The following is a 144,179-nucleotide window of genomic DNA, read 5'->3' as shown; positions in this document are numbered from 1 at the left end:
ACGTGAGAAGAAGTCCACACATACCTAAAATTCGAAGTCCCACAACGTAGAGGTGTGCTTCACGACTCTGAAAATGGCTTCCCTTTGCAATTTGGAGTAGAAATGATGAGCAAAGTTTGGAGCTTTAATGGAGGCTTCAATGGAGAGGAAGAAGAACAGAAAAGCAACATGGGAAGGTGAGGAAAAGCTTCTGAATTTTTTTGCTGAAGAGAGAGAATTTGGATTTTATTAAAAAAAAGATATTCTCTTTCCTTTTTCTAAAAGCAATGCCACATGTCTCATTTTGAGTGGAGCAAAAGGGGCCCACCTCTTCCCCTTGATGTGACTTCATACTCAGCCACAAGAAGAGAAAAATTTGACCTTTTGAATGCTAAATCCTGCCTCGGTTTGCATGCCGCTTCTCTGGTTCCAGTTCCTCATGTTTCTCAGCATCAGTCGGGGCCCGTTTTCGAAAGTAGGCAATATATATATCAAAATGCTCAGAATGAAACCCTGAGCGTGGTTCAAATGTTGGTTTTGTTAAATTTTTAGTTGCACGCAAAATGATAATTTTTAGACTAATTAATTGAGAATTAATCTATAACTGTCCAGTTATGGATTTCTCTTCGCTAATTAGTCTAACCCGCGTATCTCTCCCCCAATATACATACTTCTACCAAGAATATATATATATACACTGAATAATACATATATATATTTATTTAAAATGTAACGCCTTCAAAAATCCGGGTGGAAATTCTAGGATGTCACAGTTCATGTAGTGGATTTTCTACATGTATATTTTATTTTTGATAGGTTTTCAAGAGTTTAGGCATTTCTTGTGTGCATTTGCTTATAAGTTTGGTTGTAACTCAAACATTATAGTGGAAAGATTCTAGTGGATTACTATGGATCAACTGGATGTAGATTTCCTAGAAATCGAACAAGTATAAATTGTTTGTGCATCTTTTTCTCTATCCCTTCAACTCTTCATTTCTTATTGGTTAAGGTTCTTAACACTTGGTTTTTTTTTTGGTATCTCTGTTTGAACCATAATTTGTGTTAAAAGAAAACATAAAGGTGTTTACAACATATGTTACTCTCTTGGATTAATTGGATTAAAGGAAAAAGTTTTGCGAAAAACTGTGATTTATGTCTAAAATTGTTTTCAAACCAATTCACCCTTCCCCCTTCTTTGTTTGTAGTTTCATGTGCCATTATTTCTAACAGTTGCCACTGTCATGGTATCAATAGTAGAAATGACAAAGGAATGGACTTCAACATCGTCGAAATAGACTGTTGCTAGCATTAGTGACGTTGACATACCCAAAGTCATTCCCTCATTCATCTTCTTGTTGTATGCTTTCTTTTGTTGTGGTTCCATATCTCTCGTATTTTTATCAAAGCCTAAATGCATAAGCCAATGCAACTCGACTTTAGATTCAAATTGATTAATTGATTCACCAACTCAAGTCCCACTGGTGTGACAATTTTGTTGCCTCGTGAAAGAAAACCGGTTCTATCAGTTAAAAGCTCCAACATGATTCCAAAATAATGTTCAAGCGATTGCCATTAGAAAGGTAAATTTTCTTCCTAACAATGGGTACCCAAGTTAATCCAAAGAGCACTTGGTGTAGGTGAAGTAACAAAAAACTAACTTGAAAACGATAAAGGGAATTCATAAATGCTAGAAACAACAAAAAATTGGTAAATTCTGAAAAGATAATAACTGAAAAAAAAAAGATAAACTAATTTGAATTTGAGTTCAAGGCCTTTTCTGATGGTTACAATTTGAATATTTATAGATAAACAAAATGATGCATTCCTACCCCCCAAGGGCATTGGATAGAAGACTCCAAGAAGATTGGGCCAAAGATGCAAGAGAAGGCCCTAGGGTTCTCATGAGCCTTAGGGTAGATCTCGGGCCCATGCGCTAAGTATAAGCCCACTTATCTTTGTACATATTAGATTAAGGTTTCATTATTTTTGGGCCTTGTATTTAGGGCTCCATAATGTAGGTAGGGTACCCTAGAAATATAGGATTTTTCAGCCTTTGTAGTTTAGGGCACCTAGACTAGTTTTTGTATTAGGGGTAGTTTTGTAATTTCACATGCACTGAGTGAATATTTGATGTGTGTGTTGGGAAATAAAATTTAATCGAATTGGTAGAAGCCCAATCCAATTAAATTTTAGAGGGGGAGGTGAGCATTTGCTTACTACACCCCACTGCCACATCATATAGTTACACTTTGTACATGTCCTTCATACTTTACATGCCTCATGACACCTAAGTACACTTAGTGGAAAATCTTGGAATTGATCTTGGATTAGTAGGCTGAACCATAACTAAAATTCACTAATCATAATTAGTGAAATTTTGGCTCCAAAGTTTGGCTCCACAAATTCAATTTCAAATTCAAGTGAAATTTGAATTGAAATTCAAATTTCCCTCCAATTTTGTGTGACACTTAGGCTATAAATAGAGGTCATGTGTGTGCATTTTTTTCAAATTTGATCATTTGAATATTAACTTCATATTTCGGAGCTCTTTTAGCACACAAAATTTTGTGCTCTTCTCTCCTTCTCCCTTCATTCATCTCTTTCTTCCTCCAAGCTCTTATTCATGGCCTCCTATGGTGGTGAGCTTCTTCTAGACTCATCTTCTCCTTGAAGTGGCGTCTCCTCTCTCTCCTCCTTCTCTATTCCACTGTCATTTATCTTCCAAGAAGCAAAGGAATCCATTGATGAAGAAGATCCTAGGCCTACAAGCTCCAATGGAGCTTACATCATGTGGTATCAAGAGCATCTTCATCTAGGTGATGTTCTTTTGCTTCCTCTATCTTTTTGTTTGGTGAATTCTCTTTAATTCCTTGTTCTTCATCTTATTCTCCTTGTATATCCTCCATTGTGGTTTGGTTCTGTTTAGAGTAGATTCAAAAAAATAAACCGATTAAATCTTAGATCTACACTAGTTCTTGCATTTCTATGGTTCAAATTTTGTAGATCTACTCTTGAATCATGTTTTTTGTGTTGATTTTAGGTTCTATCATTTTTAATTCATAATATTCTTGTGCTGAACCTTTAGATCTAAATTTTCTTCCAAAATATTGATTAGAAAAAAAAAACACAAAAATCTAAGTGTAAATCACTTAATCCATGTTGTCTTAGAGTCATGTTTAGTCATAGTAATTGTCACATTATGTTCTAAGTTTGTGTTGAATTTTTATTTTGTTGATTGAATTCTAGATACATTTGTGTCGCAACCTACCCTTCGGCGGGAGGGCGACGCGTGACTCGCGGGATGCGTGTTCCACGAAAGGAATACGCGCGGAGTCGCCACCAACGTTTATTTGAGGAAAACGTCGGAAAAACCGGAAAAGACGCGATCTACGAACTTTTTAGTGAAAGGTTCGGGAGTTGTATTTACGCACGGGGAAGGTATTAGCACCCCACACGTCCGTCCCAAGGGACGGCAGCCTTTAATCGAATGTGCAAACATGACTTTGATTTTTACGTTCCCTTTTTATGTCTCTATATCCTTTATGCCCTTTTTATATTTTCTCTTTTTGTGGTCGACAAGGGTGTTTCCCTTTGCTCCTACGTATTCCTCAATTTGGGATGAGAAAATCAGACCTACGTAGTTCTTTCGGAACAAAGTGTTTGGTTTAAGTTTGTTTTTGTCTTTTTTTGCAAAATATGTTTTTATTGAACAAAAGGTCTTTTAAGGTGTTGAACCATTAAACGGTCTTTTGATTTTGAAAGGGGAGAAACGTTAAGGCGTTGGACCATTAACGATCTCTTGTTTTTGAAAGGAGAGAAACGTTAAGGCATTGGACCATTAACGATCTCTTGGGGTGGTCGACAAAAGCGGGGCTTTTGCTCCTACGTATCCTCAATGAGGAACTCAGACCTACGTAGTTCTTTCTTATCAAGTGATTTTTTTTACTTAAGTGGTGATCATTTTAAGGCGTTGGACCTTAAAAATGATCCATTTTACTTAGTGAGAAATTGAGATGACAAACTTCAAAAGCCTATTTTTGTGGACGAGCTTGACTAGGCGAATTGATTTTAGCCTTTAGTTTCACTTTAGTTATTAATCAATTCGATTAAGAATGAGAAATCCCAAAGAGAAAACGTCCGATTGATTTTCCGCTTTATTTTACTAAAAGATGTCTTTTTTATTATTATATTATTTTTTACCTCTTTTTGATTTCCAACGTGGTTACGGCACGACCGAACGGTCGGAATTTATTTTAACCGAAGTTAATGGATAATACAATTCAAACGTTCGGTGGAAATTTATTTTGTTTTTAAGTTAAGCGAGAAATGACTTAAGTAAAATGGCTTAAGCACGTCAACAGGGGGTATAAAAAGTAAACAAAACGAGAATAAAAATGCACGAAACACAATGTGGACCACTACGGGTACATAGAATGAATCGAAAAGCTTGGTTCGAGGTACTTACCCGTTGAAGATCGAAGAACGATGAAGAACGAATGAAGAACGTCGAAGAACGGTTGAAACCTTTGCGAGATTCCTCACGGAAAATGTTACGGAAACGTTTCGGAAGCGCCTCGGCTTAGATTTTCTTCACGGAAACAATTTTTCCAAGCAAATTCGAAAGAGAGAAGAGTGCCTCAGGGGCTGGACCCCTTCCTTCTTGCATTCCTCCCCTATTTATAGCAAAATAGGGGAGGTGGTTGCCGCCCAGCTCGCCCAGGCGAGCTCAGCTCGCCCAGGCGAGCAGGGTTGCTTCCTCCAGAAGCAACCGCCTTCTGGAGGAATCTTCTGGAGGGCCCAAATGGGCCTGGGTGCTATTTGCACCCCCATTTTTACTAAGTACACCCCCCTCTGCTGTTTTTTTGGTGATTCTTTTTTCGTAAAGTTACGGAAACTTACGAATTTCGTAACGATACTTGTTTTCTTTCCGTAATGTTACGGAACCTTGCGGATTACATAATCATCCCCTTTTTGACTTACGGAATGTTACGGAACCTCACTTAATTATGCAACGATGCTTCCATTTGATTTCCGGTGTGTCACGGAAACTTACGGATTGTGCATCAATATTTTTTTGGTTTTTCGGCATGTCCTGGAATTTCACAAATTGCCTAATGATGGGTGTCAAGCACCTCACGAGGACCAAAGAATGGTCGCACGTCATCGAGCAAAGGTCCCCGGACGAAATTAGGGTATGACAATTTGTTCATGTATTCTTGTCATTCTTAGCCTATCTTTTGAATTTTGAGTCTAATTCATGCATGTTATTTAGTTCATAACATGTTCTAAATCAATTCCTAGAAATAGTCTTGTTCTTGAACTTTTTTTTGTTTTCTAAGTTTCCTACATGATGCTTATGATGAAGTTGAGTTGTGGTGCTGAGTTGTGGCTGGATTTGTGAATCAAAATAAGTCTTAAGCTCTCTTGAATTGTGTTATTCAAGATAATTGAGCATAAGCAAACACAAATTGTAACTATCCAAGCCTTAAGCAACATAAACACTACTCTTGATTTCTAGGTTGAAATAGCTGGTGCTGACAGCTTGAACATATGAACTTGTATAAATTACTGGGAATTGGTCACTACGTTTTTTGAGCTGAAAGTTTTACTTAATTTTCTAGACATCTGGACCAAAATTATAAAAAAAGAACCAAGCGATTTGGATTAAAGGAAAAAAAATAAGAAAAATCGCACAAGTTGGCAGAAAAATCAGTGTCCAGGAAAAAAAAAGTGAAAGGAAAGTGTGCTTGTTGTTTGGGCTCAAAATTTGTTCTATTATTGGTGACTATTTTATACCAATCCTAGTTCTGAAATTTCAGTTGAAAATTACTGTGAAAACAAGTGCCAAAACTAGAGGTTTCTTGAGTCTTTTTTTTTTAGTTTTTTCTACTCTACTCTAGAGCCATTCTAGGTTTCTCTTTGAGTCCTAGCTTGCTTTTTTGTACTTTTCATTGCTTTAATTGTTGAATAATCCTTGGAAATGTGTCTTGTTAAAAATCTATTGGTTTAGCTTTCATTTCATTTTGTTTGGTCTTGGTTATTGCTTGTCTCTTTGTTTCCTTGCTTGTGAGTTGCCATATAGGGAATTGGTAAGGAGGATTGGTGCCATATCTTGAAGAATTTGAGTCAAGAAGCAAGGGGTCAACCACCTTAGGAGATATTGGACTAAGAAACACTCCAAATTGAGTGAAATACTAAAGAGAGAATAGCCACCACAATTGAGGACTTTTTTTTTTGTAATTGGCAATTTGTTTTGCTTTCAAATTTTGTAACAGAAAGTCCTTTCATTGGAAGTAAGTTGGGAGCCCCCAATAAGTCACCCTACTTCCATTTGTGTGTAATAATTTTAGGCAATTTTCCGTTAGGATAGTGAGTGTTTTGTTGGGAACCTTAAATGAGGTCATCCAAACACTCTTAGGATCCGCCTAGTTTGCATTTCTTGCACTTTAATTTCTTGCTTACTTTCATAGCTTATTTCCTTTACCCTCCATTGTCAAACCGCCTAGATAGCTTGCCCTTTACCAATTAGTTTTTACCTTATCTTTCACACCTCTTTTAGTGTTTATTTTGGCTAGTTTCAACCATAGTTTCTTTTACCTTTTTTTTCAAACCCCCAACAAGAAAGAACCATAACTTAGGAACCAACATGAGTCTTCATTCTTCATCTAGTGTTAATGGTGAGGGTTCTACTCCTAAGGACCCCTTGTGTAAGATATTAGATGAGTTGAGATCCCTTAAGTTGTGGAAAGAAAAACAAGAGAGAAAAGAAAAAGGTAAAAGAAGAGTGGAAGAAATAAGTCAAGATGAAAGAAAGAAAATAAGAGAGGAAGAAAGAAGAAAAATAATGAAAGAAATGAAAAGAGAAAAACATGCCTCCTATAGTAGTCATGACTCTTGCAAGAGTTTAAGTGAAGAACTTAGTGACTATTATAGAGGGCGGCATAGTTCACATACTAAACATAACTCCCAAAGAAAAGAAAAGGATAGAAGGCCTCAAGAGGTTAACATTCGCCTCTCATATTTCCATGGAAAAGATAATGTTGAGGCCTACTTAGATTGGGAAATGAAGGTTGAACAACTCTTTGCTTGCCATCATATTAGCGAAGAGAGAAAAGTTCCATTGGCTACCCTTAGCTTTCAAGGGTATGCCCTCTATTGGTGGACTTCCCTTGTTAGGGAACAAAGGATTCATGGGGATCCTCCAGTAGAGTATTGGAATGATCTTAAGAGTGCCCTTAGGAAGAGGCACATTCCGTCCTACTATGAAAGGGAGATTATGGATAAGCTCCAAAGGCTTAGACAAGGGAGTATGAGTGTTGAAGAATATAGACAACAAATGGAACTACTCCTTTTAAGAGCTGGACTTAGGGAGGAGGAAAGAACAAGCATAGCTAGGTTCCTTAGTGGGCTTAATATGGAAGTGAGGGACAAGGTTGAACTCCTTCCATATAGGGACCTAGATGAGCTAGTCCAACTTTGTATAAGAGTGGAGCAACAACTTAAAAGAAAGCCTTCTTCAAAATCATATGGCTCTCACTCTTATCCAAGGAATGACCAAGCCCATGGAATTTTAGGGCCTGCACCTTCAAAACCCAATGAAGATAAGGGTAAGACCATAGAGAAATACACCCCTAAGACTAGTTCCCAAGAAAGGACTAGCAACATTAAATGTTTCAAATGTCTTGGGAGAGGTCACATTGCCTGTCAATGCCCCACAAAGAAAACCATGATCATGAGGGGTCAAGACATTTATAGTAGTCAAGAGGAGACTACTTCTTGCCCTTCCTCTAGTGGAAGTGAAGATGAAGTAAGGGGTGAAGAGTCTAGTGAGGAAGTCTACCCCCACGAAGAAGGTGACCTCTTAATGGTTAGAAGGCTTCTTGGAGGTCAATCTTGGGATCTATCTCAATCCCAAAGAGAGAACATTTTTCATACAAGATGAAAAATTTTAGATAAAACTTGTTCTCTCATTGTGGATAGTGGATCTTGTTGCAATTTTTGTAGCACAAGATTAGTTTCCTAGTTGAACCTCACTATCATTCCCCACCCAAAACCTTATAAACTTCAATGGCTCAATGAGCAAGGGGAAATGTTAGTTAACCAACAAGTGAAGGTACCATTCTCTATTGGGACATATAAGGATGAAGTTAATTGTGATATAGTTCCCATGGAGGCCGTACATATTCTTTTAGGAAGGTCATGGCAATTTGATAGGAAGATCATTTACAATGACCTAACTAATGAAATTACCCTCACCCATCTTGGCACTAAATTTGTGTTGCATCCTCAAACACCTTCACAGGTGGTCAAAGATCAACTAACTATGAAAGATAAGAGGGATGAGGAAGAAAAACTAGAAAAACAAAAGAAAAAGAAGGATAGTAAGGCCTTATCTTCAAAGTCCAAGGGGAAAGAAAAGGAGGAAAAGGATTCTTCCAAGAAGATTGTTAAGAAGGAAAATCATTTTGCAACAAAAGGTGATATTAAAATAGCACTCCTTCTTAAACAATCTTTCTACCTTCTCCTATCAAGGGAAACATCCCTTAGCACCGCCATACCTCTTGAGCTTGAGGTTATTCCTCAAGTAAAGGAGTTGTTGGATGAGGGTTTGGTTCGCAAGAGCTTAAATCCTTGTGCTTTGTTAGTGCCTAAAATAGGTATTATTAGGCACCAAATCCCTATGATAGGTGGTATGATGAATGTGTTGAGTGGTGCAACACTCTTTTGTAAAATCACTCATGCACCCAACATCTTCATGATTTGTGTACATAGGGACTCATTAGGTAGGTTTGTTCTTATTTTTTGTTTCAATGCAAACCTAGGTGCTCATGTGGGACACCTTAGGTTTGTCGTAAATTTTTGTAGGTATAATCAACATGAAAATAAAGAAAAAGGTATGTTTTATTTCATTACTTTCCTTAACTTTTTAAATAGTGATCAAGGGTTTCCCATGGACCCTAAGAGAATAAAGGTCATTCCTGAGTGGCTTACTACACCAAGTATAAGGGAAATTGGGGGCTTTAATATCTTAACAAACTTTTACAAAAGGTTTGTCCCATATTTTTCTATACTTATAGCACCACTCATTGAGTTGGTGAGAAACTATATTCTCTCATGGGAAGATGACCAGGAAAGGGGTTTTCCGTCCTTACCGTACTCTGACATACCCAACATCACTAATACATATGTTTTTATTCTTTTTACAGGTGTTGAGGAAAGAATTCATGAGTTTCAAGAACCTCTGGATTTGAGGTCAAATCCTTTTCAAGGAGGAGGGAATGATGCAATCCTACCCCCCAAGGGCATTGGATAGAAGACTCCAAGAAGATTGGGTCAAAGATGCAAGAGAAGGCCCTAGGGTTCTCATGAGCCTTAGGGTAGATTTCGGGCCCATTGGCTAAGTATGAGCCCACTTATCTTTGTACATATTAGATTAAGGTTTCATTATTTTCGGGCCTTGTATTTAGGGCTCCATAATGTAGGTAGGGTACCCTAGAAATATAGGATTTTTCATCCCTTGTATTTTAGGGCACCTAGACTAGTTTTTGTATTAGGGATAGTTTTGTAATTTCACATGCACTGAGTGACTATTTGATGTGTGTGTTGGGAAATAAAATTTAATCGAATTGGTAGAAGCCCAATCCAATTAACTTTTAGAGGGAGAGGTGAGAATTTGCTTACTACACCCCATTGTCACATCATATAGTCACACTTTGTGCATGTCCTTCATGCTTTACATGCCTCATGACACCTATGCACACTTAGTGGAAAATCTTGGAATTGATCTTGGATTAGTGGGCTGAACCATAACTAAAATTCACTAATCATAATTAGTGAAATTTTGGCTCCAAAGTTTGGCTCCACAAATTCAATTTCAAATTCAAGTGAAATTTGAATTGAAATTCAAATTTCCCTCCAATTTTGTGTGACACTTAGGCTATAAATAGAGGTCATGTGTGTGCATTTTTTTCAACTTTGATCATTTGAATATTAACTTCAGATTTCAGAGCTCTTTTAGAGCACAAAATTTCGTGCTCTTCTCTCCCTCTCCCTTCATTCATCTCTTTTTCCTCCAAGCTCTTATCCATGGCCTCCTATGGTGGTGAGCTTCTTCTAGACTCATATTCTCCTTGAAGTGGCGTCTCCTCTCTCTCTTCCTTCTCCATTCCGCTGCCATTTATCTTCCAAGAAGCAAAGGAATCCGTTGATTAAGAAGATCCTAGGCCTACAAGCTCCAATGGAGCTTTCATCACAAGATGATCACTTTAATCAGGATTCTCTGTCGAAAGCGGCTTAACCCGATAACTAAGTCGTGCTCCTTAAGTTTTGGGATCTTATATCCTAATCGCTCCACTTAGTTTTGACCCCTTTAATCTTTATCTTTCCATGAGTCTGTAGTTAATCGACTCCTTTAGTAAATTGGGCCTCAACATGTCTATGATCCAATACTTTATCTCAATCGGCATCCCAATATCGGTACCCTATACGCTATCGGCAACAAGAAAAAACGCTTTCAACATAGCTACTTTAACATCAATTTTTTATAAAACCGATGTTAATGAAAGAGCGATAGCATTTTTGTAAATGAACTGATTTTGCTAACATCAATATTTTCAAAAACTGATGTTAACATGATGATGTTAATATCGATTTTTCAAAAACCGATGTTTATGTAGAGATGTTTGTAACGACTCGCCTCATCGCTATGATATCACCACTCTAAGTAGCGTAAATTTCAACTTTTAAAAGGAAAACTCCATTAATTTTCTTATGAAAAATAAAGGTAAATTTTTTTGCGATATACATTCTCCAAAAACCACAAAATTACTTACATGAATATATATATATATATATATATATATATATATATATATATATATATATATAGTAACTCAGTACATATCATTCACATAATGGAAAGTAAATTAGTTCATACATATAATTAAATCTGTGATTTACATCCTCAATTCAAAAAAAAAGAATTATAGAACCACCTATGGAGGAGTTGATTAACAAAACACAACTCTCTCCAAAAATAATCTCAACGTCATCACGTCGGCTTGGCGGCTCCACAAAAGAATCTTACTTCTCGTACTCTACTGCTGTCATTCTGCTCCTCGAACAAGGTTCGCGATCATCACAGGTTCCAACCACATGGTACAAAAATTGTGAGGGGTGAGTTTATTATAAGAGAAATTAATGCAAAAATCAAATAACCACAATTAGTAAGAAAACATTAACAAATATCATAAGCTTACAAATAAACATTCATTAGTCCAACACACACTCAACAAATAGTCATCATCTGTCCATAGTTCCAATCAATCTTGCTCAGTATGATGCATGCACCTGACCTCAACTCTCAAATGCAATGTGGTACCATCCCCAAGAAAATAGCCTAAGCGTGTCCACATGACACTCTCACTTAGGAAAACTAGGTAGTAAGTGTCGAGGTCATCCTGTCGTGCACAGGCAACTGCCCCCCCCCCCCCCCATGGTGATCAGTCTGAGTCGCAAGGGAGTTCCAAACCGAGTGACATGCCCCCAAGTACAAGTATTACTCCTCATGAGAAACTACAAGTACTTACTGACTAAGTTTATACTATTTCCATGTCATATGAAGTATGAAACATGGACACCATCAATGCACTAACCGTGGATAAATAAAGATTCTAAGTCATCCCCCTCCAGATATGCTTAAAACTCTTTAACCACTCTATTTCCCCCACCAGGGATATCCAACAAGGTCACTGCACCCCCTATGTACATACACATCATACAACGTATGAAACATGGGCACCATCAATGCACTAACCGTGGATAATTAAAGATTCTAAGTTACCCCCTTCCAGAGATGCTTAAAACTCTTTAACCACTCTATTTTCCCCACCAGGAATATCCAACAAGGTCACTGCACCCCCCATGTGCATACACAACATACATCATAACAATGACATTTTCAACATCATTATCTACATCAACATTGTCTCATCTTATTTCAATGACATTATCAACAACAACAACATCATATCATATTAACATAATCATCAATGACAACATCAACTCATATCAACATAATCATCCATGACAACATCATCCCACATCAATTAATATCCTCAATAATAGTATCATTAGTAAGTCACATTCCGCATGTACATACATATATAGTTAATGCCTAAGATTCACACTCCCTAGGTCTTCAGACCACACAAGTCTAATAGAAACAATAATGTTATTCATCAATAATAGATATATCGCATCCCATTAGTCAAAAACACTGTTTTCTTGAAAACCAGCATGCAACAAGGACAGGCATACATCCCCATAGTTAGGTTCCCTTACCTCAACTATGGTATTAAAAGCTGTAAATGATAATAAACTCCCCTCACCTATTGTGAGCTCCCCATCAGTTCCTCTTTGCATCGCTCAAAGGTCCCTCTTGTTCAAGCTCGTCAGTCCAAACGCATGGTTCTATATACCAAATTGAAGGAAATTTAGTATAGATTTCAAAAACAAGGTTAATAACAATATTTGGAGTCAAATACCTCTGTCAAAACATAATGGGCTGAGGGGTGTTTCGGATTCTACTAAAAGGAGACATCATTTTGAAATTCTGCTCACGCCAACGTGACTGGGGTTCAGCAAAGGTCACAAAAATAACATCAAGGTTATTAAAAGATAACTTTTACAATGTCTCAGTTTCAAGGGTTTTTCAAAGGAAGTGTAAAAACACCCTATTACAGTACCCATGTAACACCCTGAAATATTACTATTTATAAATCGATGTTTAATTGTATTTATTGTGTTATTTGACTATATGGTTGACTTGAATGAGTGGAGGTATGGCTTGAATTAGTCATGTGTGAATTTCTTGATGTGGATGTTGAGTTATGTGGGGGTTTTGTTGAGCTAATTTGAAATTATGAGATTTTAAATTTTACCTAAACCTATTCCAGTAAAATCAAGATCTCAGATTCGTTAACCGTTGGATCGTCTTCAAATTTTTTTGGAGCTTCCTAAGACATTTTTTCACAGTCTGACCATTGAGATTTTGAAAATAACAAGTTTTGATGTGTCACTAAGTGCGAAGGGCGCGCTAAGCGCAATTCCAACCCGAGAGGGAATTACGCTGAGCGAGAATTGGCCCGTTGAGCGAGCCATAGTGCAAAGAAAGTTGCGCTAAGCGAGAATTTGCACGCTAAGCAAGAAAAGTGGACTCCCGCTTAGCGAGACGAGCTCACTAAGCGATATTTACAAATTATAAATACGTTCCTCATCGTGAAAAACACAATTTTTCACTCTCCTCTTCTCCAAAATGCCACCCAAACCCTAACACCTCCTTCTTCACCACCAGTAACTGAAGGAGAGCTCACAATAGGTGAGGGGAGTTTATTATAGTTTACAACTTTTAATGTCATAGTTGGGGTCAGGGAACCTAACTATGGGGATGTATGCTTGTCCCTGTTGCATGCTGGTTTTCAAGAAAACAATGTTTTTGACTAATGGGATGCGATATACTATTATTGATTAATAACATTACTATTAGACTTGTGTGGTCTGAAGACCTGAGAAGTGTGAATCTCAGGCATGAACTATAGATGTATGTATATGCGGAATGTGACTTACTGTTGATGTTGCTATTGATGACATTAATTGATATAAGGTGAGGTTGGTGTTTGTGATGATATTGACATGAAATGATGTTGTTATTGATGATTATGTCAATATGAGTTGATGTTGTTATTGATGATTATGTTAATATGAGATGATGTTGTTGTTGTTGATAATGTCATTGAGATGAGATGATGTTGATGTTGAGAGTGATATTGAGATGAAATGTTGATAATGTTGAAAATGCACTATGATGATGTATGTTATGTGTGTACATGGGGGGTGCATTGACCTTGTTGGATGTCCCTGGTGGGAGAAATAGAGTGGTTAAAGAGTTTTAAGCATCTCTGGAGGGGGATGGCTTAGAATCTTTAATTATCCACGGTTAGTGCATTAATGGTGCTCATGTTTCATGCGTTGTGTGATGTGTATGTTCATGGGGGGGTGCAGTGACCTTGTTGGATGTCTTTGGTGGGGGAAATAGAGTGGTTAAAGAGTTTTAAGCATCTCTAGAGGGAGATGGCTTAGAATCTTTAATTATCCACGGTCAGTGCATTTGATGGTGCCCATGTTTCATACGTTGTGTGATGTGTGTGTTCATGGGGGGGTGCAATGACCTTGTTAGATGTCCCTGGTGGGGGAAATAGAGTGGTTAAAGAGTTTTAAGCATATCTGGAGGGGGATGGTTTAGAATCTTTAATTATCCACGGTCAGTGCATTTGATGGTGCCCATGTTTCATATGTTGTATATTGTGTATGTTCATGGGGGGTGTAGTGACCTTAACAGAGTGGTTAAAGAGTTTTAAGCATCTTTGGAGGGGGATGGCTTAGAATCTTTAATTATCCACGGTCAGTGCATTTGATGGTGCCCATATTTCATACTTCATATGACATGGAAATAGTATAAACTTTGTCTGTAAGTACTTGTAGTTTCTCTTAAGGAGGAATACTTGTACTAGGGGGCATGTCACTCGGTTTGGAACTCCCTTGAGACTCAGGCTGATCACCGTGAGGGAGGGAGTTGCATGTGCATGACAGGGTGACCTCGATACTTACTGCCTAGTTTTCCTAAGTGAGAGTGTCGTGGACACGCTTAGGCTATTTCCTTGGAGATGGTACCACATTGCATATGAGAGTTGAGGTCAAGTGCATGCATCATATTAATTTCTTTTATAATAAACTCACCCCTCATAATTTTTGTACCGTGTGGTTGGTACCTGTGATGATCGTGAACCTTTGTTCGTGGGAGTAGAACGACAGCAATAGTGGACGAAAAGTGAGATTCTTTTGTGGAGCCACCGAGCCGATGCGATGACGTTAGGATTATTTTGGGAGAGAGTTGTATTTTTTTATCAACTCCTCCATAGCTGGTTTCGTAATTCTTTTTGTTGATTTGAAGATATAAATCACAAATTTAATTATATGTATAAACAAATTTATTTTCCATTATGTGAATGTTGTGTACTAGGTTACTATACCTATATATGTGTGTGTGTGTGTGTGTGTGTGTGTGTGTGTGTATTTACTTAAGTAATGATGCATCATTTGGTGAATGTATATCGAAAAAAAAATTTACTTTCATTTTTCATAAGCAAATTAACAGAGTTTTCATTTAAAAAAAATTAAAATTTCTTGCAATTTAGAGTGATGATATCGTAGCGACGAGGCGGGTCGTTACAACCCAAAACACAAGAGATACTAAGAGAAACTCAAACTAACTAGGAGAAAGGCATAGAAGTCAAGATTATCTCAGAGAAGGTACAAAATGAAGGATTGGGGAAATTTTCTCCACCGATTACAACGTTCTTCTTGGTGTGGAGGTTCAACGGCAAGCAACGGTAGCTCGTGGTGGCCATCAGTGGTCATGGGTGGTGAAGAAGGAGGTGTTAGGATTTGGGTGGCATTTGGAGAGGAAGAGAGGGGAAAAATCGTGTTTTTCACGCTGAAAAACGTATTTATAATCTGCAGATCTCGCTTAGAGAGCTCGTCTCACTAAGTGGAATTCCACTTTTCGCGCTTAGCGCGACAATTCATGCTAAGCGCAACTCCCTATATGCTAATTCTCGCTCAGGGGGCTAATGCTCGCTCAGCGCAATTCCCTCTTGGGTTCAAATTGTGCTTAGCGCGCCCCTCGCGCTTAGAGAGACATAAAAAGTTGTTATTTTCAAAATCCCAACGGTCAGTCGTTGAAAAATTGTCTTAGGAAGATCCAGCAAAAATTTTGAAGATGATCCAACGGTTAATGAATCTGGGATCGCAATTTTACTTAAATAGGTTTAGGTAAAATTTGAAATCTCATAATTTCAACTTAGCTCAATAAAACTTTACATAACTCAACATCCATATCAAGAAATTCACACATGACTAATTCAAGACATACCTCAACTCATTCAAGTCAACCATGTAGTCAAATATATACAATTAAACATCGATTTATAATTAGTAATATTTCAGGGTGTTACAAAAGGCATTTGGAAAATAGGGAGTATGACATGGAAAATTTAGAAAAGTTGTGTCTAGAACAACGACAAAGCCAAGTAAATATTTCATTTTACTTTGAGTTTCCTTTGTTTGTTTCACTTGTAGGCTAACATTATGTTGGAATGGGACACTACATGATATGAAGTTCTGATATAGGTTTGATTTAAAACTAGAACAGCATAGGACATGAGATTAAAATGTAGTACATCACGATTCTACTAATGAGAGTGAAATCAGGGAATATTGAACAGAATTTTTCTATGGGATTTCATCTTGTTCCTTTTGGTCTACACGTAAAATGCTACCTAAGGATTGAAGTAGTTTAGTGCTTCAAATCCTGCTAGAATGCCTTCATTGTCATCAAATTCCAACTACTTGTGGAAGATTACGATCATACTCAACACTGATAGCTATTCCCATAACATAAGCAAGCACTAATTGTATTACTTTTTAATGGAAAGACTTTTGACTGAATTGCTCTTAATGTGTGGTCAGTTATTTGCCCTAGTATAAGTTTGGACAAATTTTCTAGTAGTGGTAGTTAGAACTTAGAACCAATAAACTAATGTTTCATGAAGGCTAGCGAACCTAGTGTCAAGAGTAGTTCTTTTGTTTTGATATACATAGTTTGTTGTATTTTTAATTTATAGGTTTGGGTTAATTAACAAAACAAACAACATATTAAAAAAAATGCAAAAATAACATCAGCTTTGGAAGAACCGATGTTGTAATGCACCATACAACATAGACTTTTAGAAAAACCGATGTTGCATAATAGCAAAACAATATCGGTTATGCCAAAATGGATTTGTATGGTGCATTACAATATTGGTTTTTCTAAAAACTAATGTTGATTTATGCACCACAATATCAGTTTTTAGAAAAACCAATATTATTTTTTGCATATTTTAAATTTTTTTTGGTTTATTGCTTATTATAAGACATTGGTTTTCTTTAAAATCGATGTTGTGTAGTGTATGTTAACATCGATAGTTTCAACATTGGTTAAAAATGAATGTTGAAAGTCGAAAACAACAAATGTTAAAAGCTTATTTTCTAGTAGTGAAACATTTAACTTTAAAAAAACATGAATATTGCATGGCTAACATTGTAAGTGTGTGGGAAAAACAAAGAACAATTATATTACTTTCATAGCCAAAGAAGTAATTCCTTGTATATAATTCAAGCTCAGCAAGGGAAAAGGAAAACCGAACCCAATTTCATCAACAAACCAAAGCATACATGCAAACAAAGAATTGTCTCTTTCACAAGAAAATCAATATCCACACCTTATATAAACATAGATACAACAAAAATTGAAACAAAAAAAAAATTAATTCACACAACAAGAAAAATGACATATATCTACTGAGGCTTTAGCCTACAAGTATAAATTACCGTAGGTAAAAGTCAAAAAATACTTCTACCTATAATTGTTTGTTATGGGTAAAATTTAAATATTTGTACTTACTATTATTTGGTGTAGGTAAATCTCAAAATAACTTCTACTTATAAATGTTTAGTATTGGTAAAATTTTAAAAAACGTATACCTACGATTACTTGGTGTTAGTAAAATCTTATAAAACTTATATCTACAGTCCATTGGTATAGATAAAGTTTAAAAAGTTTCTATCTATAAATAAATAGTGTAGGTAAAATTCCATAAAACAAACACATATTAAAATAATTATTTTAAGAAAGTTTATGAGAGGTTCAACAACATAAATTATTCTCACTTTTTTCTCATATTAAAATAATTATTTTAACATATTAAAATAAATATTTCCAAAAATATCACAAGAACAATAAAAGGAAAAAAAATAGTTCTACTCTCACGGAATCAGGTATTATCAACTCTAAGAAAAAAAAAGAAGAAGAATTAAACTAGTTTTAGTTTTCTGACTGTATTATGTAATATGTACCAAGTTTTGAGCTTTTACTTTAGTGTGAGAATTTTTTATTTGGTTTTAGTGGAAAGCATCCGGGTAAAAGCAGGAAAAAGGAGGTGAAGGCGAGGGGAAAAATAGATATTATCAAGGAGTAGTGTAAAGTTTTATGAAATTTACTTAATTAAAAAAAAGGAAGAATTGGTCAAAGTTACTCTTTATTAAAAAATAAAAAATAATAAAAAGAACCGGTGCTGATTCACTCATTCACACTCACTCAGTCTCGCTGTTGCCATTATGAAAACTGAGAAGAGTGAAGAGAGAGCGAGTAATAGAACCCACTTCAAATCATTTTCATTCCATTTTCTTCTCTCTCCTTACTCTGTGCCTTCTTAGGGTTTGTGCTTGTGCTTGTGCTTGCTGCATGCTTCTGTCACTCATCTTCTGTTGAGGAAATTAAAACAGCCTACTACTCTTCTTACCTCACGAATATCGCTTTGTTTTTTTTTTCTCTTTTTTCTCTTGCTTTCGTTGCTCTTTGTGATGATCACATGCTGCATTTGCTGTTTTCTGATTTTTTTTTTCTTCCTTTTATTTCGTTCTCAGTGTTTGTTTCACCGTTTAATCAAGGCTTATTGTTGGTTTAGGGTTTTCTGCTTTTGGAAATGCTTCACTGTTGTTCATGTCCTTTCGTCTTGTGATGTTTTGTGTCTTGAATGATCCTAACATTTGTGTTTTGTTATTCCTTGTTGAAGAAAGCTGAATATTATCCTAAGATTTATTGTTGTTGACTTGTTGGTAAAAATTAAATCAAGCTAAAAAAAATAATTTGCACCTCCTTCCTGCACCGGCATTTGATTCCTTTACAATGAATAAATTGTAACAACTACCATTCTACCTCCACCGTCAATACCTTTCCTTAATTTATTAAGTTTTTCATATTTTATTATATGTAATGTAAATAAAAGGTAATAAGAAACACAACATCTTGTATCATTAAGATTTGATGTTATTGAGGCGGTAACTTCAATTTTTTAGCGGCGTGAATCAAAAAGAGGGCGGGTTCGGGTTAGTTTTTTTAATTTTTACTGCTTCAAGTACAAGCATAAACATTTTGACTTGTAGAAGTACGGTGGGGTAATTTATTTTTACATATACAATTAATTACTTTTATAAATTAAAATTATTTTTTAATTTTTTTATCAGTAATATATATATATATATATATATATATATATATATATATATATATATATATATATATATATATATATATATATATATATATAAAAATAAACCACTGGTATGAAAACTACCAACGAGAAAAAAGTAGAAACTTGTTTAAAGACTGTATTTAGATATGAGATTCAAACACGCACTAAGTTGAGTAACTTCAACTAATCCAATTACACTCTATAGTCAATAAATATTAATAAGGAGTAACCAAGAACTCCTACCCAACAGACTATGCTTACATTAAACAGAAGCCCTCAAAAAAATGGAAACAATCTATTGCCCTCCCCACTCAAAAAGAAGGAAATGGATCGTATAATTGTCATCACCCTTATCTTGTACATATCACACAAACATCCTCCAACAGAATCGTCCATCACGTTGGCCTCCTAGAGTTTAAACATTCTTGGATGCACATTCCACGAATAAGGAGTAGTGTCCCCTTTTCAAAATTAATTTTTTTAATGAATCAAATTAATTTAAAAGTAACATTTTATTGGATTCACATTCCTAATCAGTGGCTCTCAGACTTTAGAAAGAGGAGCCCTCTCTGAATCAACAGTCCATTCCTTTACATATCTCACGTCTCATCACTCTTTCCTTTTTCATATTTTTCTAGTCATCATTTTCTCACACGCCTGCGACTTTATTACTTCTCCTTCTTTTATGTGTTTTTTTCTCTGCAAAAATAAACCTTTTAATCTGGAGTCACATTGTAGTGTAGCGATTAGCTTTATTTTCTTTGTTTGATCCTGTAGTGATGATAGCATATGGTTTGATTTGTTTGTCTTTGAAGTGTTTTCTATTAGGCTTTTTGCCCTAAATTACTTGGATTCATTTTTCGTTGCTGAGGCATATATTTCATCATTTTCCTGTTTTTCCTTGCCTACAATTTTTTTTATATTTATTTAGTAAATATATCGTATTAGTGCTATCAATGTTCCTAGTTTTTAATTGTAGTGATAGGTAATGAAACAATAGATGTGATTTTATTACTTGTAGTTCTTTAACTTACTTGTGTTGTTAATTATAGCTCATCCAGAAATGAATTCCTTTTGACAATAAAAAAATTGGCCATGGTACTTAAGGTACAATTCTTTCATATAAAAGTCTGTCCTATCTATATACTATCTATAAAAGAGAACCCTCTGGAAATTACTAAAATACCCCTGCTTAAGATTGTGACAGTTATCCATTTTGTTAGTTTTTTGGTCTTTAAGTCCTTAATTTTCCACTCTTCTGATGCTTACAGGTGTTTAATTTTGCTAATTGTGGCATTTACACGTGTTTTATTTTGCATGTTGTGCATGTGCTGGCCTTTGCTTCTTTACGTGGTTTCTTGCATTTCAATCTTCATTCTTCAGTTTGCGCGTTTTTTGTTTTCATTTTCGCAGATACAGACCAGCTTAATTTGGGTTCTGTTTGATGCTATTTTGATGTATGTTTTGTTACATTCGATTTAGCTTATGGTTTTCTGGCTTTTCTTTTCTTACATGCATATTACCTTTCGGGTTTTTGGCTTTTGTTTATGTGGTGTTTTTATGTTTGTTTTTGTTGCATGCATGTTATTTTTTAATTTTGTTGTGTTGGACGATGTTTGGTTTGCATGTTTGGTTTAGGGTTGGTGGTACTTCTGCTGTTCTGTTCTGGTGCTATTTTCATGTGTGTTTTCTTACATGCATGTTAGCTTCTCATTTTTGTGTGTTGAACGAGGTTTTGGATTTTTGCTTAGCTTATCGTGTTTCTGTTTTGATGGTGGCTTTGTTATATTTTTTTGCAGTGTTATGGCACGTTCTCCAGACAAGATAAAGAGCATTGATGGCTCAAAAGAAACTCTTAAACTCAGTGTGAGGATCAGTGATCTATGGTTTATTGGCACGCCTAACAAATATGAGCAAGCTGAAATGGTGTTTGTGGACTCCGATGTATGCTTCAATTCTGTGTTTTTTTTGTAGGTTTATTACTTATTACTCATTGTTCAGTTCATTGTGTTGTAACCTTAATGCAATCCAGGGTGATGAGATCCACGCTGTTTGTAAACAAGACCAATTGAAGTAAAAAAAATGGACTTGAAAGAAAATTGTACTTATGTCATGCACAATTTTAAAGTGCTAAAAAACAATGGTCAGTACAGAGTGTGTGATCATCAATTTAAATTGGTGTTTATTGGGGTTACTGTTGTGAGGGAGTGTGTTCTAGGGGACATCCCTTTTAGAAAATACAGGTTTGCTGGATTTGCAGATGTTGTGGCTGGCCAGTTTGAACGTGGACTATTGGTTGGTATGTTAAGTTATATTTTTGCAATTGAGTTTATTTTGAAAGTTCTGTTGTTTTTGGAATTAAATAACATTCCCTAATTTTTCTACTTGCTTTAGATGTTATTGGTGTTGTGGAGGAGGTTGCCTTTTGGCAAGTTTCAGGAAAAGGTAGAAGGGTAGTCTTCAAATTAAAGGACTTGAGGTGAAGTTCGATTCTTGCTATCTTGCACTTTGTGGGATGATTATTGCTTACAGTTTTTGAAGTTCTTAGATGATTATAAAGGTGATGGCCCAATTACAGTTCTATTAAGCCATTGTAGGATCAAGGAAGCGCAAGGTATATCCTCATCTTGAATTTATTGATTTCTCTGTTTATGCTATTTAATGTTATGGTTCTGTTTTTTAAATGATTCAGGATCTTATCTTGCATCGATCAGCAATTCTTTCAAGGCTTCAAAGTTAATTATTAACCAGCCCGTGATGGAGATTCAAGAATTCAATGAACGGTATTTTTTGTATGTGTTATGTAATATATGGTGATTATTTTTTGTCTTATTGTTGTTGTTCATTGTATATTTGTAGGCTTGCAGAGTTGGGCATTGAGGCCCGGTCAGGTTTTAAATCCCATGGTGAAGGGAGTACACAGCTTTCAGGTTCTATCCAATTATCATCAAAAGAATCATTCTTTGGCAAGGCTGAGGCAAAGACTATTGTTGAGATTAACACCATCTCTGAAGTAATGATCTTATATAGATTTTAATTCTTTGTCGTGCATTATCTGAAGTTTTTTATTTGATGTCTATGTTGTTTCATGCAGGAAATTGTTTGTGTCACTGTTGGCACAATTACTAGGATTGTTCTTGACAATCATTCATGGTGTTATACAGCTTGCATTCAGTGCCATAAAAAAAGTGATACAAAGATGGCGCCCTTTACATGTGCATGCGACAAATACAATAAGGAAGTTGTGCTTAGGTGATTGTGATCTTTTAAAATGTTGTGTATTTTTTATGCTTTCATCATTTTTTGACTATTGGTGCATATGGTGGCAGGTATAGGCTTGAGGTGATGATCAACCAGGGAAATGAAAGCACAAAATTCCTGCTTTGGGACCGTGAATGCAGTGAATTAATTGGCCAATCAGCTGATGCAGTTAATAAGCTTAAAATTGAAGTGTGTTTTTGGATTCAACCGTAACTGTTTATGTTTGATATGTTATTTTTTGTTGGTGTAATACAATTATTCTCTTTGAACAAGGATGGTGATGTTGATTTGAATGTTTCACCCCAAGCACTTGATAAGCTGCTGGGTCATGAACTTGCTTTCAAGATAAAGGTGCAACCCAAGTTCAGGAATTTTGTTGTTTTGAAGTGTTCAGCTGACTCGAGCTTGATAAATGCTGTAATGGATATGCTAGCTAATGCTGAGGTAATGTTCAATGCAAATTATTTGACATTAACTATTGTGAAAAGTATGTATTCTATTCAAATTTATTTGTTTTCCATGGGTTGTGTTATCTTCAATGTATGTCTTATTCAGACATCTTCAAAAATGGATATCCCGGTTTCTGGTTCCAATCTTCTGCTCAACATGAATCTGTGAGTTTTGATGACTGCTCTCATTTTTAAATATGATCTTCCTTGCAATTCTTGCATTTTGACACTTCATGACTTTCAACTTAGCATCCAACTTATTGATTGCCATTTGTTTTATCTAGCAATCCCTCTCTGTGACAGCAGATCATGATCCCCTACTTAGACTCCCCTTGACGCCTACAAAGCGGCAGGCATTTCAGGATTGTGATGATGAACCAGGGACCTCTCAAATTTCACCTGCATAACTTTCATCCAACCAATTAAAGAAACATGCCTGAATTTAGTGCATTTGGTTGTTTCCAAGTTGTGTTGAACAATTTTTGCCCCCTTGGTATTTGTATATTGTACATTGGCTTCTACCTTATTTCTGTTGTGGTGGTGTTGCTTTTGAACTCTGATTAGAACTTTTGTTTAAATTTTAATCTTATTTTCTATGTGAGTATCATGGCATTTTAGTTTTGTGGCTTATCCGATGTCACCTTAACTATTGCACTATATTTCAAAATCCTTATTTGTTCAATTGTTAAAATAACTATCGACAGACCATGCTTATATTAATGGTTATAAAGCCATCTTTAAAGAAATCGAGCTATGCAAATGTTATGAATTGAAATATATCGTGAGAGATAGAACAAGTAAGATTTGAAAATACAAATTAGAGATTGTCAGACAGAAAGTTCAGAAAACATGTTCTTCACAATGATGATAAGTTAAAATTCAATTAAAGTTTTAACCGGCCATTAAAGCATCTGATTTTAAGGTGTGCATCTTTAATTGTCTGAGCAGAAAGTATTCATGGGAAACAAATTAAAATATTAGAAATAATTACCACGAAATATTGATCACTAGCACAACTAAATCACCATTAATATCTGATTAATTCATCTGATTTTATGTTGTGCATCCTTAATTGTCTGAGCACAAAGTATTCACGGGAAAAAAATTAAAATGTTAGAAATGATGCTCAGGAAATATTGATCACTAGCACAACTAAATCAACATTCATATCTGATTAATTTTCTAACAACAGAATATACACACCAAGACAAAAGTATCATCTTTGGAGTCTTGAGAAACATGATCTTGGATCATCAATGATATGTAATTAAGTGTTTATTTATTATCAATCATCATTTAGCATGATTTGTTATTTTAGATAGCATTTTTTGCTTGATTTTGCTTTCACAAATGCATAATCGGATGTTTGATAAATTTACTCCATCTTTCATCATATGTCTCAATATGATGTACAATTAATAAGACAAGTAAAAAAACAATTTCTCTTTAGCTTGACATCCTAATTCTGCCATGCATAACATTTTCGATATCATATTTCTTATCGATGGCGCCAAAGCATAGGTATAATAATGGTTATAAATGCAAGTCTAATCATTTTAGTGCATTTAATTAGCTGTCAGCATTCATAATTTTAGTGTTTTTCCTTATGCTTACTTTTGATTACTTACTTTTCAAGTTTTAATGTGGTTGTCAAAACCATCACTATAATCATGGCTATACATGCATGTCTAATCATTTTTATCAAAGTATGATCCATTTAACCAGGTGTCAACATTGATAATTTTAGTCAACAAGTCAAGTTATGTATTGGTCCGAGTGGAATAGCATTCCTTTTCTGCATGTCCATGGACTTTTGCAATTTTAATTTTGCATGTATTGTAATATATTAAAACAAGAAGTCAGTGAAAATTTTATAACTCAGTCAAGATTAACAACAACCATCAAGAACATGGATAACCATGAGCATGCAAATCATCGTGATACGGCACAAGCCAGGATAAAGAATAAAGGTATCAGGCAGCACAAAGTTAATGATCAGGCTCAAAATATTGATTGTAAGCAATTCAAAATATTATGTTCCAAATTACAGTTAATAATTTTAATTAGTTTGTTGATTTAGTAATACAATATCCATAATTTTTTTCACACAAGGACAAGCAAACTGTAAGGTACATTCAATATTATGTGAATCCATTCCACATTAAATAAATTCCACTAAACTTAGATTCAATTCACTTTTTTAGTCAATATTCGTGATTCATCAGAGGATCTGAATCAACACAAGGTACCAATTAAAATAGACTTTATCAAATTAATTCTCAACATTATAATGCTATAATCTAATCTAAATGCAATTTTCATGGGCTATTTCAGTTTCTTCACCTGAGAACCAAAATTATATGTCCTCAGCTAATGAGCCCGCAATTAATAGAGAAGGTAACGATTAATATTCATAAACACTATGTTATTAGCTCACTGTCGAATATCTTTCACTCTACAAAACTGCTTTTGTTTATCGTGTTTCAATTTACATGTTTTCCTAAAACATTTTCAATGACCAACTTCACTTTTCCATATATCATTAAATTATTTCAGGATATTCTGATCTTGGTGATCAGCTCATGCAGTAGTCATTGTAATGCAAACATGTGATATGATGAAAGAGTCTCAAAAGATAAAAGAACTACAAATCCAAGATTCAGTTTATGTTGTGGAAATGGCAAGGTTGAACTTCCATTGTTACAGAATCCACCTAAATATCTCTACCAACTTTTGTATGATCATGGTACATCTGATAGTAAAAATTACCAACAGAACATAAGGACATATAACATGATGTTTGCCTTTACTTCTGCTGGTATTAAGTTTGACAAATCAATTAATCATTCAAGAGGACCTCCTACAATAAGAATTCAAGGTCAACCATGTCATAGAATAGGTAGTATGTTACCGATGCCTGGGAAAGAACCAAAATTTGCACAATTGTATATCTTTGACACAGAAAATGAAGTGCAGAATAGGATTAATGCAATAAGGTAGTTAGTCTTTCATTATTATTATTATAAATGCACAACATTGATCAACAATCTTACATTTAAACAGGATTCAATTGTTTATTCTGTATTACTAATCTTCCAATCATCGTATATATAATTGTTTATTTTGGTCAGCAGTCCACATAATCAAATTCAAGAACACATTGTTTCACAACTTAGTGAGATGCTAGATGAATACAACGTGCATGCAAAAACTTTCAGGATGGCCAGAGATAGATTACAAGATGTTCAAGTGAATAATATCAAGTTGAAATTGATTGTTAATCGTGAGAAAGATGGTCGTACTTATAATGTGCCTACTATTCTTGAAGTTGCAGCACTAATAGTAGGCAATTTTGATGCAAATTCAAAAAGAGATATTATTATTGAAACTCAGCATGGACAACTATAAAGGATCCATGAATTACATTCTAGCTATCTAGCTCTACAATACCCTCTCTTATTTCCTTACGGGGAAGATGGATATAGACCTGATATTCTACATAGCAGTCGATCAGATGATAAGAAAAGGAAAAGAAATCGTCTTACAATGAGGGAGTGGTTTTCTTATAGGCTACAATGCAGATCAAATGAATCTATGACTTTGTTGAATTCTAGGAGACTATTCCAACAATTTGTTGTTGACGGCTATACTATGGTTGAGTCAGAAAGGCTTTCTTACATCAGAAACAACCAAAAAAAACTTCGAGTTGACAAGTTTTGTAGCTTACAACAGTCATTGGATGATGGAAGTAGGAGAGGCCTAAATAAAGGTAAAAGAGTCATTTTGCCTTCAACTTTTGTTGGCAATCCGCGCTATATGGATCAACTTTATTTTGATGGTATGGCCATATGTAGCCATGTGGGCTTCCCAAATCTGTTAATTACTTTAACCTGCAATCCAAACTGGCCTGAAATCCATAGATTCCTGAATCCGTTGAATCTGAAAGCAGCAGATAGGCTAGACCTAATCTCGAGAGTCTTCAAACTAAAGTATGAACAAATGCTTATGGACCTGACAAAGAATCACATGCTAGGCAAAGTTATTGCATGTAAGTTGATTCTAAGTTTGTTGAATTTATATTATGTGTGACATTGTTATTTTACACTGCCAATATTAATCACACAATCATATCTAATAACTTTAATTATTTTCTATTAACAGACTTACTAATAAATTGCAGATATGTATACAATAGAATTTCAAAAACGAGGCCTACCTCATGTCCATTTGTTGCTTTTTTTACATCCTGATAACAAATACCCATCCTCAGATGAAACTGATCAAATTATATCAGCAGAGATACCTTCACGGCAAGATGATCGAGAACTGTATTCATTAGTAAAAAACCATATGGTTCATGGTCCATGTGGAAGTCTGAATCCTGGATCTCCATGCATGAAAAAAGGCAAGTGTAGTCGTTTCTATCCTAAAATGTTCCAGTCGCATACTGTTTTAGATGCTAATGGTTTTCCAGTCTATCATAGAAGAAACAACGGTAATGCAATTGAGAAAAATGGTGTTATAGTTGATAACAGGTATATTGTACCTTACAATCCAAGATTGCTCAGAAAATACCAAGCGCATATCAATATTGAATGGTGTAACCAAAACACTTCTATCAAATATTTATTTAAGTACGTCAACAAGGGATATGATAGAGTGACTGCTGTTTTGATTGATGAAGATAACGATCAAACTGAGAATGGTGGCACCCATAATGATGAGATTAAAGAATATCTAGATTGCAGGTATTGTTAAAACTTGATCTCTAATTTATCTGATCATCATTGTTATAACAACTAATTCTATCTTCCTAACAGATACATATGTCCCTGTGAATCTACTTGGAGAATCTTTGGATTTCCAATACATGGCAGAAAACCTGCTGTTGAAAGATTACACTTCCATCTTCCAGGCCAACATAGTGTTCTCTATGAAGACCATGATGATATTGATGATGTATTGTCTAAGCCAAGTATCTCTTATTCAAAGTTTATTTCATGGATGAACACCAACCAAAATTCTGTTGAAGGGAGAAATCTTACTTATGCAGAATTTGTTTCTAAGTTTGTATACAATCAGAAGAAAAGATGTTGGCACCTTAGGAAGAAAGGCTATACCATTGGCAGATTACTATGGGTTCCACCAATTACAGGGGAATTATTTTATTTGAGAATGATGCTTACTGTTTGTAAAGGACCTACCTCATTTGAGGATTTAAGAAAAGTTGATAATGTTCAGTATTCTACATATAAAGAAGCATGTTTTGCTATGAGATTTTTACAAGATGATAAAGAATTTATTGAGGCAATCAAAGAAGCAAAAGACTGGGGTTCAGCACATTATATAAGAAAGCTATTTGTGTTGTTACTTTTAACTGCAACAATGAGCAAACCTGAACAAGTTTGGGACCAAACTTGGCATTGGATGGCTGATGACATTGTCTATAATTATAAAAAATCATCAACAAGTCCAGGTTTGTGCTAATTTCCCATCATACAAATCAATATTGATACGACACATAATTTGACTTTTTTCTCTTTTGTGTATTAGCATTGCAACTTGATGATAGAACTCTTCAAAATTTGGTCTTGCTTGAAATTGAACAACTGCTGCAAGCAAATCAAAGATCGCTAAGAGACTATCCTTCAATGCCATATCCAGAGGATGCGAATTGTCCAGCTTATCTAGATAATAGCCTTATATTAGCTGAACTGAACTACAACAATGAAGAACTTAGATCAGAGTTTGAACATCTATTTTCTCACATGACAGGTACATTAAGTAAAGAGCAATTTACCCCTCTGAAAATTATTATGTGCATTTCCTTCTTAGCTTTTCTCATCTATAAATTAGTATTTTAACTTCATTCATTTATCTTTAAATCTAACACCACATATCGATGATTTCAGATGAACAAGCTTCAATTTACAACCAGATTGTTGAAGCTGTTAATAAAGATGAAGGTGGTATGTTTTTTCTCTATGGATATGGAGGTACAGGAAAAACATACATTTGGAAAACACTTGCAAGTTCACTGAGAGCTGACAATAAAATTGTAATAATGGTGGCCTCTAGCGGCATAGCTTCTCTGCTATTGCCTGGAAGTAGAACTGCACATTCAAAATTTAAAATTCCAATTCCAATTTTTGAAGACTCAACTTGCAATATCCATCAAGGAACTCAATTAGCTGAGCTATTAAATCAGACAAGTCTAATCATTTGGGATGAAGCACCCATGGCTCACTAATTCTGTTTTGAGGCACTTGATCACAATCTTAGAGATATCATCAAATACAACTCAAAGGACAATACAATCTTTGGAGGTAAAGTCATGGTCTTTGGTGGAGATTTCCAGCAGATCCTGCCAGTCATTCCAAGAGGCAGCCGCTCTGATATTGTTAACGCAACAATTAATTCCTCTTATCTATGAGATCACTGTCAGATCTTGAGACTGACAAAAAACATGCGTTTACAAAACAACATGCAAGCAACAGATCAAGAAGAAACTACAGCTTTTGCACAGTGGATTATAGATATTGGTGATGGTATTATTGGAGATGAAAATGATGGCTATGCTACTATTGAAATTCCACAGGAACTATTAATCACAGAATATAATGATCCTATTCATAGTATAATTAGCTCTACATTTCCAAATCTATCTCATCATCACAATGATCCTGAATACTTCTAAACCAGAGCAATATTAGCTTCCACAAATGAAACAGTGCAACAAGTTAATGATTATATGCTTACAATGATACCGGGTAATCATATAGTAGATTATCTTATTTTGTTTTTCATCTTTAATCAACTTTCCTGGATTTTACATTTTTGGTTGATGAATTTGCTTTTTATGTCTAAAATATTGATAGGTGAACAAATGGAATATCTAAGCTCTGATTCAGTTGACAAATCCGAAACCATTGAAAGTTGTCATTTCGGCTCACTGACAACTGAATTTCTGAATTCATTGACAACATCTGGCTTACCCAATCACTGTCTCAAACTCAAGATTGGAACACCAATAATGTTATTAAGGAACTTAGACCAAACTCAAGGGTTGTGTAACGGTACTAGGTTAATTATCACAAGACTAGCAAAGCATGTTATTGCAGCTGGTATAATTTCTGGGACAAATATCGGAGATCATGTTTATATCCCACGAATGTCTATGTCGCCTTCACAATCACCATGGCCTTTTAAGTTATTGAGGAGACAATTTCCGATAATGCTTTCTTATGCTATGACAATTAATAAATCCCAAGGACAATCACTATCTTCAGTTGGACTTTACTTGCCAAAACCAGTTTTTTCACATGGCCAACTATATGTTGCATTATCAAGAGTCAAGTCAAAGAAAGGACTTTGAATTTTAATACATGATCAGGACAAAAAAAAATGACTTCAACCACGAATGTGGTTTTCAAAGAGGTCTTTACAAATATTAGAAGGTAAATCCAATTTATTTCTGATTACAAATTTAATTATAACCATAACTGAATTTGCTTCTTACTCATATGATCTCTGATATACAGTTAAAACATCATCAAATGAGTCAATCTATAATTCATTAATTTTAACAAATCAGTCTTCCTTTATGTAGTGCATTTTCTTATTTGCTGCATTTTAAATTTTCATCCCTTTTCATAAACTCCAAATTAACCATTTCTTTCATGAATTGCACGAAAGAAAATAAAATGCTTATCTCAATTTAAATGCTACCATTCAACAAATGAATTCTATATGTTACTCTGCCTGTTTTCCTAACATGATACACTTATTATTATTCTTTTAGTAGAACCATTTATCTTTTCTTAGATAATCAATTGGTCTTGCAAAATATTATCTATGCCAAATCATTATCGACTTCAGCATTAGACAGGTCATTCATCTGATGATGCAAATTGTATTTATAACAATACAAAAAATTAACTTACTTTTTGTTATATTCAGCAATAAAAATACCTCTTCACCTGCCTCCACCACCACAGTCTTTCATACTTATCATTTTGTCAATTCACATCCAATCTTTGAACGGAACATTCAATCTTGCCGTCATTTACCCCCCCCCCCCCCCCCCCGAAAAGCAATGACCCTTCCATCACCCACTACTTTACATTATCAGACCACGGTTCATTTCTCTGCCACCTTCATTTCAACTCTAACGAAATTTTTCTCTCAAAGCGACTACCACCATGTCTCCCGCTTCATCCACCGCTTCAAGCAAGGTAAGCCTAAACCCAAACCTGACTGCATGTTCATTCATTTCCTGATTTTTCTCTTGCATTTGGTTACATTTTTCATCCATATCCCGAACCAAAATTCAACATCTTTCCATCTATGTTTTCTTAAGTTTTCGAATTCCAATTTATGACAGACATATTGAACAATCCTGCTTTTGAATCCATCATTGTCTAACTCAACTTTCTTTCCTGTGGCAAAGCCCTAATTCAATTTTCCCTGCTTCTGCTTCATTTATTTGTGCCCATTGTGTTAGGTTTCTTGCATATTACGTTATCATCTATCTTACCCTTTAGATATTAGTAACATTTAAATGTTATTTTTGTCCCTCACACTTTTTGCATTCATGTTATGCTTTTATCGCAATCCATGTTGAAATTGGACATTTTGTTGATACTAGTTCAAAAACTTGTTCCACTCATTCTGATTTTCTATTATTAAATACATAGTCAGAAATTTATATATTAATTTACTTTTGTTCATTGGTAACAAATCCAGAAAATTATTCAATAATTTTGAATGATGCTACTATATTGTCACTGTCAATGAACCCTAGGTAGCATGTCATCTAGAATAACATTTAATTCATGCATGTAGGAAAAAACAGCCTATGCATATCCTGTGTGATTATACCCTATCCAAAACAAAACAGATACAATATTAAGTTAAATCTTTTTAAATGTCTATTAAATTTCGTAGCATTCTATTACCATTATTTCGAACTATTGTATTAAGATTCTAAGTAGTTCAGTTATCTGCACCATCTATTACATTGTTTTTATGATGTTGACTCTGCCCTTTCAAACTTTCTTGCTTTTGGTCCTTCATTACCATTATGAAGTGTATTTTCTTATTTGTTCGATCATATCATCTCTGATATACATCATCTATTATATTCTCTTTATAATCTTGATTCTGCTCTTTCAAAGTTTCTTGCTTTAGGCCTTTAATTCGAATCATGAAATGCATTTTCTTATCTGTTCGATCATATGATATCTGTATTTGCTTTTGCTGCATTTTCTGATCTCTGCAATGTTCTGTATTCCTTATTTTCATGCTTTGCATCTAATTTCCTGCGTCTTATATTATATGCATCTTCTCTTATCTTATTTTAATTATCCTAAATTAGAACTGTTAAATCCAATTACTACCACATTGCAGCAACACAACAATTTAGACCTACAAACAATTGAATTAGTCAATATGCATGTTTTTTAAATGCTAAGTCCATTTTTTTCCTCATTGCACTGCAGTTGAGATTGTCTGCTATCAGACAACCATTGATATTGCAGTTTAAAGCTGCCTTCCATTGTGACAAGGTTAAATCAAAGCCTTCCTTTCCATATTTTATCCTTTGTGCTTCTGATATTGTTTTCCTTTTTTAAACACTTTTTCCCCATTGCAGGACGCCATAGAAATACCAGGCTTCTATCAGCACCAATGGCTACCAAATTATCTTGAAATTGTTGAATTTAAGTATGATGGGGAAACCTACGAAATTCAAGTCAGACAACACAAAGGCAAACTTTACTTTGCTGATGGCCTAACAAGATTGAGGACAGAACTGCAGATTTATGAATCTGTCACGATAAATTTCCTGGCCTGCGACCACCCTGCAAAATTTGACCTCCACTTCACTCCACCATTAGACCAGCAGAAATGCAAAAGGCGTCGTGCAACAAGAAAACACATCTGGACATATGAAATCACCCAATCAATGCTAGGCGCACCATATCCACTGGTAAAATATTCATATCCATATATATCTTCCATACAAATATTAATTTCAATGCCTAACTCTTTTTTCCCCTGCAGCAACTTTCAACCTCTGTCACACAATGCCTAATCCACTGTGGTGATCATATGACAATTCTCAGAAGATTCGGACCTCCACTGCAATGGAATGTAGTTGTGCTCGACAAAGGCATCGGTGACAAGTATGTCACTCTCCCTTGGTACAAATTCCTTCAAGAAGGTGATTTTAGCCATGGAGACGAGCTCTCATTCTATTATAGGCGTGCTGAGAAGATCTAGGAGGTTGTCATCAGGCGTGCAATTGATTGGGATGATAGTGATATAGATTAGGAAAATCTATGGTGTCATTTTGCAAAACAATGTTTGTTTATGTTTATTTCAGACGCCTTTATATTTATTTTCAAACAATTTGACATTACAACAATTTAATATGAATGTTGCTTCTTTTATCTTTTTATAATGTCTTTTTTATTATTCTTCCATCGAAAATCATTTAGACAAAAGACCCGTGCATGCGCACGGGTTACCGACTAGTTTAATATAAAAAAAACCTGTATGTATATAATGTAATCATAATTCAGATTGGAGTAGGAGTAGTTGTTGCAGTCTTGAGTCTGATTTTTGCTTTTGGAGATTTTCCTCCACCCGGGAATGTATGCTTGCACATTTAAACCAGATATAATATGTCTTGCTACCATCACTCAATTTAATGTTGGTTTGATCTCGTAGCTATTAACATTTTAGTTTTTATTTCCATGCTTACTCTTCTTAAAATATATGTTACTAGTCAGTAACCCGTGCGTACGCACGGGTCACTCGATTAACCAAACTTCAAAGGTTGATGTTCATGTGAATTTGAAATCTGTGCATACGTATGGGTCACTTGATTTAGAGACTTCAAAGGTTGATCTTTATGCGAATTTAAAATCTGTGCATACACATAGATCACCTGATTAAGGAAACTTGATGTTCATGCAAAACAATTGTTTCAGATCACAAAATTAACAAACTATATTAAGATGAATCTCATAAGACTCAAACATAATAAACAAAATAAGTGCTTAAAACTAAAAGGGTTAAAAAGTAAAAAGAAAGTGTAATTAAATTGCGAATTGAAATTTCAAATAAGTCAAATAGTTTTTTTTATAAATATATCACAGCATGTCAATTATAATATAAATTACTCTATATTTACATTTGTCAGGTCACATAATAATTGTTAATTTACAGTTAAACACTTGAATTTCAAGCACCTCAACAGTGACCACACTATTGTCTCTAATTACCTGAAATAAGAGAGAGAAATTATCAATTTCAAATCAATGTTCATGTTCTATTAACTGCATTTAAAGAAGAAACTATACACATATAAATAAACAATTCTAAATACAAATCTATTAAAATACTGAAATGAAAATATATCCCATGTGAAAAATAAATAATTTTTAAAGTGCCACAAATTTAAAATTACTCACTATTAATTTTTAAAGTGCCAAATAGATAATTTTTTATATAATTACTCACTATTGTATATGTCTGATTTAAAAAATAAAACATCAAAAAGGATATATAATAAGTTGAAAAGTTAATAAGATAAAAAATAAACACACTTGCTAAAGTTAAATCAACAACACATAATAATAATAATAATAATAATAATAATAATAATAATAATAATAATAACAAAATAAATAAATTAATTAATTAAATACAAAAGGAGAAAGTAAGGAAAATTGCTACTTTTCATTGCACTACCGACGTGATTTGTCTCCCATGTGAATCTCAACATTAAAGTTGGTAGAGTATTTTTAATTACAATAAATAAGAAATTCAGAGTATAATTTATTTTTACCCATAACTATAAATAGAAATAACTAAAATACACAGAAAATCAGAAATATATTATGTAAATAAAAATGCAGGAAGCAATCAGCAAGATAAAAATAGAAACATTATTAATTAACTGAAAAAGAAAAAGGTGATTTAAAAAATAAAACATCAAAAAAGATATATAATATGTTGAAAAGTTAATCAGATAAAAAAATAAACACACTTGCTAAAGTTAAATCAACAATACATAATAATAATAATAATAATAATAACAAAAGAAATTAATTAATTAATTAAATACAAAAAGAGAAAGTAAGGAAAATTTCTACTTTTCATTGTACTACCGATGTGATTTGTCTCCCGTGTAAATCTTAGCATTAAAGTTAGTAGAGTATTTTCAATTACAATAAATAAGAAATTCAGAGTATAATTTGATTTCACTCATAAATATAAAGAGAAATAACTAAAATACACAGAAAATCAGAAATATATTATGTAAATGAAAATGCAAGAAGCAATCGGCAGGATAAAAATAGAAACATTATTAATTAACTGAAAAAGAAAAAGGTGATTTAGAAAATAAAACATCAAAAACGATATATAATAAGTTGAAAAGTTAATAAGATAAAAAAATAAACACACTTGCTAAAGTTAAATCAACAACACATAATAATAATAATAATAATAATAATAATAATAATAATAATAATAAATTAATTAAATACAAAAAAGAGAAAGTAAGGAAAATTTCTAATTTTCATTGCATTACTGACGTGATTTGTCTCCCGTGTGAATCTCAGCAATAATAATAATAATAATAATAATAATAATAAATTAATTAATTAAATGCAAAAGGAAGAAGTAAGGAAAATTTCTAATTTTCATTGCACTACCGACATGATTTGTCTCCCGTGTGAATCTCAGCATTAAAGTTGGTAGAGTATTTTTAATTACAATAAATAAGAAATTCAGAGTATAATTTTTTTTCACCCATAAATATAAAGAGAAATAACTAAAATCAGCAAGATTAAAATAAAAACATTATTAATTAACTGAAAAAGAAAAAGGTGACTAACCCTTTATTCTTTTTATATAAAAATTTTCAAACCCCACCAGAAAAAAAAAAAAAAAACTACTTGACATATCCTATTTTATACATCCAGTTTACCAAAACATGGGTTTTCAATTTAATTATAACTCATTAAGTATCATAATCAACTTACACAAACACCCTCTTGATGATTTCATTTTCATTCGGAAAACGAAAAACTACATTGCAATATGAAACTCTCTTTCACTCTCCCAGACCAAACTAACTTATATATGATCAATACAATATATATTGTAAAATAGCAATTATATATAATATTTTGTTTATTTCTTATTTCGCTGATCTAACTACTACACCCTTCATCCACAATTTCTGCAATTTGGCCAAAGGTGACGCACGGTAGACAGCAAGTTATCAAACCTGCATTATTGATAATTACGAATTAATCATTGAATCATGTAAGAAATCAATTTTAATTTTTTATTGAATTGTATGTACTAATTATGTAGCAAAAAAAATGTACAACTTAGGAGCGAGAGATGATGTTTCTATTTTGCTGCCAAAAAATTAGAGATTATGTAAGCAATAGAACAGTGATGCATTACCAAGAAAAAGAGAACATTGAGATTGACTACCAAGTACAATAAGTATTAAAGTAACCAAACATCGCAATGCATAATTAATTAGGAACATTATATCAATTAAACCTATTAAAAAAATATAAACCGGTCTTCTAATGATTAATGTTAAGAAGAGATTGTTTTGATATGACCACAATTCGCTTTAAAGCTTTATAAATTGATAACAAAATAAACACATGCAAATTATCCGTACAGCTAAGGCACGAATCAAACCTAGATGTGCGCATGATTTAGAAAAAAAAGGGCAAAATAAAGCAAGTCAAAGAAATTTATTTTCTGACTGTGCCTCATCATGAGTTGTCTCACTGCTTTCTCTTCTTCCCCAATTTTTGCTAGAAAATCTGTCATACCCAAGAATCAAAATCATATAACAAAAATGGTATTGAAATTATATGCATAATAAACTTACATTTGTGCTTCAGCAGTTTAAGTTTCAATCTCTTCTTCAATTGAATTTTTCTCTGATGATCTACTGGTATCTTTGGTATCCCCTCCTCTATAATAACTGCTTGTTATAGTCTTGAATCGCTCCTGTCCAGCTCCATCCCACTAAACAAAACACAACAAATGACTCCAAGCTTGGCATGCATGTGGCCATAATCATGAATATGAAAAGAAACCAAAAAAGTATTAGAATAAAAGAATCCATTGTAGTCACCTCAATGCCAAGGCGAGTCACTGCTGCCACCTCCCTTGCAATGGCCATGGTTATCAGTATCCAACCATAAAACAATAATTTCAGAAATGATGCCGAGAACAACACGAATCAAAATATTTCATTTCATTTCAATTATTATGTTTTCAGGAATTATGTATTGTCACTCTACTCTAATTAACTTGTTTTCTCATTTCCCTAAAATGTATGTCCCTTTAAGTAATCAAGCTATAGCAAAGATCTATTGCAAGTGTTATATCTATGTAAACTTGTAATTAACAATTAGAAAACTAATTTTAAATAATGAAGGCAGTAACACACAATAAAATAGTAGAAAAATGTGCAGCTCCTGCAAGTGAGAAGTTATTAAAAAAAAAAAAAAGAATTCAATAGAGAAATAGAGTGGGAAAGCAAAGCAGGGTATGTAACCTTAGGGTCAATGTTCTGAGAGTGGTCTCCAGCAAGTGCTTCTCCGCTAACTTTGAGCAAAACCCTTCGCCATTTAAATGAAGGCTTGCTACTTTTGTTCATTGAGAGTCTAAGTGAGACATGGACGGAATCTCGGACTTCCTGCCAACAAATTTTATTTATTTCAGCCATAACAAACAGTAATAATTATTATTATGAAACATACATTTATTTTCATTAAACAATATTTAAATACATTCTATAATCTAATTATGAAACATAAAAAAATCAAATGCAATTCAATTTCAACACAATAAAGTAATCATAAACAATCAATTACAGACTTATAAACCTTGTATTATATACTTCCGGTAAAATGTAAAATAAGGCGCTATTTATCGGTTCAATTTGGATGTTCATGACTTCATGGCCAGAAAGGACACGGAAATAATTATATAATAGTAAATTACTGGGATTGAATATAATAATAAATCAAATCATGGGAGGGATAACATTTGGAAAGTCCTAACACTGCTATATGATCGTTGACAATGCCACTACCTGAGAATACTCACAATTTGCAGCTTGACAGTTTTCCCTTCCAAGTCCACGGTTCTGATTTTCTGAAAATAAAATAAAAATGAGTGTTGGGCCATAAATAGAAATAAAAAAAGAGAAGAAGAGTGATAATTACGAAATCAACTCCAATAGTACTTACGTAGCTATCGACCTAGGAGTCATCCTGAAACGAAACGAAGAAACAAAGGAAGTGAACAAAAAGAAAGATTAGGAGAAGCAAATAAAGTGATAACTCACAACGAATCTGAAAAGCAAGCAAGATTTTCCAATGGAACAGTCGCCGATTAGGAGAAGTTTGTTCAGATAATCGCTGAAACCAAACCAAACCCCAAATTAAACTCGGAGGCTAAATTTATAGTCTAAAGCTAAGCACAAAAAGGGAAACTCGATTGAGGGCAGGAACGACGACGAGATAAAGCATGGCTACCCAACCCATCCTCAAAGCCAAACCAAAATCGTAAAAAAAAAAAAGAATGAAACTTCTTAAACAATAAATATTTGTGAATTTTTAAAATGATTAAATGATACAATAATTTTATTTTATCTTACAATAATATGTTAAATTACTAACTAATTTACAAATGATTCAGAGACCTGTTGAATCATCGTTGACATTTTAGAAAGGTCGATTTCCTTTTGATATCCGCATCAACACCACGGAACTTGATCACAACTCGATCATAAGCCCTGAAACATAATAATAATAATAATAATAATAATAATAATAATAATAATAATAATAATAATAATAATAATAATAATAATAATACGAAATATTTCTTACGCTTAAACAAAACCAAAAACACCTAATCACGAAATTCAAATTACCTTGCTGCAGCATGCATTATGTCAAATCCACCTAAAAGAAAATAAAGAAAAAGAATGCGATATTAAAGAAAATTGTAGTTAATATAAAGCGAATCTTCTACTTGCACAATCAAATACATTGTGAGGAATTAACACAAAAATGTGATATCCTTCCCAAGTGAATCATGGATTCTTCACACCGCAAGCACTTGAACAATCAATTTTTGCAAACACAACCTTAACCATCAGTCAAGTCAGTGTTTTTTCCATCATAATTCAGAAAAACAAAATACCCTATACCTGAGGATACTCCACCCAAGGGGCCCAAACAAATTTACATATACACACAATATCATAAGGAGTAAAATCAGTAATTACTTATGGTAATTGTTAACAGACTAAACATAACAAAAATAGACTTGATAAATCAGTAATTCCTATTACATTAAAAGAATTGTACATGTCTTCTTTATTTTATTTATATAATCAAATACACAATATCATTAGAATCCAAAAATATACGTATAAGAAAATATTGTTATTTCTATTTTTGTTAACTTTATAATAAAAAATTAGGTGTGGGCCTGTGCTTTGCACAATTTTTAAAAAATTTAAAGTGAGAAAAGAAAAATAAAAGGAAAAAGTGGAAAAAAAAGGAAACGTGTTGCTGCGAGATAATTTATATATATATATATATATATATATATATATATATATATATATTCATAGTGCTCGAATATGAGTGTTATTTAAGAAAGAAACTATACACATATAAATATACAATTCTAAATACAAATCTATTAAAATGTTGGAATGAAAATATATCCCATGTGAAAAATAAATAATTTTAAAAGTGACACTTAAAATTAAAATAAGAAATATGAAAACATACCCAAAAATATCATCTTGACATTTGATCAAACACATAACCTGCAACCAACAAATGTCCTAATGAACATGATCATAAAATGCATAACTGTGAGCACTAAAAATAATCATGCAGACAATGGGAATAGACATGTCAAAAGAGGATTTCATATATAAATTCATAGTGCTCGAATATCAGTGTTATTTAAAAAAGAAACTATACACATATAAATATACAATTCTAAATACAAATCTATTAAAATGCTGGAATGAAAATATATCCCATGTGAAAAATAAATAATTTTTAAAGTGCCACAAATTTAAAATTAAAATAAGAAATAAAAAAACATACCCAAAAATATCATCTTGACATTTGATCAAACACATAACCTGCAACCAATAAATGTCCTAATGAACATGATCATAAAATGCATAACTGTGAGCACTAAAAATAATCTTGCAAACAATGGGAAGAGACATGTCAAAAGAGGATTTATCATCAGGGGCACACATGCATCTTGATAACAAACCAAAAAACCTAAGATAATAGAGAATTAGATATTTGTTCCAATCAGATCAATAAGAGGTTGTAAGATCATGATTATGAGCTTCAACTCCAAGCTATAGAGATGTTTACTCCTAATCCAAGGCACAGAGCCTCTAATTTCATAAAAGAAAAACTCACTCTTTCAAACAGCAAGAGCTGAGCAATTAAAAGTTCTAAACTGTACTAATGCATCACAAATAAATAATTTTAAAAGTGCCACAAATTTAAAATTAAAATAAGAAATAAGAAAACATACCCAAAAATATCATATTGACATTTGATCAAACACATAACCTGCAACCAATAAATGTCCTAATGAACATGATCAAAAAATGCATAATTGTGAGCACTAAAAATACCACTGAGCCATAGACACCCTTGCATGCAAATCCAGATAATTAAGTACTGAGGAAAATACATAAAAATTATAGCTTACCTCGTAGATTATCCCATAAAACTCTGAACAATATCAGAAATATGAGTTTAAGGAAAAAATAACAACGAAGTATCCAAAAAAACCACAAAAAATCAGACAAAAAAAACATAAACACCATTTTAATAAAATCAAAATAAAAGAACCTCTATCTTCCTCTTAATTTCTCCGACAACTTCTTTGCCAAAGCCGCTGTTGTTACTGTAGCCTGTTCCAAAAATAAAACCTGTTAATTTTTTGCTTTCTCTTTTTCTGGGGTGCATTTTCTAAGCAAAACATGAAGAAGCGAAAAAAACACAAAAGGAATAGAAAGAAGAGTGAAAGGAAACAACACGAACGGGTGAGAATGTTCCAAGTGGTTCTGTGAGATCCTCGTGCAGAGACCAAAGCGAGCAACAAATGAAGAAGAAGAAGAACAAAGAATGCATTGCAAAAAGCGGGTGGCTTCAGCATTCCGGGGAAATTTCAGTTTCCGAAAAAAAAAAGAGAAAAGAGGAAGAGATAAACGGAGGAAATGATACATGGAGTTGGCAGCAGGAAAAAAAGTTCATAGGAAGACACATGGCAGTGAGGTGGCACAAAACCACAACAAAGCTGGAGGGCTATAAAATGACCAACAAACAAAAAAAAATGGACAGCTGTCAAGCTCTCAGCTATGGGTATTTTGACCAAAAAACCAAAAAATTGGACAGCTGTCAAGCTCTCAGCCATGGATATTTTAGTATTTTCCACATACTTCAATTTTAGTATATAGATATTAATGATTGTATTCTTATATTTTATTTTTTATCTTTTGTTGTCAGTTGATCAATTAAAATAATTTTTCCTTTTTATTGTTAATATTATTATTTTTATAGTTGCTGACAGGACTGATTGATTTATAGACTGTTAACATTATTATTATTATCTTGTAGTGTCAAAACATTCAGCCATAAATTAGTGACTTAGAGGAACAAAATACCTACTATTTAGCCTATAACACATATTCTAGAGCTATGTGTGGCTGTGAGGCAAAGAGCACTAACTTTCCCTCCCCAACTATTTAGCCTATAAATTAATAAATATGTGTATTTCTTCTCTTTATTATTATTAAATGTTTTCTTCCATATATGATCAATTCCGATTATAATGTTTCATTTGAGATTCTTTAATTGTGCTTATCATCTTATATCCTAATAGACAACAAAGAAATGTAAATTGACAATACTTTTTAATTTTTGACGGAAGATTTTATTAACAATTTTGAACTATAAAAGTAATTCAATTGATGAAGGCGGCTTAAAATACAGTGCTATTTTGTATTCTAATAAATATTATATTATGACACAGAAATATTAGAAATATATATTTTAACACATTATTATTATCTTTAAGAAAAACATTATTCTTTAATTATTTAGTAAGATAGATATAAAATTTATTTTTTTACTGGAAATAAAATTTACTTAATGACGAGGAATGTGTTAAAAATAATATATCATACAATTCATGAATAAAGTTAATAGTCGATAACAAAATTGCCTATTTTATCATATAGATATGCAGTACGTTGTAATTGTTTAATCCCTTCTAAACAAACAAATAATTCCTAACAATTCAACTTATCCAAAAACTTTGCTCATTATTTTTATTTCAAAATTTACAAAATCTCGCGATTTTTATGTTGTCTCGTGAAAATCAATCATTTGAATCGGTTAATTAACGGCTTCAACATGATTCCAAAGTGTGTAAATTTGCTTCTCAATAATGAGTTCTTAATTTAATCTGGAAAATATTTGATGTACTTGAAAAGAAAAGGAAGAAAAAAAGATAGGATTTGCTAAAAAAGTAAAAGTGGAAAGGCTATAAATAAAGGAAAGCTTTAAATTAAAGTGATAAAGATAGAAATAGTAAAGAAAAGTAAAATGAATGAAAGATAAAATAGATTTGTGTTTTGGATTCACTTTGTTCTTAAATTTAAAGTATAAGGTCTATTATAGACTAAGAACTTGTATCCACTACTAAACCAGTTCGTTATTTCCCACTTACTAACTACCTAGAACATGACATGACGTTATTTTTTAATCAAGTGATTTTGGATGCTCAAATTGACTGACAATTGCTGAAATTCATTAGACTGTTGTATATTTTAGTTGATCCACCTTCTGATAACTACTCCTATATTCTAGGCATGTTATCCTCTTCCAAAAACCATATGTTGATTTTACATTCAATCCTTCGATTTTGGTTGTTGAAATCAGATGACAATTGTATATTATAACTGATCCACCTTTTGATAACTGCTCCTATATTCTTGGCACGTTCTCCTCATCCACAAACCAACTGATTTGCATTTCAAATCTTAAATAAAAGGTAAAATTGTATTTTTGGTCCCCAATTTATCTCCAATTTTTAGATTTGGTTTCCTTATAATTTAATTCATAAATTTAGCCCCCAGTTTTATAAATCCTTGCAAAATTGGTCCTGAAAGTTCGATTTGGACGTTGACCGTTAACCTCAGATGTTGACTGCCACGTGTCAATGTCACGTGTGACTGCCACATGTCAATGTCACGTGTCAACGTCTGAGTGGTTCCTTGTAAAGGCTTCATTTTTTTAGGTAAAATTGTACTTTTGGTCCCACAGTTTTACTCCAATTTCAATTTTGGTCCCCTTATAATTTAATTCGCACATTTGGTTCCCAGTTTTATAAATCCCTTTATAAATTCAGTCAAATTTCATTATTGGAGATGTTGTATTTCAAATTTCAAACAAAAATAACATTGTCATACATAGGTCACTTAAGCAGTCGTATACACATAATACCGCATGGAGGAGCAAAAAAAGAAAAAAAAATAGGAGGTTATTACAGAACCTGTTAAAGTAAGAGATCTGAAAATTTCAGACCCAGGTTGGAATTCATGCGCCACTTTCCCAAGTTGAACAATCCCGGAAGTGGGAGAGAGACAAAGAGTGATTTTTCTCTGGGTTCCAAGTGAGTGAAAAACTTGCAATGAAAAAGAAGTGTGAGATTTATCAAGACCTACCATGTCTTTAGCACCAGTGGCTAAACCATTCAAAAAAACCAATTTTGCAGGAACAATTTATAAAGGGATTTATAAAACTCGGGGACGAAATGTGTGAATTGAACTATAGGGAGACCAAAATCGAAATTGGAGTAAAACTGGGGGACCAAAAATGCAATTTTACCTAAAAAATGAAGTCTTTACAGGGAATCACTCAGACGTTGACACGTGGCAGTCAACGTCTGAGGTTAACAGTCAACGTCCAAATTGGGCTTCCAAAACCAATTTTGCAGGGATTTATAAAACCGGGGACCAAATTTGTGAATTAAATTATAGGGGGATCAAATCCATAATTAGAGATAAAGTGAGGGACGAATTTTACAATTTTGCCTAAACAAAATGGAAATCGCTTCCTATTTTTAAGAGAGCAATTCGAATATCAAAAAAATCATGGAGAATATTTTTTATCTTTATTAAATTAAATATTATTTAATCTAGCTGATTCTCTTAATTTCTCAGTTAGGCACTTTCTGCCATTTCAAAAGACATTGTAAGCAATTGATTGCCAATTTTTGTGATTTTGTTATTTCGACAAACATTGTTGATAAATGTTATGCATACGTTATTTGTATATTAAAATCACATAGCAATTATCTTTTTTTTTTCTCTTTTATTGCTACTTTTGTGTTAAAACAACAAGAACTTACCTTCTTTTGAGTTCTTATCCAAAAGATGCTAAATTAATGATTTTCTAGTAATTTTGGTTGTATTTTTTATAGAGAAGGAGGTATGAAAGAGGATTGAAGAACTGAAGTGTCTCACTCAGCACGACATCCTTGCTTCGTAAGTCAAAACCGCTCAGCCTAAGCAAGTCCGCTTACCGCACAAAGTCACACTGGAAGACAACTATCACGTGCAAGCACACTAAGCGTACATCCTGCGGGTTAGTGCGTGTCCACTTAATCCAATTGGACATGTGCACTTAGCACGAGCATTGTGCTAAGGGCACAAGGAATTTTTGATTAGCCAATCAATTGGTGAAGATATTTAAAAAGAGGATTCATTTATTCAATTCCTTCAACACGAAGAATGCAAGAAGTAGAGGAAAGCAAAAGAAAAGCTCAAGGAAGCTATTGTTAAAGGAAATCCAATTTTTGGAGCTGTCGCTGATCCATTTCTCTTCCATTTTCTTTCATTTCATTCCACCTTTTATACTTGTAAGTTTCTCATGACAATGACAAGCTAAAACCACCCTTTGTTGGGAGTTCTGCAAACCAAACTCTCTTTGATGTAATGATTCTAAACTGTCTATAAATATGATGTTGATATTATTATTCTTTTTTGTGCTCATTCACATGTCTATGGTTTGATAATCCATTTTCATGTACTAGTTTAGGATTTAGACATTGGGAAATGTTTATATGGTAAGAACTTTGGAAGAACATCCAAGTGATCCATATCTAGGGATAGAGTGGTATTGTCTAGCTTGTTTATGCTTCTTTGTTCGTAATGCAAATTATTTAATATAACTTTTAAGGGACTAGGAGCAATATTAGTTGATTTAGGCTCTCTCACATGATGGATCATGATTAGAGTAGGTTAGTAAATCTGGGTAATAATCATATTCATGTTAAAAAGAGAAAAATCTATTACAATTGCATAAAGAGTAGTTTTGGCAAGCAGAGCCCCCAACACATTCCATAACTCATCACCAACACCATCTTATAACTCCGAGCTTTTGTTTTCTTACTCTTTCATGTTCCTCGCTTTTACATTAATTTATATTTGTACTTAATCAATGAACAAGATTCAATTTGAGTCACAAATTGCTTAAAAATTTGATATATATATATATATATATATATATATATATATATATATAGCTCTGAGTAAGCAAAGTCCATGTAGACTCGATACTCGGTCTTAGCTTTTATTACTACTTGTATGAATTGGTACACTTGCCAAGAAGTCAACAATTTTTTGGCATTGTTGTCGGGGACTTTGTCCCTTGTACTCAGTAATTGAATATATTCCGATTTTAAGCAATTATTTTTTATTCTTTATCTTAATTCTGTTAGTACATTTAATTCTTTGATTTGTTAACCTGGTCTCTAGTGCTTTCCTTCTTGTATGTGAGGTAAGACTTCAGAGGTAGACTTTGTCTCATTGAACCCGAAGATTGAGGCACTAGAGAACAAGTAGGAGAAAAAGAGAGAAATAAGAAAGGTAGGCTAATCAAGGAGAAGGAGGAGCCTCTTTCTTTGCGTCATCCCCAACATTCCCCTTTGATTTGGAGGACCCGATGGTGTCCACCCCTCATCCTGTCTTTGAGGAGCACTCATTGGTTGGAGATTGGCCACCAAGAATGACCTTAGAGGACTACTCTAGTTCCTCAACACCACAATAATTCTCCAGTATTATGCGACCAGATGTACAAGCGGCCAACATTTCATATCCACATTCCCTCATCCAGCTGATTTAGGGCAACCTCTTCCATGGTCTGCCCGGTGAAGATCCTTATGCTAATTTGGCCACTTACATAGAAATATGTAATACGGTCAAGATTGAAGAAGTTTCAGAAGATGACATTCGCCTTAATCTGTTCTCATTTTCCTAGGCTGGTGAAGCAAAAAGATGGCTTCACTCATTCAAATTAACTTGAGAACCTAGAAGGAGGTAGTTGAGAAGTTTTTGAGGAAGTGCTTTTAGGAGTCCAAAACAGCAGAGGGGAAGGCAAAAATTTCCTCATTCCACTAGTTTCCCGATGAGTTATTGGGTGAAGCTCTAGACCACTTTTGTGGTATGCTCCGTAGAACTCTCACTCATGGGTTTAGTGACCTAGTTTAGCTAAACATATTTATTGATGGCTTACAACCCCATTGAAAGCAACTTCTAGATACTTTTGTCGGTGGAAAGATTAAACTGAAGACTCTTGATAAAGCTATGGAGCTTATAGAGAATATGGCAACCAGTGACCATGCCATTCTTTGTGATAGATCCCACACGCCTGCAAAGAAGAGTCTTCTTGAGCTCACTTCTCAAGATGCATTACTTGCTCAAAACAAACTCCTGGCTAAGCAACTCGAGATCCTTACAAAGACATTGAACAAACTTCACCAATAGTTGCATTCTGTGCAGCTTGCTTCATCTTCTGTGATCCAAGTTAGGGGATGTAGTCTATGTGGCAGAGCTTATGAGTCAGCTATGTGCATGGCTCAAGAGGAAGCATCAAAAGAGGTCAATTACATGGCCAATCAGGACCACCAAGGGTATTATCAAGGAGGGAATGCATGTTATCATTAGGGATGTAACTTTTCTCAGAACCAAGGTCAAGTTTAGAGGTTCCATCCTGGGAACAACTTCAACAAGGACCAAGGTGCGGTCCGTCCAATCGACCCCCTAATCTGTATAAGAGAACCACCAAGCTTGAGGACACTCTAACTCAGTTCATGCAAGTCTATATTTCCAATCATAAGAGCACTGAGTCAACCATTAAGAATCTGGAGGTGCAGGTGGGCCAACTTGCTAAGCAGTTAGCTGAGAAATCAAATGGGAAATTTGTGGCTAACACAAAGAAAAACCCAAAGGATGAGTGCAAGGCAGTCCTCACTAGAAGTATGAGAAAAAAAAAGGGTCTAGAAAAGGAAGATAGAGTTGAGGAAGTAGGAAAAAATGTGAGAAAAGAGAAAGTAGAGGATGAGAGAAAAAAGAAAGAGGTTGAGAATAACGAGAGAGCTTTAGAAGAAGAGAAAAATAAAGAAGTAGAAAAAGAAAAAAAATTCTAAGGAGATTGATGGTGAGGTCTTAATCTCTAAGACCAAGAGCCAGATGGCTAGAGAGGCGAGGAAGGAAGCACCATCTGTGCCTGTGAAGGATATCCCATACTCTTTGGTGCCTTCCAAGAAGAAAAAAGAGCGGTATTTTGCTTGCTTCCTGGACATTTTCAAGAAGCTGGAGGTCATCATTCGCTTTGGTGAAGCTTGACAATAGATGTCGATGTACACCAAATTCCTAAAAGATCTCCTTACAAAGAAAGGGAAGTACATCAATAATGAAAGCATTGTGATAAAAGGAAACTATAGTGTTGTTATTCAAAGAATTCTGCCACAAAAATTCAAGGATCCGACCATAAAAACTTGTTGACTCCTTGGCAAGCGTACCAATTCGTACAAGTAGTAATAAAACGGTAAGACGGAGTATCGAGTCCACAAGGACTTTGCTCGAACTCAGAGTTACATATATATCTAATGTTTAAGCAATTTATGACTCAAATCGAATCTTGTTCATTGATTAAGTACAAATATAAATTAATGTAAATTAACTACAAAGCGAGGAACATGAAAGAGTAAGAAAAAAAATGCTAGGAGTTGTGAGATGGTGTTGGTGATGAGTTATGGAACGTGTTGGGGGCTCCGCTTGCTAGAACTTCTTGTTATGCAATGGTAAAAGATTTTTTCTCTTTTTAACATGAATATGATTATTGCTCGTATCTACTAATCTACTCTAACCATGATCCCTCAACTGAGAGAGCCTAAATCACCTAATATTGCTCCTAATCCCTTAAGAGTTATATTAAATAATTTGCATTACAAACAAAGATGCATAAATAGACTAGACAATACCTGATGGAGATGGTGTTGGTGGCAACAAAAGTGATGGGGTGGTGGTGGTGGTTGTGGGGATGACAATGGCAGTGAGTGGTGGCACGAAGGTAGTGGTGGTGACAACGCTGGTAAAGGTGGTGGTGGTTGATATGATGGAAATGGTGGCGACGATGACGGTGGTGGTGAAGACTGATTTATTTTAACATGGATTACAAAATATATCTAATTTCTTTGTTATTATACAAGTCTTTGTGGACATGATAACTCAATACGTTGTTTCTTACTACAAGTGGAGTAGGTGCACTTGCCTATCTCAAGTGTACAACAAATCTCCTAAGCATGGATTTGGGTAGGATATTGGTAACTACTCCATCTACCAAAATTTTGTTAACAATCTGATCCTCTACCATGGCAGTCAGGTTAAGTGGCTTCATGTGTGATTTCATTTTGTCCGAGGGAGGATTGAAAATAACAATATTGTGTTGAGGAGTGAAGTAAGAAACTTGGGTCACCCAAATAGCTTTTGGGATCCACAAAACAATCCTCTTGAGCATAATTTGCTATGATTATACAAGCTGGATATTCCTTAGTGAATTCAACATGTAAAATCGAAACAATTCCACACATATCTTTGATGGAATCTTCGAAACTCGATTCAAAACAATCAGTCACCACATCGTTATCATCTTCCATTTCTACCAACACTTTCTTTTCGAAACCAGGGGAGGTCCCTTAGTAATCCTTTTAAAAAATGATTCCTTTCCACCATTGTTTCATTGGTGCTCCATGATTGTAGTGTTTCTCAACCTATAGTGTCTCCTCCATTGTGTCTTTAACATGTTCCTATTTACCCAAGGTGGGTTTTGATGATGGTAATATCCTTTCCTGGAACCTTTAGTAATTCGATCTCTTTGAGGTTAGGGTTACAACAAATCATACTTCACCTAGATGATGTGTTTAAGACAACATACAACATGATTGATGGCCATTTTGAGTTCCTCTTCTGGTTTTAATGCTAGTAATATCCTCTTCTGGAACCTTTTGGCTTAATGAACGCACCTTCAACCTTTCAAGTCACCATAAATGATGTCTTTTGACCCTACCTTCACAAATTTGTCTTGGTGTGTTTTAGTGATATCCCCCCATATCTATAGCCTGGATCCATCCACTCATTTAGACCACCTATGCCAAGTTTTAAAAGTGTTACAGAAACATTAATTATACCTTAAATTTTCCAAGTGACTTAGGGCATGTTATTTCACCTACTTGTGTCATCGTTGACCATGAGAAGTTGCAGGCTATTGCCTCTTGGCCTCCTCCACATTGAGCTTCTACTTTGCACGCTTTCCTTGGCCTCATTGGCTTTTACAAATGATTAGTCAAATAGTATGCCTCCATTGTAGGGCCCTTGATAGAATTTCTCAAGAAAAACTCATTTGATTTGGATGCCAGGGCTATAGATGCCTTCCACACGCTAAAAAATACCATGATCACCTTACCTGTGTTGGGCCTTCTTGACTTCACTTTGCCCTTTGATGTTAAGATGGATGCTTCAAGTATGGTCGTAGGGGTTGTTGTATCAAAAAAAGATCAGTCCATCGCCTTCTTCAGTCACAAATTGTCATCCCAAATGCAAGTGGCATCCGCATATGAGAGATATATGTTTGCCATCACATCCACAGTTCAAAAATGGCATCATTACTTACTTGGGAAGCACTTTTGAATCTACCATTCAAACTCTGGCAAAAAAACGTAGTCAATAAAGTTGTTGACACCCTGTCCCATGTGGATGTTGAACCCCCTTGCTCCTTATAGGGGTATCCTTTGATCAACCTAAGTTCCTTGCCCAACTTTTCCAATTCTACACACAACATGAGGTGGGTCAAAAATTGTTACAGAAAATCACAAAAGCATAGTCCTCCCCAAACTTTACTTACCATTAACCAGTCAATATTTTATCAACCAAAAATTCAGTTATTTCAACTATATTAAATGTACTTTCAAATTGGTCAAGATTATCCAATTTTCGGCCACTTCTTTATGGTACTAGTTGTTGTTTCATTGAATTTGTTTCATTAATAGGATCACGATTTAACTTTGATCATTATGGACTAGTATCACGATCAAATCCTCAACAAGCAGACCTAGTTTTAACCGTGGGCACAATCACTATGAAAATGGCTCCTTCTTTAATTCAATTATATGAACAAATGTCCAAAGCTAAATATGTTATTGCTATGGGAGCATGTATAATTACAGGGGATGTTTAGTACTGATTCGGGGACTAAAAGTTAAAATTTGAAAAAGTTCAGAATTAAAATTTTAATTAACCTTAAATGTATGATTATAATTAAATGGCTGAATCAATAGAAATTAATCACATTCTATTTAATTCTTATAACTTATAAGTTACATGAGTATAATTTAATTTCAATTAAATTAAATAGATAAATAGATTTCAATTAAATTAAATAGATAAATAGATGTCACCGACACAAAAAATTTATGCTAATCCCGATGGAATACAAATTAAAAGAAAAAAAAACTACCAAATTATGTACAGAGAAAATAATATATAACATAGATGATAGGAATATAACTAAATAGCGATTGCTGGCAACAATGCTTATAACAATAAACAATTACGTACAGCTCTATTTCACATTATGATGATACGTAAGTGAGTGCTGCAATATATTATAGCCTTTTTCCAATAAAAATTCATTCAGCCCTTTTCTTATGACTAAAAAAATATTATTCGTGAATATTGCATGGCTAGCATTGCAAGTGTGTGGGCAAAACAAAGAACAATTATATTATTTTCATGGCCAAAGAAGTTATTCCTTGTATAATTCATGCTCAGCAAGGAAAAAGGAAAACCCGGCCAACCCAATTTCATCAACAAACCACAGCATACATGCAAACAAGGAATTGTCTCCTTGACAAGAAAACCGGTTAACAGCATAACAATCAATATCCACACCTTATATAAACATAGATGCAACGAAAATTGAAAAACCAAACTAATTCAATTCAAAACATTCAGCCGCAATTATTTAGTGAGTATATAAAAACTAAGAAATTACTATTTAGCCTCAACACAGATTCTATGGCTTTCAGACAAAGAGAATTCCGTCCACAACTTTCTGTTCGTCGCGTGTACGAGACTTTGGAGCCACGATCAGAGACAAAAGACCTCCCAGAAGCTTACATTCTGCGTGTTTATATTCCTGGTTTGCAAATTTTATATACTTTTTTTTCTTAATTGATGCTTTTCTTTCAATTATAAATCAATAAATATGTGTACGTATTTCTTCATTTTTATTATTATTAAATGCTTTCTTCCATATCTGAATTCCGATTATAACGTTTCATTTGAGATTCTTTAATTGTGTTTATCATCTTATATCCTAAGAAATAACAAAAGAAATGTATATTGACAATACTTAATTTTGACGGAATATTTCATTAATAATTTTGAACTATAAAATTAATTCAATTGATGGAAGGCGATTTAAAATACAGTGCCCTTTTTGTATTCTAATAAATATTATGGCACAAAAATATTAAAAATATATTTTTGCACATTATTATTATTATTATGCGAAATTTATGGAATTTATTTTAATATACATTGAGTTTACTCTTTAATTATTTAGTAAGATGCATATAAAATAATATCATACAATTTCATGAATAAAGTTGCTAATGATCACAAAATGCCTGGCTTGTTCATCATGTACATATGTATAGACATGACAAGAAAATCTGTATCCGTGGGTACCCGTCCAAATCCGTCCCGACTTTGACGGATAATACCTGAGTTGACCGGGTATGGGTTCGGATTCGGGTTTTTCCCGATAACCAAAAGTCGGATACGGATACTGGTATGGAATTATTAGACCTGTCCTGACCCCAAACCCGAACTCGCCCCGCCACTTAAAATCTTTAGGATTTTTGCATAATTTAATCAAATGACATAGAATTTTTATTATTAGTTAATTTTATTTTAGAATTATTACATAATTTAATATTATTTTCTTAACTATTTTTGTAGACACACGCGTTATAATAAATTTATTGATATATAAGTAGTTAAAAATATATGTTTAACAATCAATTTATTTTTTCAAAAATTAAATTTTTAATATTTTTTTTAGAGAAAAAATATTTTTCTAATTTGAATCGTGTATGGGACGGAATCGGGGATACCCAATACCCGACGGGTATGGGGATGGTACAATAAACTTAAACCCGTCGGATATTAGGTACGGATACGGAGATATATTGGGAAGTCGGGATAAGGAATTGGGGAAACAATACCCGTACCCGTCCCGCCCCGCCTCATTGTCATGTCTAGATATGTATAGATATTGTTGTGAGAGTAAGTTGTAATTGTTAAATTACTTCTGAATAATCAAATATAGTAATTTCTAACAATTCAACTCCTGCTCATTCATTTACAACATTGATTGTCACTAGGGGGGGGGGGATTTTCAATTTGAATATATAGTTCACATTTAACAGTTCAAAATCGTTTTCATTAAAATCAATTTTACCAAATTGTAACTCAACAACGCTACATCTTTAAAATTGGGTGGTTTATAAATCTATTTTTCATTTTTCCCCCTTTTTTTGTACCATCTTAACATTTGTGTCAAACTAAAACCAATTTTCTCTCTTGCTTTTATAGGTTTTCCAAGAGAGAATGTAAAGATTACATATGTGGCCTCTTCAAGAACGGTGAGGATTACAGGAGAAAGACCACTTCAAGGCAACAAATGGCACAAAATGGACCAATCATATCCCATTCCTGACTATTGTGAGCCTGAGGCACTTCAGGGCAAGTTTGAGATTCCAATTCTCACCCTTACAATGCCAAAGAAGATCACTTCTCAAGTTGCTCCTAAACAACAAGAAGTGGGAACATCCCAAGAGAAAGGTGAAGCAAAGCCCACAGAAAATGTACAAGACACCACTCCACCACAACCTACAATAACTACTAGTAAAGTGGAAGAACCAATTGAAGAGAAGAAAAGTGTTTTACCACCAAGCCCTGACTTAAAGGCACAACAAAAAAAGGATTCTCAAATCCTTTCAGAACCAATTAAGGATCAAAAGCTGAAAGAGGAATTGGTGCCAAAACCAACACCACCACCAAGGGTAGCGACAATGCAAACATATGAAAAGTCTCAAAAGGGTCAAGAGGTTGTTGAGTCAAAACCAACAACAACAATGCTAACCAAGGTCAAAACAGCTGAAAGATCACAAAAAGGTGAAGAGGAATTTGAATCAAAATCAAAACCAACAATGTTGACAAAAGTCAAAACAGCTGAAAGAGCCCAAAAGGGTGAAGAGGAGTTTGAAGCAAAACCAACAGCAACAATGCTGACCAAAGTCAACACAGCTGAAAGGCCTCAGAAGGGTGAAGAGGAATTTGAAGCAAAACCAACACCAACAATAATAACCAAAGTCAAAACATCTGAAAGACCCCAAAAGGATGAAGAGGAATTTGAAGCAAAATCGACACCAACAATGCTAACCAAAGTCAAAACATCTGAAGGACCCCAAAAGGGTGAAGAGGAACGTGAGTCAAGACCTGCAATAACAAATGTTACTAGAAAGCTATCAGTTAAGGAGCAATGGGAGGAAAATAAGTCAAAGGAAAAAAGTGTTGAAGATGTAGAGAAGGAAAGGATCTCAAAGAAGGAAGTTAAAGACGAACCTTCTGAGTTAACAAAGCCCGAGAAAGATAAGGAGGAGGAGGAGGATTTTGAAGAGAAAGAAACCAAGACAGAGAAATTATTAGCCAAGGAAGCAGAAAGTTCTGTCCCAAAAGTTCAGAAGAAAAAGGAAAAACAATCCAGCAGCAGAAGTGATTCCAAAAGGGAAGGGAAGAGTGAAGAGAATGCAATGGAAAAGGTGGGTCCTATGTCCCAGGTTTTCACCAAAATAGCAGAAGGGATATTAAATGAGGAAGAGAAAAAAATAGTTGCAAATATTGGTGCTGCTGTTCTGGTCATTACTGCATTGGGATACTATGTATCTTATAGGTTTGCCTCTTGAGGGAGAACCTAAAACATGTAATACTCAACGTTTCCTTTCTCACACTTGTACATGAATCATAAACTGTGACTCAAATCTCAGTGGAATAAAGAGTGCATGCAATCTATGATTCATGTTTCATGTTCTACACAAACGGCAACCAAGTGGGTAAATATTCATATTTTATTATATATATGAATTTAAACTATATATATCACCGCAGATGTGGAATTTCTTTGGATTTGACATGAATTTGTAATTTAAAAATATTGTTATTGATAGTTTTCTATTTTATTATTGAATCCAAATCTTGTACTCTCTTCGGTCGCATTCAAATCTTGAATAATAATAGAAGAAATCACATTGTCAATGTAGTTCAATTAAATTCTTTAAGAAATTTTGGTAATTCAAGTGATGTTACCAACATTACACAAAAACAGCTTAATTCATTATAGGAGAGACAGGATAATTCATGTAAAAATTTGACAAGCTTTCGCAACTAGCCAACTACATCTCTAAATTTAACACACCTCACATAGTATGTATAATAGCTATCATTTTTAAATAGATTTCTACTTTCTCTTCCCAAAAATTGATGTACTTCCAGTAATTTCACATGCGTTGTGTTCACATTCCAGTTTGCCCCACTTTGCATTGACTCATTCACAGGGGAATACTCGTTGTCAAGGCTGTTAAAAAGAACATCAACTGTCAATCGGAAATTATGGCAGGTACACCAGTTAGTTTGCTAAGGCTAAAAACAGCAGCTAGTTCAGTATAAACTGTCAAGGGCCAACTCATTTAAAAGCTCAAGTTGGTAAGAGGAGGCTTATAAAGTTATAATCGGTTTTATATAACACAAAAACACCTCGAGCAAGAGCCCTTTAAGCTTCTTTTTTTTTAATTTTTAGTTGATCTATTGAAATCGAAGACAAGTACCCGTACAGGGATTTACAATAACTCACTTACCCTATTCAACTAATTGAACTAGATCCCTTTAGTAAAAGCCCTTTAAGAATAATGTGTGGACAATGCACAAATCCATTTTACCTTGTTAAAATTCAACATACAAGAATGGGCTGCAAGGATCATCCATAATATTGTGACTTATATAAAGTAACACTGAAAATAAATCCAAAAAGTTTGACCAAGCCTATATCAACTGATTCAGCTTTTAAGCTATGTATAACAAAAGGGGCACTTTCTTTTCAGGTATGAAAAAACATAAGAATGTCTTCTTAACTACTAGCAAACTGTTGTATACTATGCAAATTTTAAACAAATAAAAATATTTGGAGCATTTCTAAACTCTAGATTTCCCATTATAAAAGTATATTTCGAGCAAGTTTTAACAGGACATACCCATTAATACACTAAAAATGGCTTACACCAACAAAACCCACAAGCCAAAGACGGTTTCATGAGCTTTTGTCAGCCAACCATGTAAAGAAGCACTTATGTAAAACAGATCAAGTAGAGTAGAAATTTTGGAAGACTACATAGTACTGCAACATGTGAAAATTGAAGCAAATAATTCATTAAGAGTGTGTTTGATAAGTCACTCTAGTAACTTATAAACTATTTTGACTAGCTTATAAGCTAATTAATTTAGCTAAGTTTGTTTGTTACATAAACTTATTTTAGTATTTTTTATTTTATTTTCATAAACTACTTCAACTACCATATGAAAATAAGTTAGATTTTATGTTATTAGCTTTTTTTTTTACATTTTTATCCTCACTGATTTATTTGTAAACTCTTTTTACTGCTAACTTATTATTTAATCTTACAAAATAATTTCAATTCATTTAACTAGCTTATAAGCTTTTAGTTTTTCAACTCCTAGTAGTTTATAAAAAACATGAGTCTTTGAAAAAGGCTACTATATGAAGATCCATAAGAGCTAAATTGGAGAGTCAGAGACGATTAAGGTCAAAACTTAGTAATAGAACATGTTGACCTTATGCCATGTCAAATCATATTCACATACAGTAGGATGGTTAAAAAAATAAATAACTCGTAATGTTGCAAATACATACAATATGTGGGAATTTCAGAGAAATATGGGTATGTTATAACTAGGGACAAAGGAAGGAACGAAGGAAGATAACCGTTCTTTAATTTGCATCCTTCTTCTATTGTCTTATAGGTTTGTCCGGATACTGAAAAGAGAATAAGATCATTCAGAACTCTATATTTAAAAATGGTCAGCACTCGCTAGTACATTTGTCTCCTCACATAAAATAATTCAATACTTATGCAACAAGGAAGAGCAATTTTTGGGGAGCAGAATACATGACAAAACTAGATGATTAAAAGAAACGGAGGAGATCAATATCAATAGATCAGTAATACAAATTGCAGTGATCAAACCTGAGCTGCATAAATGTGAAGATAAGTCCAAGTACACCATCCAAGCTCTTCTTTAGGCACTGAGGAAGTAGACTTTCCCTATAGAAAAAAAAAAAGCGATGATAAAAAATAAACCAATCACAACATTTCACATGCATAAAGATACACTCAACATCTGAGTCCTTGATGAATACCTATTTGACTCAACATGCTCTAACAAGGCTACAAATAATCACTATGTTTACACATTCAAACAAAATACAGTAAAATCCCCCAAAAGATTTTTTTTAGGAAAAATGGGTTTTTCTTAAAAGCCTCAAGTTAATAGTAGAATTACACAACTTTTTTATACGGGTTCATCCTCTAACATTAGAGAAGCTAATCTAGTTATCTAATCCAAAATCAAAATTTGATTTTCACCATGCATATAGAATCCTTACAAGCAATCACAATCAATCTTCGATTCCCGCCATGAAAAAAGAGACTTAGGCACTCAATACTAGGGTCCTTTGTGATAAGAATCTAAGAGAAACCTACCATTAGCCCAAACTAGAAACACCTATTCTAGCATGTCTTCAGTGATTCATGCACAAACAAAAAAGATGTGTAAAAGCATACACGAAAATCAAGAGTAAAGATAGATACAACCTGATCAATCTTTTCTGCAAAATCTTGCTTGACTGAAGAGGTGTTCTTCTTGAACTCTAGAAAGTGACACAACTCACTTGTCACAAAAGATCTTCAAAATCAAAAAGATTTGAAGGTGTGAGTTACTTTTTCTAAACACTTTTCTTCTCTTCTTTCTTTAACTAATAACAACACATGATCTTAGCTCATTCATAAGTTTATTTCATTTGTGTTATGAAGACAACACAAGCTGGTTATTTATAGAGAAAATAATTATAATCACCCGTAATTGATTAAATCAAGTAATCAATAAGATTATTTTTTATTGATTAAAGTGTTCTTCCGAAAACTTGGAAACAGCTCAAGAACAATGTAATTGATTAGATACTCAAAGTAATTGATTAAAGTGTTCTTGTTCACTTTTGAAACACTTATAGAAAGAGAAGTAATTGGTTATATCACATGGTAATCGATGAAAGCAAAGACTCCTAAATAAACCAGTCACTGTCTCAAAAACAATTATGTAATCGATTACGATAAGGTTGTAATCAATTAAACCAATACGAGACATACTGTAAGCTTCAGACAACTTGTGTAGTCAATTACGATAAGGTTATAATCGATTAAAACAAAGAGTTTTTCCTTCTGAAGAAACTTTTCTATCTTAGAAATTTTTCTTCTAACTTACTCATGATGATGCATTATGCACAAAATATATGATATGGACTAAGATGCAACATTCAATATAACAACCAATACAAATACCACTCAAGGGAGTTAGGCATGTAAAAGACAAAACATCTTCAAGATTTTCTCCAAGCTCCAAGCTTTAGTCTTCATGTTGTTCATGTTGCTCCCCTATCTCTAACACTTCTTCTTCTTCTTCTTCTGTGAAACTAGTTTAGCATGAGGGCATATAGGCAGTTTGTGACATATGATGGTAAGGTGAATACCTGGCATATCAAATGATTGGCATGTGAATAGGTTTGTGTTCCTGCGTAGGACATCAGCTATACATTTGTACTTATGACTGGTAAGGTTCGTGTTAAGCTGTGTACATTGCCTAGGTTTGGGTCCGAGCTATAGCTTGACAAGTTCCTCAATAGGCTTTGGGCCTTTGTTAATGGTGTCGTCACGCAAATCCACATCGAATATGTTATCTTGATCTCCCATACTTGCTTTGTAAATTGTCGGGGTTCGGATTGGGGACCCGTCGTCCATGCTCATGACTTGACTGCTACCACCAGATGTGAGATAAGGCTTATTTGGATCTTGAATAAGAGGATATCACCTTTAAGCTTTCAACATAGCATTGTCGGGCCTGCTTCTGGTCTTCCTTGATAGTTATGATCTCTCCCATCAAGGTTGGAAATTTTATCTTGACATGTGGTGTGGAGGCGATGGCTTTGAGTTCGTTCAGCATTTTCTTGCCAATCAAAGCAAAGTAGGAGGTTGATAACTGCGAAATATAAACTAATTTGATAGTCAATTTGGATTAATAAGTGGGTGTAATTTCTTTACTTTATTATTGTTTTTAATGAAATAATGAAGAAATTAACATCTTTGCTATTTTTTATTAGCAAAATTCAAAAGAAGAAGATTTCAAGTGCTTTAGAGGAAAAATTGATGCAAAAACTAGAAGAAAAAAACTTGAAAAAAAATTGGAAGAATTGGAAAGTCCGTTTAGCGCGCAAGACAGGCCCAGAGCGCATTCTCGCTCAGTGTGCAACACACGCTAAGCACGAGGAAAAATTGGAAGAATTGGAAAGTCCGCTTAGCGTGAAAGTTCACGCTAAGCCCGAAGTCAGCGTGAAAGTTAAGCTACCTAGTGCCTATATAAAGAGAAGGAAGCAAAAGAAAAAGACACAAAGTCTCACACCCTACGCATTGGGTCTATCCCTTAGGGGAAACCCTCTCTCTTTAGTCATCCATCATCTTCTTCCATTCACCTCAATCCCCTAAAGTGTAAAAGTCTCTTATGACAATAAGAGGCTAAAATCCCCCTTAGTTAGGGCCTGGCAGGCCTAAAAAGCCAACAGATGTATTGTAATGATTCATATCTATCAATATAATCAGGTGTTTTCTTTCCTATTATCCTTTCTTATTTTAATTTCATGTATCATTCATTCTTGCATCATCTTTAGGGGTTAGTCACTTGGGAGACTGTAATCCTTAATAGAAACACAATGAAAGTCTTACATGCATTAGTTTTAGGGGTTATTCATTGTGAAATGGTAATGACTACAAAACTGGGAAAGGGTATCTCAACATTGCATTTTTAGGGATAGAGTTAGAGTTACTTTGTCGTGTCTCTGCATACATCTTTATACTTAATATTGTTTATGATTCCACCTTTGCAAAGGGAATTGGGAGAGAGAATACTTAAATTAGGCTCTTCATCATGAGGGATATGGGTTGAGCATATTAATAGATGTGGGTAGAAAAAATTCACCAAATTGATAGAGAAAAATCTAAAATAATACATCTTAGCCAAATAAGACAGGCTAGGTCTCAACATAGAGGTGTTCGCGGTGCGGTTTGGGTGGTTTTTTTCTCAAAATTACGTCTGAACCAAACAATAAATTAACATGCGGTTTGGTTCGATTTGGATTTTTTTTTTTTAAAAAATCCAAACCAAACCAAACCAATCTATGCGGTGCGGTTTGGGCGGTTTTTTTGGTTTCTTTTTAATTATAAAATCTTGTTTATAATCATAATAAAAATTAACATGTTGTAGATCTAAATATTCCTTAAGAAAATAAAGTATAAAAATATAAAACAGTCAAATAATTCAAGTAATTCATAAAAATCTGCTACAACAATAATTCAAGTAAAACATAAAAACATAAAACAGTCAATAGATCCAAATAATTCATAAAAATCTGCTACAACAATAATTCAAGTAAAACATAAAAACATATGAATAATGATTCCAATCTTCCAATTCTTCATCCTTAGTCTCCAATAATTGCATGTCAAACAATCCAAGCCTTCATTCTTCATTCTGCAGAAATTAAAACAATCAAAGAATTAATATTTCTTTTAATACTCAATTAGGGTTTTGAGGTGCGCCGCTGCCCGCTGGTACTTGTAGAAAGAAGAAGAAGAATATTAGGGTTTAGGGTAATGGTAAGTGAAACGTGAATTGTGTAGCCAGTAGTGTGTAAGTGAAATGCAACACAGAAATAAGTGAAATGCAAATAGTGAAACTGAAACGCAATCCGCACCTAATGGGCAATGTCACACGTACTAAAATAAAAATTAAAAAATATATATAATATGTAAATATGCAGTTTGGTTCGGTTTGGTTTAGATTTTCAGCTAGAAACTGAAACCGAACCAAACCGCTCAATTTCTATAAAAAAAAAACCAAACTAATCCGAAAACTTGCAGTTTGGTTTGGATTTCAGTTTTTTTTTTTTTTGCGGTTTGCGACTTTCCGTTTGGGTTGGTTCGGTTTTGAACACCTCTATCTCAACATTATCACATTCTGAGAATTTATCTTCCTCTATCTTCATCTTATCTTTTACTTTTCTTATCTTATCTTTCTTTATCTTCTATTTTCTTTTATCTTTATCATCTTTTAATTCAAATATTTTATCTTTTCTATCTTCTATTTTTATCTTTAAATCTTTTAACTTTTCTTTTAAATCTTTATTTTATCTCCTATCTTTCTTTATCTATTATTTTATTTCTTTATCTCTTGCTTTTGAATTGGGTTTGCATCAATCTAAGTACAAACAAAGTCCTTGTGGATTCGACAATCAGACTTCTGAGTACTTTACTACTTGTGATAAAATTGGTACACTTGTCAATCGTTTTGGCACCATTGACAAAGACTTTGGTTTTCGTACTTGGTTGTTACAAATCCAAATTTGAGAGTAATTATTTTTTATTTTATTTAAATTTTGTTTTATCTATTAATTTTTTAATTTCTTTATTTTATTTTTCAAATTTTGTTTCTTTATTCGCTCTTATTTTATTCTTTTTTAAAAAAAATTAAAAAAATATTTTTAAGTTTTAATTTTTATTCTGTGATAACGTACACGGTAGTTGTTTCTTTTGTGAACAGTTCACATTCCTTCATTGAAAAACGCATCATGGCAGAAGATTGTCCACAAAGGATGATACTAGAGGATTACTCTAGCTCTTTTATACCTCAATACTTCCCCAGCATAGTCAGACAAGATGTGCGGGCAGCCAACATTTCATATCCATATTCCCTCATCCAACTGATCCAAGAGAATTTGTTCCATGGCCTACCGAGTGAAGATCTGTACACACATCTGGCCACATAAATCAAGATCTATAACACGGTGAAGATAGCAAGAATGCTTGAAGACACCATCAGCCTCAACTTATTTTCTTTTTCCTTGGTCGGTGAAGCAAAAAGATGGCTTCGCTCGTTTAAGGGGAATAGCATGCGAACATGGGACGAGATGGTGGAGAAGTTCCTGAAGAAGTACTTCCCGAAGTCCAAGACCATTGAGGGAAAGGTGGAAATCTCATCCTTCCACCAACGCCCTCATGAATCGTTGAGTGAAGCCCTTGATCGCTTCCATGGGTTACTCAGGAAGACTCCTACACATGGGTTTAGCGAGCCAATCCAACTCAGCATCTTCATTGATGGCTTGCAACCCCATTCCAAGCAACTCCTTGATGCCTCAGTCGGTGGGAAGATCAAGTTAAAGACTCCAGAAGAAGCTATGGAGCTGATAAAGAATATGGCGGCCAGTGATCATGCCATTCTCCGTGATCGACCCTACAGGCCTACAAATAAAATTCTTCTTGAGCTCACTTCTGAGGATGCTATGTTGGCTCAAAACAAGCTTTTGGCCAAGACCTTAGAGACCCTCACAACAACTTTGAGTAATCTTTCTCAACAACTGCATGCAATGCAACATTCTTCATCTTTAGTCATGCAAATTGTGAGATGCAACATTTGTGGTGGCACTCATGAGTGAGGCTCATGCATGGTCCAAGATAACATAACTAATTACATGGGTAGCCAGAATCATCAAGGATTCCATCAAGGAGGACCACCAGACTTTTATCAGAGAGGTAATTTTTCACAAGGCCAAGGTTGGAGATCCCATCTAGGGAATAACTTCAACCAAGGGGGTTCATCTTATCAGCCTCCTAGCCAAGAGCCCGGCCTATGGGAGGAAACCACTAAGTTGGAGGAATTGCTGGTACAATTCATGAAGAGGACCGAGTCACATCAAAAGAGTACCAATGCAGCAATATCTAGAGGTACAAATAGGCCAACTAGCTAAGCTAGTTGCTGAAAGGCCCACCGAAACCTTTGGGGTCAATACTAAGATGAAGCCCAAAGAGGAGTGCAAGGTAATTTTCACTGAGAGAGAAGAGAAGGAAAAGAAAACTGAGGAGGATGTGCGTGATGAGGAAGGAGAAAAGAAAGAAGAGAGAGAAAGAAATAAGGAGAAAACACAACAATGGGAGAAGTGCTCACAAGTAGAAATTCAACAAAAAATTATTCTCCAAGTCAATACCCCTCCTCATCAACTGACTTTCAAGGAAGAAAGGCATGGAGAGCATGATAAATCTTTAAGTGTCATTCTTTCCTTGATCACCAACACTTCTCTTGCAATAATATGGAAGGTGTTTCCGGGATACATGAGTTTCATGGAGTCTCTAGCTAAGAGGCGAAAATGCAAGGAGGATGTGTTTTATGTGACCTTCATGCCACCTTGAAGGCATTGGATCCGTCAAGCTAATGACGTTAAAGAAGTGCTTACTGGGAGGCAACCCAGAATTTCTTACCCTATCTCTCTTTTAGTTAATTGCATTGTGTGTTTTTGTTTTTTTAGGATAGTTGTGTTATTTCTTTTCTTTATTTTGATTTCTTGCAATTTAATTTCAGCAATTTAATTCCAGTACTTTAATTTTAGTTATTCAATCAAAATTGCATGATAGAGACATAAGAAATTAATAATTGGCTACAACATGTTTTGGATGAATTGATGAATGAGATATAATGTGTACTAATGAGATGATTGTGAAAATTATGATTTTTGTGTGAGCAGACGTTATTGTGAGTGATGAAGTATGAATCGAAAACACAAGAGTGAAGATGTTAGCATGTCTGAACATAAAACATGGTATGGTAAGCCAAGTTCTTCATAAATGTCTGGTGAGTTGTGCGAACCTTTGATTGTGAAAGAACAATTGTTCTTAATTTCCTAATTTTTCATGATTCTTAGATTGTTTAAGTACATACAAAATGTGGAAATGATGAAGGCTTTGTTTTGATTTTCTTATCCACTGAGCCAAATAGCCAACCTGTTACTAAAATAAATCCTTGCACCCTATTGCGCCTAATGTGAATAAATTGTCTTTGAAACCCGAGCCGAATGAAATTACTGACCACCTTATCTTAGGTTGTAGGAGAGCACGGATTAAGATAAATTTACCCTTAATTTGGGGGAGGAAGATTCTTGGGTGAAATTTTTGTTTTATGAATACTAATAACAGCATATACTCAATTGTGATAAGTTGCTACAGTACCCGTGTAATCCAATTTAGTTTCAAAAAAAAAGGAAAAAAAGAAAAAAGAAAAGAAAAAAGGTATGCTTTAAATAAAAAAACTAATAGCAACTATGTACAAAAAAATAAAAATGTGTTGTTAAGAATGGAAGACATGAAAGTTGGGGCTGTGAAATATAAAGCCATGGATTATCAGAAAAATATGAGGTAGGTGCTCTCTTAGAACCTAACTTTGAATCCAAAGAAAAACCATGAGTTACTTGTTAGCCCAGCCATGTTACAAGCCTAAAAAGTCCTTAGTGATCCACAATATTTGTTTATAATTACATTAATTGAGATGAAGTGCAATGTTGGGAATATTAATTTCATTTGTTAGATTGAAAACACTCTTAGACGCGACACTTGTGCGCTAAGGGAAACACTGACCTTGTGAGGAATGAAGTGAGGTAAGTCTGCCTTGCTAAAGTTTTTACTTGCTAACCCTTTTCCTCTCCATGTGTATTCCTTCATGCTTCCATCACAAGATCAAGACAAATGCAAGCTCAGGATTAGTAGGTGAAAGGTTTGAAAAGGTTTCGCAGTTATCTCATGTGTTGATACATTCAGAACTTGTCTTTTGCTTAAGGACAAGCAAATGTTTTAATTTGGGGGAGTTTGATGACTGTGAAATATAAGCTAATTTGATAGTCAATTTGAATTAATAAGTGGGTGTAATTTCTTTACTTTATTATTGTTTTTAATGAAATAATGAAGAAATTAACATCTTTGCTATTTTTTATTAGCAAAATTTAAAAGAAGAAGATTTCAAGTGCTTTAGAGGAAAAATTGATGCAAAAACTGGAAGAAAAAGCCTTGAAGAAAAATTGGAAAGCCCACTTAGCGCGCAAGATATGCCCGGTGTGTATTCTCGCTCAACGTGCAACACACGCTTAGTGCGAAAAAGGCCTACGAAGAAGCCCAAAGGCGTGCTTAGTGCGAAAGTTCGCGCTAAGCCCGAAGTCAGCGTGAAAGTTAAGCTACCTAGTGCCTATATAAAGAGGAGGAAGCAGAAGAAAAAGACACGGAGTCTCACAACCCACGCATTGGGTCTATCCCTTAGGGAAAACCCTCTCTTTAGTCATCCATCATCTTCTTCTATCCACCTTAACCCCCTAAAGTATAAAAGTCTCTCATGACAATGAGAGGCTAAAACCCCCCTTAGTTAGGGCCTGGCAGGCCTAAAAAGCTAACAGATGTATTGTGATGCTTTATATCTATCAATGCAATCAGTTGTTTTCTTTCCTATTATCCTTTCTTATTTTAATTTCATGTATCATTCATCTTTCCATCATCTTTAGGGGTTAGTCGCTCGGGAGAGGTAATCCTTAATAGAAATACAATGAAGGTCTTACATGCATTAGTTTTAGGGGTTATTCATTAGGAAATGGTAATGTCTACAAAACTAGGAAATGATATCTCAACATTGCATTTCTAGGGATAGAGTTAGAGTTACTTTGTTGTGTCTCTGCATACATCTTTATACTTAATGTTATTTACGATTCCATCTTTGCAAAGGGATTTGGGAGAGAGAATACATAAATTAGGCTCTTCATCATGAAGGATCCGGGTTGAGCATATTAATAGATGTGGGTAGGAAAAATTCACCAAATTGATAGAGAAAAATCTAAAATAATACATCTTAGGCAAATAAGATAGGCTAGATCCCAACATTATCACATTATGAGAATTTATCTTCCTCTATCTTCATCTTATCTTTTACTTTTCTTATCTTATCTTGCTTTATCTTCTATTTTCTTTTATCTTTATCATCTTTTAATTCAAATATTTTATCTTTTCTATCTTCTATTTTTATCTTTAAATCTTTTATCTTTTCTTTTAAATCTTTATCTTATCTTCTATCTTTCTTTATCTATTATTTTATTTCTTTATCTCTTGATTTTAAATTGGGTTTGCATCCATCTAAGTACAAACAAAGTCCTTGTGGATTCGACACTCAAACTTCTGAGTACTTTACTACTTGTGATAAAATTGGTACACTTGCCAATTGTTTAACAAAGGTATCTACGTCAACAATTAAATACCTGATGGTGAAGCTCCTTGAGAGCCTACCTTGACTGAAGGTGGTCATTAGGCCTATGTAGCCTCTAGTCTCTACTCTCTCTCCAGCAAAACCAAAAAGTGGTCCAGAGTGTGGTTGAATCATGTCAGATGATATTTTGAGCCTTTGAAAAAGTCTTCCAGCAAAGTATATCTTTGGAGTTGTCTTGGTCAAGAAGGACCTTAAGCACCATGAAATTGGCAATAACAATAGAGATGATCATAGGGTCATCCCAGTTGACGGGATTAATGCCTTTGAAATCTTTGTCAATGAACATTATGGGAGGGAGGCTCCTTGGTGTTGAATATCGACGCAGTTGATGGCAATATCTTTAATTGCATAAAGATGGTGTTTACAGGATTGGCTAGACAGTCCTCCATAGGAAAATCCGCCTACAATGGTGTTGATGACTCCCTCAATCTATTGAGCAGGTTTGTTATCGTGCTTTTGTTGGGGTTGATGTTCATGTCTCTGTTGGTGATTCCTTTGTCTCCCTCTATCTTCTGCTATGTCCCTCCTTCTATCGACATCATATCCTCTATGATGGTCCTCTTGGTGGCCTCTGGGTCTTGCTTCTGTTGGGTTTTTAAGCCTCTTCACAATTTGGGCTAGGTATCTTGCCTGTATGAGTTCTTTAATTTTATTTGTAGTGTTTGGTTCTGTCTAACCCAGGTCTGGGAGGAAGTGTCAAACGTAACTTTATGGGTATCTCCACATTGAAGGCCTTTTCAAGAATAGTGACTCGATTTGCGATCAAGGGTGTGTAACACTTATACTTGGGTCCCCTTGGGAGAGGTTGGCCTTTGTCTTGTTTATGCCTTTTGTTTGATTTGTACGAGTCAATTTTACTACCTCCTTCCTTTTTATCAAGCTTTTGTCCACCCTTTCGGGCCTCATTTCTAAACCTTGACATCTCTTCCAATTGAATATAGTTTTTGGCTCGTTTGCATAACTCGTCCATGTTGTTATGAGTTTTTTTGCATAGACTTTTTTTCATAGATTGTCTACGAACTTACCAGGCCGTAAGGCAAGTAGCATGGACTGTAGTGCAACTTCAAGGTTCAGATTCCTGATTTGGACAACAATTCATCCAAACATGTCCATGAACTTATGGAGTGATTCATCATCTGCCTGCTGCAAACTAGTTAGGGCGCAGAAGTTATACGATATGATCGGCTGGTTGCATACTAAGAGCTGAAACATTCGATAAGGGTGTCAAAGCTATCAATGGACCATGGAGAGAGTCATCCGTACCTTGTCAATGCTGCCCCTTTGAGGGACGTTGGGAAAACTCGACACAAGATTGCATCTTCATTGGCGTAGAGATTAGCCTAGGTGAGGAATGCATTCAGATGTTCGTCTAGATCTGTAGTTCCATCATAGCGCTCTAGGTTGAGAGGTTTCCAACCTAAAGGAAACTCGACTTCCATGATACGGTTGACAAAAAGGTGTCGATGAGTTATCTGCTCTTCATGGCGTTGTATGTGCAAGGGTGTTAGTCGTCTTATACGACTAACTTTTGTATAGAAAACATTTTCCAAAACTTGTATAGTTCCCCAATTTATGGTTATTTTGTAGTGATTTTTGTAAATAAATCTTGTTTTATGGTTAAAGCTGTCTCTAGAATATGTGTTGGACATGTGGCCTCCGAAATCTTAAGAAGGGGTGAATTAATTTTCCACTAACAAATTTTTAACCCCCTTCTAAAAGAAGAGATAGGCTCAGAATGCAGAAAAAGCAGCAATCAATTTAATAATGTTCTTTAAACATGTAAGAAAAAAATCGATTGCAATAAAATGAATGAGATAAGGGAAGAGAGAATGCAAACACAGTTTTTATACTGGTTCGGCAAAGTCCGTGCCTACGTCCAGTACTCAAGCAACCCACTTGAGATTTTCCACTTCCTTTGTAAAAATTCGTTTACAAAGTCTGAACCACATAGGGACAACCCATCCCTTGTGTTTAGGAATCCTTACAACTTAAGAGACCCTCAGTCCCTTAAACAATATCTTTGAATGAGAAGAAAGAAAGAAGAATTCTCTCTTGAAGAAAAGGATATTACAATTGATGTCCATGGAGAAACTCTTAATGGATTTACAGGTGTTTGCCCAAGAGTTTCTTTTAAAAGAGCATTTGGCAATGTAGTTCTCTTGGAATCTCTCTCATTCTCTTTTGAGAGGATAAGACATTCTGGACCAACAAAACTCTTTGCCAATTTCATCCCAAGTCACACATATATATAGGCCTTTGATGGCCATTCAAAATCCAAATGATAAGATGTGACTGTTGGCGATATTCCTTGAAAATCCTCTCTGGTAATCGATTACAGCATTAGTGTAATCGATTACACAATTATTTTTCTTGAACAGTTGTGACTCTTCATTTAAAATTTGAATTCCCAACGTTCAGAGTCTCTGGTAATCGATTACACACTTTCAAACCATTGGTAATCGATTACATGTGCCTTGGATGACTTGAAACCTTTTGTTTTAAGACAAGGCTTGATCTTGAAGAAATCTTGAATCAAGGCTTTGTTTGTTGAAACAATCTTGTATTAATCTTGAAGCAAATGAGCCTTATTTTGAGTCTTTATCATCAAAATCATGTATACATGCATTCACATTCTCCCTCTTTTTGATGATAACAAATATGTGATTTCTTCTCGACATCATCAAAGCTTGCATGATTCACATTCTCCCCCTTTTTTATGATGACAACCATTATCCAAGGCTTGATCTTTTTGACATCATCAAAATCTTCATGATTTACATTCTCTCCCTTTTTGATGATGACAACCACCTGTAGGTTAGGAGCAACAACAAAGAAAAAATATTTATTTGCATATAGTTTACTCCCCCTTGGTTTTGCAATGATTACTTATATGAGACAATTGAAGATTTCATATTTTTTTTCATATAAAAAGTTTTCTCATAAAGAATAGATAATTTTTCCTTACTATTTTATCATTTATCTTTCTCTCCCCCTTTGTCAACATCAAAAACAAATCATGAATAGAGAGGAGAAAAATGTTACCACTTGTTGCAATGTATGAGAATCAAGTCATACCAAAAGGCATTAAAACAATCATTCAATATTAATCAAGCAAAAAAAAGTACAATAAAATATCAATCAAACACACAATCAAAAGCAATCAACAAAATACAATCAAAAACAATTATTAAAGACAATCATCAAATACTATCAAACACAATCAATATAACTATCAATCATAATCATCAATGATGATAAAAATTTAAGCAGAAAACAAGCATCAAAACTCAATCAAAAGTTAACAATCATAGACAAAAACCATCAAAAGTAATCAATCAAAGACAAGTGACCTGTTGGTATCATTTGATATTACTTGTTGGGCTTGTTGATCAAGTGGCCTTTGTTTGTTGTCTTCATAAATCACATATTCACTTTTCTTGGGGAGAAATGTGGCCTTTGTTTGTTGTCTTCATAAATAACATATCCATTTATCTTAGGGAGAAATATGAATAAACTTTGATGCATGCCATGTGTTTGGAGAAATTTCTATCAATGTATCGACTTTGCTCTTCTCCGTTTTCATAGTCTTTCATCATGATACCCAGACTTATGATTTTTTTATCTGAATCACTTGAAGAATTTATGACATTATCTTCCCAAGTGATGTATCCTTTCTTTTCTTTCTTCTCTTTGAAATTCCTCTTGTCAGATTTTTCATTCTTCTTTTGAAGACAGGACAATTGAATCTCATATGCCTAGATTGGTCGCATTCAACATTTTTGGGCTAAGGAGGAATCTTCTTCTTTCTTCTTTCATCATCATCTTCTTTCTTCTCTAGTTTTTTTTATGTAGTTGCATTTCTCTCTACCATTGTAGGAATAAAGGAATCAAATTCAATGGTTTCCCATATCTTTAAATCAATGGTTTCTTTAAAGATCTGTATTCGGGTTTTCCAATAATGATAACCCTCACCATTGAACATAAGAGCCTATTGATAGAATTTCCTCAGAAAATGGAAAGTTGGATGAGGCCATATCTATTCTTGAAGTTTTTAAACTTTGTACAAGAATACTGCTCTAAAACCACTTGTTAGACATGTGGCCTTAGAAATCTTAAGAAGGGGTGAATTAATTTTCCACTAACAAAATTTTAACCCCCTTCTAAAATAAGAGATAGGCTCAGAATGCAGAAGAAGCAACAATCAATTTAATAATGTTCTTTAAACATGCAAGACAAAAATTGATTGCAATAAAATGAATGAGATAAGAGAAGAGAGAATGCAAACATAGTTTTTATACTGGTTCAGCAAAGTCTGTGCCTATGTCCAGTACTCAAGCAACCCACTTGAGATTTTCCACTTCCTTTGTAAAAATCCATTTACAAAGTTTGAACCACACAGGGACAACCCATCCCTTGTGTTTAGGAATCCTTACAACTAAAGAGACCCTCGGTCCCTTAAACAATCTCTTTGAATGAGAAGAAAGAAAGAAGAATTCTCTCTTGAAGAGAAGGATATTACAATTGATGTCCATGGAGAAACTCTTAATGGATTTGCAAGTGTTTGCCCAAGAGTTTCTTTTGAAAAAGCATTTGGCAATGTAGTTCTCTTGGAATCTCTCTCATTCTCTTTTGAGAGGATAAGACATTTTGGACCAGCAAAACTCTCTGCCAATTTCGTCCCAAGTCACACATATATATAGGCCTTTGATGGTCATTCAAAATCCAAATGATAAGATGTGATTGTTGGCGATATTCCTTGAAAATCCTCTCTGGTAATCGATTACAGCATTAGTGTAATCGATTACACAGTTATTTTTCATGAATAGTTGTAACTCTTCATTTAAAATTTGAATTCCCAACGTTCAAAGTCTCTGGTAATCGATTACACACTTTCAAACCATTGGTAATCGATTACATGTATTGGTAATCAATTACATGTGCCTTGGTTGACTTGAAACCTTTCGTTTTGAGGTAAGGCTTGATCTTGAAGAAATCTTGAATCAAGGCTTTGTTTGTTGAAACAATCTTGTATTAATCTTGAAGCAAATAAGCCTTGTTTTGATTCTTCACCATCAAAATCATGTATACATACATTCACATTCTCCCCTTTTTGATGATGACAAACATGTGATTTCTTCTCGACATCATCAAAGCTTGCATGATTCACATTTTCCCCCTTTTTGATAATGACAACCATTATCCATGGCTTTATCTTTTTGACATCATCAAAGTCTTCACGATTTACAATATGTCCATTGGATTTAATGATTAAATATGTGCAATTTCAGGTGAAAAAGAGGCTAAGTCATGAAGTGCTAAAAGTGACAATTGAGCTTAGCTCATCAGTGGGCTATGCGGGCATCCACCGCTTTGCGCAGCTTCAGCGTGCTTAGCGTGACAGAAGAATCTGGCAAAGCATCAATATCATGGTCGCGCGCTAAGCGCGAGATCAGTGCGCTAAGCGTAGCAATTGTCTTCAACCATGGACTGAATGCATGAAATTGAGGATGTGATCCCGGTGAAAGTGTGATCCTTAAATTTTGAGAGAAGCGACTATCATTTAGTACTGATTTTTGCGTGAATCTCTGAAGTATGGACTGAATGCATGAAATTGAGGATGATGATGGCCATGTTTGATTGTGATAGCCACTTAGCCAAAAAGCTGACCATGTGCTTGAATGAATTATCCCTTGTACCCAGTTTGAGCTGAATGAATTATTGATTGATTGAACCTTGAGCCTATACAGTGTTATCTCCTGCTACCTTGACTTAGGTTGTAAGAGAGCATCATCCACAGGAAGCGCGGTTCAAAGCAAATTTGTCCCAAATTTGGGGGAGGCACTGGGTAAGAATTGAAATGGTCAAAGTAAAGAGCATACACACACTATTTTTGTATATACACATAATGTCTTTGTATATCTTATGTTAAAAAAAACCATGAAATTCATAAGTGTGTGTGCTGCAAAATAATGAAATGAAGCTGAGTGCATAAATAAAAGGCAAGTATGGGGTGTGAATGAATGAAAAACTAAAGATTTATCTATGGATGAATGCTCTCCTAGAACCTAAGTTTTTGAATCCTAGAAAAACCATGATTTGTTGGAAGCCTAACCCCATTACAAGCCTAGAAAGTCCTTCGGGTTCATTTTGTGTGTTCATTGATGTATGATATGAGATGAAATGCAAAGGTTGGGACTTGTGTTAGTTGTTTATGATGGAATGAGCCTAAACACTTGAGCTTGAGTGAAACAATGACTGTGAGGTTTTGGTTGAGGATCCTTCCTTGATTTCTGCCATCCTTACTAGCTTATTTCAGTTGTGACTCTAATGTGTTTGTTCCTATCTTTGAAAAGCTGGATGTTTGTGAAAAGAAATTGATTGAAGCATGTCCATGATATTCAATTCATATGGTTGAATTTCACTGTGAAGCAAACACCATTTTTGAGTGATCACTGTAGCTTGTCACTTGAGGACAAGTGAATTGTTCTTTCTTTGCTTGAGGACAAGCAAAACTGTAAATTTGGGGAAGTTTGTTAGTCGTCTTATACGACTAACTTTTGTATAGAAAACATTTTCCAAAACTTGTATAGTTCCCCAATTTATGGTTATTTTGTAGTGACTTTTGTAAATAAATCTTGTTTTATGATTAAAGTTATCTCTAGAATATATCTGTTGGATTTAATGATGAAATATGTGCAATTTCAGGTGAAAAAAGAGGTTAAGTCATGAAGTGCTAAAAGTGACAGTTTAGCTTAGCTCATCAGTGGGATAAGCGCGCATCCACCGCTAAGCGTAGCTTCAGGGCGCTTAGTGCGACAGAAGAATCTGGCAGAGCATCAATATCAAGGTTGCGCGCTAAGCGCAGTAGTTGTCTTCAGCCAAGCTCAGCGCACGACTGGCGCTAAGCTCAAATCCACTTATTCGCGCTAAGCATGAGGGTGGCGCTAAGCGCAATGTCGCAAATTTAGAGCCTATTTAAAGCCTGTTTTGTGCAGAATTAGGGTGCAATGCCCTGAGTATAGAATTCCAGAGCACACCACAGTGCCTATTTCGAGAAAAGAGCTCTGGAGGCAGCAAAAGGAGCAACTTTTGCAGAGATACCTAGGTTTTGTAATCTCATTATTGTTAGGGTTTCTTCTGTAATGGCTGGCTAAACACCCTTGTTGGGGATTTCTAAAGAACAATTGATGTAATTATTTTAATATCTAATTGATTGTGTTTCTTGTGTTCAATGCTTCTTTCAATGCTTAAATTTCATATGCTCTTGGTCTGATCACCCATTTGTGTGCATAGTTAGGTGACTTTAGCATTGGGAAATGTATTGTTGCCTTAGAACTTGAATGAAGCAGAATTGAAACTTAGTCTTACAAGAGGGATCTGTGGATTAAGTTTTGGTTTTAAATATGTTGTCACAATAATGTTGTTTGGTCTAAGTCTAGTCCAACAAGAGGGATCTGAGGACAAAGCTTAGTCTAAATTAGTCTAAACTTTCATAAGCTATTTAAGCTGAGTCTAGTCCAACAAGAGGGATCTAAGGATGAAGCTTACTTTAAGTTAGTCTAAACCTAGGAGGGTTGTCTAAATTGAGCCTAGTCCAACAAGAGGGTTCTGAGGACGAAGCTTGGATTGATTCAGTCTAACTAGGGACTGAGGTTCAGTAATTTAGGCTGCAACATAGAACACAAAAGCATGATTGATTAGAGAAATATCTTTATATACATCAACTGGTTTGTTAGAAAGACCCAACATCTTTACCTACTGCTGTCAATTTTACTTACTTGCATTTTTACTATTTTTAGCCTAGACTTGGTTTAACTTTGTTCCAAATCATCCATTATCAATGTTTCTTTCAACAATGCCTTATTTCTAAATTTAACCCTGTCTAAGACTAGTTTCCTGAGTTCGATACTCGGATTCATCTGTTTTAATTTTAAATACTTGACGATCCAATACGCTTTCCGGCAAACCGGATTTCCCTTGAACATATTTGTATAAAGAAAAAGTGGACCAAAAAGTAACTGCAGGGAAAATCCAACAAAGTATTTATGGCCGCGTTGCCAGGGAACTAGATTCAAGAAGAGTTTAGTTCAGTTTTACGACATTGCTTTATATTTTTCTCTTTAATTCATTGATTCTTTTTGTTCATATTTTAGTTACCGTACATTTATAGTTCTTTTGGACTGGATAATTGTTGTTCTATTTTCTTGTATGCAAAGAAGATCCACTGCAGGTGATTTGATTCCCATTGATTTGGAAATTAATGCCACCTGTAGAAGGCCTAATTCAGAGAGAATCAAAATTTTTTTGCAAGATTTAGAAGCAGCAGCAACTCCAGAAGAAGAACCTTGATCTTTCGAGGCATCTTCTAGTTTTCCTATTGCAGGGCATTCTCATATAGAATCTGTTGAAGACCCAATCATGGCTGAAGAGCCAAGAAGAGTAACCCTGGAGGATTATTCAAGTTCTACTATGCCACAATTTTTCACTAGTATTGCACAGCCAGAAGTTCAAGCTCATACAATTACGTATCCTCCTTCTTTGATACAGCTGATTCAAAATAATTTGTTTCATGGTCTGCCCAATGAAGACCCTTATGCTCACTTGGCCACCTATATAGAGATATGTAATACTATTAGGTTGGCGGGTGTGCCTGCGGATGAAATCAGGTTGAGTCTGTTCTCATTTTCTTTATCTGGAGAAGCTAAGAGGTGGCTTCATTCTTTTAAAGGAAATAGTCTGAAGTCATGGGATGAAGTGGTAGAAAAGTTCTTAAAGAAGTACTTCCCTAAATCAAAGACTGCAGAAGGAAAAGCTGACATCTCTTCCTTCCACCAGTTTCCAGATGAATCGTTGAGTGAGGCACTTGAAAGATTCAGAAGTTTATTGCGGAAGACTCCCACTCACAGTTTTTCAAAACCAATACAGCTCAACATATTCATAGATGGGTCAAGACCATAATCTAAGCAGCTCTTGGATGCTTCAGTTGGGGGTAAGATCAAAATGAAGACCCCTGATGAAGCAATGGACTTAATTGAAAGCATGGCTGCTAGTGGCATTGCCATTTTGAGAGACCGAGCCCATATTCCTACCAAGAAGAGTTTATTGGAGCTAACCTCATAGGACGCTCTGTTGGCACAAAACAAGTTGTTGTCCAAGCAACTAGAGACACTAATAGAAACACTCAGTAAGTTGCCATCTCAACTTCATTCTGCACAAACTTCACATTCTTCTATTTTGCAGGTTGCAGGATGTACAATTTGTGGTGGAACTCATGAATCTGGATGTTGTATCCCTAATGAAGAGCAAATTGCACATGAAGTCAATTATATGGGGAATCAACCCAGAGGTAATTTCAATACAAGTGGATTTCCAGGATTTCAAAACAACCAGTAGTATCAACAGCAGAGACAGTGGCAAAATCACCCTAGTAACCAATTCAACAGAGACCAGGGTGGTTCATCTACAAGGCCACAACAGCAGATGCCAAGTCTCTATGACTGAACAACGAAGTTGGAAGAGACTCTAGCTCAATTCATGCAAGTGTCAATGTCTTACCAAAAGAGCACTGAGTCTGCAATAAAGAATCTGGAAGTCCAGGTGGGCCAGCTTGCAAAGCAATTAGCTGAAAGATCATCAAACAGCTTTACAGCAAACACAGAGAAAAATCCTAAAGAAGAGTGTAAAGCTGTGATGATAGAAGCAAAATGGTGATTCAAGCAGAGGAAAGTATAGTTGATCAGAAGGTGGAGGGATTTAAACAACAGCTGGCTGATGAATTGGCACTAGAGCCGGTTGATGATTTAGTTGAACTTGAAGAAATTGTTGAGGAAGCAGAAGGTGATGAAGGAGGAGAGACACCAATAAGAGATTGTCAAGAGAGAATAAAGAAGAAGGAAGAAAAAGAATATGAAAAAGAAGAAGAAATAAAAGAAGAAGAAGAAAAAGAAAAAAAGTTAAAAAATGAAAAACAAAAAGATAAGGTTGTTGAGATTGAGAAGAAGAAAGGCAAGAGTGAGGCTAACATAGAAAAGAAGAAAGAGGTTACTCCTATTGAATGCAAGGAGTTACCTTATCCATTGGTACCCTCCCAGAAAGATAAAGAGCGACATTTGGCCAGATTTCTTGATATCTTCAAGAAACAGGAAATTACTTTGCCATTTGGAGAAGCACTTCAGCAAATGCCCCTCTATGCCAAAATTTTTAAGGATATGTTAACAAAGAAGAACCGGTACATCCATAGTGACAGAATTGTTGTGGATGGTAACTATAGTGTTGTTATTCAACGCATTCTTCCACCCAAGCACAAAGATCCGGGAGTTGTCACAATACTGTGTTCTATTGGTGAGGTTGTTGTAGGTAAAGCTCTCATAGACTTAGGAGCTAGTATCAATTTAATTCCTCTTTCCATGTGTCGGCAACTTGGAGAGATAGAGATAATGCCCACACGTATGACCCTCCAGTTAGCTGACCGCTTCATCACAAGGCCATATGGAGTCATAGAAGATGTTCTAGTGAAGGTTAAACACCTTATATTTCTAGCTGATTTCGTTGTCATAGATATAGAAAAGGATGCTAACATTCCTCTTATTCTTGGCTGCTCATTCATGCCTACTGCAAGCTGCATGGTAGACATGGGAAAGAAGATATTGCAGATAGGCATAGAAGATCAAAAGATCAGCTTTGATTTGTTCCAGGAGGACAAAGATCCACCTAGCCAAAATATTTGTCTTAAAGTGCATGTGATGGAGGAAAAGAGACATGAGAAGAAGGTCCTAGAAGTAGGAACTCTGTTGGATCCTGGATAACAGGACGATGCGTCAAGCTAGTGATGTTAAAAGAGCGCTTACTGGGAGGCAACCCAGCTTTTCTTTCCATTTTCTAATTTTCATTCTTATCTCTTGCATGTAGTTAGGATATCTTGCTTGTGATTGTGATTAATTTCAGCTTGTTTGGTAATGAACAAGGGGTTTTAAGCTTGTGTGAAGAGATAGACAGAAAAAGACTCATAAATTTTTTTGCAATTGTTTATCCGCTAAGCGCAGACCTTGCGCTAAGCGCTCAGTCTTCACGCACTAAGCCGAGCTTTCTCGTGCTAAGCACAGAGACCCCTGATTGGTTGGCTGAATAGTTCAGCTAAGCGCACATCACTATGCTAAGCCCTGCATCATTACGGTAATTGAACTTTAACTAGTGGGCTTAGCATGGATGATGCGCTAAGCGCCACTTCTTCTCAGGAAAAATTTTATTGTAGCACCGCTAAGCACGCTATCCTGCGCTAAGCCCCAGATCCATTCTGTAACTTGAGTTTTTAAGCTGGGCTTAGTGGGCCAAGAGGTGCTAAGCTCCAATCTCTTATGGGTTTTGAATTCTTAGAAGTGCGCTAAGTGCACCTGTTGGCTAAGCTTGCACTACTCTCTGTAAGTTGAAGCTTGATGGTACGCTAAGACTCACATCTTAGGCTAAGTGCATATTGCAAAAATATTTTGTGTTGCAGAAAGTGCTAAGCACAGCCTGCCGCGCTAAGCCCCAGATGCTTATGGGATTTACAACTTCAAGTTGGGCTTAGCACGAGGTTAGGCTAAGCGCTAGGGTTTTAAACTTAAACGTCACGTTGGCTCGCTAAGCGCAGTTGTGCGCTAAGCGCGCCATACGAATTTCAGTTTTTAAAAATCAAAGGCAGAGGCACTTTGGGTGTTACCTTTGCACCCAAACCTTTGCACCTTCCTAACCTTGAGCACTTGTGTATTTTCTGCTGCGTTTGTACTATTTCTCTACATCTTCATTGCTTCATTTCAAGAATAATCCAAGTAAGTTAGTCCATTTCTATTTTTATTTTTCATTCTTCAAACCTTAGGATAGATGACTTTTTGTTTTCTTAGTTGTATGATGTTAAGTTAAGGTTATTAGTTTTAGGGTTAGTCAATGTAGGATTTTAGGTAACTTAGAAGCCCATTAGGGGCAATGTGGTTGAAACGGGGTGAAGACCCCTGTGGTTCTATCAGGAAATCTTGATGATCGCGCTAAGCACGCCTGTGTGCTTAGCCTGTTCATCGCAACTGTTAAAATTTTGGATTTCCAGATGAATGCGCTAAGCAGACCATGTCGGGCTAAGTGCGTTCATCCCTGCTGATGAACATAAGTGATGAGCCTGCTAAGCGTGTTTGTGCACTAAGCGGGACCAGTGTTCAGACATTAAGATTTTGGAAATTTTTGTTCAGCGCTAAGCCTGACCTGTCAGGCTAAGCGCCACTTTGCTTCTGTAAGTTTTCCTTTGAATAAGGCTAAGCGCATCTGTGCACTAAGCCCTGGTTGTGTGTTGAGCTAAGTGCCCTGCTACGCTAAGCTCAACTCTCTCACTGTCCTTTAAGTTTTTGTAGTCAGGCTAAGTGCGCCCTGTGCGCTAAGCCTGAATGTTATTCGATTGAGGCTGAGCTAAGCGCGCCATGCTGCACTAAGCTCCAACTCTCTTCGGTTTTGAAAATTGTAGACTTAGGCTAAGCTCAGTTGTGCGCTAAGCATATTCTGCAAAAAAAAAATGTTTTATGTGTCTTCGAGCTAAGCGCCAGCTTGCTGCGCTTAGCGCCTGAGTAAAATTTCATAAGGCGCGCTAAGCTCAGCCTGCTGCGCTAAGCACCCAGTCAAAATTTCAGTTTTATTTTTATGTTTTTGTGAAAATAACTTGTGCTAATCTCTTGTGTTTGTCTTATATTTTGCAGATGGCATCTAAGAAGAGGAAAGCTCCTTCTACACCTACCCAGGCCAAATTTGAGAGATCCAGGTCCACATCCCAAGAGGCTTGGGAGAGATACACTAACATTGTGGTGCCTAGAAAACTACTACCGAAGAGGAATGTAGTAGTTTATTACACAGAGTTTGACGAGTTCAAGGAGGAACTCGAGAGAAGACATTGGGATGAGAAGCTGACTGATTTTTCTGACAGTAGCATATACATCGCTATTGTGAAGGAGTTTTACGCCAACCTCTAGATTGAATTAGATAACTGGAATAGCTTTTCTAGAGATAGAGTAAACCAATATAAAAATTGGTGTACATCTTATCTTGATCTTATCTCTCTCTCATTATATTCTTCATCAATTTGTTAAGTTTAAAGAAAATTTCTTTTTGAAAATAACTTTAACCAAATGTGATTGTGTACGGGTGATTGATTAGATATTGGTTTTAACAAAACATTGTGATACGCTTCTTGGAAGCAAAAGTTTTTCAAAACTCTATTTTTTAAATTTAATTTGATTTAAAAGCCAATTCACCCCACTAGTTTGTGAGTTTCATCATCTTTTTACTATTAAGCTAAAAAATAAAATAAAAAGGGCAAACAACTTTTACCTCTTATTTTGAGTTCATATTTTTAGCTTAAATTCAAAAGTAACTTATAAGTAGATTAAGAGCTAGACCAAACATACCTTAAGAATTTTCAATGAAAAATAGGAGCAACCTTTTTCCTATGAAAAAATATTTTTCCTTAGACTAAAAATATAAGATTCTATTAACATAGATATAAAAGAACTCTTTTTAAACCTTTTACAATGAATAATGATAGATAACAATATGAATATACCCATATTCAAATATAGCACAAAAATAAGACAATCATAAGCAATATTCAAAAAGCTTAAAAATTGCATAAATGATGCATTCAATGATTTAATTTTTGAAGAAAAAAAAGAGTTCAGAGTAGCATAAAAAGAGAAATTCTTAATTTGGTAAATCAAGCACATTGTTTAGGATTTTTTTTATAAACAATAACAAAAATGAAAAAAGTAAGAAGTTTGAATAGTAAAAGTTGATGATAAGGTGTCAATGTCATCATCATCTCCATCTGGCAATTCTCCTTTTGTGCATGAAAAGTAAAGAACATACCTTTATTTGATTACATCTCCATCTCGCAATCATATATGTTACATCATATTTTTTCTACAAAATTTATAAAAATGAAAAAAAAAAGTCAAAAGAGTAACAGGGAAGATATTTGTATACACAAAATATAATAAAAGGCATAATATTAGACAACATACCTTTATTTTTATTTAGTGAATCAATCACATTACATTAGTAAAGAACATACCTTTACCATAAGACAAATAAATGAAAATATTAATTTTTCAGCAATGGGTCATATGATTTTTATTTCGCAAAAATAATATCAAAATCACATCTTTTGAGGAGTAAATGATAACATTAATACAAATAAGAGTAGAAGTTTTAATAAGAAAAAATAAAATAACAATAGTGAAATAAAAAGGACGAATTGCTCAAATTTAATAAGATAATTCAAACATACCAAAATAGCATAAACTTCTTGTGAATAATGAGAGCAAAGAAGACCATAGGATCACACACTGATCTAGAAAAAGGAGATTTTGAATCATTTTTTGGTTATGGAGAAGGAGTGATGCAATCCTAACCCCCAAGGACATTGGATAGAAGACTACAAGAAGATAGGACCAGAGATGCAAGAGAAGGCCCTAGGGTTCTCATGAGCCTTAGGATAGATTTCAGGCCCATGGGCTAAGTATGAGCCCACTTATCTTTGTACATATTAGATTAAGATTTCATTATTTTTGGGCCTTGTATTTAGGACTCCATAATGTAGGTAGGGTACCCTAGAAATGTAGGATTTTTTAGCCCTTGTATTTTAGGGCACCTAGATTATAGTTTTTGTATTATGGATAGTTTTATAATTTCACATGCATTAAGTGAATATTTGATGTGTGTGTTGGGAAATAAATTTAATTGAATTGGGAGAAGGCCAATCCAATTAAATTTTAGAGGAGAAGGTGAGCATTTGCTTGCTACACCCCATTGTCACATCATATAGTTACACTTTGTGCATGTCCTTTATACTTTACATGTCTCATGACACCTAAGCACACTTAGTGGAGAATCTTCGACTTGATCTTGGATTAGTGGGCTGAACCATAGCTAAAATTCACTAATCATAATTAGTGAAAATTTGGCTCCACAAATTCAATTTCAAATTCAAGTGAAATTTGAATAGAAATTCAAATTTTCCTCCAATTTTGTGTAACAATTAGGCTATCAATAGAGGTCATGTGTGTATATTTTTTCAACTTTGATTATTTGAAAATTACACCTTAAAGTTCAGACCTCATTTGAGGCACAAAATTTCATGCTCCTTCTCCCTCCACTCATCTTCTCCTACCTTCAAGCTCTTATCTATGGCTTCCTATGGTGGTGAGCTTGTTATTGACTAATCTTCTCGTTGAAGTGGCGTCTCCAATCATCATCTTTCTTTCTTCTCTATTTCGTTGCCATTGAACTTCAAGAAGCAAAGGACTCCATTGATGAAGAAGATTCAAAGCCTACAAGCTCCACATAGACCTACGTCAAGGAGTGTTTAGATTTCCGAAGAATATTGAAGCAAAGGATGATGAGAAATATTGTGGCTAATTCAGTTTTTAAATATTTTCATATACACATTTAAAATTTGAAAACAAATAGAAATTAAAAACCACATAAGTTGCTCCACAAAAACCCTCCAATGCATTTATGATAATTCACCTTCAAAAATCCTAAAACAATTTATTATATTCTGCATATACACATTTGAAATTAAAAAAAAAATGCGATTAAAACTCCAAAAAATTTCTACATCAAAAATAAAAAATGTGATAATATTAATTTTGTAAAACATTTTCATTATTAGTTATTGATTGAAACAAGTAATTACTATTAATAATATATATTTAATTTGGTTGAATATTTATTATTTTCGTTATTTTATAGTATCTTTAGAAACCATGGCAGCTTGCTAGGGAGGTTATGACTCATGAGGTGCGGTTCTTTTAATAAAAATGTAATCAAACACTAATATATTAAAACGTCCACATGATATTTTATATCCAATTAACTAATATATTTTGTTAACATAAGTATTATAACTTTAATGCTATTTTGAGTGAAAAATTACATAAATGATACTGAAAAATCTCTTTATACATAACTAGATATAATTGGGTTAAATGAAAACAAATCAATTGGAATCAATATTGACAATGCATTATTACTTTTCAATTTTAAACTCTGATTTAAACAGTTTTTTATATAATATATTGAAAATTGATATATTAGCTTAATTTCATGTGTCAAGAATATCAAATTAAATTTTATAATTTATAGAAGTGATTTTCTATATTATTTGAATTTTAATACTTTGTCTAATTTAAATTTTAATAAATATATATCAGTAAATATGTTAATAAACATTTGAATATATTTTATATACACAATTGTGATAAATTTAAAACTTACTAAATTATGATATATAATATTCAATAAATGTGTAGAATAAGTTAACATTGATTTAAATTGTTTTATTAAACTATCAAAATTGTGCGTGTGTATGTTTCATAATAGTAAAATATACCTAGATAGGAATATGCTTACATGCAAACTTTTGTGGGGATGAATTATTAGTGATAAATGTAAACATAGGATTTAATTCAAAATTAATTGGTTTATTGTTCCTATAATCACATGCATGTTGTTTCCTTATTATAGGAGAAAACCAAACTCTACCATTATTACTTTAATTTTGTTTCAATTTGTTTCCTTGATTTTTGCTAAGGGTTGCGGCTTATTGTTAGTGCAACAACTATTTAACCTTCACTCTGTACATGTAAAGTATATGCAATATAAACAGTTCTTTTCTTTCTTATATGGTATCAGATTTGCCTTTGCCTTACAACACCTTAACACACGATCCTTCTATGGCACCCATCACTTCCACTACCACCAATGAGTTAAAAGAACTAATGGAGTTCAACAACAATTTCCAGTTTCCAATCAAGCTTACTGCTACCAATTACCCTTCCTGGTACAAACAGGTTCATGCTCTACTCATTGTTTGTGACCTTGAAGGCTATGTCACTGGCAAAATTGTTTGTCCACCTGCCACCATTGGTTCTGGCGATGTTACAGCACCAAATCCTATATATTCCTTATGGATTCGGCAAGATAAGCTAATTTATCTTGCTTTTCTTGGGTCGTGCAATTCTGAAGCACAATTTGTCATGGTTGTTGCCGACACTTCTCGCGATGCTTGGGTAGCCCTTGCATGTGCATTTTCTAATCGATCTCAATCTAGAATCATGTCTATCAGAGAACGTCTCAGTTCTATCACCAAAGGCACCTCCTCAGTTTCCATTCATCTACTGTCGATTCGCAATATTGCTGATGAGTTGGCTCTCATTGGCCATCCAATTGACGACCTTGAAATGGTCATACATACTCTGAATAGTCTAGGACCAACATTTCGAGAGTTCACTGCCTCCATTCGAACTCGTGATTCACCAATTTCCTTCAATGAGTTATATGATAAATTGGTGGATTTCGAGATGTATTTACAGTGTGAAGAATGCCTCTCAACTCCCATCCCCGTCACTACCAATGTTGTTCAGCGTTATCAACATGGTCAAGGTCGTGGGCGCTCTTCCCATGGCCGTTAACACAACCATCATGTTCATAATTTCGTTTCCTCTAGCAACAAGAAACCAACCAATCCAATCACTTGTCAGTATTGTGAAAAGCCTGGTCACTCAGCAAAGCAATGATATAAGATTCATGGCTATCCAAACAAGCCACGCCAACCAACTGCTAATGTTGCGCAAACAACTTCATCTCTCTCACCTCCACCCTCATGGCTCTTTGACTTAGGGGCATCTCATCACATCACCAATGATCTAACAAACTTGACTCTCAAGGATGACTACCATGGAAATGACAATCTTCAAGTTGCAAACGGTAATCAACTTCCTATTACTCACATTGGCTCCACCACTATTCCCACTAATGGTTCTTCTTTAAGGCTTTCAGATATTCTTTATGTTCCAAATGTCACTCAAAATTTGATATTTGTCTCTCAACTATGCCAAACTAACAAAGTTTCCATTGAATTTTTTCCTTGGCATTTTGAGGTAAAGGACCTACGAACGAGGGAGCTTCTTCTACAAGGATTGAATGAAGACAATGTGTACATGTTTAACCCAACTGCACCCAGCCCATATGCCTCCTTCATTTGTTCCAATTCATCCATCAAACTATGGCACCAACGACTTGGTCACCCAGCATCCCCTACTCTCCTACATGCACTCAAATCCAACCATATTTCCTTTTCTGGTTCATTTGATAAATGTCTAGATTGTCTTTCCAATAAGAGTCATAAGCTTCCATTTTCTAGGTCCTTTATCTATAGCTCGTATCCATTAGAAATTATGTACTCTGATGTTTGGGGGCCTGTTCCAATAAATTCAATTGATGATTTTCGTTATTATTTTTGTGGATCATTTCTCCAAGTATGTTTGGCTCTATCCATTGAAATTAAAATCTGATGTTTCAATAATTTTCCCAATTTTTAAAAACTTGGTCGAAATACAATTAAACTCCCAAATCAAAACTCTCTACTTTGACAATGGAGGCGAATTTATTAAACTTCAACCATTTTTACAAAATCATGGCATCTCTCACATGACAACCCCACCTCATACCCCTGAACATAATGGTATTTCTAAACGTAAACACCGTTACTTAGTTGAGACTGTTCGTTGCCTACTACACCATGCATCCCTTCCTCCCATTTTCTGGACCTTTTTGCCTTCCAAATAGCAGCCTATCTAATAAACCGCTTACCTACAATAGGCCCCAATATGACCACACCACATCACATTCTATTCAAAACACCTCCAAATTACAACAAACTCAAAATCTTTGGGTTTCTTTGCTTTCCCTGGCTGAAACCGTACACAAATAATAAACTTGAACCAAGGTCAGAACCATGTATATTTCTTGGATATAGTCCAACACAAAGTGCCTAAATTTGTTTCAATTTTAAAAATAATAAACTTTATCATTCTAGGCACGTTCAATTTGTGGAAGATGTTTATCCATACTCCTCTAACTCAAACATCTCATCCATTTATTCAAATTCAAATACCCAACCAACCTCCTCCAATTCTCCTCCATTAATTCCATTAATCTTCATTCCTCCCTCTCCAAATGAAAACCCACCTAACCTTCCCCAGTCACGTGATTCAACCCTGAGTCAAGTCATTTCTCTTCCCAATAATAACTCACCTCATACCACCACTCCCTCACCCAATATTAGCCAACCCGTCACAATTGAACAAGTGTCCCATATTCATAACTGTAGAAGCAAGCTTCATGATGATGAATCAAGTATGATTCAAGTAGTTTTGATGATGACAAAAAGCCCAAAAGAATGATGTCAAGATTGAGTCAACAAGTTCAAGATCAAGATTAAAGAAAAGATATCAAGAAGAATCAAGATTCAAGAGAAGATGAATTCAAGATTCAAGAGAAGAAACCAAAAAGCAACAAGTCAAGATTTCACAAGGGAAGTATTGAAAAAGATTTTTCAAAAACCAAACATTGCACAATTTTGTTTTACAAGAAAAGTTTTTCCAAATTTTTCTAACTTACCAGAGTATTTACTCTCTGGTAATCGATTACCAATTACCTATAATAAATTACCAGTGGTAAAGTTTGATTTCAAAAGCTTTTAACTGAATTTGCAACGTTCCAAATGTTTTTTAAATGGTGTAATCGATTACAATATATTGGTAATCGATTACCAGTGTATCTGAACGTTGAAATTCAAATTCAATTGTGAAGAGTCACATCTTTTCATAAAATGCTTTGTGTAATCGATTACATGGTTATGGTAATCGATTACCAGTGACAAGCTCTGAATAAAAAGTCAAGAGATGTAACTCTTCCAATGGTTTTCTCAAGATTTTCTCAAGGTTATAACTCTTCTAATGGTTTTCTTGACCAGACATGAAGAGTCTATAAAAGCAAGACCTTGACTTGCATTCAAACAACTTTTACACAACTCTTACAACTTTTAGAATTTCTTGAACAACTTTTGAGAAATCTTGAAACCTTTGCTTTTCATCTTTCTTCTTCTTCCTTTGTCAAAAAGCTTTCTAAGTTTTCTGTTTTCCAAACCTTGTTCTTTTGCAAAAAACAAAAGTGTGTTATATCTTTTCATTCTCTTCTCCCTTTGCCAAAAAGAATTCAACAAGGACTAATCGCCTGAATTCTTTTTGTGTCTCTCTTCTCCCTTTTCCAAAAGAACAAAGGACTAACCGCCTGAATTCTTTTGTGTCTCCCTTCTCTCTTTTCAAAGAATTCAAAAGGACACAGTCTGAGAATTCTTTTGATTCTTCTCTTTCCCTTAAACAAAAGATTTCAAAGGACTAACCGCCTGAGATATCTTTTGTTTCCCCTTACAAAGATTCAAAGGACTAACCGCCTGATAATTCTTTGTCTTAACACATTGGAGGGTACATCCTTTGTGGTACAAGTAGAGGGTACATCTACTTGGGTTGTTGTAACTGAGAACAAGAGAGGGTACATCTCTTGTGGATCAGTTCAAGTGGAGGATACATCCACTTGGTTGTTCAAGGAGAACAAGGGAAGGTACATCCCTTGTGGATCTTTGTTTGTAAAGGATTTTACAAGGTTGAAAAGAAATCTCAAGAACCGGTGGTTGCTTGGGGACTGGATGTAGGCACGGGTTGTTGTTGAACAAGTATAAATTCTTGTGTTTGTCTTCTTCTTCCCTACACTCTTTAATTTCTGTTGTGCATTTTAATTATCGTTTTTACTTTTGGTTAAGTTTCTTTTTCTATTCTTTACTTTCTTAACTTAGCAGTAAAAGCCTAATTAAATCTAGTAACATTAAGAAGGATAGATTTTTAATTAGTCAAGGCACATTAATAATTAATTCAACCCCCCCCCCTTCTTAATTATTTCGAGGCCACTTGATTCAACGATAACCCCACTAACTTCCCTCATTTCACTCAAGCTTCCACCCCACCCACCATTAACTCACTAGATGGCACACCTCAACATCCTTCCTTACCCTCTCTCGAACCTATCCATGTTTCATCTTCTTCTCAATCACTTGCAGTGGAATCACTCTCTCGGTCTTCTACGTCAACTATATCTCAACATCCCATGGTCACTCATGGAAAAGCTTGAATATTCAAACCAAAGAAATTATTCTCTGTGAGCAAACATCCAATTCTACCAGTTGAAGAACCAACCAGTGTATCCAAAGCACTACAAGGTCATCAATGGAAGTAAGCCATGTCGGAAGAATTTACCGCTCTCATGAACAATGGTACATGGTCTCTAGTCCCTAGTCAACCTCATTTTAATGTCATTGGAAACAAATGGGTATTTCGTTTGAAAAGAAATCCAGATGGATCGATTGCTCGTTACAAAGCCCAGCTTGTAGCTAAAGGGTTTCATCAACGACCAGGCATTGATTATAAAGACACCTTCAGTCTAGTTATCAAACCTCAAATAATCAAAATAGTTTTGTGCATTGCGCTTTCTAAAGGTTGGAACTTAACACAAATGGATGTCAATAATGCTTTTTTACATGGAGTTATATATGAGGATGTTTACATGTCTCAACCTTTTGGCTTTATTCATCCATATTTTCCAAATCATATATGCAAGCTCCATAAAGCATTATATGGTTTGAAGCAGGCACTTCGGGCATGGTACTAGGAATTAAAGTCCTTTGTTGTTGCCTCTGGATTTTTCAATCCTAAATCTAATTCTTCACTCTTTATTTATAAACAAGATCATGCCATTGCTTATTTTTTAGTCTATGTTGACGATCTTCTTCTTACGGGAAATGATGTCAGTTTCCTGGCCAAATTCAAAGCAGCTCTTGCTACAAAATTTTCTCTCAAAGATCCTAGGACGTCGAGCCACTTCCTTGGTATAGAACTTCTTCCTACCACTAATGTCATGTTCTTATCTCAACAACACTACATTCGGGATATCTTGCAAAAAGGTAACATGATTGATGCAAAGCCAGTTGGAACTCCGATGTCTACTACCTGTTCGCTTAGCTCACACGATGATACCCCTAGTTGTGATTCATCTTTATTCCACAACATCATTGGATCCTTACACTATTTATCCATCACCAGGCCAGATGTCGCATTCGCCGTAAACAAGTTGTCGCTATACATGCAGGCACCTAAGACTACTCACATGCAGGCACTTAAGCGTATCCTACGCTACCTCAAGCATACCATCTCACATGGTCTACAACTCGTTGCAACCAAAAACCTTGACCTCACTGCCTTTTGTGAAGCAAATTGGGGTGGTGATACAAATGACAAAAAGTCTACAGGTGCCTATATTGTCTATCTTGGTCCAAATGCTATATCTTGGTCTTGCAAGAAACAATCCATAGTTGCAAGATCCTCAACTGAGGTTGAATATCGCACCATTGGATTAATGGCTTTTAAACTTTTATGGCTACAAGAACTACTATTGGAACTTGGCATCAAATTAACCAAGCAACCAACTATCTTTTCATACAACATTGGTGCCACATATCTTTGTGCAAATCCAATTTTTCACTCAAGGATGAAACACTTAGTTATTGAATACCATTTTGTTCATGATATTGTTGCCAAGGGTGAACTCAAAGTGTCTCATGTTTCCTTCCAGTCATTAACTAGCAAACTTGCTAACTAAGCCGCTCTCTCGGCCACGCCATGAGTTTCTCATCACCAAGATTGGCGTCGTTGACTCCTCCTCCATCTTGCAAGGGCATATTAGTAATAAATGCAAACATAGGATTTAATTCAAAATTAATTGGTTTATGATCCCTATAATCACGTGCATGTTGTTTCCTTATTATAGGAGAAAATTAAGCTCTACCATTATTACTTTAATTTTGTTTCAATTTTTTTCTTGATTTTGGCTAAGGATTATCGTTTATTGTTAATGAGCAACTATTTAACCTTCACTTTGTACATGTAAAATATATACAATATAAACAGTTCTTTTCTTTTTTATATGAATGCGGGTTGTATAGTATCCACCCCGACCCACATGTCGTATATATATTATATATTAATGCAATTAATACATATTACTTAAATAAATAAGTTATATTATACATATTAATTAAAGTTAAAAAATTAATTAAATGATAACATCTCGAACATGGTTCGAACAAATAACTTTGCATATTAATCTTCTCAAAGATTTACAATTTATTCATCATGGTTTTTAGGTGTGAATACATATTTCATTCTTTCATGTATTTTCATACTAAATTTTACATGATTTTTTTATATCACTATTTTACTATATCTTTTTCAATCAAACATATCCGGTTACACTTTCATGCTTTTTTACACTTATAACCTATAATAGAAAATGGTCAAATTATTATAAAAGTATTTATGTAAATTAATGATTAAATAACATTAGAAAAATGTGATAATTCAAGCGTCGTGAGGGCTAGTATCATACCAGTAATTTAAATAATCAAATCGTTCCTCTACAAACCATTTCTTTATTGTTATAGATTAAAGTGCATGAGCCAAAGAATTTTAACTTTAATTATCCCAGAAGTTATGCACAGAGCTTAGCTAGGGGGAATTGAAAGATCGGTCATGACATAATAATATTAAGCAATAAAAAAGGATTCGTTTTTGAGAAATCCAACGTCACCATTTGAGTAGTTATAAATATATAAACCCACAAATCCAGTAAGTTCCGATAAAGTATTTCCATACTTTCGAGGAAATAGAAACACAAAAAACAATTGATGATGGAAAAGTCCAACTTGCAACCAAACCTTAACTATGAGAATTGTCAGCCTAAATTCGAAACAAAGGACACCCCAGATTCACACATCCTACTTGTTCACCTTCCTGGTTTGTATGGCTAATTACCTAATCTTTTCATCCACAAAATCATGTTCTTGTTTTCTTTTATCTTCTTTTCAGAATTCCGATTAACATAATTAAACAAATAATAACAATCAATCATCACATCTCATGTAATAAACCAACCCGTTAGTTTGCCTCCATTCGATTTTATATTAATTTTCAAACCTTAAATCATATTAAGTAATTATTGTGCTATTAATATATATATATATGAGTAATATTAGACTTGATTTCTTTAAATAAGGTCTCAAGTTTAAATTTATGAACGGAAAAAATGTAATAAAATGAAGAGAATCCTATTAAAAATGAACAATTAGATTTTTTGACAAAAATTAGTGAGATTTTCATATGAACTATTAATATACACACATGTTTTGACTTGCTTAATTTGTAAAAATAATTATTTTTATTATTATTTTCCAAAATAACCGACTGCCAAATATATGCACTACATTAGTATGACATTTGAGGAAAATTTATTGTCTAATTGCAATATTATAAAATAGAAAACTTTGAACGATAAATATTTATCATAACTTAAGGAATTTACTAAATTAAAAAAATTTTACCAGAAAATTTATTAGAACATTTCATATACATGGCCATGGAATGCTTATTAATTTCTTTTCTTTTTAAAGGTTATGCAGAAGATGATATAGGAGCTCAATTTGAGTATGATTATACAAGAGTAAGAGTTTTTGGTGGGCTGTAATTTTATTAAGAAACCAAAAAATTATTTTAGGAATACACACATATATCACCCATCTTGAGCCTGCACTCTTTTGAGCTAGGAGGTCCTCGTGGAATTTCTTTACACAGATTGAAACTCCACTTTGTAACTATGCCAATTAATATTATTAAATGCTATTATTAGAAGCTTTTTTACCGTACAAAGGGCAAATGGATAATCAATTGTGATGAATAGTTATTACTTTTTGTACTGGAAAAGGGTTCTAGAACTAGTCATGTGGCACATTCGAATTTTTTAAAAATCCAGAGCTGTTTATTAGCATCGGTTAAAACTTAAAAAGTATGAAAAATGACCGACACAATTTGCAAAATGCATCAATCTTTGTCTCGTGCATACACCTCTTTCATATCTATAGCCAGACCCACTCACTTTTGCGTTAGATTGTTTAGACAACTCCCTGGTGCCCTACAACCTACACCCTTTCCTAAATACGCAAAGCCCGACGAAGCCCTCATTTCTGCTAGTATCTCACTATATGGTTATCCTATTCCACTAATGTGTTCCATACAATAAAACCATGCTAACAAAAGAAAAAGCATACGCAACTAAAGCAACATACTAATATTCAGCGATACGGAGAAAACATGACATGATTTAGGATCAAAGAGAAGAGAAAGAAAAATAGAATCAAAATCATGTGCTAACCTTGATTTGCGAGGCAAATGAAGAGATTGGCGAGGAGATAAAGATTGAATCAGAAAGGTGATTGAGATTTGGAATGGAAAGAGTGAATTAGGGTTCATGAAGAAGAATGTGGGGTTTTGCTTGCGGAAAAGAGAAGATGAACTGAAACCGAATTGGGTCACCGCGTGCAGCAAATTCCTATCCAAAACGTGTATAAGTTTTTTTTTTTTTAATCTATATACTATCTAATAAAAGAGAAATACTTGGAAAAGCTTATTGTGTCCCTACCTAGAATTGCGACACATATCACTTTTTTCGGTTTTTTGGTCATTTTGTCCCTCCAATTTTTTAACCTGTTTTCTTCTGTGGGTGCTCCACGTGTCTTCTTCTGCAGTCTTCTCCCGTCTTGAAACCTGCTTTCATCTCTTCCATCTTCACCGACTTGCTTCCTCCGTTTGGTTTCTTTCTTCTTCATTTTTGTGGTCCGTGTCTTGCATCCTCACTTTCAGTTTTTGCTTTTATTTTCTGTTGAGTTTCTGGCTATTGAGGTTTTCCATTTTGTGGTTTTGTTTTTGTTTCGTTCATACTTGCAGGAGAAAACCCATCTCTTTCTTCTCCAATTTTCTTCAACTTGGTGGTAGTGCAACGTGACCGCGAAGAAGGATCCAGCAGGAAAGTTTTTTTTTTTTGCTTTGTTGTTATGCATGTTTGTTTCCTATTGTTAGTAACACTGATCTTGCCTATTGAATGTTCTTTTCCTATTGAGAAAACTCATCTCTTCCATCTTCAGTTTTCTTCAGCTTGGTGGTTGTGCAACGTGATGATGAAGAAGCATCCAGCAGGCAAGGTTTTTTTTTTTTTTGCTTTGCTGTTATGCATGTTTGCTTCCTTTTGGTAGTAACACTGATCTTGCCTATTGAATGTTCTTTTGCTATTGAATGCTTTTTTCTTTGTTATTTTGTTGGTTTTGTTGCTCCAAGTTAAAGTAGTTTTCGCTGCTCCATGGTTTTGCAACATCACCCGCGAGAAAGTATCCAGACATTGACTCATATTCCTGCACATCAGCAAAGGTTTGTAACTTTCAATCTTCATAGGTACTTGAGATTCAACATTTTTACCCTTAAATCTCAATTTTTTTAAAGCAAGGGTAGAAAATTAATTGTTGCTTTGTTCAGTGGGGCAAAAAAATGAAGTTTAGAACAAACACATGTCTTCTTTGTACTCTTTCTTAATTTTTGTTATTTTTTTGTTTTGATTAATTATTGTTATTATTATTATTAATCTTCATTCCTTTCTCAAGGCCGCACTCTTCCATTCCACCCCTCCCTACAACGTAAACGCCGCAATCATTGGGACTCCATTAGTGTCTCTCAATTCCCTTCCCTTTATCTTTTTGTCATTTGATTCAACAACTTCTCTTGATTTATATCAATTTTTGTCTCTTTTAATTATGGGTCTCACCACCCCAATTCTGTGTTTCTTTCTGATTTTGTATCCATTTTTTTTTGCAATCTGGGAACTTTTTGTGTAACCCAACAATGTTTTTTTTATTGAATTAATGAGAAGGTGTGGGGGTTCGATGTAATTTGGTTACGTGGAAAGTATTGTTTACATGTTTTGTTACAGAGAATTGTTTAATTGTAGAGAGGGAGCAACCATACCTCTAGAAGGTTTAGAAGGGTGCAAGCGAAACACAGAGTAATGAACAGTATCAATGATTATGCAGAATCCCTCTTTCAGGTTTATGATGTCTCTTCTCTATTATTATTATTATTATTTGTCTTTCTTCTCTGCGATTCCGCTTCTTTGTTGTGGCTTTCTTCTGCATCATTTTTGTCTCGAACGTTTGTGGTGGAACACATTTTTTAGTAACACGATTACTGATATTGGTTGTGATATGTGCAATGTTCTTGAAAAAATGATCATTTTTGTTTTTAGGGGTCGAGCTTTATGGATAAGTTTTGTGAATATGAATAACTTTTTAATACTTTGTGTGTTGCTGTTAACTTTGACAATGTATATTAATTTTGAATGATTAGTATATTTACATGGTACAAGGATAAACTGCTGGCTTCAATTTATTTATTATTTAGGGCCTTTTTTTTTTTTGAGAATGCTTCTATGTTTTATCCACTTATACATTGTTTATTTTTTAATGAGTTTCCCTCTATGTTTCTATGATTCCATTGTGATGAGTGGGGAATTGTTGCATATGTGCTCAGAAAATGGTGCAGGACCAAAAAGAGATGAGCTTGATTTTGAGTTTTTGGGGAACAAAACAGGAGAGCCTTATTTGACTGAGACTAATGTATACAAGAATGGGACTGGTGGGCGTGAGATGAGGCACATGCTTTGGTTTGACCCCACAGAGGACTACCACACCTATTCCATACTCTGGAACAACCACCAGGTAGTGTAAGTTCCATATTATCATACTACCAGTTGTTGCTATAACCTGTGTTCTTATCACCCAAATCTCAGAAGAAGAAAAGTGTTGATGTTCTTCAAAACGTGTTTTTGCAAATATCCTTAATGTTGTTGTCGATTTAAAACTTCTCTTCTTAATTGTCAAAAGTAGAATAGAACATGTTTGTCCTAGCACTTCCCAATCTTCAAGTTGCTTCCTGCATTTTTTTGAAATTATTTTTCAATCTTTTAGATTGATCATTCTTGGAGCCAAAAAGAGAATGAATTATGAAAGACAAAAGAAAGTGTAGGAAAACAACTGAGAAGTGTAAGAAGCAATAGCCATAATTTGGATACGCTTATTTGAAGAAGAGGAAAGAAAGAAAAAAAAAATCTATTAAAGGGCTTTAGAGTAAATGTTTTCTCTTTTTTTCTGAAAATAACTATTTTTTAGTAACTCAAGAAATTACTCTAAGATGGCGAGTTTTTGGACTACTAATTCTCTCAAGAACAGACCTTCCGTTTATATCAAAAACAAATTTGTTATTTCCACACATTTTATCAAATATTATCTATGTAGATAAAAAAAATTACCAACATTTCTTTTTCTTTCACTGTAGATTGGTATCTAATTTTTTATTTTTTATTTTTTTTCCAACCTTTAATTTCCATTTTATATGACGTACGTGCTTCTTTTTCTTTTTCTTTCCCTGTAGTTTGGTATCTAATTTTTATTTTTTCCCAACCTTCATTTTCTCTACGAGCATTTTTCGTTATGGCTGAAGAATTTGTGAAGGGCTTTGTTCATGCAACGATTTGATATGGTAAGTTCATTCCTTTTTGTCATTTTTATGGTTTTATCTTTCATGTATTTATTTTATCTATTTGTGAATGTTTCCTTCCACTTTGAAATTTCAAAAAAAAAAGTGAATATTCTTTCTCTTAAGGATAAACAGTGTAAAATGTTTTTTGTTTCCCTATCCATATTTTCCCTTAGCAAATTTCAAGAAAAGACTCATTTTCAATTAATTCTAACTTGGAGGTTCTATTAGGACATCACTGGTCTCCATAAAAAAGTAAGTCAATCTTTTTCTTTCCTCTTGGCTGGTGAGTTTATTCTTTTCTTTTTCTATCTTATTAATATTCTATTTTCTCCCTTTTTTCCCTCATTTGATCCATTATTGACCGCTTAACAATGAAGAACTTATAAGCCAAAAGGAGAAAATTTGGTTTGTCATCGAGATCGAGAATTAAGCTGCATGCATAGTTACTAAGATGGTGGAAGAAGAATTTCTCAAGTAGCAATCTATTCATAGCTCTTGCTTGATGAAAACAGAAAATTAAATTAATTAAAACAATATTCTTCTTTTTTTTTGTGTTTTAATGTTTATTTTTCTAAGATTCTGCATTTTTTTATTCTCACTTTGGGTATCAATTTTTAGGCTTTCACATTCCGGCAAGGATAGGATTCTCGCTTCAATATTCACAAAATTGAAGTTATTGTAGCTCTTCCATCAACCAATGATCGGAAGCTATTTGTTTTTTGTTATTCTTATATGACAAATAAGTCATTGATTCTTACTCAATTTTTGCTTCTCAAGATTATGCATTTTTTTATTCTCACTTTTGTAAAATAAACAACCTATTCTTCGCTTATAGTAATAGCAGATTATATTATTGGTTGGTGAAATGAGTGAGTTGTATAATGTAGCACATGTTGGTTAAGGGAATGATGGATTTTGATTTTTAGAATCAGAATTTTGATTAGTATATGCCCTGTGTAAGGGTGTAAGGGATGAAAAGTATAGTAGATAGTATATAGATTATTTTATACTGAACAAGGTAGGCGAGTAGCAGTATAGAAAATGAAGATGTTGATGTATATCTACATCTATAATAATTTTTTCATTCCTAATGATCTTCATTATATTGTGGGCACGATTTTGATAAATTGTCCTTCTTTATCCTTGCAGGGGATGATATTCATTATATTGTGGTAAACAACCTTTGCTGCTAGCTATGGGATTCACCAGGGAAGAATTAGAATGAGATCATGTTAAAGAGGCATTTGCTTAGTTGATTATAATTGACTAACTGCTATATAATTTTAATTTTTGGAGTTATTTGCTGCTAGCTAGGGGATTTATTAGGGAATAATTGAACATGAACATGTCATTTGAACCTTATGATCAGAATTGAAATATCTTGATTATTTTCTCAATAGAAGCATGATCTAAAATGTGATTGTTATTTTAACTTTATGGTTGAAACACATTTTGCTAGCATCTTATACTACACCTTTGAATAGTTATTCAATAGCCCAAAAGGAATTACAAATCTGTTATAGCAATGAAATTAACACTAAAATTTGATTATACTACAAATTATATATAATCTTATAGCGCTGATAAAAAAAAACTATATAATCTTATAGCAGAATTATTTACTTTGCGGGATTACTTCTCTTTATTTCTATCTTTAAACATGAGTAACCAACAAGTTGATTGGAAATGGATAGAAATGCAACTATTTTCAAACAAGAAAGATGTAATCTGGATTTTATTATAGTTGCTATTAAATCCAAAGCTTGGAATTGGATATCAACTTTCGGGAAAGGACTAGAAATTTCTCTGTATTCATGGCGCTTGGATCCTACACATTACATCAAGTTTCTGTCATAAGGTTATTCATAATAGTAGTCATAAAACATTAATATTTTCAACTTTAACATTATTCCACGCATATGATCCTTTGATTACAAGGAAAATATTCAATGTATACTTTAAAAAACCAATAGATGTATATAAAAATAAATAAATAAAAACATGAAATAAGAGTAAAATAGTGATGAATTTACCATAATGAGTGCTGGTGCCACTGCCACTCATTAAGGTATCAACCTTGGATCTTGAAGAAATGCAGCTCCCAATGAACCTCAACCTAACCCAACACCCAGCCTCGGGCGCACCCCCTTCATCCCCCTTCTTCTTCTTCTTCCTCCCCTTTGATTTACATGCATCCCAAGACTCCACCACCTTGCCATTCTCTAAAAATTATTATTATTATTATTATTATTATTATTATTATTATTATTATTATTATTATTATGTAAGCTCTGTTCTTCTATAGTTTCTTACTTTGTTTTCTAATCAGAAAATAAATAAAAAGGATTAGGGAAGAAAATAAATTGATGCTTTGTTGAGTGGATGTACAACTGGAGGCACCGTATCAGCAAAAGGAAATATTATTATTATTATTATTATTATTATTATTATTTAGTTATAGTTGTTTGTTTCATGTTTTTCCTTATTGTGTCTATAAAATTGAAACTGAAATCATGCAAGATTTTAAATTTTCTAATTTGAATTTGAATTATCATATCATTAAGGTTAATATATAATACTTTAACTGTTATTATTAATTTATTTATTAAATTATTAACATGTAATCAATTAATATTTATTTAATTTATTCAATATTGATGCTAATAGTAATAGTAAACATATTATTCCAATTGATTTTTTTTTAATTATTTTAATTGTTATCCAATCAAATCATCGTAACATACGATGATTCAGCATAAAAAAATTATGACTTTCGTTACATTTATTAGCATATAATAATTGATTACTATATATAACAATTCATTATTTACTAATATACACGTAATTAATTGTTGAATCATTGTATCATATTTTTGTCATTATTACATTTGATTACATTCAACCATCAAGTTTCTTTCTGTGTGCTTTGTTTTATGCATGTTTATTATTATTATTATTATTATTATTATTATTATTATTATTATTATGTAAGTTCTATTCTCCTATAGTTTCTTAGTTTGTTTTCTAATCAGAAAATAAATAAAAAGGATTAGGGAAGAAAATAAATTGATACTTTGTTGAGTGGATGTACAATTGGAGGCGCAGTATTAGCAAAAGGCAATATTAGTATTATTATTATTATTATTTTTATTATTATTATTATTATTATTATTATTATTATTATTATTATTATTATTATTATTTAGTTTGTTTCATGTTTTTCCTTCCTTACTGATCTTTCATGTTTTTTTTCCTTTCTGATTTTCCCGCTCGCAAGGTGATCCATGAAAAAACATCCAGCCGACAAGTTTCTTTCTTTGTGCTTTGTTTTATGCATGTTTATTATTATTATGATTATTATTATTTTGATGGAAGGTTCAAGCTATTTGAGAGGTACTTCAACTTCAAATTTCATGTTATTCTGCTATGGATTTATCTCTTATTTCTTCATTCTTATTAATTCATGTTTCATTTTCTTCTTTACAATTGCAGTCATGTTATTCTCATTTTTGTTTGTTCGTCATTCGCTTTTGTGATCTCTTCTCTCCACCATCAGTAGGAGGTCAGGGCAACCACGGGATTTGAAGATGTTAGAGTTCCTCTCTTTTTTAACTTAAATTTTTTTTAAAAAAAAATTACATGCTCTATTACACTGGCTGCATATTGATCTGCAATTGCCTAATTTCTGTTTGTTGTAAACATTTATATTATAAATGTTAAAATTTTTTTTATTATTTGTTCAATTCTTGGGTTTTGAAATAGGTAGCGGCAATTCCTAGAGAGAGAAAGAGCCAAGAAGATAACAAGCTCGGCTAAAAAGAATATTTATATTATTATTGTTATTATTATTATTATTATTATTATTATTATTATTATTATGTAGACTTTGTTCTTCTATAATTTCTTAGTTTATTTGATATACAATTGAGGTTAATTTCATTGTCACTGCCTTGAATTTTGGTCATTTTATTGCTCGGTACACAACAAAAAAATGACAACATTCTTCAAATATGTTGTGAGGTAATGTTACCACAAGATTCTTCAAACAATAAAAAATATAGGTACAAACAACCAAACTATACCAAGGCTAATTGTACTCTTTTTTTGTGTATCTATGGCTAGCGAATATAAATTATAAGAAATTGAAAGAAAAAATAGATCATGGCTCCACTTGGTGTCTCAGTTTCCAAATATGCTTGAAGTGTTGACCTTTCCTTTCATCTTCTCCTTGACCTCCTTAATCTACAAATAATTGCACTCGTGTCAAGGCAAATCCAGTATTTTATCTTTGGTTGAGGGTTATCAGGAACTCTACAATGCATCAACGTTAGAAACTTCAAGAAAATTTTAAAAATGTAGATTTAGGTCTAATTTAGCTTTAAAATATCAGTTTGTAAATTAAGATTTATCTTTTACTTATATATTTTATTTTAATAATATTTGGTTTTATTCTTAGGAGGAGGAAAATAGACCAAGTGACATGTATTCTCACCCACCAAAATTTGTCTCTCTCTCCCTCCTCTGATTATACATTAATTTGAATTTAGCAATTTTTCTATTGAGACGATAAAATATATTAGCAATTTTTCTGTTGAGATGATAAAATATAGAAAAATAATGTGTGGAGGGGCCGTAAATACCAGGTCCCATGCTCTCGCTGTTTGGATTAATGGAAGCGTGCCCCCAATTTCCCTTTCCTCTATGTTCTCCAAGTATAATGTATCCTGCATTAAATTTGATGATGATGATTGATAAAGTTTGAATGAATATTAGGTGAAGGGGAAGAAGATTTTAAAATCCTTTTCAAAATGAATATTAAAATGGATGTAAGTCTACATATTTTAATGTGGTTTATGTCATTGGTAAGATGGTTTATTGCCTCTAGCTAGATTTGGATGAAGTAGTTTATATATATTAAGAAACTGAAAAGAGATCATTTTTATTCGAGACTTTTCTGTTAAAAAGGAATACTCAGAATAGATAAGTGAATTATTATTATTATTATTATTATGAAAGATGTAGTGGTACAGTAATTGATTAGATTTGACTTTAGCATATTTTTCTTCTGCACTTACCGAGGAGACTGCAACAACTTTGGAAGGCAAGTTTAGCTTCTTAGGGAAGTTTCTCACAAATGAATACACTTCATCTCTTTCTTTGCACTACTTCTCCAAGACCAAACCTTTTTCTCCTACTCCACTTCTTTTTCATTGTTGTTTCGTCTCTCTCTCTCTGCACTAAAACATGATTAGCAAGTTCTTTTTCTACTCGACTTTTTCTTTCAAAATGGTTTTACATCAATTTTTTTTAAAAAGGAAATTTCAAGACATGTTTGATTGTGTTTTTGTTTTTTTAATCTATTTTATACAATAATTTTAAAAATAGAGATGTTTTGATTTTTTTTTTTAGTTTTTTAGTCACCATAACATTGCATTAGTATAAAATATTAATCAATTTTATTAATGACTAATTTTTATAAAGACATATATTTATTACTACTAAATAAGTTATTTATACTAATACAACTTAGTTTTATTTATTAATATTATCTTATTTATATATACTAATAATATTAACTATTAAATACTAAAAAACAATAAATATATAATAATACTAAAATAAATATAATATTATAAAAAAATAACTTATAATTGTAATACTATATCTTTTCCTAAAATAAATACTATAAATAATAACTTTGTTTTACATCCATTTTTTGGTGACTCCCTGATTGACAGATTTCTAACTCCCCATTTAATTTCACTTAATTCCCTTGTTACCTCTACCATATGTCTCGCTGTCCCGGCTTCTCCAATCATGTCGATCTGGATGTGCAACACACTTCATCCCATGTCCGAAAATCCATTTTTTTTTGTATTATCGTTTACTTATTCCTTCTTCAGAAGCGTGTTCTTCCTTCTCCAAAACCAAAACGAAACTTCTCTCTCTAAATAGCGCAATTTCAACTTTTTCTCTCATCGCTTTGTCGGAATCTCGCCACCTCCGTCGCCGGAAAGGTGAGGCTCGGAGCTCGCAAGTCGTGACGTCGTCCTCAGGAGAACCTAATGCAGCCTTTCAAACAAATAATCACACAACCATCAGAATCACAAAAACAAAAATGTTCATGCACAACATGTACATCATATAAAATGAAATTTAATAATAATAATAATTATTATTATTATCATTATAATAATAATAATTATAATTATTATCATTATAATAATAATAATTATAATAATAAAAATAATAATGATAATAATAATAACAACAACAACAATAAAATATAGAATCCTAATCCAGCTTCTTACAACAAACTATCTAACAAAAGAGATGTACCTGTTGTGCCCATACCTGAAATGATGTATTATTATTATTATTATTATTAACAATTATTGGAACCTCCAAAAGCATGCTGCTATTTATACTGTTTATATCATACTGCAATTTTTACATTTTAAATCATAAAATTTATTGTTGTTGCAGGAAGCTGGATTAAGATTTTATTTAATTTTATTGTTGTTGTTGTTGTTATTATTACTACTACTACTACTATTATTATTATTATTATTATTTTTTATGTTGTAATGCCGGGAATGAACATTGAGATATTTTTCTTTGAGGTTCCTGGTGTGTGTCATTCTCTAATTGGTGGATTTCAATTTCCTATTTAATTTTGCTTAATAATCTGGCTCAAATCCTGAATCTTCTCTTCTTCCATTTATCTCTTTTTCTTCCTCATTACTCTCTCTTTTCATTAATCTTTTCTTTCTTCGACTTTCATCCATCTACTGTTTTCGTTATTTTGACATTTTAATTATGTTTTCATAAATAAATAGGCACGGTTGTTATTCCCAACAAGTGTGTTGCATCTTTGGCGGACACAATGGAGCAAGAGAATCACAATATCAAATGAGTGAGTTTGCTTTGAAAATTGGAATGTGTTATGTGTGTTGGATTTTTTGTTTTTGATAGAGTTCTCTTCTGATCTTCATTCTATTTTTTGCGATTTTGATTACGATTCTTTTACTTTTTTTAGTTTGCTTTTTTGTGGTTTGATTTTTGGGACAGTCTATAGTAACAACGGCGGTGCTGAAGGTGATGGTGCTTTGCTCATGCAAGGGTTGCAACAATATGATTCATAGGGTGAAGAATAAAGTCCCAAAGTGCATCCTTTTTTTAAGGAACTCAAAGCCTACATAATGATGATGATGATGATAATAATAATAATAATATATGAATGTTAGTCTTTTTGCTTTTTTTACAATACCTTTCTTTTAATTCTTTCATCGAAAATCATTTAGCGAAACTACCCGTGCGTATGCACGGGTTACCAACTAGTATATTATAAATTTATAATCTTATGTTTTTATTACATTATTTAAAATTTATTTTATACTATAAGGATTTAATGATAGTATTATATATATATTAAAACATTTTTGTTATTTATTATAATAATATATTTTTATTTATATTTAACTTTATTTAATCAAGTGGGTAATTTTTTTAAAGAATTAAATTATATGGTAAATAAACGTAATTAAATAAAATGATAATATTTTTTTTAAATATTTATATATGTAATTTATTGACTATTTTTTTATCTATATTACAATAAATAATATGAATATTTTAATATAGATAAAAAATTATCACTAAATCACAAGTATTATTTTAAAAGATAAATATAATATATAAAATAAAAAAAATTATATAAATATACATATTCTAATTGTCTTTCTCATTCTAAAAATCATAGTTCTTTATTTTTAAGAAAATGTTGGTAAACTTTCTATTCTAATTAACGCTTGAAATTTATACATTGGTCAAAAGGACTAGTTCGTGCACCTAATTTTAAAAAAACACTTCAATTTGAAAATAAATATATTTTTTACTCTTAAAATACGTCAAATACACTCAATTATATTTTTAAGAAAAAGTCTTAATAAATCTCTAATAAATACTCAATTACAAAAGTTTTAACACAATCAAATAAATTTTTAACATAAATGAAAAGAAATTTTGGATTAGACTTTTAGGATTAATTGGGTTTGGGTTGGCCTTGATTAGTGGTTGTGGGTTTGCGGACCAACCCACAAACTCCATGGTCGAAACCTATACAGCTTGCGGATTATCTGGGACAGACCCAAAATCCTGCATAACCATGAATTTTTAAAAACAATTGGTCTATAGTCCATGCGGACCATGAACCCTGCAGTTCAATCCATGGACTTGAGTCCGCTTATCCATCCATAATTATAATCAACTACTCAAATAGTAAAATATAAAATATAGGAGACTCAAATAGTAAATTAAAAAATAGGATGACCGGTTTGGTGAAATAAAAAAAATAGGGACACAAATTTTACAATTAAGCCTTAGATTAAAGTAAATTTGATAGGTTGGTAATCCAAAATTCAATTTTTGAGCACGCTTAAATGAGATAGCTTGGTAATCACACATTAATTTGGTTAAATGTAATAACCACTACCGCTTTATCAAGCAGGATTAAAGTTCAATTTTTTTAGGTGATTCTTCAAATTGAATGAAATTGATTGGTTAATTTATTATTATTTTTATTGATTTGATATTTGCAAGCCGTCACCCAGAAACTTAATTCATTCCTATGAATCTACATAGTATGAGATAACTTTTATATTTATATCAAACCTAAATTGAACCAATCAATTTTGTAATAATTGAACTTATTGACTCATTAATTTGTATTAAATTATTATTATTATTATTATAATATATATTTTTAAATTTTTTTAAAAATAAATACTATTGATTACATAAACTTATCAACCTGAAGTAAGCATCAATGCATCCTTAATCTTCATAATCAAAGTAACAAGAATTTTATTGATTGAAATCACTTCAGATGAGATTATAAAAATATTTTGAATCTATGTACAAAAAGTAAACATCTTAATGTCTCATTGATTTTGGTAGAAAAAAATATTTGAGACTCATATGCACTATACTTATTGAAACTCCTTTTGGTATGCTTAATTTGTCATCTTTCATGGATAGATACATAAAAGTCACAGTGAGATGTGACAACTCACAAAATATTCTTTTTAATAAAAAATCTAACAAAAAATAATTGTGTTTGATTCATTTAATAAAAATCTTAATTTATAAAAAAAATTATTTGAAAAAAATAGACAAAGTTTAATATTTTGACCGATTGACCCAACCTAAATCAAATCATTCACACATATATTAATTTGAATTTTATTTTATTTTTTATTTAAATTTAATTGGATTGAATCATAACTTCTTATTAAATCCAAATCAAACTGATATACTTGCAACCTTAATTTGTTACACAATTCACGTTAATTTTGGCCTTATAATTTTGAGTCTAGTTACGGTCTATTGTGAGTGATTTTATTTCTACAGTTAATTATTTAAATTGGAGATTGAAAAATAAAGAAAACATTAAATTATTCCGAAGGATTTTTAATATACCTTGTAATGTAATCACGAAGGAAATCAATAAATATTTTCATAGGTCAATTTTAAAAATATCTCAATGTAAATATAATAATTATAAGGTATAACTAAAAATTATCCGAAATGTAATAAATATAACACGTTGGTAGGCACCATTTTAATATAGTAAAAATTTTAACATATTATTAATCTATAAACTTTTGAAATCAATTTGAATCTAATTTTGAGTTTATAATATATTGTTTTGATTAATAAAATATTAAATTAATTTTCATATAAGCACAAAATTTTCAGCGCATAAAAAAAGCATAAAAATTTCCCCCCTAAAACTTTAAGGGATAATTAGGTAATTTCAAATGCATAAAAAAGTAACAAAAATCTAAAATTTAAAATATAATTAAATGATTGATTAGAATCATCATTAATTGTTAATCTAATCTAATCTTATATATAGAATAATATTTTAAAATATCTAATCAGAAATAATATTACGTTATAATAGGACAATTTGAAATTACACGCATGCCATAATTACTCATGCCTACCATGTACATTCAATTTCAAATATTCGGATGAAGTACTCTCTCTCTTTGAAATATGTCTTCAATCAGGTTTCTCTCTTCTCCCAAATAACTCTTCTTTTTTTTTTTTCAAAAAAATTTAACATAACAATCCTTCTTCTAAAATGCTAACAAGGAAATGATTTAGAGTCTTCTCCGACCTTTTTTTCTTATATATTCCCTGTGGAGTCTTCTTAACTTTACTATTTTAATTATTAAAAAATTTATAAATGCATTCTTAATTTTTTTTAAATATGATTTTTGAAAGTGATAATAGTTGGGATTAAATAATAAATTCATATTTCCTAATTTTAATTAATTACAAATTAATATAAATGAATTCTTAAAATTACAAATTTGTTTTTATATTATTACATACAAATTAAAAAAATTACTGTACCTTAGAGTAAGAAGTTAATCATTTGCATCACACGGCCCAACCTACTAATTTGTAACTTATTTGGATTTAATTTTTTTTATTAATGTTATATTGTCATAATTGAATTAAATTCCTAAAAATTCACGAAGTCTAATACAACATTGTAGTTATATGTACAAAAAAAATGGTAGCTATGGCAGATTAATATAAATTATAATTAATTTAATTGGGTTTATGTGTGCAAATACATTTGATCTTGTGTATTTGAAAAATTGGTTGGAGATCATTAGTAGATTCTCCTTTCTCAATCATATTTTATTTTCTTTCATTTAAATCACTCGAATCCAAACCTCCTTAAATAAGGAAATTGATTTTATTACCACTCTATTTGAATTTAAATGTCAATGTTTATTCTAACTTAATTACTATTTCAATTTCAATTATTTTTCTTTTCTTTTTTACTTAAATTATTTATGTATTATAATTTGTCATACAATTATATATATATATATATATATATATATATATATATATATATATATATATATATATAATTTTGACATTTATAAAATATTTTTTCTATGCATTTTTTTATCAAAAAATATATTAATTTTTGTTAGTAGAGACATCAAAATCCTGCAACTTTTGTCATCTTTCATCTTCCCTTAACCATCAAATCACCTTATATCTCCTTCTATATTTTATATATATTACTCCGAATTTTTTCTTTAGAAATTATAAATATCCCTCCCCTATACCTTCGCATAGTGAAGAGCATATGGGCAATGGGGTATCAAGTTTTTTTACTCCGAATTTCTTCTTTAGAAATTATAAATATTCTACTCAAGTAATCCTATATTCCTATTATATTCCTATAGTTTTTAATATGGATTCATGATTCCTTAAAATACTTAAATTGTTTTAAAACCATTATCATATATCAAATTATTTTTTTCACTAAACTACACAAATAATTACTTATATATTGTTAGATACAAATTTAAAAAAATTACTCTGCCTCTCACCAAAATATTCACTAGTGCATCGCATGGTACAAGGCACTAGTTTGTTTGTAAAAAAATTATTAAATAATTAACAATAATCTTATATCAATATATATTATTTATGTTTATTATAAAATTTAATTATACAATAATATATATATATATATATATATATATATATATATATATATTAGGTTAGAAATCATAAATGTCTTTAAGAGAACTAATCTCATTTATCATGCCTGATTTTCGTTGATTCAATTTTTTTTTACATACAATAAAAATTAAACATAAATTTTCCTTCTAAATAAATTATTTTATATACTTAAAAGTATTTATTAAGAAAATAAATAATAAAGAATACTAACTTTCGAAAATTAAACACTTTTCATCTAATTAAAGATTATTACATAATTTGAAATTATTAACTTTAATAATTCCGTAAAAAAGAGGTTTTATAATAATTATTTTATTATTTTAAATCATTTAACATCATTTCTAATCCAGTCTAGTCTAATGTAATCTAATCTATCCAATTTCTTGTTAAAGAAAGGTATAATTTTTTTTGTCCTTTGATTTATTTTAAAAGTTCAATTATTTTTAAGAAAACTTGTTTTTCTTTTCGTTTTAAAAGACCCAAAATTGCATTTATTTTTTTTGCTGATAAACAAAAGAAAATGGTCCACATTCCGCAATGTCACAACCAGTATAAAACGAGAAAGGAAGAATCGATAGGAAAAACAAAGGAGAGAGAGAGTAAAAACAGAAAAAAAAGAATCAAATCCAATCCAGCACAGATATTTGTTTGGGAACACACAAGCAAAGCTAAAGCTGCTCAGTTTCTCTCGCAGCTTCGACATGGCAGAATCACGTGCTCCACTCTAGGGTTTCGCTCTCCAAGCTCTCTTTCTCACCCACTCGTGAGTCTTCTCCCAACCCTACCATGCTTCTGCCCTTCCATGTCTTTTTTAGGGTTTAACATGTTTCCTGTGATTTTAATTTGAGTCGTTGTTTTTCAACCTAATTTGTGTTATTTTTCGTTTGTTTTCGAGCCTGTGTGCTTGAATTTGAATGTGATGCATACTCGTTCTTGTTGCTTTTCCCTTTTTTACCATACGTTAGGATTGATATGTCGTTTAGGCGGAAAACTAACGAGTGTCTGTTGTGACTACCTGCAAGAAAAACAGACATTGAAGCTAGAAAATAGAATTTTAGCCTTTATTTACTATGAAGTGTGATACAAGCTGGATAAAGAACTAGTGCAAGACAGGGAAAATAACACTCAGAAAGAGAAAATTTACAGAGAACACTAATAATAACCACCCCTTTTTCTAACTCTTACATTACTGTTAATCACTCTTTCTGTCTTGGTCTAACTGCCTCATGCTGTTACTTCCGCGCCAGCCACTACTGCCTCTATCGTTGTATCGCTGTGATGCAATATGACAGTATCCTAGGTTAGGTAGTGACTGAAGATTTTAAGAACAGGAAATAAAAATCTGTGTGCTATTTTTAGAGGTTATTGGGATTTGGGATTTTAGTACCTTTGTGAATGCTGCTGGTAGTGGATGATAGCTTGCAACTAGCAAGCTTGAGTCATCCTTAAGTTCAACTTTGCGAGGCTGATAATAGTTGTATTGATTTAGTGGTTCCAGTTTTCAAAATTAAGTTGAAGGTTTATAATTTGTAGTTTCTAAAGTAAGCATTAGAAATTAGAAAAAACTGTCTTGATCTGTTTTAATCCCAGTTGTTGTAGTTGAATAAATTGGTTAAACTATTGTATTCCATGATATGTCTTTGCAGTTCCCATTTTTGCATTTAGGTGATAAAAAATTTATTCATTTGAGTTGCACAGCTTTACCAGTACCAACAGTCCAACACCATCAGGCCCTACTAACCTGGAAGCTGTGCATTTGTTCTTTTTATTATTGTTGTTGGAGACAAGTGATTTGGTTATCTCCATTTTTTGGTTAGTTCGGCAATGTGGGAATCTGAGAATTAGGGATTGAGAAACTTTTTATGATAGTTTTGGTTTGCCTGTTATGTTTCCTAAAGACAAATGATACTATTTAACCAATCAAATAGGAGCCTTGCTAAAGTATATTTCATTTACAATATCTCTATATGCCCCATCTAGTTCCTTTTGGACTATGGTGGTGTAAATTCTATTCTGATTGAATCGCCCAATTAGACCAAGGGTTTTATTTACGCTTTACAGCATAATTTGTGTCAGTACAATGCAAAGTTGTAAACTAATTTTATTTTATTTTTTTGGTTTTGCTTAGTTCTTTACCATGGTTACTGATGGAACCAAAAAGCCTCAAGTTTCAGTACCTACACCACCACCACCACCTCGAAAAATCAATGTGCAGAAATATGCTGAATCCCGTGCTCTTGAACTCCAGAGTCTTCAATCTATCATAGAAAATAGAGTAAACAGTGATTATAGGTCTCAAAGGAACAAGAGAAGAAGGACAACTGCGTTTGATAACCAAATTGCAAGAAAAGGGTGCAGAAGAAAGAGGCAGAAACTGGGAATAATTGATAAAGCCCTTGCCGAATCAGGTTTGGAGGAGAATCACCTAAAGAAGCTTCCTCGGTGTGTTCGTCGGAGATATGAACTAAAGAAAAACCCAGAGAATGGTTTTTGCACTTCTGGGGATGGAACCAAGAGGCTGAGAACTCATGTGTGGCATGCAAAGCGGTTTGCTATGACCAAGCTTTGGGGTTACCACCTTCCTTTGTGTCTTCAAGGAAGGTAGGTCTTTTTGGGTTAAATTAAAAGCTTATGAAAGAGTCTATGGGGGAACTTGAAGCTAATTAATTTCATGGTGTAGGGTTGTTTGATACTTTGATTTTGTTGGGATGTTTTTGAATTGGATTATGGAAACTTGATGCAACAAGATTGTGAGTGTTTTAACATTCCCTTGGAAACACTAACAAGGATTGTGCATGTGCTTACGCAGGGGTAAAGGTTCGAGGGCGCTCTTGAAAAGGCTCAAACAAGGGGTGCTTGTACATGATGCAAGCTATTATACTGCCGTCCAATTGGAGGGTCCAGAGGTAGTTTATTTTAGTTTTAGTTTTAGCTTTTTTGTTGGAATTTTCTTCTTTTTCATTGTTATACATCTGAGTCTAAAAGACATACTAAACTGATGTTCTGATTCAAACATATTGAAATGCATGCATCAAATAATTATTGTGGGCTGAGATGGTTTAATTTTATTAGTTTTATTTAAGGCTCTCTTGTATACAGGATTCATTAATGTCAGTATTAAGAATGGTGCTGGAACCCTATCCAGCAACAACACCACATCCTGGAAATCATGATGACTCTGTTCTTTACAGTGTAACCTATGGAAAAGCAATGGTAGGTGACCTGTTGCTGACTCCAGTAACTGCTTGGTTGGTTTGATTAAACTAAACTAATTTTTCTTTCTTGACAGCTGCATCAATGTGGAGCACCGGTTTCTCAGCCAATTGCTCCTGTAACCTACATGTGGCAACCAAGTTCCCAACAAAATATGAGTACAGAGCTAGATGGAAGAAATCATTGTACTTCTTTTGGACAACATGACATTGGTAATGATTCAAACAAACATGGTGTGGAGTTAAGTGAAAAATCAGGCAAAATGAAGCACGGTTCTTCATTTAGATGCCTATGGGTGTGGATACATGCTTCTGCCTTTGAAGAAGGATACGATAATCTAAAAATTGCCTGCCAGAAAGAGGTTCACTTTCTTCTTTAGCTTCTTCTATGGACCTTTGTATTGTATTTTTTTTTTTGTAGTTTGGGTTATAAACCCAAAATCAGAGTCTGAAAGATTAGATAGAAAGGACTGAGAAATCATATTTGTGTCAATAACAGAAGTACAAACAAGTGGATTCTCCTTCCGAATGAAGCTAATGTTCTTTTCCTAAATGCCAAGTGACAATGCCGAACGAGTGATCTTATACTTCCTTTCTACTATTTAAGCTAGACACCAGACTAATTCAGTAACTAAACTACTGTTAAACCAACCCTAACTGATTATACATCTACTCTAACTACTTTGGCTTATTTTTGTTTATTTTTCTGTCGTGTCCTTCATGAGTCTATCAATATGTTACTATGTGTACTTGATAAACATAAAAACAAGGAAAAATTTGTGAAACCAATTCTCCCATAGGTTAATGTTACAAGTAATCTCACTTTACTGTTGCATTCTCTTTCATTGTCCATTTGAAAGGCTTTCATGTCAGTGTCATATTTCATTACAACAATGAGCATGGTGGATGGTGGGACCTAATATGGATTTATATCTGAGCTGACAGTGTAAAGATTCAGATGATCATAGGTCCATCTGTCTCACTTGCTTGTCACTATTTCTTTAAAGATGTAACTTAATATGAAATGTTTTTTGTCTGAAATCACAATTAATATTAATCCTGCTAGACAACTGCTTAAATGTTAAAGTTGAGAAAATGTTATTTTTCAGATAAAAAATTCTTGTCAGATGAATCATCACTAATTTGGTTGGTGTTGCTTGGCCAAGGTTTTAATTTCCCTGCTGAAGTTGAAGAATAGAACTGTAAACTATATATAAACTCACTCACAATATATGCTTTGTTTTATTAAGATGGAGAAGGGGGGCATCTCAATTAATTGCTTTTCCCTTGAGGGTCAACTTGCAAAATTAGAATTAATTGGATTAGGGACATTTCAACTTCTTCAAAAAGTATTGCATGGTGTTGGAAGGTTTGTTATTTAAATTAGACAAAACATTTCCGTCTTTTTTTTAAACATTAATGATCTGAAATGGCTTATTTTTCTTCATGACATTACAGTATTTCAGAGAATTATTGGCAATTGAAGAAACATGTGCCTATCGAAGAAGAGTCTGTTTCTCAGATCAGAAATTCATCCATACTGAGAAATGAGGATTATTTTTCTTCATGTGCTATGCTATCTCTTAATGTCAAGGATCCTCGAGAATTGCCATGGAAGAAGACTGTTGTTCCAGTGGAGTCCATTTCAACTAAGACTCCGAGTGATGCCCAAGAAAAGAAATACAAAGAGCTTGCTGAGTTGGGAGGAATATTGGAAGAGAATAGAGATTTATCTTCATTATCAAGGTCTAAACTTGTAGACAGCCAGTTTGATATTGACGATCTATGGTATGCTACCACCAGAGGGTTGAGGCCTCCAGTGGAAGACAGTGTCCTTTCCAAGGAGAAACACCATGAACGTATGGTTAATTTCTGCCTTGATGATATAGATTCTGGAGAGGCCAACTCTTCAACTAAGGTGCAGTGCTCGAGATCTTGCCCTATTCTTCTTTTAAAAAATGATATGAAGGAATTGATTATAGGGTAACTTCTTTAATCTATTTTTCCTTTTAATTTGTTTGAAATTACTGTTTTTGTTTATGAACTCTATCTAGTAGTATTGCTTGGCTTGTATTCTTGAAAACAAATGATAGGTATTTGTGATCTCCTGCTTAAGATATACTAGAACAATAATAATCATAATTTATGTTTTAATTCCCTGCTTAGATTGAACATGATTCCTTGCAATGCATGAAGCCATGAAGTATTTATGTCAAAACCTTCCTTATTATGTACTGTCTGATAAATGCTTCTGTGATTGTCTTCTAGATGGTCTGTTATACTTCCCTTAAGTTGGGTCAAAGCCTTCTGGATTCCGCTCATCTCTAATGGGGCACATGCAATAGGTTTGCAAGAGAAGCACTGGATTTCATGTGAAGTAAGTATTTGCACCCTCTACTGCATAAAAATGCATTTTTTCTGCTATCTTATGTAACTAATAAATCTTGCACAAAACCCTTTTTCTGTTTATCTAGATGGGGCTACCATTTTTCCCTTCAGATTCCCCAGATTGTAAGGCATACTCTTGCTTAATGGAAGCTAAAGCTGCTGCATTTAATAAAAAAGAAGAACTCCGTCCTCCTGTGATAAGGCATTTAAGAGTTCCCATACTGCCTCCATGGGGTATTGTTCGCATTACTTTTGACAAAGTGATTAATGCAATGGAGACTCATGATCTATCAACTAGGGAAGATTTGACCAATGCTAATTCATTACCAAACCCTTGCCATGGAAACTTTGAAATTTTTAATTCTGACTCCGGGAGTAATTCGTTTGATGGAACTGTAGTGAGGACAGGTTGTATGCTGACTACTTTCCTCAATGAAACCAAAACTGGTCAATTGTTATTGTTTCCTTATGCAGCAGATGGAAAGGCTAGAATCTCTAAGTTTATTAATGGTGAACTAAAGCTTGATCCAAGGCATAGAAGCTCTGACATTTATGACCATAAGCTATGTTTTGTAAGAGTTCATCTTCGTCCCTTCAAGGAAGGATGTTTTGAAGAGGGTGCAGTTATTTGTGCACCATATCCTTCTGACATATCTTTATGGACTTCAAGGTAATTAACATTGAAATTACAAATTCCTTTTCTTAATAATATTAATTTCCTCTCTTGGTTGGATATGGTTCATTATTCTCATCAACTTTGTTGTTGATTTGGATTTTGGCCAACACCTATGTTTCGTCCGGGTACAGGGTAATAGAATATGATGTGTAACTATTTTTTCTGTAAAAGTTATTCTTTTGTGAATTTCTCAATTAAATGTAGGCTAGAATGTGGGGAAGGATAGCAACTAGCAAAACAGCAAAGATTCTTCTACTGTTGCTTGAAGTAGACATTAAATTTAAAAACTATAATGCAGAATAATATCAATATCTTAAATATAATTATATATGTTGTCATTGCAGTTGTGAGAAAAGAGAAGAGGGACTTCAAATGTCTCAATCTGCTATGCGATTATACTTCAAAGAACATTCCTCTGGTAAATGGGGAATGCAGATACCAGATGATTCAATTGCTAGCAAGTCTCAGCGGTGGCCTATTGGCTTTGTCACAACAGCTTCTGTTCAAGGAAGGTTGTGAAATCTTATCCATTTTTTACTTTAATATATAATATAAATGTCTCATTGTGGAGAATCTTACCAAGTGCAATGACATTGCAGCAAGAGTCTAGTAGCAGAGGGCTTTTGTGAGGCTGTTTTACTATCTCATTTGAGAGAGGAACAGTGGAAGGAGATGCCTATGAAGAAGAGGAGGGAAATATACGTACTTGTTAGGAATTTAGGATCTACAGCATATAGACTTGCTCTTGCCTCTATTGTTCTTGAAAATCAAGAAAATGACATTGATTTCTTGTAAAGCAGTTTTATGCTGGACCAAGCCTAAGCAACTTACATTGCTACAGAGTCAAATAGGCAAAATTTTCCTACAAGAAAAATGAGGAAAGCGTCGGGAAAGAAGAAAATACATTACTCATTCATGTATAACAATTCACCATTCAGCTCTTTAACTTATTCGTTAATTTTTGTAAATGTTACTAATGTTGTTATGTTAGTTTTGTTGCTCTAATGTTAGATGACATGCAAATTTTGAGAGGCTCATGGCTGTGGTGTAATTAGCAGATTGAGACATTTGAAGTCTTTGGTTCAAATATTGATACACAAACCCACAATTATTTAGGAGACAATATGACTAGAGTAAAGAGGTCTTTGGTTCAAATATTGATACACAAACCCACAATTATTGAAAGAGGACTTGAGCCAAGTACTTTCTCGATTGCTTATATATTGCACCACACACTTATGCATTTGAGAATGATATTCTTAATATCTACATTACATTGGGTAAAAGTATAAAAATATATTAAGATTTACATCAAATGAGTGGAAATTTGACAATCATATATATAAGTTGTTATAAACTTTCACAATAATATAGACTTCATACAATCATCATAAAAACAAGACTTCACACCATAGATTCTTTAATTTTAAAATATATTTAATTAGTTGTACTAAAACTTCTACTTAATTATTTATACTGAAGAGTATGTTTTATACTAACAAATACCATTTTTGTACAAATTTTACTTTTATTTTCCCTCGATTTTCCAAATTGTCGAATGCAATTTTCCTTACTTGAGTAATATTCATATGTATCATAAAAACTCATTAAGACTCCTTTTTTTTTAAAATTCTTTTTTTATTATACCATATCAAATATCATATTGTATCCACTTTTCTCTCTTTATTAAAATGCCAATTTTTTTATTTGTAAGAATAGAAAATAAGTATTTGAAGATTTACAACAACTCACATATTCTACTCAACCAACTGAACTAGTTTCATCCGTTGAAATGTCAACCAATGAGTTCGATATGAAAACTAACGGAGCACATAACTCTTGCTTACAAAATTTGGTGGCATGAATAAATTTAACCAACTAACACGATTTCCAACATACATAAAATAACGAAGTTATAGAAGGTAAAACACAATTCCAATTTTATAATACTCCTTCGGTCTCATTATAATTGTCGTATAAGATTAATAACTAAATTACGGAAGATAAAGCACAATTCCAACACAAATTTTGTAGTCCATCATTTTAGTTTATCAATGTAACATTAATTATTTCTTTTGTTCATATCACTTAATAATATTTATGATGGACTACAAAATCTATAAATGAATTAATGAGGAATTACAAAATTTATAAGGTTAATTTTGTAAAATTGCTACTCTCTTTCATCTATTTATTACTCTTTTTTTTTATCTATGTAAAACAACCTAGGACAACAATTATTTTGGAATAAAAGAAGTATTGTTATTTGCTTTGGTTTCTTTATAATGCCATAAAATTTTCTAAGATAGTAAATATTCTTTTAGGTTGGGTCAAATTTTTTTTTTGGTAGCTAGAAAAAATTTAGCAATGTTGCATAATGGGATTATTAGGCCTAGCACATGACGCGATGACTCATGACGCGATGACTCATGACGCTTCTATGTAGAATATTGAGCTCTGAATGCCATTACCATCAAGGATTATTTTCCCATTCCAATAGTGGAAGAATTGCTTGATGAATTGGGGAATGCAAAATGGTTCTTGAAGCTTGATTTATTGTAGGGCTACCACCAAATATTAATGAAGGAAGAAGACATTAGCAAAATAGTGTTTCATACACACTAAGGCCATTATGAATTTCGAGTGATGCCTTTTGGACTCTGTAATGCACCATCGTCATTCCAGGCCACCATGAACGACACACTTCGAGCTTTTTTGCGAAAATTTGTCATTCTCTTCTTTGACGACATCTTAATCTACAATAGAACCTAGGAAGATCATTTACCTCATTTGGAGTGTACGTTTCAAGCTTTAGTAAATGGCCGATTCTTCTTGAAAATGTCTAAGTGTTCCTTTGCGTAACAACAGATCGAGTATTTGGGCCATTTGGTTTCGATATAGGGCATCAAACCAGTTCCAGAAAAGGTTGTGGCCATCCATTAGTGGCCAACACCTTGATTGTTCAAATCGCTTCATGGCTTTCTAAGATTAACAAGGTTTTATCGTTGTTTTATCAAGGATTACACCACAATCGCCGCACCGTTAACTCATTTGTTAACCACACCTCAATTCGAATGGACAGGGGAGGCTCAAACGACATTTTAGAAATTAAAGGAAGTAGTCATTTCAACACCGATATTACAATTACCTAATTTCTTCCTACCTTTTGTTTTAGAAACAGATGCGTCTGGAATAGGCATGAGGGCTATGTTATCTTAGCTAGGATGCCCCATTTTCTTTTCAGCTAACAATTTTGCCTCAAGTTACGGCTTGCATCAACATACGTTAGGGAGCTAGTAGCCATCACAATAGTTGTAAAGAAATGGCGACAATATTTATGGGGCCATCCTTTTACCATTCTCACAGACTATCGTAGCTTGAAGGAGCTCATGAATCAAGTGGTTCAAACCCCATAGCAACAACTCTTTTTGTCACATCTCATGCGGTACGACTACAATATAGGACAAGGAAATCAAATTGAGCTGCAGATGCGTTGTCCAGAATAGAGGAGAACCAGCAAGGATCCTTCTTGCTATTATCAGTACCCCACTTTACATTTATGGAGCAACTCAAGAACCAGTTGTCAACTCATCCAGAATACATTGCACTGCAACAACACATTCAAGATAATCCAGTGGATCACGTTGATTGTATGCTAACTCAGGACTTAATTTTACACAAGGCTCGCATCTAGCTACCAAATGGATTGCCCTTCATCACGGTGATGTTGGAAGAATTCCACACTACTTCTACAGGTGGTCATATGGGTATTAAGAAAACATTAACACAATTGGGAGAAAATTTCACTTGGTCTAGCATCAGAGAGGATGTTCGGCAATTCATTGCTTCTTGCAGTGACTGTCAACATACAAAGTATGAAACATGCAAACCCGTCGGTCTACCGTGTCCACTTCTGGTACCATTCTGGCCATGAAAGGACCTTTCGTTAGAATTTATGGTGGGCTTTCTAGTCTATCGGGGAAATACTACAATTCTGATAGTAGTGGATTGGTTTTCGAAAGGGATACATTTGGGTATGCTGCCAACAAACTATACTGCCCATGTGGTAGCACTTCTCTTTATGTAGATTGTTGGCAAACATCATGGGATGCCTCGAAGTCTTGTCTTTGACAGAGATCCTGATGCAATCCTACGCCCCTAAAGATATTGGATAGAAGACTTCAAGAAGATTGGACCAGAGATGTAGGAGAAGGCCCTAGGGTTCTCATGAACCTTATGATAGATTTTGAGCCCATGGGTTAAGTATGAGTCCACTTATATGTGTACATATTAGATTAGGGTTTCATTATTTTGGGCATTGTATTTAGGGCTCCATAGTGTAGGAAGGGTACCCTAGTAATATAGGATTTTTCAGCCCTTGTATTTTAGGGAACCTAGACTAGTTTTTGTAATTTCACATGCATTAAGTGCACTATTTGATGCATATGTTGGGAGAGAAATTTAATTGAATTGGGAGAAGTCCGATCCAATTAAATTTTGGACCAGCCTAAGGGGGAGGTGAGAATTTGCTTGCTACAAGCCATTGTCACATCGTATAGTCACACTTAATGCATACCCTTCATGCTTTACATGCCTCATGACACCTAAGCACACTTAGTGGAGAATCTTGGACTTGATCTTGGATTAGTAAGCTGAACCATAGTTGAAATTCACAATTAGTGCAATTTTGACTCCAAATTTGGCTCCACAAATTCAAATTCAAATTCAAGTGAAATTTGAATAGAAATTCAAATTTCCCTCCAATTTTGTGTGACACTTAGGCTATAAATAGAGACCTTGTGTGTGCATTTTTTCAACTTTTATCATTTGAAAAATTAGACTTCAAAGTTCAGACCTCATTTGAGGCATAAATTTCGTGCCCCCTCTCTTTCCCTCTCCCTCCACTTATTTTCTCCTACCTTCAAGCTCTTATCCATGACTTCCTATGATGGTGAGCTTGTTCTTGAATCATCTTCTTCTTGAAGTGGCGTATCCAATCACCTTTCCTCTTTCTCCATTCCACCGTCATTGATCTTCAAGAAGCAAATGATTCCATTGATGAAGAATATCTAAGGCCTACAAGCTCTACATGGAGCTACATCATGTGGTATCAGAGCATCTTCATCTTGGTGATGTTCTTTTGCTTCCTCTATCTTTTGTTCGGTCAATTCACTTTAATTCCTTGTTCTTCATCGTCTTCTCTATGTATCTCCTCCATTGCCTTGTGGTTTGGTGTTGCTTAAAGTAGATTAAAAAAAAAAATAAACCGATTAAATCTTATCTACACTTGTTCTTGCATTTCTATGGTTCAAATTTTATAGATCTACTCTTGAATCATGTTTTTGTGTTGATTTTAGGTTCTATCATTTTTCAGTCATAATCTTCTTCTGCAGAACCTTTAGATCTCAATTTTCTTGCATAATATTGATTAGAAAAGAAAACAAAAAAATCTATCTGTAAATCACTTCATTCATGTTGTCTTAGAGTCATGTTTAGTCATAATAATTGTCACATAATGTTCAAAGTTTGTGTTGAATTTTGATTTTGTTGATTGAATTCTAGATACATTTTTTCATGTATTCTTGCAATTCTTAGCCCATCATTTGAATTTTGAGTCTAATTCATGCATGTTATTTAGTTCATAACATGTTCTAAATAAATTCCTAGAAGTAGTCTTGTTGAACTTTTTTTTGTTTTCTAAGTTTTCTATATGATGCCTATGAAGAAATTGAGTTGTGGTGCTGAGTTGTGACTGGATTTGTGAATCAAAATAAGTCTTAAGCTCTCTTGAATTGTGTAATCCAAGACAATTGAGCATAAACAAACACAAATTTTAACTATCCAAGCCTTAGACAACATAAACACTACTCTTGATTTCTAGATTGAAATTTTGGTTGCTGTCAGTTCTGGCACATTGATTACTCCTCTAGCAATAATTGACACTTGTTGGGACATCATCAAATTCGGTCAACGACTTGTGGTGCTTGTGCAATGGAAAGGGTTGCATCTAGACGATACATCATGGGAAGATTGGAAAACATTGAAAGATACTTATTACCTTGAGAACAAGGTGTTGTTCAAAGGGTTGGTGGATGATAGGCCAAAGGATACAGACCTGGAAGACACAAGGAGCAGGACCATAAGAAGAACTAATCCTGTATCTGAAAGATTATGTTTGAAGCAAGTTGCAAATTCAGTTAAGGGAATAATGTGTTGGCCTGCTAGGATTGGTTAGCACCAATTAGAAAGAATATCTTGTCTGATATTCTATTATAACAATAGTAGTGTTGTCTGATAGCAATTATGTTATAATTAAAAGTAATGTTGTCTATAGTGGCATAGGACCATTAATTGTTGCTTGATTCTTATCTTTTTAGTACTTAGGAATACTATATATACATATTTAGCTACAGCTCGTGGGAATATGAAAAAATTATCAGTTTTCTTCCCCTTCCCTTCTAATTCTGGAGGCCCTTAGTCCTCGAAACTAAGACCCAAATCTGCATGCATAACAATCTGTAATTTGGAATTTGTGTTTTTATTCTCTTTTATTCTTTAATTTATTTTTTTTGAAATAAAACTTCATTCTGTCCATGGCATAGTTAGATCTGGTGATGGTTTGTGGTTTGTGGGTTTGATTTGTGGTGTGTGTTGTTGATGATGATGTTGGGTCGCACACAAAGCTTGCTGGTGTGGGTCTCTTTTGAGGAAGATGAAGGGTGGTGGAGACAAAGTGGGATTAATTACCAATATGGACATATTAAAAAAAATTATCATAATGGGTATTTTTTTAAAAAAATTACAAAAATGAATAAATCATATTTTGATATACCATTTCACAATGAAAAAATTGTATATCAAAACACGATTTTACTTTTGATTTGTTTAAAATTATTTTTTAAAAAAAAAATTGAAAATGTATGTCAAAATACGATTTCAATTTTTTTTCCTAATGAAATCGTGTAAATTTTTTTTTTCTGACAAAATTGTGTTCAAATACATGATTTTTAAAATAATTAAAAAAATATTGAAATTATATGTGCATATATGATTTTAATGTTCCAATTTTTTGGAAAGTAAAATCATTCTTTGAAGTAGGATTTCTTCATAATAAAATTGTACTTCAAAGCGCAATTTATTCATTTTCATAATATTTTTAAAATATGTCCATTGTGATAAAAAAAATTAAAAAAAGTTATCCATTATGGTGCGAGAGCCCACTAAGGGAGAAAAAAAGAAGAAAGTGGTAAAACGTAAAAGAGAGAGAAGAAAAAAAGAAAAAAAAGGGGGGAAATCTATAAATTATTCGAAGCATTGTTTATAAACTATATATAAAGAATATAAAATTAATAATTTTTTATTCACAATATAGTTATAAAATAATTGAATTATTTTATCATTTCACATTTCAAAATTATAAAATTATTTTAATTAAACATGAGTTAAACCCTTTTAAAAATTTTAAACATAAATATCTCATACATGCAATTTTACAAGTATTAAATAAAATAAGAAATATCTATGAAATTATTTTTAAATATATTTTCTTTACTTGAATACTCTAACTCTATGCATTTTTGAAAAACTTAAACAATTTATTACATTTGCCTCAATATAAATTTTTTTATAACATGTGTATTTCAAACATGTGTACACATATCTTGTACTACTTTTGTTGGTATTTTTTTCTTGTTGAAACTTCTAGAGACATTTGTTATTGAGACTAACTTGTTTTAATACAGGTTCGACTAAAAACTTGGCCGAATCATCAATTCCATAACATTTTTTATATATCCAACAACCTGCTCAAACCATTTGTATTGCTGATTGTTGGTTAGACTGGTTTGACTGCTGCTCTGAGCTAGTTTTTATAACACTTATACTGTATTGATGAATTGATTTAATATCATAAATTAACCAGATTGGCTTTAATCATGGCTTGCCTGATTTGATTCCCTCTTTTTTCTGATAAATTTTTCTTTTAAGCAGAATATCTTGGAGCTGACAATAGGGCATGTGCTCAACTGTTTAGATAAACTATTTGGAGGTTAATAATATGTTAACACAGTTTATGCAACATTAACTAGGCCAACAATTATTGTGGTTGATATATATATATATATATATATATATATATATATATATATATATATATATATTTAATATCTAATATTTATTTTTATTTTTAAGTAAATTGTGATATACATTGATTATTTAAAAAAATAGATAAAAATAAATAACTAGTATATAAATAAAAATGTACTTGACTTACCCTTCCATCCGGTAAACATACTTTAATCACAACCATACAAATGTGAGACTTCCCTCAAAATGGAATCTATTCCAAAGATATGCACCATGCTTCCTTACCTCAACAGCGGCCTACGAAACTCACGCTTAGTGCAAGACCCACAGGCGAAGTTGTGCACCTTAAACTCAGTCAACAACATGCTCACTAATGTGCCATTCATGAATAAAATAAAAAATTATCTATTATATCCATTATTATAAAAAGTTAATTCAACAATACAATAATAGAATAATAAATTGTTTTATAAGGTAATACCGATTTAATTTTATGAATAGGTGTTAATAGAATAAAGTATATTTTCTTAAATACTAACATAGTCGTGCATAGAATTAATATTTATAAAACTTGGGCAGAAAAATAAAAATAAAAGATATATTATGCTTTTTTAAGAAAGAAATTTACTTCATTTGATTCAAAATAACATAGTAAATACAACTTGAAATATGATTAAAGCTTTCAACTCTAGCTAGCAAAAGAAAATAATGTTTTAACTAAACTTGTGAACAACATTAATACCTATTAACAATATTCTGAGCAAAAAAAATTATTATGCTATTAACACCTTTAATTTTTTTTGGTGCTCTTAATACCTATAAATTTATATAATAAGAATATATACTCATTACATTAATAATATTTAATTTTAAAATTAAAAATTTTCGAAACATGTGAGTTTAGCATGGGAAAGTTTAACTTTTGTAAAATAATATAAAATAGTTTTTATCATACAAATGTTAAAGATACTTTCGTTCTTATTATATAATAAAATTGAAAAATAATAAAGTATAGCACTTACATTACAACCTAATATGTCTTGCTTGTTCTGGATTTTTGCGATTTATTTGAGTAGAGTTGATTTATCTACAAAGTTGTGAACTTGTTCATTGAATTGTAATCTTGAGTGTGACTTCCTATTTGTATAACACTGAGAGTTGGTGACTAGTATGGGTGAGTAAACAAGCTTAGGTCCATGGACTGACTCGCGGTCCGTGCAGGCCAAGGATTAATTTTTTTTAAAAAAATCCATGGCTATGCAGGATTTTCGGCTCGCCCCGCATAATCAACGAGTTGCGTGGGTTTGGATCGTGGGGTCCATGGGTTGACCTGCAACCACCAGCCAAGCTCTTAGGCACCAACCCAATTAATCCTAAATTCCTAATTCCTGAATGCACAACATAGTACACTCAATGTTTCTTCTCCTCACAGTCGCGCTGTAGATGCAAATGCCTTTGGTGTTTTGATGATGATCATGATGATTTGATGCAAATGATGCAAATGCGCTTTTCAAGTTTAAATTCAAGACAATGATTCAAGAATACAAGACACAAACATTAAGATGGTCACTAGTACATTAGGAAGGAAATTCCTAATTGATATAGCAAAAGGTTTGACCAAGTAATGCATGTTAAAAAGTGTTTTTCAAGAGATTTACTCTCTGGTAATCGATTACCAGAGGATGTAATCGATTACCAGTGGCCAAAAATGCTTTACAACAGCTACTAAATATTTGAATTCAAATTTTAGACTGTGTAATCGATTACACCATATTGGTAATCGATTACCAGCAGTTAATAAACGTTTTAATTCAAATATTAAAGCCTGTAATCGATTACACAAATATTGTAATCGATTACCAGAGGAGATTTTCAGAAAAATAACTTTCAAGAGTCACATCTATTCAAATGGTTTATGAATGGCCATCAAAGGTCTATTTATATGTGACTTGGAAACACGAATTAAAGGGAGAGTTTTTGATTGCCCAAAAAGTTTTATCCTCTCAAAAGATTAAGAGAGTTTTTCTAAATTGAAATGTCTTATCCTCTCAAAGATTCCTTGGTCAAACACTTGCATATTCAAATAAGGAATTGTGATTGATCTTCATTGTACAATCTGTCTCTTTCAAGAGAGATTTCTTCTTCTTTTCGTTTTACTTTTGAAAAGGGGTTAAGAGACCGAGGGTCTCTTGTTGTAAAGGATTCCTGAACACAAGGGAAGGGTTGTCCCTGTGTGATTCAGACTTTGTAAAAGGATTTTACAAAGAGAGTGGAAAATCTCAAGTGGGTTGCTTGAGGACTGGACGTAGGCACAGGAAGTGACCGAACCAGTATAAATCAAGTTTGCATTTCTCTCTTCCCTTAAACTTCTTTTAATTATTGCTATTTATCTTTTGAGAAGTTTATTCTGAATTGCCTTTTGAGTAATTCATGTTAAGGGTGCATTGTTAATCTAAAAAGAGAGAGCGAAATTTTAAATTGGGGAATAGTTCTTGTTATCTTAATTCAACCCCCCCTTCTTAAGATAACTGAGGCCATTTGTCTAACACGCGCCTCATGTGTCCCTATGCCAATCCCTCCATGTCGCATGCCGCCACGCCTCACAGCCACAGCCACTGCCACGCCGACGCCGATCATCGTGCCACCTATTCTCCCCACACGGATCTCCTCACATCGTCATGCGTGTGCAGCATTTGTTATCATCGTGCGGGTCATTTCTTTTTCGTTGTGCCACCACTACGCCACCACGCAAGGTCCTTCTCTCTCTCTAGAATTTGTTTTTGTTTCTTTCTATTTTTGTGCTCAAAGTTCTCTCTATGGATTTCAATGGTGGAGTTTATTAATTATTATACAAATTTTAAGGCATAGCCATGAAAGACATATTTTAGAAAGGCATTTCATTGCGGTTTCATGAATTTTCTCGAGCTAATTGGATGTTTGGGGAATAGTTGAATTAGCTTTGTGTATTTTTCTAGTCCAAGGAAGTGAAGGAACCAAAGTGAAAATTGAAATGGCTAGTCTCCACATGTTTCTTTATAACTAGAAGATAGCTACGAAAATACAGGGATCCTAAGTCATTGTTACCATCTTTCTTTTGTGTTCTTACTTTTTTGTCCTATTGTGGTCTTGTTTGTTTCCTATTGTTTATCTGACACTTGCTCATTATTTTTCTTCCTAGAATATCTTCGCTACATGTTCTTCCTCAATTAAATTCACAACTCATTCTGAATTTGTTGGGTGTGTCTTAAATTGACATTGTGATCTTGAATCTTGCTTTTGTTCATTCCCATTTTGTTTGTCATCCTCTTTGTTTGAATTCTTCTAGTTCTCTAGGGTATTATAAAATCACAAAATCAATGAAATGAAAGAAGTAAAAAGTGTGGGGGAGAAAGAATAATAACCTTTTTTTTATGTTCAAAAGAAGCATTTTTTTTTGTCTTTAAGATGTTGTAAGGTTTTACATGACGCAATATATTCTAAACTTAGACCAAGTGTAGCAAATGAATTTTCATTGAATTTTCTTCTATAATAACTTCATAATGTTCTTTTATATGAGGTGACTCATTTTACCCGGATTTTTGTTGCATTGAGATTGAGTTTTCTTTCTCTTTATCTGCTAAGTTATAAATATGATGATCACAAAAAAGTATTTTCCTAGGGAAGCTTTGATGATAAACAATGAACATATTATTTTTGTGAAGTGAATGTGATTTAGTTAGGTAATTAAAATGATGAGAAGATGTTGATTTGTCTATATTTGTGTAATTGTGTGTGTTGTACTGGCAGTGTTAAATTGGGCTTTTGGTTGAACAGATTTTGTTAGTCAGGGTCTGTTTTGTGTAAAATTCTATATAAATTACTTGAGTTCAAATTTGAGTATGTATTTGTGTGATTTATTTGAATTTATAATTGAGTTCATTTAATTTTATTATTTCAGCTTTCAAATATGGACTATTTAATGTTAATGATGATGAGAATGAGAATGATAATATTGATGTGGATGCGCATGAAAATGTTATCGTTGAAGATGAACCCAATGAGTCTAAAATGCCAAATAAGAGGGCTAGGAATTATTCGTCACTTGTGTGAAATTTTTTTGAGAAACTTGTTTTACATAGTGATGGGAAAGTGAGGTGTAAATGCAAATATTGTTTGAAAGGTTATATGGGCAATGACAATAAGAATGGGATTTCAACCTTTCAACGTCATATGGGGAAATGTGATGTATATTTGAAGATGCGTTCTAATGGTGACGTTGGAAAAATTATTATTGATCATGCTGGGAGATTAAGAACTAAAAGACTTGTTCAAAGTGTGGTATGTGAGATGATATTTATGATGTCTATTGAACATGATAGGGCAGCATTTGCATCCTGATATTAAGGTATTTGCATAATAAGTTTAAAGAGTTATTACAGTATTTGCATCCTGATGTTAAGGTACCTTCTAGGCGTGTTGCTACCACTAATGTGAACAATTTGTATGATTTTAAAAAGAAAAAAAATGAAATACATGTTGTCTAAAGTCCCCAGTAGGATAAGCTTGACATATGATGTTTGGACATCTTGTACTTCTAAGGGTTATGTTTCATTAACTGTACATTATCTTGATGCAAATTGAAAGTTGAATAGTAAAATGCTTAATTTTTCTCATTTTCCTCCTCCACACTCTAGATGTGAGATGACTAAAGTTACATATGATTTCTTGGAAGAATGGGGGATTGAGTGGAATTTTTTTCCATTAACTTTGGATAATGCTTCTTCTAATGATAAAATACAAGACTATTTGAATGAAAGACTTCTTTTGCATAATAATGGTTTAGTTAGTGGTGGTGAATTTTTTCATATCCGATGTTGTGCTCACATTTTAAACCTTAATGTTCAAGAGGGGTTGAAAGTAGTTGGTCCTGCTGTAAAAAAAATTAGAGAAAGCATTAAGTATGTTAAGGGGTCAAAGGGTAGAATGAAAGTTTTTAAAGCTTGTGTTGCTAAAGTTGGTGGTATTCATACAAAGATGGGTTTGCGCTTAGATGTCATTACTAGGTGGAATTCCACTTTTTTGATGCTTAAGAGTACCCTTGTATATCGACATGCTTTTTGTAGTCTTGCATTTGAAGATGAGAGCTATTGAAGTTGCCCTACTAATGAAGAATGAGAGAGACGACAAAAAATATGTAATTTTCTGTGTCCTTTCATTCAAATCACAAAGTTGATATTTGGTTCCTCATATCCAACATCTAATTTGTATTTCATGCAAGTGTGGAAAATTGAATGTTTGTTGCTTCAAAATTTGAGTGATGAAAATGAGTTGATTAGAACCATGGCAATTGATATGAAAAAAAAGTTTGATAAATATTGGAGTGATTATAGAAATGTGCTTTCCTTTGGGTGCATTCTAGATCCATGCTTTAAAGTCAAACTTTTGAAGTATAGTATTCAAAACTTGGTCTTGATCCAATATCTTGCCTAGCAAAGTTGAAAGTTGTGGAGCACAAGTTGTATACTCTATATAATGAGTATGTTCAAATGTATTCCAAAAAAACAACAAGCAATGTTGGTTTAAGTCAAGGTTTATCACAAGAGACTATGGCTACTACTAGTAGTAGTGTTGCTCAAGGAAACTCACCAACATCACAAGTTGATGTTTGTTAGTCGTTTTTTACGACAAACTTTTGTATAGAAAAGTTTTTAAAAATGTATATATTTCTCTCAATTTATGGTTCTTTTTGGTAGGATTATAAATATTTCTTATTTAGTTTTTATATTTCCTCAGTAGAAGCTTTCCATATGAATTTAATGTAAATTTCACTTCAATTCCAGGTAAAAAGGAGAAAAATTTGAAGGGCAAAAGCTGTTGTCTCGCTAAGCCTGGACCGTGCGCTTAGCAAGAATCAACCACTAAGCGAGACATCAGCCGCTTAGCGAGTGAGATGAATATTGAAGAGAATCTTCCATGTCATCACGCGCTCAGCGTGTCATCAGCTCATTCAACGAGAAGATTGTCTCTTCTGCGCTTAGCGCGAGAATGGCACTAAGCCAAATTTCACTTACTCGCGCTAAGCGCGAAAATGGCGCTAAGCGCGAAAATGGCGCTAAGCGTGCCTTCAAGGACAAAAGGCCCTTTTTAAGCCTGAATTACGAAGAATGAAAAGAGGGGGGAGGTCTGAATAGACTACGTGAGCCTAGTGCTGAACAAAGAACAGAGGAAAAGCTGAGCAAGGAAGAAAAAGGCCCTAACTTTTAGGTAGATTTTAGGTTTAGGAGTGATTCCTAGATTCCTAGAGGTGGAGGAGACATCCCCACTGCTTTGTAATATGGTATTTTCTCTGAAACTCCACTCCTATTTGTGAAAGGTACTCCCTTGTATTGGAGGGCTAGAATCCTTTGTTGGCAAATTCCGTTGAGTACTTGATGTAAATATTATTACTATCTATTTGAAGTTGTTTTTATGTGTTCAATGTTTTTATTTATGCTTATGTTATGCATGCTTGTGGCTTGATCACCCATTTGTGTGTAAGGTTAGGAGCTTTAGCATTGGAAAATGTATTGCATCCTTAGAACTAGATAGGGCAGGGCTAGGTTATCGAACTGTCGGACACCGAGTGCGGTAATTTAGTTTTTATCATGCTGTAATTGTAATGTTGTTCGGTTAGGCTAAGTTCAACAAGAGACATCTGAGAACGAAGTTTAATTTGAATTAGGCCAAACTCGTGAGACATCGGTGTTTGGTATTTGTGCCTTCAGCATAGAACACAAAAATAATTTCAAGTAGAGAAAAACCCTAATTGCATCAAGTATCTCAGTAGAAGGACCCAATGCTTTTACATATATGTTTTCACACTCACTTGCTCACAATTACTGCTTTTACTTAGAATAGAATTACTTCTATTTTTACTTCATGATAATCAATTCTTTACGCAAATGCCTATTTGTTGAATGATGCTTTGCCAAGTAAAACAAGTTCCCTGAGTTCGATATTCGGTTCACACCATTTTAAATATTTACATGACGACCCAGTGCACTTGCCGATTAGATTTCACATCCACAAAAACAGGTAGTACCAGGATGCGAACAATGTTATGGATGTAAGGCAAGGTTTCACTTAATTTTTTTTATTTACTATCAATAATTTATTCTTATTTTCTTTGACTAACTATTTTTATTTTTGTGGAATTAATGTAGGAGTTTATGCAATTTGAAGATGAAGATATGTCACAAGTGGGTAAATCTCTATTGGATACATATTTGGAAGAGGCACATCTTGCAAATAAATATCATCCTAATCTTAATGTTTTGTAATATTGGAAGGACAATCAAGCTAGGTTTCCAGATCTTTCATTGTTGGCTTGCGATATTTGAAGTATCCAAATTACAACTGTGGCTTCTGAATCAACATTTAGTATTGGTTCACAGGGGCTTAACAAATATCAAACTAGGCTTCTTGCTGATAACGTGCAAGCCTTGATATGTGTTCGATCAGAATACTTGTTTACTCCCTCTTTCAAATTGGTATTACTTGTTTTTATATGGGAGTGGTCTTACCGGCAAGCGCACTGGGTCGCCAAGTAAAATAATTAAAACAGAATTAACCGAGTATCGAACACAGGAAACTTGTTCATTTAGCAAAGTTTTGTTAAGTAAGTAGGCATTTGCAAACAGAAATTAATGATTGTGAATTAAAGCAAAAGTATGTTCTATCCTAAGTAAAAGCAATAAACGAGAACAAGTAAGTGTGAAAACAAATATCTAAAGGCGTTGGGTCCTCCTACTGAGTAAGTTGATGCAATTAAAGATGTTTTTTTAATTAAAAATGTTCCTGCGTTCTATGTTGAGGACAAAAATACCAAACACCGATTCCTCCAGAGTTTGGACTAATTTAAATCAAACTTTGTTTGCAAATCCCTCTTGTTGAACTTAGCCTAATTTAAGCAGCATTATACTCACATCATAATAAAGAAAACTAAAACCCTGCATACTATCCCTAGCAATGCAGTTATTTAGTCCCTGCTCTATCAAGTTCTAAGGAAACAATACATTTCTCAATGCTAAAGTCCCTAACAGCACACACAAATGGGTAATCAAGCCACAAGCATGCATACAATAAGCATAGATAGAAGCAGTGAACACATAAAACAACCTTAATTAGATATGAAAAAGAGTTTGCATCAACTACTCAATAAGAATCCCCAACTGAGGGTTTTAGCCTTTCATGGCAAGGAAGCTCCTTTTACACTGAAGAAGAGGAATAAAGAGAAATTGCTTGCTTACAAAGGAGTGGGGATGTCTCCTCCACCTCTAGGAATCTCACAATCACTCAAAAACTCACTAATCTCCCTAAAAGACGAAAACTTGGCCCCTTGCTCTACTCTACGCTCTCTCTGAAATTCACACTCTTCAGGCCTCTCAGTAGTGAACAGTTCTCTTGGCTCCCTCTAATTTTGTGCAAATCAGGCTTAAACGGGCTTCCTGATCTCGACGTCGTGCTTAGCGCCATTCTCGCGCTTAGCTCGAGTAAGTGAATTTGAGCTTAGTGCTAATCTCGCGCTAAGCCTAGAAAGCAACAAATGACTCGCTTAATGAGCTGATAATGCGCTAAGCGCATGCTTGCATAGCATTGAGCTAAGTGCGTTGGTGCTGGTCTTAGTCGTTGATGCGCGCTAAGCGCATTGAGCTTGCTTGGCGTGATGACTCCTTTGGCACTTCTTGGCGCGATGACTCCTTTGGCACTTCTTCAAAATAGCTCATTTTTGCCTGAAATTAAAGAAAATTTAACATTAATTCCATGTAAAGAGGCTTCTACTGAGCAGAGATCAAAGAAAGCAATTTTATTTACAATCCTACCAAAAAGAACCATAAATTGGGAGATTTATATACATTTTGTAAAACTTTTCTATACAAAAGTTAGTCGTAAACGACGACTAACAATATGTACTAAAAATTAGTTGCTAGGATTTGACGTGCAAAGTAAATAATGTGTAATAATTGTTTTGCCTTTTAATCACTTAACTTGAGTTGATTCTAATATTTGTTGTTGTTTCGAGTTTTAGGAAATGAAGATGAAGATGTGGAGATGAAGAAGGATCAAGATACTTCAAAGATGAAATCATTTGTTGTTGGAGATGTTTAAGTTTCATATTTTAGATTTTATGTTTGAATTTTCTTTTGTTAAGACATTTTATTTGATTGATGTAATTGACTAATTGTTGAGATTTTATTTACATTTGTGTTGAAACTTTATTAAAGCGGTGTCATTGACTATTTGTTTGAGACTTTGTTGAATGTTGAGAATTTCTTTGTATTTATGTTGAAAATTTATTTGGTTGTGTTAAAACTTTTGTAATTGAGTATTTGTTAGAGATTAATTAAGGCTTTTTAAGAGAAAAAAATATGTTTATTTTGAAGTTGCAATTTTTTTCTGGTTCGTGGGGTGGGATCGGACCAATGTATTGAGTCCGTATAAGAGTGTGGGGCAGGCTAGCATAGTTCGCTGCCAATGCAGGATTATACGAGTAGGCCAACCCACCTTTTGTGACCAGAGTGAACTTGAAGCTCTTTAAGACTGTTTGCATGTTGATTATAAACCTAATGAACTTTTGAGTAAATTTCTAATGCCCCATTGTGTGAGTTTTTACTCTTGAATAAATGGAGATTTTTTATCAATGAGTTCTGACTTGGGAGAATTTATTTTGATTAGCGAACTAGAACAATTGCTAGAGGACAAACAATTGTCAAGTGTGAGGAGGTTGATAAATTAACTTTGTAGTGATATTTCATGTGAGTTTTTGTGCCATTTGCATGCATTTTCTTAGCAGAACTCACATTCGGGTGCTAGTTTTGTCTTGCAAAAGCATAGTCGCTCAATTATGGAAAAAGTGAAAATTTGAACTTTTACCTGAAGATTTGAAGACTCTGTCACTTAATCACAATTGTAGTACATCCGACACAACGATAGTAAGCATGAAAACCATGGTAATATGATGATGCCCCTCTATAAGCAGTGTCAACCTTCCAATAACGGCTGTAGTCACATCATGACGACCGTAGTCGGATCATCACGCCCTAGAACTTCAGTGTCATAGTTTTCGACTACAATCGTGGTGGATTTCAACACAGCCATAATGCACCTTAAACGAGCTTGTATTCTTAGGAAAGAATAAATAGGGGGCTGAGGTATGTAAAAACATACATTTTGCCATTTTTGCAAATTAGAGAGCAATTTTGAGGGTTTTGAGAGTTGTAAGGCGAAGGCAACACTGTGAGAACGGATCATGATCATTGTTCTTCCCTTGTGGTATGTCAATGATAATTTCTTATAGGCTTTCTAGTTTTGCTTTGACCATGAGCGGTTGTGACACCCTCTACCCCTCACATATATACTAACAAAGGAATAAAAATTCAAATATTAATTAAAAGTATTTTTTTAACATTTTTAAATACAAGCCTTTCAAAGGGATAAAAGGTTCACAATCACTTTCTTCTACATCATATTCAAACTTGTCCAAATAAATAATAAAGTCATCGGCTCAAACAAGGCCGTCTGAGACTTCATACAATTAATATAAAACCCTATACCCCAATGTCACATCCTATCAAAGCGTTGTGTCTCGACGTCCTTTAGCACAATATTCCTTAAAGCAGTTCACCTAGTCATCTGCTCCCCCGAACACAGAGTTCAAGATCATCACAGGATCCAAACACAAACAACAAACCGGGAGTGAGTTATCACATTCCTAACTAATAGAGAAACAAGACAACTAGATATACATATCATATAAACCAAATAAAACTTACTTACACTTAATTCACGTAATTCCACCACTTTGTCATCCAAAGTTCACTTTTCATCCATCAATCACACTTTTCAATCATCAATCACATTCCACAAGAATCACACGCTCTGATCAAGACATAATAACACCTCAATTTCATAATAAACAATTAGCAAGCGCATGAGATAGTTATGCTAAGACTCAAGCCTATATGCAATGTGGTACCATGTCAGTGAAAAACCACCCTGGGGCGCTTAGGAGTACATAACAAGACACACCACACAATGGATTTGTCAGGTCACTCTCACTAAGTAAGATCAAAGGGAGACTAGTCAGAGTCACGATGTTTTGCGAGAATGCTCCAACCATATGGGATCAGCATAGGCTTAAAGGAGTACTCAAACCCGGTGACCCCCAAGGCCTACACTCTGAAGAGTCCGTCAGGGCCTCTCCCTCCTGATTCAGGTCCAACCCCTAAAATCATTTTAGCACACAGACACTACTCGTGAATTATACAATACCCACGACCTCACACTCGTGTTTTAAACACGTACAACATATTGCGCTACAATTTAACACTGGTTCCTAAATAGGAAACTTACACTTTTTCTTTAATACTGGTTCCTAAATAGGAAACCTACACTTTCTTTTTAACATTGCGCATTTACACTTTTCTCAAGATAACACTGGTCGGGTTATTGTACAATTCACAGCTTACAACACAAATAATGTCACATCAAGAGTTAATCACACACTTATTTACAACCAAAACTCATTCACAATTTCACATCTCATAATGTCACAATCCACCATCACATGTTTTCACGTATCTCACAATTTAACACCTGTTCTACTTTCCACTTTTACTCAATCTCAATAACAATATTATAATCTCAAGGCAATATATTATTCCACAATTCATCACATATTTCATTTATAAGCACTACTCATGAATTATACAATACCCCCGACCGCACACTCGTGTTTCAAACACACTTAACACATTGCGCTACAATTTAACACTGGTTCCTGAATAGGAAACCTACATTTTCTCTTAAACACTGCGCATCAACGCTTTTCTCAAGATAACACTAATCGGGTTATTGTATAATTCATAGCTCACAATATAATTATTGTCACATCAAGTGTCAAACACACACACTTATTCACAATCAAATATCATGTCCACAATTTAACATCTCATAATATCACATGAATCATCTCATTTTTACATGTATCTCACAAATTGACACATTCAACTTTGTACTACTCAATCTTCACTATAATATTATAATATCATTATAATAACTTATTACACCTTATAACTCATACACATCACATAATAATAATATTTGCATGATACAAAACATATATATGTATATGTATATAATAAATTAAACTACATTGTTTTTAATCAAAGGATTTCTATAACAATTAATTTAATATTACATCAAAAGAAATTACCACTAGACATTAACCTTACAATTTTCTTTAATTTATTATTCTAGTATTACAATAATTATATACACATAACATGTTGATCATCGTCGTAAAAAAATTAGAACAAGATAATAATTTATATAAAATAAGGCATTGAATAATATTATTTAAAATATAATTTACGTTAATAAAAATAGCTTAATTTTTTTTATGGGGTTCACACTCAACACAAAAACACATCAATTTCATAGCAATTTCTCATTGGGACATCAACTGATCCATCAAACATATATAATTCACTGTAATAATTAAAATGATAAAATGAAAATTGCAAAAATACCCTAAAACTCATTCCAATTGATATCTCTAAGGATTCCTGCACATGTTCTCACTAATCCCCAATTTTGAATAACTCATCCCTTACCTCTAGGCGGGCTCACGTGTCTTCAGCCAGTGATAGCAGCATCTCTAGCAATTCCCTGAGATTCCTCCAATTTTTTTCCTCTAATTGCTCCAATAGAGTTTCCAAACGTCAGAGAGACAGAAAAGGGATTGAAGCCTCCACTTGTATTGTCTTGGTTCGATTCCTTTTTCTCTCTACGTGATTATTATCTCCCAAATCCCAACGGTGAAGGTGTGAAGAACTGAATCACGAACCGCATATCAAAATTTCATGAAAATCCAACGGTTAACGAAACCGGGGTTGTAGTTTTACTAAGACCATTTTGGATTTCTGCGGGAAAGAAAAAGGCTGCAATGCGAAAGGTATTTCTCTCAGCTCAAACATGATATTGAAATTCCCAATGGCGAGAATGCTCGAAATTGGGTTGCGAATGTGGTGCTCAAATTTCACGACGATCCAACGGTGAATGAGTCCGAGATTGTTGTTTTTCTGAGACATATTTGATGGGCTGCGGAAAAAAGAAAGAGTTTTAAGTGGAGAAAAGAGAAAAACGAAAATGAGGGGAAGAGAAGGCACCTGACTTAACATTACTATTTATACCTAGGGTACTCAGCCTATTATTTGCTCTATATTTATTTATTTACTAAAAAGCTTTTTAAATTTATTTACGAAAAATTGAGATGTTACAGCAGCTAGTCACCCTAGGATGGGGGTTATGATACAATTGCCCAATTGTACCCCTTTATCTATTCTTAATAGAATTCTACAATGTTTTAGATTAATTAATTATCTTCCTTATTTTTATTATTTATTTGAGAATTGATCAATCCTATGCTTTATCAAATTTACTGTGGTGATCATCCACGTATGTTTGGTGGACTTAGGTAGACAATGTTTTACATCAAATTTCATGATCAAACTATTTGGATAATTTTCAATTGATTAATTAATCCTTAATTGATCATCCTTGGAATTGGTTATATCCTTTGACTTAAATGAATATATCTATGATCATTGGAGTATTGATTTAAGGCAAGAAAACATCCTTTGACCTTGATCATAGGCTTTAGTTGACCTTGAGAATCAATAACTAACTGGGGAAGGAGTTTGATTAAAATTGGGATTAGGGGAAAATTGGTACTAGTGAATTGGTCGCTTTTAATATCACTTAAATCTGTCTTTTATAATATTTTATTTTTTTCTTTTAAAAACCAAAACCATAAAATTACTTCAATCTTCTTTCAATTATCTTGACAGTTTAGTTTAATAATTTTGACTATTTTGGGAATACAATTAGTTTCTAAGGTTTGATATCCAGACTTTTAATTCATTGTTACTACTGGGTAGAGTACATTTGTCCTTATGCGAGTACTATTTTTATGCATCAACCATACATCATACCTAAGTCAAGCCAATTTTTTTTCAAAATTAAACCAAGCCAAGACTTTTATAAAAGCTTATGTAATTAAAAAGGTCAAACTTTAGGTAATTTAAAAAGTCTTTTAGGCAATTAAACTATAATTTTTTGTTAGTAGTATTATTATATTAAAATTATTATAATGTATCAAAACCATACATTATAACCAAATGGGTCTAGCATAGTTAGTTGAACATGATACATGAGTTAGTGCCAATCTCTTGGTACTTTTCTTCTATTCTTATAGATAACAAAATCATACATTATAATTTGTTTTATATAGAGTTTTTTTTGTCAATAGTCTAGATTCTATTAGTCCATGTAGATAGTGACTGATTTACCTATCATAGAGACTGATTTTTTGGTTATTTACCTATTTTCTTGTCGTGAAACAATAATATTGATAATTGTAATTATAATGATGAATTAGAAAAAACAAGAAAAAAACTTACAATTTCATCTCAAGCACAAGGTCTCCAATTAAAAGTAGGACAAAGGTACAAATATTAAAATTTCAAAGAAAATAATCATTTTCTAAAAAAAAATCTTGCAACAAATTAACTACAATAGTGGAATTTTCTTTTTATTCACTAAATCTCACAAAATAATTAAAATAGATTTGCTTAGGGAGAACAAAATTTGGTACTTGCGTGAGCGAGTTACTGTGACAAAATGAATGAAAAAAATCAATGACAAAATGGAAATCAATCAAATAACAGGTAAGCAGAGACATGTAAGAAAGGAAAAAATTACAATTGAGATTAGGGATTTGGAGAGAAAAGAAAGTGAATGAATGAAAGAAAGAAAAACAAAGTTGAAGAAATTGAAAAATTGGTTCCAAACTATAAAGGTTCCTAGTAATAACAAACACATTCTATTCAATAAATATCCTAAATGAAACAACAAATACACAAAAGGACCATTGCTTTAAGACATTGTTCTATTGTGTTTCATCTTATTTCCTAAAGATGCAGTTGTTTTCTATCTTATAAAAATTTATACTTTTATTTTTTATAAATTAAAATAAGATCATACCTATAACACCCTAGAGGATATTACCATCACTAAAAACCTTACTTCCCGTTAATAATAAAAAAACCTTACTTCCCTTGTGAAAAATAAAACAAAATAAAATATTAAATCATAAAAAAGATATAATTCATGTGGAGCTTGTAGGCCTTGGATCTTCTTCATCAATGGAGTCCTTTGCTTCTTGAAGATCAATGGCAGCTGAATGAAGAAGGAAGAAAGATGATTAGAGACGCCACTTCTAGGAGAAGTTGAGTCAAGAAGAAGCTCATCACCATAAGAAGTCATGGATAAGAGCTTGAAGGTAGGAGAAGATGAGTGGAGGGAGAGGGAGAGAAGGAGCATGAAATTTTGTGTCTCAAATGAGGTCTGAGTTTTGAAGTTTAATTCTCAAATGATCAAAGTTGAAAAAATGCACACACATGGCCTCTATTTATAGCTTAAATATCACACAAAATTGGAGGAAAATTTGAATTTCTATTCAAATTTCACTTGAATTTGAAATTGAATTTATGGAGCCAAATTTTAGAGCCAAAATTTTACTAATTATGATTAGTGAATTTTAGATATGGTTCAGCCCACTAATCCAAGATCAAGTCCAAGATTCTCCACTAAGTGTGCTTAGGTGTCATGATGCATGTAAAGCATGAAGGACATGCACAAAGTGTGACTATATGATGTGACAATGGGGTGTAGAAAGCAAATGCTCACCTCCCCATCTAAAATTTAATTGGATTGGGCTTCTCCCAATTCAATTAAATTTATTTCTCAACGCACACATCAAATATTCACTTAATGCATGTGAAATTACAAAACTACTCCTAATACAAAAACTAGTCTAGGTACCCTAAAATACAAGGGCTGAAAAATCCTACATTTCTAGGGTACTCTACCTACATTATGGAGCCTTAAATACAAGGCCCAATAATAATGAAATCCTAATCTAATATGTACAAAGATAAGTGGGCTCATACTTAGCCCACGAACCCAAAATCTACCGTAAGGCTCATGAGAATCCTAGGGCATTCTCTTGCCTCTCTGGCCCAATCTTCTTGGAGTCTTCTATTCAATGCTCTTGGGGGATAGGATTGCATCAATGGGTACCAAAGGTAATTTACAAAACTTGAAATAAGACTAAACAATAAGACTAATTCATAGAAATTTTTAATAAAACACCTTGATTGGTTGCACATCCTTCTTAATCTTAAACATTTAATTTAAATTAATAAGACAAAATGTCTTAGTGAGTTCCCTAGATAGGCACAACATCACATAAAACATTTATAGTATTAAATACATTATTAGTAGTTACTAAACCTTATAAATAATGACAATTAATCTTAAGCAATATACATAACATAAGCATACAATTCTCATTCTATGTTTAAGGAATTAAATCTTCATCAAACCATCACAACCTATATAATACATTCTTTTTTAATTTAACATGTTTCCTTTTCCATTTTCTTTTTCATCCCTATGGCAGGTTTGAACACATAATCTAAGGAGCCTCCCCCTTGTTTTTGCCAAGCAACCTTCCTTCACTAAGAGGAGATGTATATCCTTCCCTTGTCAAAGGAAGTGATAAGTCTTAAACATTTTCTTTAAACTTTTTGGTCATTCTTTTCAGGATTGAAGGGGTTATTACCCTTCCCTTGTCAAAGGAGACCCCTCAAAACTCATACAAGTAATTCACATTCACGTAATTGACATATAACAATTATAGTAGATAGTGCACGTATATTCATCATCTTCTCACTTAGAAAATGTGGGTCACGATTGTGATGTGTGGATCACACCTATAATCTATGACAAGATTCATATTTTGAAATTTTTAGACATCATGGTTCACACCTGTGATTAGATCATGAATGTGACCCATGACAAACTTCATATTTCAAATTGTATAACAATATGCATAATGTCTATGACGCACAACTGACGCAAAAATTTGAATTTTTCCACTAATTTTAAAAACAAGGTTCATCAATCCACCAAAAATTACAAAATTCATACAAGAAAATTTTAATATGGTTCACAAGCAAGAAAACCCCCATTCTCAACAAATCAACTATACATTAATGTAAAAACCCCTTTTTAAACCTCATCATGGCATATTCATACAATGCATATTAAGAAGATGAACGAAAGCATAATGGGAAAGGAGGAAAAACTTATTAGGAGTGAATTTGAAGGAATCATTACAATTATAGGGAAGGAAAAACATGACATGTAAGGAGTTGCACTCACCTCTTAGTGTTTCTAGAGGTTCGTGGAAACTTAGACTTCTTTTCCTTTCTCCTCCTTTCTTGTCCTGTCTATATTTTTCTCTCTTTTTGACGAATATAAAGGTTTTGTAGAGTGCCTCTAGGTCTAACTCTATTAACCCTCACTTTTTTGTTGGGCTTCTAATGAGCTTTCTCTCTCATTAATCTATTTTCCCTTACTTAAGCCTAAATAGTTATTATTTGTAATTGTTCATTTACTTAATTTTGCCCACACTATTAAAATATTACCAATTATAAGTAATAATTGTTGTTAATTTTGATTAAAATGCAAGATGTTACAATACCAATTCATTCTATGTAGAGTTGGGCATACGAGTAAGCTCATACCTGCATAACTCGCAATCTGCATAACCTTCATATTAAGCCTGCATCTTAAATGAGCTTTGTTTGTGCAACCCTGTTTAAGTTTTTTTAAGTCTAAATTAACTTCAAGTCCTTCAAAATCCAGTGCTTGATCAATCAAGTTTCTAATTAAAAATACTTGAATCATAGTTTTTTAAGAGCATTCAAATCACAAAGCTCCATCAATCAATTTACAACAATAACTATTGAAGGAAAATATCTCGAATAATCAATAAACATCATCAAACATATTACTCAATCAATACTCAAAATATCGATTTTCGCAAGTCTAAATCAAAATATAAAAAATCCAAGCATATTGAAAGTACTTAATTTGTAAAGTGCCTCGAGTCTAAATCCAAATAAGTCAAGTGCAAATTTTAATTGCACAAAAAAAGTACATAACATCAAATCATCAATCTTCTTCATTGACAATGTTTGACCCCATCCTTGATGTAGTTGTTTCATCCATTCTCCCTATGTCCAAAGGTTTGTCTACTTCATCTATAACTCATCATAAAAGATAAATAAATCACAATAAATTAGAAGGTTTAATTTAAACTTAAAAGACAAAATAAAATTCAATGTAAAAGTGTATTATTTACCTTCCACATCAAATTCGAGGAATTAATTTTTTGTGCATATCAAAGCTTAAACATTCTATGTAAGGACTTTGGTACTTATTGAGAACACGAAAACTCATACTAAAAGTTTATTTAGATACAATAGTTGTAATTTGAATGATTAAAATACTAGTTGATTTTCTAACATAGAATCCTCATATATGTGTGAATGACACATACATTTTTTCTATAGATATATTTGAAATCTTTGATTAGTGCTCAAGTCGGAAGATGAAAAATTATCATATTTGATTCTTTCAGAGGATAGATCTATAATCACATGCTAACAACTTATTTTGACTGTCTTGGCAGCTTAAAGTTGTTCCTAGGCTCATCATTTCTCTTGTTTCTTGCTTTCTTTGGTCTTCGAGGTGCTCTCCTCATCATTGGTGGAAGCATCACTGGTGTTTGTAAAGCCATAAGTTTGGTCCATTACATGAAAATACAATAAATGAATATGTTGCCAACACAATAGATTTCCTGTCAAATGCAATGGAAACATATTCAATTCAAATCAGTTACCACAAAACAACAAAATAACAATATAACAATTACAGAAAACAAGACCTATAATAAGAAATGACACTAAGTTTAGGTTCGACACCATTAGTCCACATGCATGCTATTGAATGAATGCATGGAATTCCATTTAACTGCCACTTTCTACATGAACATGTCTCTTCTTTAAGATTAACAACAAACTTTTCTATGCCCTTTGATACCTCAAACAAAGACAAATCAACATCACCAGACCAATGTGGTCGCTATGCTTCATAAGTTTTTTTTTTGTTTTTTTCGATGATCCGCTAAACTTTGGGACAGATGGAACCCTCATACCTCATGAGGATAGTCCTTAACTTGACAATTTTGGAACTTATGTAAAATTGGATTCCCTCCAACAGAGTAATTATTGGCTTGTCTTTGTACTCCATTATTACATTGTTGAATGCCTCACACATGTTATTGACTTGCAAATCACATTTTGTGTTTAGTTTAAAAGCATATCTTGTCCAAGCAGCAGGGTTTAACTTTTCCAAATCCTTCCAAGCTTCTGCATCATAAGTCTTAATTTGATTCATGGCTTTCTCCCAATCAGGGATAGTTGCTGCTCAACCAGCCATCCACATCAACTCTTTCAAATGTGCTCCCGGATACTTCTTTTTCCAATTACCATACAAATGTTTGACACACAATCTATGTTCCATGTTATGTCCTAGCTCCTTGATTACCTCAACCAACCCCTGAAAATAACAGTGAATAAATTAAATAATAGTAAAAATTAAATAATAGTAAAAATTAAATGCCAAACATGATTTTAATATTTTCCTTTTGTTGGTCAGAAATGAATGCCCAACATCCTTCCCGAATACCATCTAAGTTAACTATCAAAAGATCAATAAACCACTTCCAAGACAAATAATTTTTAGATTCCACAACAGCATAAGCAATAGGAAACATTTGATTGTTTCCATCTTTACCTACTGTTGACAATAATTGGCCACCATATTCTCCTTTGAGAAAGCAGCCATCCAATCCTATCAAAGGTCTGCAAGTGGTTGCAAATGTACTCTTACAGACATCTAGGCATACATTGATACGTTTAAAAACAGAACCATGAGGAGTTAAGTCACATTTGATCTTCACAATATTGTTCTTGTTTTTTTCTATTATCTCAACAGCATAACTTCTCAAATGTTTATATTGATGGTTGCACCTTCAATTTTTACCATTGCCCTAACCTTTGCTTTGTATGCTTGATCCATAGTCAACCTGATTCCCCATTTTTCTATAGTATAAGTAATTAAGACTTTTAGCTTCATGTCAGGAGTGTGCATTAATAAAGACATCAACCTTTTTGCCACCCATTCAGGTGTAGCTTGGTTGTTTCTGACAGTTCTAAAACAACAATGTTGATCTTTGAATGTCACCACCTGCCAATAAGTAGCTTGAATGGACTTGTTATCCCGTTAGTAGAAGGGACAACCCTTTTTTTTATAGATTGCAATGACTCTCTTGTTATCATTTTTTTAACCTTCAGATTCTTCTTAGACATTACATCAAAGGTTTTGATAGCCTCTAGAATTTGTTTCTTATTACTAAATTGCAACCCTACCTCAAACTTTATATCTTCATCATTTTCAGGCACCTTAAAACGAGGAAATCTGACTTTTGGAGGACCTTCATCATCACTTCCATTTGAAGTATCCAACTCATCAGAATATCCATCTTCATCACCATAATCAGAATTTATTGAGTCTGCTTGATTAGTCTCGAATGTGGGTTGACTATTTTGTGTAAATGTCCGAGGGTCTAAGGATTTGTCCAATCCGAGTTTTCTTCAAAGTCACTATCTGAAACTTCACTATAATCACTGCTATCATCATCATCTTCCTCAACCTCAACATCATCCTCCACCCACCCTCAACAACAACCTTTATCTCACCTACAACACTGACCTGATCTTCACCCTGCACCTGAACCTCCACCAAACCTTATTCATCCACCTGAACCTCAACCAAAGGTTGTCCACCAACTTGCCCCTCAACCTCAACTTCACCCTCCACCACTGCTTCAGCCTCCACTCCATCAATTACAACAACCTCATCTTCATTAACATCATTCAACTTTATTGAAGATTTGTCAATCACTCCCTGGTCCACATAGACTTCAACCACATCGAAGCCAAAAACATCTTCAGCGAATTACAAAATATCAGAGTCACAATTAAGTGGCTTCAACCCTCTACTGAGTGCTTTTCGGGGGTCCCTATACCATAAGCACTTAAATGATTTGTACCCAAGAGAGTTAATCAACTTCATGAAGTCAATATATCACATAGTATCCACATCCCAATCCCATTGTTCTTCTTCAATTGGACCATTGATATACAGAGTAAATGACTGATAAATGAACATCCCACCATGGTAAATATTTAACCTCACTATTTGTTCTTCAGTTGGCCTGCAAAAAATTACAATAATAACATAACAAAATGCCTTTATATAGTTAAACCCATTGAAGATGTGAATTAAATAAATAAAAAAAATGAATGAAAAGGAAGCCCAAAAAATGAATAAAAATGAAACCAACCAAACAACCCACAAGAAAACAAAAACAAAAGCCAAAATCGAGACCACCACAAAAAAAGTAGCATTCATGTTTCTAGATGAAATGATAACCATTGAAGGGTTTTTGATCAAAAAACCAACACACACCCCGTGGAAGACAAAATTGGGACCACCCCACTAAGGAAGGCTTAAGGGACCACCACAACCCAAAAAAACAACAACACACACCCTGTGGAGCCCAAAACCTGAATAAAAAATCAACACTGGAAAACACTCCATGGACCACATCAACAAACAAACCCCACAAAGGGACCACAACCATCCAACATTATAATATAAAGAAAACTTCAATAAAATAACCTAACTTACTTGGAAACAAAAGGTAGTTCCATCAGTTTGATTAAATCTATACTTGCATGCGATCTTTTTTAATTTAAATTTTAGAATATAATTTTCGGTGGTTAAAAATTATTCTAAATTAAAAAATTAAAACTATTTATAGCTGCCACAAATTATAAGGGAAGAAAATTTGCAGCCACCATTTTGGAACAATTTTGTTCAACATAATCAAGGAGACCCTACATTTGATCAATTACACCTTGCACGCCTTTTAAAGATGGTGGATAATTAAGTTGATAATGTGATGCAATGAATGAGAAGAGAAAGAAAAGAAAATAAATATATACTTAAGGAATAAGGATGAGGAGTTCCAAGAGTCAATATGAGGGATATATCATGGGACGAGAATGGATCTCCTCAATTGATAAAAAACTGTAGAATCTCAATTTAAACAAATAATAAACATTGGATTTAAATTAATGGTTAGGATGAATTTTAACAAAATTCATTGTTTTAGTTTTATAGTTTTACCTCACAGGATGATGGGTTCTAGTGAGGACCTTTCAATGAATGTCGAGTTACCAGTTCTTCCCTTACTACAACCCCAAGACCTTCCTTCTTTTGTTCTCCCATCAAACCCCCATGGAAGCATGCCCAAGGTGTTGTCTTCAATGTTCCAACACATGAGCAAGATGAAGTGGGTACTCAAGAACTCGTTCCAGGAGCTAGAGGAAAGAGGTAATAGACTCCATGTCTAAGTTATGCCCCATAACAATGGTGGGCCCACTAGTCCCTCCATCCTTACTCTGGCAAGTCGAAAACAATGAAGAAGACATTCAAATCGAAATGTGGAAGCCACAAGACTCGTGCATGGAGTGGCTCAACCAGTAACCTCCTTCTTCGATTATCTACGTTTCCTTTGAGAGCATTATTGTGCTTACCGCTAAACAATTGGAGAGCATAGCAAGAGCTCTTAGGAACAATGAAAACCTTTTCTTTGGGTGATTAAGCGTCGAGATGGAGAAGAAGCACTTCCACTTCCAGAAGGGTTTGTTAAAATTGTAAAAGTAAAATAGTGAGTGTTGTTAAAATTCATCCTAACCATTAATTTTAATCTAACGGTTATTATTTGTTTAAATTGAGATTCTACATATTTTTTATAAATTGAGGAGATCCATTCCCATCATAGGACACTCCAAATTCTTCCATACAAATATGAGCAAGCCATCCTCATATTGAGTGCTCACTCAAAGACATAGTTCCACTTTTCTTTGCCTTAGCCACTTGAATAACATCGTGAACCCTCTCTAAATACCAATCGAGGACGGGTTTGGGTTCATGAGTGTTGAACCATTAATTGCGATCAATCAAATTAGCAGCATTGCAGAACCAATCAAGCCTCTACACCTTAGCCACCACGTTGGGCATGTCGTACTTGTCGTTCGGTGCTTGCTTCAACATTTGGTAGTCACCTGAACTGTTCCCTAACCCTGCAGTATAGTGGGAATCAAAGAAATATATGCTAAAAATTTTATAATTTGCAATTAATTAATTAATTGATGTGCACTATATGTTATATTATAATATTTATATTAGTTATTTATAATTTTCTTATGGGTTCAATATGAGCATAATAAGAAAAAACTAGTTTGATTTGTTAGAGAATAATAAGAACTATAACATGTTAAAAATCTAAAGCACGATTTTGGTTTATTCTTTTTTCTCGTGAGAAAATGAAGATCCCAACCAAGAAAAACGGTAATTTGGTAGAGGAAGATCACCAAATTATAAATTTCGTTGCATACTATGGATTCAAATATTCTTTAATTCCTTTTGATAATCTATCCTAATGTGTTTCTGATTATTTATATTTTATAATCCTCTAAAATAAAATTCTAAGATAATGAATTGCAAATGTTTCTCGTATCAAAGTTTTCTGTGAACAATCAAATGCCTCCTAGGTTTGATCCTACCACGAGATAAGAAAGTCACCCATTATAAATTTGCTAGGACAACCAGATAAAAATTTTGCAACTAAAAGCAAACTTTGAGTATTTTATCGGGCGGAAAATATATTTTAATTTAATATAAAATTTTGAGACAAGTGAAGTTTGACCATCAGTCACACAGACACAATGCTATTCATATGCGTTTTCGATCTCATCATCATCATCATCATCACTGTAACATTTTCTCTTCTGCATGTTCACAAAAAGCTTTTCTTCTT

At 33.5% G+C, this 144,179-nt stretch overlaps 2 protein-coding genes, 2 long non-coding RNA genes and 1 pseudogene across 4 annotated transcripts; 3 read left to right on the top strand and 2 right to left on the bottom strand.

Moving 5' to 3' along the window:
- The first annotated feature begins 15,454 nt into the window (after positions 1 to 15,454).
- Positions 15,455 to 30,343, top strand: LOC100790823 (uncharacterized; annotated as a pseudogene).
- A 9,518-nt stretch (positions 30,344 to 39,861) lies between these two features.
- On the bottom strand, positions 39,862 to 41,484 carry LOC106796253 (uncharacterized). The gene is made up of 3 exons (XR_001385038.3): positions 40,706 to 41,484; positions 40,526 to 40,563; positions 39,862 to 40,112 (listed from the first exon to the last, which is right to left on the bottom strand). It is a non-coding gene; the product is annotated as an uncharacterized lncRNA (long non-coding RNA).
- A 9,834-nt stretch (positions 41,485 to 51,318) lies between these two features.
- LOC100789766 (inactive protein RESTRICTED TEV MOVEMENT 2) lies at positions 51,319 to 54,612 on the top strand. The gene is made up of 2 exons (XM_003545678.5): positions 51,319 to 51,543; positions 53,004 to 54,612. Exons 1-2 carry the CDS (start codon positions 51,420 to 51,422, stop codon positions 54,374 to 54,376), a joined length of 1,497 nt encoding a protein of 498 aa, XP_003545726.1. The 5' UTR covers positions 51,319 to 51,419; the 3' UTR covers positions 54,377 to 54,612.
- A 5,504-nt stretch (positions 54,613 to 60,116) lies between these two features.
- Positions 60,117 to 91,272, bottom strand: LOC121173577 (uncharacterized). The gene is made up of 3 exons (XR_005888664.1): positions 91,101 to 91,272; positions 79,809 to 79,862; positions 60,117 to 60,338 (listed from the first exon to the last, which is right to left on the bottom strand). It is a non-coding gene; the product is annotated as an uncharacterized lncRNA (long non-coding RNA).
- A 15,158-nt stretch (positions 91,273 to 106,430) lies between these two features.
- Positions 106,431 to 113,273, top strand: LOC100788705 (uncharacterized). Its single transcript, XM_003545677.5, has 11 exons — positions 106,431 to 106,637; positions 108,003 to 108,475; positions 108,684 to 108,780; positions 108,974 to 109,087; positions 109,164 to 109,448; positions 110,337 to 110,455; positions 110,545 to 111,069; positions 111,355 to 111,463; positions 111,561 to 112,144; positions 112,495 to 112,662; positions 112,750 to 113,273. Exons 2-11 carry the CDS (start codon positions 108,012 to 108,014, stop codon positions 112,943 to 112,945), a joined length of 2,661 nt encoding a protein of 886 aa, XP_003545725.1. The 5' UTR covers positions 106,431 to 106,637; positions 108,003 to 108,011; the 3' UTR covers positions 112,946 to 113,273.
- The last annotated feature ends 30,906 nt before the right edge of the window (positions 113,274 to 144,179 follow it).

This window comes from Glycine max, chromosome 15, assembly GCF_000004515.6.
Source record: "Glycine max cultivar Williams 82 chromosome 15, Glycine_max_v4.0, whole genome shotgun sequence".
Lineage (NCBI taxonomy): Eukaryota > Viridiplantae > Streptophyta > Magnoliopsida > Fabales > Fabaceae > Glycine > Glycine max.
The sequence above is the reverse complement of the archived record's forward strand: the minus strand, read 5'-3'. Positions and strand labels throughout refer to the sequence as shown.

Coding starts and splice junctions, on each gene's coding strand:
- LOC100789766 (XM_003545678.5), top strand. CDS start 51,420: ATGGCTTTCAGACAAAGAGAATTCCGTCCACAACTTTCTGTTCGTCGC. Junction 51,544..53,003: donor TCTGCGTGTTTATATTCCTG/GTTTGCAAATTT, acceptor TTGCTTTTATAG/GTTTTCCAAGAGAGAATGTA.
- LOC100788705 (XM_003545677.5), top strand. CDS start 108,012: ATGGTTACTGATGGAACCAAAAAGCCTCAAGTTTCAGTACCTACACCA. Junction 108,476..108,683: donor CCTTTGTGTCTTCAAGGAAG/GTAGGTCTTTTT, acceptor GTGCTTACGCAG/GGGTAAAGGTTCGAGGGCGC. Junction 108,781..108,973: donor TCCAATTGGAGGGTCCAGAG/GTAGTTTATTTT, acceptor TCTTGTATACAG/GATTCATTAATGTCAGTATT.